A 117,166-nucleotide genomic window follows, 5' to 3' on the forward strand; every position below is an offset into this window, starting at 1 on the left:
CGCAGCCACATTTCTAGTTCATCCTGACCCAACAGCCTTCTTTATGTGCCCAACACAAAGCAGAAACATGGATTTCAGAAGAAAGCTGTCTATTCTGGGCAGATGCATTTTGGTTCTTTTCTGCTGCTCTCTTGGTGTATGATGTCGAGGTAGAAGTTTTCCAAGAGCTGCACATGAGATACAAACAGATAAGCAATTTCTGCCAACCACTGTGGTCATGTGTATCTAAAACCTCAATTGAGCATTTCTTTCCCAAGGGTTTGGGGTGCAAGCACTGCCTACTTCTCATCAAACAAGGCACAGGGAGGAAAGCCTGCAGATGCACGCAGCAACACTTCCATTAAAAGGCAAGGACTGTCTGTGACCACTGGGGAGGTGAAGAGATTCCTCTGGCCTGCCCAAGGTGACAAGGGTTTGATATGAAGATGCACTCACCCAAGTGGCTTCCTCAGCAAAGGAGAATGACCTAATCTGAGTCACCTAGACAATGTCATTGTGATCCCACGATTATTTCAGTGATCAGGCCAGATAGATCAGAATCAGCAAGGTCAATGCTTTAGATTAATTTTTCTCTGCCAGGCCTTCAACTCCTAAAATAGCCAAGGAATTAGTGCCAGCCACCTACCTAGCCAGTTATTATCACCTGGGCTTTCCTCTAAAATCTTCTGTCAAGCCTGACCAGCACTCAACAGCACTAGAGTGTTTAAGACAACAAAAGATGAAGGCTAAGTATGTGCACAGAACCCAAACTGGGATTTCTACAGATCTCAGACTTGCATTAAAATCCAAACTCTAACTGTACAGTCAAACTGCCTGTTCAAGCAGGACTGGATAATACCTGCCATGTGCAATGACAATCTAGTTGGAACAAGAATTCATCTTAATGCATTACAAAAAGCTACACTCAATTCTCTGAACTCATACTACCGCTGACAAAAAACTGCCTTTCTACTCCTGGTTATTACAATATTCCAATGTGCTTATCACCTCCTGGAGCAGAAGATACCCTTGTTTCAGGCAAGCAATGAAACTAAAATGCAGTGACAAAAGACAACAGAACTGCCAGTAGAGCTCAGACTGCTCTGATTATTGGTGCATCTTCTCAAGAGCCTCAACTGGTGCAAATAAACAAGAACTTACACAAAACACAGACATGCAGTTAAATAGAAGAACCATTACCAAGAGCCAAGAAAGTTGAAAATGGTAATTTTTTTAATAACCTGTCATTAACTATAAATTTAAGATATAGTTGCTTGCGTTAACAAGCTCTGAATGAACAGCCTCACATTTTCTTTCCAAACAGGGAGAGCTAGACACAAGTTACAAAATTAAATTAAGATTTTGAACTACTGTAGCTGTGTCACAGCAGGGGCACTTGTGACCACAAAGTCAAGAGTATCTTCATAGGCAGAGAAGACCACAGGTCCCTTGATGACTAAACCAGAGGGACACGATTTGTGAACAGAGTCCTTGCCTAAGAAAAACTGAAACAGTCTAGGAAGGATGAACCAAACCAGGGCAGAGATACAGTAGAAGCTCCATCCCAACAGCTTTTAAGATGAGAAAAATATTACTACAACCATAAAAATTTTAAGTCTGTTTCTGTTTCTTCAGGCTTGGTCTTTGCCTTGGCTGCTTCTTTGGTCTCTGCACAGCATTCTGAACACTGGCAGAGGGAAGCCTGAGAGTTACTTCATCGTCCTCTGTGTCATCCATCCGAGCAGCCTTCCGGCGCTCCAGCACTGCTGGAGTACAGACTGGAGTAGGATCCTGAAGAGATCAGAAAAACAGGATTCACTGCAAAGCCATCTGCCACAAAGCAGCTGTCACTGCCCCTGAGGTTCAAGACACCTCAGACCAGCTCTTTCAGAAAACTGTTTTTGTTTTGTAACTAGCTACTTTTGTAGACATTATTTCTTTGGACAGAAATGTCACCTTCAAAGAAGTGTATGTGAAAGGCAACTGGAAATTAATTTACATTTTCTAACATGTTGTTATGCACATCTGCTTTATAAACTTTGTATTTCCTGACTCAAAGCATCAGGAAAGTCAGATGGAAGAGAATCAGTACAACAGGGAGGGAGGTTAGAGAGTATGTTTGAGACTGGGATACAGAAATGCCACATTCAAGTTTACAGCAGAGCTGAAACATCCCAGCTTCATTTCCTCAGTCAGCCCTCAGAACTCAGCTGACAGATTGTATTAGTTATTCTGTCTTCCTCACAACCAGCCATGCTCCAATAATCACAAGTAAACCCAGTAATAATAAAAATCTCCAAAAAAATCACATACATCCCCCAACTCACAATAACAATGAAACAGAACAGAAATGTTAATGCCTTACAGACTTTTTAGATTGTCAATATCTCAAATCTCAGTCCTGATGACCTGAACTTCCCCTTCATCTTACTGCTACTTTTACCTAGCATTTGTTTCCAAAACACCAAATACCATGTCTGGAGAGCATGGGGTAGGAGGGACGGGACAGTATGGAAATGGGGACACATAGCACTAGACCGTATTAACAATTAACTCCCTTTTGATCAAAAGAGGCTGGCATTGAAACATGGTCCAACAGAAGGACTCCATCAAGGAGATCATGTCCTCCCAGTCTAAAGCACAGCTGCAGGGGGTGCCTGGCTCCAGCACCCTGCCCTACTGCAGCCTCAAGGGGGTGCTGAACAGCAGAAGCTGACAGCAGACACACCGAGGGACAGGCACTGCTGTTTACAGCATGCTGAGCTGAAGCCTTTGCTGCTGAATACTCTCATAGGAGATGGAACCATGAGGATTCAAACACACTCCCCTTTTCAAGAGTGTAAATACATCTCAAAGGAGCTACTTCTGGCACAAACATCTCTCAAGCAAACAATGTCAAGGTTTTTGTGTGTTAAAATCAGTACTGAGGTGCCAGTTGAAGACTTTGAACATCTGCTAATGTGAGTGACTGTACTGGACACCACCAGGACTGGTCCATCTTACCTGGCTGCTCAAAGAAATGTTCAGTTTTGATTTCTTGGATGTTTTAACTTTTTTCCTCTTTTTGGAAAGCTCCTGTGCAGCCTAGGAAGCAAGACAGATCAGGTGGATCACTACATACTTGGGTGAAGACACTGTCAACAGTTCATAATTTGTTTTATAACTACAAAGTCTTTGCTACAGCAAATAGGTTTAAAGTAATACACTGACTGACACGGAGGTAATCTGGTTTGAACAAAAATACCAAAAGCAACACAAAAAAATGTGCTATTGTGCATTTTAAAAACATTCCATGTTAAACAGCATTAACTGCTCACAACTCAAGTACTTGACCCAAGCACTCTGCAGAGGAGGAACACGCAAGGGCTGTGGATGGAAGTTCTGGCCTTGGGACCTGCCTTACACCCCCACTCTGCTAAAGCCTCCCACAGGGCTCAGCAAAGCCCCTCTGCTCCAGTATTAAACCATAGAGTATCCAACTGCTTGTACCAACAGAAGGAACATCTACCCTTTGCTGTTACCTGTTTACTTCTCTACAAGTAAACACACGGGCACATGGAGTGCAGCCCAGAAACAGCACCACGCTGAATTCCTGGAGCTTCTTACAGTTCCTAGCACCAGTGAGCCTCCATGAGGCTCCAGCTCTTTTACCAACTCCACACAAAACACACGATTTCCACGTATTCAGCACAACCCTAGAAACACATCTTGCTTATTACACTCATTAGAACGATGGCAAACTTACAAATCCTGGGAAGTCATAGTCGAGCCCCTTCTCAGCCAGCCTCTTGCGCAGCAGCCTCTCCTTGCGCAGCAGGCGCTGGGTCATCCTGGCCCTCTGCAGCAGGGAGCGGCTCCGGTTGTAGCGCCGCACGGCCGGCTGGGACGGCTGCCGGAACAGGCGCTCGCAGCCCCGGAACAGCTCGGCGTGCACCCGCTCGGGGGGCACCACGTGACCTGCGCCAAACGGGGACAGGGCTCGCAGCGCAGCCCAGCGCTGCAACAGCCCTCGGGAGCGACACGGCCACGGCATCCTCAGCCAGGGAGACGGAGGGAGGGAGGGAGGGATGGATGGATAAAACACTTCAACACTTTCACCCAGAAAAATCAGACAAAATTGTTTTACAACACCACACAACTCCCAACCTTTTACAAAGGACGTTTTACTGTTACCATGACTGAGAAACTCAGTGATTTCATCAATCTTTTACTCAAAAAAACCCTTATGTCAGACCTTACAGACAACAACTGCAGCAGTTACTTATGTCAAGGAGTTTCCATGTAAAACGAACCATCTCTACAGCAAACCCAAACTCACCTTGAGATTTCATGTGACACAATCACTAACAGCAATAACAGCCCAGAGAAAAAAATAGCACTAGTGACCAAAAGCCTGCTGAGCATATTCTTTACAACCCCACTGAAAATATTTTTGAGACAAAACTTCATTAAAAAACCCGTAAGATTCTACACACAGTCAAGAAAGATAAATGAAATAAGTACAGGGTTCCTTTCCCTGCTAGAGGACTTGCACTGCAGCTGATACTTACACTTCAGCAGCCTCTCAGAAAACAGGTAATTGTTCATTGTGTCTGCAACAATCTTGGCCACATCATCAGATTCAAACTCCATAAACGCATAGCCTTTGCTGGCTCCAGTCTGTGAGTGACAAGAGAGCAACATGAAACAACGCCTTGGGAGCCGAAGGGCTCTATTAAAATTATTTTATTCTTCCAAACTCATGATCCATTCTCAGCTAACCACAAGTAATTTCACAAAGCTCACTGAAATTGTGAAAAGCACCAGATTTAGTCTTTAACTGGCATGATATTATTTGGAAAATACATATTGCACACATAGCAAATACTGCTTGCATGGATCTACTTGCTTAAAAAAACAAAGCTGCCCTGCACTGCTGCTGTTCCATGCTTATACAGTAGTCTTATAATGGGATAACATTATAACATTATGGAGCCCCAGTCACGCAGAGTGCCCGGCCCGGCCTCGGGCCCGGCTGCGAGCGCCCCGCCACCCTCCGGTACCGCGCGGGCCGCGGGCGCTGCTCACCTTCTTACTCCTGGAGAGCCGCAGCCGCGTCACCGTGCCGAACTGCCCGAAGTACTCGCGAAGCTGCGGCTCGTGGAGGCCCCGCGGGAGATGCCCCACGAACACCACGCCCGGCGTCAGCTCCTCCTGAGGGCATACAGACACCGCGTTAGCCCGGGCCGGGACTCGCCGGGCCGCCCCCGCCCCGCCCCGCCGGGCCGCCCCGCTCACCTTGGCCGACCGCTTGGCGCGGGCCCGCTGCACCTTCTGCTGGAATTGGCGCTGCAGCCGCGGCTCCAGTGCCAGCAGCGGCGCCGCCTTCACAGCCGTGGCAGGCGCGGACACCTCTGCCGCCATGGCCGCCTCCGCCGCCATGCTGCCTCCGCGCGGCCGCCGGAAGTGCGTCACTGCCTGCGCGTCGGCGCCGCGCGGCCAGACGCCGTCTCCCAGCAACGGGGCGGAGGGGTCCTCGCTCAGTCGCACCGGGCCCGGCCCCACCGCACCGGGAGGGCGGCCTGAGACACGGACACCACCGGGGCGACAAACTCCCGCCGTAGGGCTACCAACTGCCCCCTCCGGGCCGTTCAGCGCTCTCTGGGAACCCTCCCAGCGGCCCCTCCGCCCATTCCTGGCTGCTCCGGCCGCTCAGGCGGTGCGCAGGGCAGCCCGGCGCGGCGCGGTCAGGTGGTGCGCGGGGCAGCCGCGCGCCGGCAGCGCGGAAGGCCCCGTGGGCGGGAAGCGGCGGCACCATGTCGGTGAGCGAGATGTTCGCGGCGCTGCAGGGAGCGCTCGGCCAGGACCAGGACATCCGAGAGGTGCCGGGGCGGGCGGCGCGGGCGGGGAGGGGACGGGGCGGCGCGGTGCTTCGGCTGACGGCGCGCTGTGCCCGCAGGAGATCCGGAAGGTGGTGCAGGCGCTGGAGCAGACGGCGCGGGAGATTCTGACGCTGCTGCAGGGCGTGCACCAGGGGCCCGGCTTCCAGCACAGTGAGTCCCGCACCGCCGCAGACGGGGGCGGGAGTGCTTTTCCAGGTTCCAGGCTCTCCCGGGGCCTTCAGCCTGGGCTTCTCGAAGGCTGCTGGGAAGATGAGTGCGCAGCTGGGAGGTTTCAAGCCAGACAAGTAGTAAAGTTGCCGTTCATCATTATGGAACCGTTCTGTCCATTTCTCCCCTTCGTACCGTATTGCTTTTCTGTCTCAGTGCAGAACAGTGTGTTCTTTTCCAGGTGTTCGTGTCCGGTCTGCTAAGTTGGCTCTTAGGTCTCCCTCTAAGTGGCTTGCACATAGATTGTGGTATCATCGCTTGTTGGGCCTTTGTATCAGTGTCCCAGTCCCATCTCTTCACCTCACACCCCAGAAAGCTCTGATACTGAGCGCTGGGGGTTATTCAGTATGGGTGAGAACACACTTCAGTCTGATTTGCACTAAACAGATTGTCTGTGCGTGTATGAAATCTGCTTAATGCAGCAAAATGTAAAACTAACTTGCAAAGGCTGAAACAGCAGAAGCTGCTCTCGATGTCTCTTTGAGTGACAGCAGGAATTGTTATGCAGCTTTGGAGGTTTTTGTCAGCCTGATTCCAGGCTTCTGAGGTGTTGGGCAAAATGTTTCTGGGCCAGCCCATTTCTCCAGGCCACGACAGCAGCTCTGCAGGTGTCAGATCTGTTCTTTCTGCCCCCTCATTTCTCAGCTTACTGGTGAAACTACTGGAATAAACTTAAATATGTTCATTAAGAGCTGGGGTTTTTCCAGTTAATTAATATCTTGTCAGAAGAAGCAACCATTCTGACTTTGCTGGAAACTCTTGAGAGGAATTTGTGCAAGCCACCCTATGGAGGGAAATGGAATCAGCCTCCCCAGGTGCTGTTTTACTCCCTTGCAGAGCTGACTGGTTGTTTTCAGCCTGATGAGGTTCCTCAGCACACTGAGGCTGCAGTTGGAGGCCTCTCCAGTTTCTCTGGCCTCAGGGAGGGTCGTGTTCAGCAAAGAGCATCACCTGAGGTTTGACCTGTGCAGGCAAGTGCAAGTTCCATCTGCTGGGAAGCCCAGCAGTGCTGGAAATCAGAGCTGCTGAGTGGTTATTTACACAAGCAGACACTCAGTTTTCTAACCTGGGAAAATCCATGGTCATTGTGTGGGTAACAGTTACTTCAGAGTTGTTTTCAAGCATTTAATTGTAGAGGCCATGTTCAACTCAGTGTGTTTTCACTTGGTTTTTAATTCTTAGAGAGCTGGTCCTGGAACTTGAGGAGTCTGAGAAGAGATTTGGAATAGTTAAAGGAAAAAAAATAACAAAATGCAACTAAAAAATACAAAACAAAACTAAAAGCCACACACCCCCCAAAAAAAACCCCAAAAAACCAAAAAAAACCACAAAAAACAACCAACCGATCAAAAAAAGCAATCAGACAAAAACCCCAAAGCCTCATCTTACAATTCTTGTAAAAATAGTGAGTTCATGCTTAATAGGTCAAGAGGTAGCTCATGATAACAGACCTGAATTTGTCATCAAATTCATGTTAGTAAAACCATGGGATAGTTGGGAGTTTGGTGGAGGACAGGTTCCTGTCCCAGCCAGTGGCTTTTAAAATGTTGTCTTACACAGAGTTCCGTGGCTGCTTGTCCCAGATGGAGTTGGAGAAGTGCTCAGGAAGCCGGGCAGGGCAGTGTGTGCTGCATCCTGCTGCTGTCTGATGGCAGGCAGGGTCACAGGCCTGAGAGCCAGCTCGGCCTTTGCTCTTGCAGCTGCACATCATCAGAGGTGACACCTGAGGGTGTACAAGGGATTCTGAATCTGGGGGTTGTGTGTGTGTCACTGGGCATTGTCTGAGCCTTTACAGTAAGGATTGTTTATTTTTGTCACAGGTGCCTTTGGCAGAATCTAAATGGGAATGTTCCTTACACTGTTCCCCCAGCTACACGATGCTCAGACGACTGAGGGACCCTGTAGCTCTCAGTGAGCTTTACACAGCTCTTTCAGCCTGGCTGCCACATGGAGCACTCCCACATTCTGCTTCCTGAAGTTTGTTTGTTTGTTTGTTTGTTTTTTAACAGAAACTATGTGTTATTAGCAGAAGTTTTATAATTACACTTGAGTGACTCCTAGTAGGTGTTGTTTGGTAAAAATCATCACAGCTTTCAGATTTAGGATCTGTGAATAATGAAGATGCAGGAGGGCCTGTCAGGCTGGTCTTCACCCTCCCCTGGGCTGTGAGCAGCAGGTGTGGAGTGCTGAGTGCAGCTGTACTTTAGCCCTTTGGTGGGTGCTGGCACTGCAGTGCAGCAGGGCTGTAACTCTGTCTGTGAACAGGAGGTGGCAGTGGCTGCTGCAGGAACAAGAGACCCTTTCTCTGCAGAGCTGTAACACACACTGGACAGGCTGGCACCCAGGCTCTTCAAATACATCGTGAAAAGCAGGAAATTTAGTTTCCTGAAGCGATGCACTATCTACACTGGAAAACTCTGTTTGCAGACCTCTGTTGCCTGTCAAATGTCCATTTCCTGAGTGTATTCATTCCCTGAATGCTGTGCTGTTTCTTTTTCAGTTTCAAAGAAGTGTCAGAAGGCTCGTGAGCACTTTGGTACAGTGAGGACACAGATGGAGTCTCTGAAGACCAAGTTTCCTGCTGATCAGTATTATAGGTGTGCAGGATCAGACAGTCAGACACAGATATATATGAGAATTGCCTGGGCATTTGGCATCATTGCTTTGGAATAATGACGTAAAGGTTTATGGGCTGAATACTTCTTTCTCTTTGCAAAGTAAAAATACTTTTGTTCAAACACTAACTTTTCACTAAAAATACTGGGTATTGAATTATTTTTCTAGAAACTTCCTTTAAAAAGAAAAAGAGAACTTAAGGAGTTGGTGTTCTGCTGGAGCTGCCCTTGTATCTGGGAGCAGGGCATTTACTGCTCCATTAATTTCAGTTAAGTTGTTCGGTTTGAGGCATATTTGGAAGCAGAGCTCTAAATCTGTCATGAAATGGCTGTTTGGTTCTGCAGACACTAAATGAAGTTGTCACCTTGGTGTTCTGTTGCTGCCAGAAGGGACAGTGCCTGGCAAGAACATTTCAAAGAACAAGAATCTTGTCAGTTCAGATCTGCTGAGGGAAGGTGGGAGGAAAAGCTCTGGTGGGCAACACAGCCTGGAAAAGTGTGGGAGCTGAGGAGGTATGTGAGAGGGGTAAGCAAATGTCAGAGTCCAGTGTGGTAACCTGGGTGTGGAGTTCTGGAGTACCAAGGAGATGTCCTTTAGCTGGTGTCATTTTGATAAACCAAAAGTACTGCAAAGTGCATGTGTTAAGGCAGAAAACACAACACACGCATAGTGTGCGCTTGTTGCCTAACGCTCCAGTAATAAACATTAATTATTTACACCTTGACCTGCTGTTTCTTCTGCAGGTTTCATGAGCACTGGAGGTTTGTGCTGCAGCGGCTGGTGTTCCTGGCAGCATTCGTAGTCTACTTGGAGTCAGAAACATTAGTGACCCGGGAAGCTGTTGCAGAAATACTTGGGAGTAAGTTAATGTTGTAGAAGAGAAAAAGCTTCTGACCTTAGACATTGTAGCTTTCAGAGATACAGGGAAACAGCACCACTTCATTCCATCCTGAGAAATCGGTTCCAGAGATTATCTGGTGTTTGATTTCATTATATAAACAACAAATTCTCAGAAGATGGAAATTGGCAAACCTAATGTTAACAGAAGTATTCATTCATTAATAAGTTCTTCTTCAATGAAGGTCATTCATTTAAAGTGTGTAAATGCACCAAATGAGTAACACAAAGATGAGAACTTGTTTCTCTAATTTCTTGTTTTTGGCATTTAAAAAGTGTGTAAAAGAGATTAAATTCTTTGCCATAAAAGAATTGTATCTTCCCAGAGAAAAGATTTGAAAAAAGAAAAGAAAATGTGTCCTGTATATAGATGTAAATCCAGTTACCCTGTTGGATGTACAAGATGCTGAATCAAGAACTGAAAGGCTGTAATCACATCACATACAGGAAAAGACTGGCTTTTATTTTGTAATAGTATTTCATAAATTTGATATTTCAAATTAGCACCAGTAAACAAATGCAATTTAAGGTGGCTGGGTTTGCTCATGTTCAGCACCATCTCATCCCTGCTCTGTTTTTGTCTTAGTTGAAGCTGATCGAGAACGGGGCTTTCACCTGGACATTGAAGATTATCTTTCTGGTGTATTAACTCTCGCCAGTGAGCTGGTAAGAAAGATGTCCATGGATGTATTTGGTTTGAAACTGACCTTGAAAACAGAAGTAATGTGTTTTTCAGCTTTCTGGAGTTGTTTCTGGAGGTTATGATACACAACACCTTGATCTGAACTTGTAGCAAGATGCTTCTCTACATTTTCCTCAGTGATACTTTTAATATTTAAACTAGTAATTTGATTCAAAATCCAGAACTGTGGTCAGCAAAAAGGTAGATCTAAGTACAAATTATGTGACTGCCTGGAACGCAAGTGCTTCATTTGGTACAGTAACCGATGTGATGTGATGTGGGTGCTGTGCTGACATTTCTGGGTGTCTCCTCTGGCAGGCCAGGCTGGCAGTGAACAGTGTCACAGCTGGGGACTATTCTCGCCCTCTCCGCATCTCAGCCTTTATCAACGAGCTGGATTCTGGCTTCCGCCTCCTCAACCTGAAGAATGACTCGCTGAGGAAACGCTACGACGGGCTGAAATACGATGTCAAGAAAATTGAGGAAGTGGTTTATGACTTGTCGATCAGAGGACTCAATAAGGAGGCAACAATTGGTGCAGGCGGGGAGAAGTGAAGGATGCTCGTTTGAGCAGCATCATCGATTACCTCAGATGGTTGCCAATTTAGGAAGTACCTAGAGAAGCCTTCCTACATTAGTTTAGAAGAACTGCAGCTCAAAGCTGCTCTCTATTTTCTTACAAAAGGTGTAGTACAGGTGTTAGATGTTTTGTAAAATCATGTCTAGATTAGAAAAGGAGACTGTTTCCAGTGGAATTCCTCTGTCAAACACATGGTGCCGTTCTCTGCACAGCAGCAATAGTAGTCAGTGACTCCCATGATCTGAGATTCCCAGTAGTTTTGTAGTGCTGCTTCCCTGGTCTGTCAGGGGCATGCTGTGGCTGTCTCTGCTCCCACGCCCTCAGAGATGTGTGCACAGCACCCAGCTCAGTGCAGACACATGGGATCTTTTAAGAAACAGTGTGTAAATACTGACTTTTTTTTAAGATACTTTTTTTTCCTTTTTGTTTCTTAAATTTTCACCTATGTAAGTTGAACAAATTTGCATAACTGTTTATGGACCAGATCCAGATCTCTTTTTTAATGGTTTCTGTTAATGTACCCCCTGTAATTGAGAAATTAGTGAAAATACTCCTGAGAATTCTTCTATTGGAACTGGTGTCTTGCACCCTGGCATCTCTCTCATATTTTTTTCCTTTCCACCAAGATTTCAATTACCAGGGAGAGCAGGTTTTCTTAGACACCTGCTTTCTCTGACTGGTATTTGTTTTACTGGCATGAGTAAATGCAGAGTTTAAATGATGATTTGTCTTGAGAACTCAGTGTAACCAATTCTAATGTTTTTTTAACTTCTAAGTTTTCTGAATAGAGAAGTGTAAACTGCTAAACTGCAGGTGGTGTCTGAGTTGTAACAACCTGTACAGGCCACAACTATACCTGTGTCCTGGGATTAAAAAAACCAAAAAACCACCACAAAACTATAGTTTGCGTAGTAAAATGTTTGTATCTCCAGAAATAGGGAAGTTACTGCTTTCAGGTAAGTATGTAAGATGTTTGCAAACACCAACAGCCTCTTTCATGTGTGTAAGTGGACAGACTCATGCCTCCCCATGTGCTTGTTCTCCTGTCCTAAATTACTTTGAGTTTTGCCATTCTCCTGTTTCTGATGGTGCAGGACTGTTAAGGAGAACAGCTAACTTAGGAGGAGGAGGAATACTTCAGAGGATGAATGGGAACGGTCAAGTTTATGTGGGGTTAGCGTTTTGGTTTCTTAGTGAAGATTTACCACTGAGTTAGGGGGTTGTTTTGTTTATTGGAAGAAAATAGTTTACTGGTTATTTTGGCCAATAAAAGCTGTTCTTTGACTATGGCCGCTTGGTACCTCTGCCTGTTACCTGATCATCTGCTGTTATTTGCTTCCCTTGCTGAGAGCCTGCTCTGGAATACCAGCATTTCAGTTCATCCTTCAGCTGTCCTTGGACAATAATGGAGTTCCTGCCCTTGGCTGTAGTTGTTCAATGGTGCACGTATAAACACTGCCAAGTGCAAAGTCAAACTGCAAACAGATTTCATAGGCGTTTTTCTTAAAATATTTTTAAATTTTGAGTGATTTCGCCAAGTAAAACAGGAGAGCTATGGAGTTTGTCCTTATGAATCCAAGAGTTGGCAAGATTATCTTAAGAGCGTCTCACAATCTTTCATGTTTGTCCTCATCCTTTGTATTTTATGTCACTTAACACAGGGAGATGGCAGTATCCCCCTTTCACAGCTGAAGAAAATGAGGGTGTAACTTCCTGAGCCCTGTGGCAATGTAACAGCTTTCTAAGTATTTCTTTGTTCTTGCCCTGTGCCAGTGTTTGCTCATTTCTTGACTTAACGCTGTGGCAGTGGGAGGAAGGAGGGAGCTTAAGCCAGTTTTACTGCCCAAACCAGAGATGGGGGATAAACCAACACCCTAAGGCTATGCAGACACAGCTGTGCACTTCACACAGGAAATTTGTGGTAGCAGGGGAATAGAGAAGGGGTTTCTGAGCATCAGATTGATGTGTCTTAGGTTAGGGGACTCCTAGCATGGGATATGAGGTCATGTGGCAGGGCAGCTGCTGGTAAAGGCTTTGTGCTGACTTGTGTCCCAGGTACTCTAGTTACATTTGGTCATGCAGCAGGTCTGCTTCCTGGCACAGATCCTGTGTGCCTAATGCAGCTGTTCACTACATCCCAGATCAGCCAGCTCTTGCTGGTGGAGATAAAGCAGTGCTGTGCCACAAGTGCAGGTACCATGGGAGGGACAACTGGAAGAGCAAGGCTCTTAGGCCTTGCAGAGGTGCAAGGTGTAGAATCCTTCTGTCTAAGGCTCTGTGAAGAGCAAATGCCCAAGAAAGAGACACAGTATCATGTTCTTTGAGGATGGTTAGCAAACACCTCGTTCTTTCCTGTTCTAGGTCTTGGGAGAGCATAGCATGGTACTCTGGGAAAGCATTGTTTGCAAGAGCCAGGCTACATGGCTCATTCCCAGCCTGGGTCTGGAAAAGGGTCTAACTCTCCTTAGGCAGCAACAGGGGAAGATGGGGATGCTTTAGTAGCTTCCTCTTCAGCACAACAGCCTGTAGGACCTTTTGACTTTGACAAGAAATCTTCACATTACTCTGTTCCTAAATGGTGAGTTGTGTTCCTGTCCCAGAGCTAGGAGTAGAGGAAAGAAGGGAAAACCCAGAAAGACTTGAGTAGGGAAGGGGGAGCAGGGAATGGCAGTTGACTGCAGATGCTTGATGGCTCATGGTGAATCAGATGCACTTGAACTCTGAAGAAGTGGCTCCTGTTGGTACTGAATGGGCTGTGCAGCCTGTGCTGGCAGCTGGGAGGGGAGTGAGTCAGCGCAGGAGCACTGGAGAGTGACTCAACACCCAGCACGGCTGTTCCCTGAGCCACTTCAGCCTCAAGTGTGTTCCTGCGAGTGCTCTCTTGGATAGTCTTTGTATTCACTAACTTGTTTGGATTTTTCCCATCTTGATGTCATTTCTGTGTGTTTGCTTTATTTCAGTAAAAAGGGTACTTAAATACTTGATTAATGGCTCTTTATTTATAGCCCTGCCTGCTGAAGCCCAGCAGATCAATGAAAGTGCTGACCTGAAACAGTTTGGGAAGCGAGGGTAAGAAGGATGCACAATAGACCTTGGGGCTGGCTCTTCAACTAGGCTCTGCCTGCTGGAATTGATTAACTGCAGCCAGCCCAGCCACCTCTTTAAACTGGAACTTGTTAGAGGACATATTATTATCACCTCCAGCAAATGTCTTTGTGCAGTGAGCTGGATCAAGGAACTGATTTAGCTGAAACAATCTTTATTTTTCAGCAGTGTTTGCTCCTGACCTGGTGCATCACACAGTCCCCCCTCCATGCTGTGCCAGTGTGTTGGAGGGAGGCTTCTTCCTCCCGCTGCGGTGTCAGCTTTCAGTATTCTCTGAGCTGTAACTCTGTGTGGTAAATGGTTTGATTTTTCTTGCAGTAATTTAACTGCTTCCTGTTTTGAGAGGATTGCCAAGGATTTTCTCTCTGAATAAATAATTTGCCTTCATTTCACTGCAAAGTGATTGAGCTACAGAGCCTCACCCAGCTGGTTTTTCAGCCAGCAAGGTCATTACATGCTGGGAGTCTGTGTGTGGATCCTGACCCATCACCCATCCACAGTCCATCTTCTCTTGTTCAAGTACTGTCACTGGATGCAGCTCTACTAAAGAGAGCTGCAGTGGAGGTAGGGGTGCAGCAATACTAAAGAGTGTAGGGACTGTTCAGAGTCTGCTCCCTGCCATGAAATGAGTCTTTGGACTTCAAAAGAAGGACTCCAATCTGTTTTGTATCTCCTGTCTTTGTGCTGTGGGTCAGGCATGAGTTAGGTAAGATGGGCATCTCCTTGCAGGCTTCACTGCCTGTTTACTGTGACTTCAAACTGGCACTTCTGGTTTGCACTGGTTGGTCAGCTCTGGGGGCTTGCCCTGTCCAAGGAGAACATAGCTGTTCGAAAACCAGCCCTTTCTTGAAAGGAGGAATACACTCCTTGTCTGAGTGCTTGTTCACCTGCATATTCACACTCTGCATGTAGAACATCTAACCTGGGGAAAATGCAAGAGCCTGAGCTCTGCAAGGTGCTCTGCTCCCCTGGAAGTCTTCCCAGGGATGTGACTGGCACAGCAAGGGAAGTTCCTGTCCCAGGAGGGAAGGGTTCAAACCACCTGGGCCTCCACTGCAAACAAATCCTCTGCCTGATTCCATGCAGAGAACCTTCCCTGAGAGGGATGTTTGCAGACTGGGTCTTCTCAACTGCAGCTGAGGTCATTTCTCAGGGATGCAAAGCTGCACAGATGGAGATCACACTGGGGGAGGATTTGAGGTGGAAAGTTGCAAATTATTATGTTAATCCTTGCTAATGGATCTAGAGCCTAATGCCATCTTTTCAACTCTTTCCAGCTGTGCAACTGATCCCAGTCAAGCCTGGGCAGAGACTAGTGCTGGAGAATGCTCTGCCTCTGTTCTGATTGCCCCAAAGTGTTCTTCCATCTCTGCTGAAGAACAGGAACTCTATTCCTTTCACTCAACCTTTCCACCATATTGTAGAAAGGTTTCCCTTAGACGATCAGCTTCAGTTTCCCAGGGGAGGTGTATTCTCTTCTAACCAGTGCCCTTAAGGTTTGCCTTAAGTTTTTCAACTGTACAATGTTGCTGTAAAAACTTCCTTTTTTCTTCATTGCTTGTACCTGTGTCTGGTCAGATTGCTCCTCTGCAGCAGCATGTGAGAAATAAGGCAGTTCCTTTGTCAGCCTGATCAGTAAGACATTTTGCTCCTTCATGCACCACTGCAGTGATAGGTCACTCAATGACGACAGTGAGAGCTTTGAATATTTATCTGATCTCTGGGAGGACAGTTTCCTCCATTGCTTTCAGTTCCAGGTTTTTCCAGTTTCAAGTCAGAGACATCACAAAATGAGAGTCAGTACAGCTCCCTCATCCATGAGCCCTGAAGGGATCTTTGACATGGTGTGAGAAGATTTAAACTTTTTTCCTTTTGAAAGTGTCAGGGACAAGCAAGATAGTGCAAGATTCTCCAGAATCTCTTGCTGGCTAAAAAAAAAATATTTCTGGGACTTCTGCTGCATTATAAATTCACATGCAGCAAAGTCAGGAGATCTGGGATGATCTCAGCTTTTTTCAGGATTGAGGTATGCTGAGGTCAATCTCAGCCTCCAGTGAGAACTGCTTGCTGCCAAACCAAGGCTGGTTCTCCCTCTCAGATGTGTTCTTGATCAAACAGTGGAGACACACTGAGCATCCCTTCCCCATCTGCACTTCTGTTAAGGACAACCAGGAAAATACGGCACCATAAAGGAGAGGATCTCTATTCACTAAAGCAGAAGTTTCTGCCCTCTGAAGTACTTGCTCTTCATCCCATGTGTTTTCTTCAGACTTTCCTACCCAGTCTTGTGACTCATAAATGAGCTGTTCCTTCTTTCCTTGAAACCTGAGCTCACAGAGGGCTCTTAATCCAGTGTTTTGTCATCTTGTGTGTCTGCTTTCAGACTTCAAAACTACATGGACTCTAAAAATAAAGACTATCTTTTGTTGCTTTCCTGGTAAATGACCAGTAAGGCTTACACTAAATTCTTTTTAAAGGTCATTTATGAGTTCTGATAAATCAAGGGAGTAACCAACTTTCTCTTTTTTCCCCTGAGTAGGGGTACTTATAGAAAGTTCTGCTTGTACTATCTGGGTAAGTTCAGTGGGAAGGAGTCTTGAAAAGTAATCTTAGTATTGTCAATCATGACAATGAGAGGCATAAAAATATTACAGAAACCTAGGACGGCCAGCCTGGAACAAATAATTGCTTTCTTGGCTTGCAGACAACCCTGTTCCAAGTACCCTGGGTTATAATAGCATTTTGTCAGTTTGTTAATCAGAAATGGAAAAATACAGCACGACTAATCTCCATAGCTGCCAAGTAAGATGTGTACATGTGATACTGAAAGACCTGAAACTTCCCAGGAGAGGGATCATCTAGTTCAGAAGGGTGCCTGAGGATTATGGAAACCTACTGCCTTGTCAGTGTACTGACACTCTTGCCCTTCCTGTGCTGCCTCGTCCCACACCACATCAGGGCCACAGGGGTTGTTCCCTGTTCATGTTCCCTTTCAACACCAGTAATTTACAGACAGGTAAGCAACTGCACACACCGGGTACATAAAAGGAGCATGTGTTGGAAGCACCACCTCTGTCCTGTCTGACAGGTTCTGCAATCCCACTGTCCCTTCCCACAGCTGTCCCAGATCAAAGGGCTTGTACTTACTGTTCCTTGGCTACAGGCTTTTTAGAACAGGGCTACAGCACCAAGTACACGTCCTGCTCATAACTCAATACCCGGTGATTATTCATAGACCTTCTTCTGGGGAGAGTTTGGCTCAGAGGAAATAAGCCATGATTACAGAAGCCTGGCAGGCAGGTGCTTCCTGTGATACCTAGAAAAACCCTGAATCTGACAAATTGAACAATCAGCCAAACATAAGATTGATGCTAAATATTAAACCTTTTACGTACGTTATTGTTCTCTAACCTTTTTGAACAGCCAGGCTGGCTGAGGGTATCTTGATTTAAAGATATGACTGTACAAACGGTCCAGTGGTGGTTTCAAGCATGAATTGATGTGGAGAAAATCACTGTGCTGGAAAGTAATTGAAAACTTTCCAGCAAGCAGCAGCTTTGTGTGGCTGTGAAGGCCACTCACTCTTTGGATAAATTGGGCTGTTAACTGTACTTATGCCTTCCCCTGTCATAGGTGCCCCAAAGAAATGAAGAGAAGGTAGCTGTGCCATTGTGGTTTGGGGACAGGAGACAAAGGTGCTACAAGCTGCTGCTTTTTGCATGTGAGGTGAATGGGGCTTGAAGGCTCATGGATGAGATCTGTCATGACAGCATAAGAGAAATCTTCCTCCAGCAGCTGCTCTGCTCAGGCATCTGTCTCTCTGAAAAACAAATGGCAAACTAAAAGCAATGCCTCGTGCTCTTCACTGGCTGTTCAGTGCATATTTTGGGGGAACAGTTTATTGCCTAGTGATTAAAAAGAGCTGGAGGGAATTCCAGCACACCTGAGGGAGCCAGGCTGCTGCCCTGACAATCACTTTGACAGCTATTGCTCACTACAGAGCTCAGCTGTGTGTGGCCACACTCATGCCCTCTCCAGATGATGCTAATCTTCCCATTTCCTCAAGGCCAAGATGAAGCACTGAAGTGCTGGATGGTGCAGAACAAGAGAAAATACAGCCAGTAGGCACATGTCAGTGGTGTCTGCTGCAGTGCCCGCAGCAGTGCAACAAACCCTGGCAGCTGTGGCCAGAGGACAAAGCACTGGGCACAGTTTGAGGCTTGCTCAGATGCTGGGTGAGTGGTGACTTTACAAAACTAGGGCTACCTTTGTGAACATGGCTTCTGTCTGCCTTCATTGGTGACCTGGTTGATCTCTGGGGAAATACAAATGTGCTTGTGTGAATCCTCCTGTGAAATAAATGCCTGTAACAAAAATATTTTGTTGGTAGGGAATAATACTGATTGAGCTTGTCTTTACCCTGTGGGCCCGAATGAACATTTACAGGCTGTCCTCCCAGATCCATGGACCAAAATTTAGGCTCCTTTAATTTAGCCTCCAGGCTGAAATCTGGCCTTTGCTGTGTAAGTCACAGCGTGACATTTTGCAAAGCAGCGGTCAGTGTTAATGTCAGGCTGAAAAGGTTAAACCCTGTTTGCCTTTTCACCATTGTTCAGCTTCCAGTCATTTCCCTGCTGAGCAACTGAGAGAGGCTGGGCCTTATGAGGCAGTTAATTGTGGCCTCAGTTTTGGCTCCAGAGCAAAAAGGTTTGTGCCAGTCTCTTGTTGTCTAGTGAAAATTTGAGTAGCAGGTTTGTACATTCACCCAGTCTCATTTGCAGTAGCCCTGAATTCTGTTCAGGAGCTCCAAAGAGCAGACATAGGCACACTGCTCATCTGAATGCCATCCATATTAAGTGAAATACATACTCCAGAATATAAATATTAAAAAAATACCCACCTAAAGTAATTGAAACATAATTATTAAAACATTTTTATGTTACTCTACAGTATAATGTAAATTGTTCCTTTCAATTAAATTTTGAAATACACTAGATTACATCATTTAAATAAAAGCAAACTCTTAAATTCACTATAAGTGGTAGCAGAGCTGTATTTACATATACTTCTGAGATATTTTAGATGCAGCATTATTTTCCAGTCCCCAAGTCAGTTAAATAACAGACTCTCACTGGGAGTGTGCTGCTCTTCCACAGGTTCTACACATATGTGGGGCTTATGTGTTTGGTCTTTTTTTTTTTTTTTTTTTTTTTTTTTGCTGTGTGCATGCAGCTGAATCTGAGCAAATTGATACCTACTTGATTTGGATTAAAGATGAAAGGCCTTTCTTTTTAAACAACTGTTTTGACTGAATATACAGAGGTGAATAGTGAAACATAGTCCTTAGGAGTAATGGTGGAAAACATAATTTTTTTCAGCTTTCATCCTCTGTTGCAATACTGCACCTAATTTTGCTGAGTTCCTGGACTTTACCTAATGCTGATGAAATATAGTCAATAGTGGAAACCTCTCTCATTGTCAAAGACTGGCTTTCAACACGATCCATGCAATGGCAAGCATCATACATCATTCTCCTGCAGTGCAACATTAACAAGTTAAATTATTATCCTTCGGTGATCTCCTCGAGGGGAGCCCATCTCTGTATGTACATGAGACACAAACTATTGTGAGTCCAGAGGTCAGAGACCAGCACCAGGCTGTGGTGTTTGCTTCCTGTGCTGGTAAGAGTCTTTGGGAACCAGGCTCCTCCCTGTGCATGGAGCAAGTTCAGGCCACTGGGGCTCTCGATGGTCCTTGCATGTGGCACTGCCCGTGCAGGACTCAGGGCCTGGTGTGAGGAGTGCTGATCATGATGTTGGGCAGTGCGTTCCTCCGCTTCTTCCAGGAGCCCAGCTCCCTGGAGTAGCGCCGGATCTGCCTGAACCAGTGGTGAGTCCGTGCGCGGTCGCTGTCCCGGAACACAAACGCCTCCCGCCGGATCTCGATCAGCTCGAAGGTGTCGTCGCAGTCAGGGTCAGTGGAGACGATGCAGTTACTCAGCCTCAAGGGCTCCCTGAGCAAATGGAACTTCCCATTATTTTTGTCCCTGATGAGCACCAGCACTGCGTCCTTCACAGGCCCTGGCTCAGCTGATTCCAGGCTAGACTCAGACACACGCTTCATGTTCACCAGGAGGAGGACCTGCATATTCTGGAACTTCAGGGTCTTGCTGCCTTTCTTCACCCACTGGCCGTCGGGGGGCTGGGCCAGCTGCAGAGACCCCTCCATCACAAAGCGCGTTTCCTCCCGCAGCCAGCCGACAGTTTTAAGGGCAGTTTCTCTCATCTCGATGTTGATGACTTCCCTCTTCTTCTTGCTGTCCTGGCGAAAGGATCGGAGGGTCCACGTGTTGCCCTCCTGCTTGGTTTTCATGTTGATGTGCTCCAGGTGGGACTCGATGCGGCTCTTGGCCTCCCGCAGGCTGCCGTGGTCCGGGTGGTACTCGGTGGTGGCCTTGATGATTCTGCTGAGCAGCAGGGGGTACTTGGTGACCCTCTGCAAAGGAGCCATCAGGAAGGACCTCAGGTTCATCCGCCGCAGCGCTGTGTTGTCATTCTGGGAGACACTGAGGAATATTCTGCAGGGATTTAAGAAGACAGGATGAAACGGTGGTTGTTCTGCCAGCAGATGCTGCAATCCTAAATGCAAATGAACAGCGTGGTGGGTACTGCAGCCCCCCCCATTTTTAGCAACCTTGTGAATTCTGTCTTATTAAAGACTAAAAACCATTTCTGCAGCTGTGCTCAGATGCAGAATCCTGATGAGGTGCCTGGGACACTTACACATAACATCCTAACAGTCCTCTATTACATCATAAAAATAGCAGGGGTGTGATCTTTCTCTGGTACCCACTGACGCAAACATGAGGCAGATACATCAGTTTATATTGGATTATATTAACTTGTAATGCCTTTCATTAGATTACAAAGCATATTAAACAAGAATTTGGCTGAGCAGTGGAAAGAGAAATTACTAGCCTGACATTGCCTAATAACCAAGGCTAGGAATAGGAACCAAATTCAAGTCATGTGTGCCACAAAGTGGCTTTCTGCAATGGAAATCCAACCTGAGCTCCAGCATGGGGACTGAGAGTTGATCTCAGCTGAGTATTATTTGGTGACAGTTCAGCACAGTGGTCACTGGGCAGATACTGCTAGCACAAAACACAGGGGGACCAACTGGTTGCCTCAGTGGAGACCAAAGACTAAATATTTTTTGAGAATAAATGACTGTCCTCACCCCAAGAGGGAGCAGCGATAACTGAAAAACATTAGCATCAAACTTTGATCTAGATGGGCTGGCAAAGGCTTCACCCTCAGCCTGCTGCCTTTCTGTCCCCAGAGCCTGGAGGAATGTGCTCATCCCCTTTCTCACCTGAGCAACTCCTTCTCCTTCTCCAGAGCGTTGAGCATATTCACAGAGGAGGACTGCTGAAGACAGTATGTCTGAAAGGCTGGCAGCATGTTTACGAATTCCAGGAATATTTCTCCAATGCACACGGTCGTCAGGTCATCATCCCCCTGCAACAGAGCCCTGTTCAGTTAGCTCAGGAGAGGCACAGCCACAGGCCTGCCTTCAGTCCTACCAGCACGAACTGCTGCAGAATCTGCTGAGCACCAGACCAACGGTGGAGCTGGGCTCACCCTTCCTAGTCCTGCAGGTCTAGGGAAAATCAGTGCCTGGGGAGGGGAAGGAAAGCTAGTCTAACTGCTTGCTCTTCCATATGCAAAGAGCTGTCTGCCCTCCTTCTGTGGGCTCAGCCAGCTGGTCAGAGCAAGGGCTTGAAGGCCAGAGTGAGCCTCTTAATCAAGAGGGCATATTGTGACCCTACAGTCTTCTTTCTATTTCTCTGTCCTCTGACCAACCTGCTGGTAGTGCAGGAAAGCTCCTTGTGCAAGGCAGTGTGCATCAGAAGTAGCCATACATAGCTGTAGAGCAGAGAGCAGCCTGCACTGCCGGGCCCCACAGACAGCCTAGAGCCAAGCTGCAGTAAACTGCAAGCCAAGGCCAATACAGCCTGAGAGACAGAGCAAGCTGAGCTCTGTGCCTCCATGGTCACATTCTTACCAGTATCCAGGCCAACTGGCCTAAAGCAAATAACTTTGATAATGGGACCATTAAAACCTGTTAATGGTCTGTTAAAGGGATAAATGAGCAAGACCACTGATGTCAGTGGAATCACCACAGCACAGTGTGTGCAACACCTGTGACCTGGCACAGACCTACTGAAATCAGAATAGCTGAGAGAGCAAGGGACTAGATAGCTGACAGCTGACCATAACCCAGGAGTCCTACTTCTTGTTCCTCTGCTTCACCTATGCTGCCCCTCTAACACAAAACCTACTCCAGTCTGCCCAGTCCAGCCCCTTTAGAGGGCAGAGGCAGCATCATACCTGGTCAAAGGCCTGATCAATCTCTTCCTGAAGTATCTCCAGGAAATTCTCATTGAGGTCAATGAGCTCCTGGATGTTGCTGAAGATGCCCTGGAGCTGCTCCTGGCTCAGCAGCCCAGCTGCCTCCATGGGGAGGTAGAACTCCTCTTTGATGATGCGCAGGTCCTCTCCATAGCTGGCCTCTGTGTTGACAAATTCCAGCACAGACTCCTTGCGCTCCGTCCTGCGCTTGCGGCACTTCTCGCAGAGATCAGCCCGCCTCTGGTTGCAGTTCTGAACATCCGTCTCCACCGGGAGGTCCCTCTCTCCACAGTCGGTGCAGGGACGGTGGGCTTCCCAGGCCTGCAGGGAGCTCAGCATTTCAGATGCCCTGCTCCTCCACTTCCTAGCTGGCATCTGGCCAATGCCACTGTCTGCCCTCTCCACATCCGCTGACTTGGTCCGGGTGGCCTCAGTGGGATCCAGGTCATCCCGGGCATCATTCACACCAACAATCCCGCTGTCCGTGCTCAGACTGCTGACGTTGCTCCAGTGATGTCTGGAGCGGAGGGAGCGCCGTGGGGTGCGTCGGGTCTCATCAAAGCTGCCACCATGGCCAAGGTTGGCTTTTGCTACCACTGGACCTGAGAACAGACACAAATTGTTACAGGCATTGCCAGCTGCACAGAGCTCACCCGAGGAAGTTGTGCTGGCACAGCCATGAATGGCAGAAACCCTGAGAGGAGAGGCTGGCTTGGTGAAGCAGGGCTGTGAGCTGCCTCCCCATCCTGTTCTGCTGCTGAGACTGGTCAGAGTCTGAAATAAAGGGCTCCCAGATGAAGTCTGGGATCTGTCATCTTTGCACTGCATGCACCTGTGAACTCATTTGGGCTGCCTCTCCCCCTGCCTTCTACCAGTCAGCAGAGTAGATCCTGATTTCCTGCACACCTGGTTACAACTCAGGATGCTTCCCTCCCCTAGTCTGTAGAGTCACTCCATATTTACAGCAGCACAGCAGGGCCCAGCATCTGGCCCATGAGCAGTGTGTGTACCATAGTCTCGCTCCTGCCGGCGCTTCTGTGCGTGCTGCCGCGCTGCAGCCGCGATCTTCAGCTCCAGCTGCTTCCTCTTCACCGAGTCTGTCGGCATCGGGTCACTGAAGTGCGGCCGCAGCCGGCACTCCCGCTGGGCCTTGGCACCATCCGTGCTCTCATGGACAATGTCGGAGCTGGATCGGCGACAGGCGGGACTGGGGCTCTGCAAGAAAGGCAAGAAAAGGTTTGGAGCAAGGCTGAGGTCAAAGCAGCACCTGGTTTTGCAGACACTGGACTTCAGTTGCCAAAGGAGAGAAAAGGAAACTCATCAACAATGGGATTGCAAATGTAGCTCTGCTACATGATGACTAAGAAATCTGTCCCTGAGTCCCTCTGTCTTGCTCAGCCCTAACAAGTAAGGACCCCTCTCCCTTTGCTGTTGTACAGCTCTGAGTACAGCGGCTCTGAGGTGATCACAGCTGTCAAATAACCATGAAGAAGTCAACAGCACAGCCCTGGCTATGGGTCCGTGCTCAGGGACCTGAGCTTACTTGCAGCTGCTCTGTGAAGGTTTCAGCTCTGCAGGGTCAGGAAGTCCAGCCTCTGTGCTTCACCTGCACCAGCAGCTTGCCCAAGGTGGGGACTAAGAGGGAATGTCTGAACCCCCAGACACATTGAAAACCATGAAGGGGTTATTGCTGAACTCTCTGCACAAAATGCACAAAACTCACTCCTGTTTTACTGAGTGTAATAAAAAAGCTTCTAATGCTTCTAAGTTTAATCACCCATAAGAGTTGGTACCAGATTGCCATTCCCCAGCCCGCCCAGTTCCTACAACGAAAGGATCTTTCAGAGTTTCTAACAAGGAAAAAATCCTAAATACACATATGAGAGGAGAATTCCTCTCCCTTACATTCCCTGCAGGTGGAGTGTCACTGGATGTCTCCTTGCTTGGCTTGTCCTCACAGGTCTCTGTTGCCATGGACATCGCTGTGGGCTGCTGGCTGTCCTCCAGAGGTGGGAGATCAGCTTCCTTCAGATCACACCACCCCTTGGAGGGGGATTTGGCAGCAGTCTCAGCATTGCAGCTGCAAGGGAAGAAGCAGACTCCATTGAACACCACAGATGCAGTTCTCCTGCTGTTCCTGACATAGATGAGACTGAGCAGCAAGCCCAGGTTCAAACAACGATCTACAACAGTTCAGGGAAAGTGCAGGTAGGGATCATGACTGGTCAGCATGGATGGCTGTGCTTGTGTTTCAGGGGCTCTAAGCATTGCTCAGTTAAGACCATGCAAATTGGGTAACCGCACTCTTGCCAACATCAGTCTGGGTTATCAAGTCTTGGCTGCTCACAGGGTATTTTTTTGGCCATAAAACATGAGGTGCTCCATAGGGACCAGAAATACTCCTTTCTAAGTAGGCCACATCCATATTTGCTGCTATTTAAGGAGATGCTGCCAACACAGAAACCATATCGCTCATCTGGAAGAAAATCACCTGCTATAAACCATAATACTTTGAAGGGATTAGAGGATTAAAGGAGTATTCCCTGTTTTTCCTCTCATATGATCCTAAGCCCACTGTAGTCACTGGAAAGATGACTACTGGAAAGTTTTCAGTGAACCCAGGATCAGGCGTTTTGGTGCACTTGAGACCTGAAAAGAGTGGCAGTGTCTGTTGCTCTCACTTGGCAGTTCTGGGATGCCCTCATTCACGGCTGCCCAGTGCTAACCAGGGCCTGGCCTGGCTGATACAGGCAGCCAGTCCAACCCCACACTCCCCCCTCTGCAGACAGCATCACTCTCCAGACAGACAGAGTCTGGTGCAAAAACATCGACTTGTCAGAGTAGTTGACAGGTTGTCATTTGTGATACTATTTGTGATACAGTTTTTTAACAAGCTCTCTAAGACATCTTATTTCCATGCATAATGAAGCCTGTTGGGAAGAATGTTATTTTTTTTTTTTAATATTTTGGGTTTACTTAATTTTTATGGACTTGGATTGCTTTAAAAAGAAAGGTTGTGAGGACTGTATATGAATGCTTGTATATACAGGAAGCCAGTGTCTGGAACATATTTGAGGTTCTGAATGTATTTTATAATTAACAAAAACCTCCTATAAGAAAAATCTGCTTCTTCTTAAAGGCTTCACTTGTGAACTTATGCTGGTAGGTCACACTGCTAATGTGCAATTCCAACAGTGTCAACTACAAGCAAACACATGAGACAGATGGGCATTCTCCTTGCAGTGAATGACAGTTGGCTCCAATAATAAACCATCAGCCAAATACTAAAATCACTGAAGGGGGAACAAATCTCCCAGAACACAAACTGGCTCTGTTGTCAGGCCAAAAGAGTTGGTTTGCATCTCTCCAGCTGATGCTTTTTCATCTTCTTCCATTTATGTTTCCTGGTCCCTGCTGACATAACCAGTTAAAAAGAGTTTAGCCATGGCTACAGGGCAATGGCAGCAGTGCCAACAGCAGGCTCCTGGCATTTGCTTTTTGCTGTCTCCCTCCAGGTCTCTACTCCCCAGCCTGTAGAAAGCGGATACCAACATCAGTGCTGGCACAGAGCAGTCTGTAGCATTAACAAGGTGGCAGTAAGAGCAGCACAGGCACACAGTAAGGCTGCAGTCCCACCATGGTACTGGCCTGGCCTGGTCTAGCTTGCGAGGTTCCTGTTTCCTTCTTCTCTCCTGTCTCCCAGCCATGCACCACTCCTTAAGTGTGTGTAACTGTCTGTGTGGCCATGATCTGAAATCAGTCTTGAAATTATATGGGCTTAAAAACCCTCCCTCATGTAGTTTCAGACACATAATTTCATCCATGTTTCATTGAGTTGTGTAAAGTAGGAACAGATCAGCTGGGCAAACCCATGGGAGGGAAGGCACAGGTTAAGGAGCGAGAAAACTCTTGAAGAGGATGTGCCGCTGCTGAAAACCAACCACTCCTTCCATAAACTGCTCCTACTCAAACAGCTCCTGGTTAAATAACAGAAAAGGGACCACGCTGGAGCACAGAGAGGCAATGGGATGCATCTAAGGTTAGTAGCAGAGCTCATAAGGAATATTATCTTCTTGATCACACCATCTCCCACTATACAGAATATACTCTCAAGAGAGATGCTGAGCTTTCATTCCTCATTTTCATAGTGCTTCAAGATCATCCACTTAAATATGGGAAACACTCCAGAGTATTGCTGCTCCTCTAAGTGAAGCTGACAGCAGCTCTCTGCTGATAGCGTCTACAGACCAGATGCCACCACTTATTGTGGTTTCCACAGCCCAAAAGGGAATATTAAATAAAAATCTCCAGACGTGATCTGCAGTAGGAATAAGAGCCAATACTACCCAGAGAGCTGAGCTAGGGAAACGTGACTGAAGATTGAGAAATTCAACCCATCCCACGGCTGGTCAGCTGGAGATAGGAAAGGCAATGATGCACAGCCCACATTGTGTGAAAGGAAATTTCTTCATCCCTGGCTTGACTGCTTTACTTGTTATGGTTAGATCCCTCCTGCTTGATGTACTGGCCATGTGGTCTTGGGGCAAGTGCTGCTCCACACACCACCAGATCAGAGTGTGATCAGAGGGATGTGGGCAAAACAGGGAGGATACAAGCAGTTTTGTGGAACCAGATCTTAGGGCTGCTCCTTCAGCCTTTGCCTCTGGCTTAGGAGGAAGAGGGGACATGGCCAAGGATATTGCAAGGATATTTCTCTAGTACCCTTCTCCTGGCAGAGATCTGTGCTGCCAATAGGTTCACACCATTGCCTGCTCAAGCAAGTTAAGTCCCCTCTGCCCTCACAGAGAGGGGCAGAAGGAGGGACTCCAGCATCTTCCCTTCTGGATTAAATCACTTATTGGGACAGGAGTTTGTGCCTGGGGTTGGTGTCAGTTTTTCCTGTTCTCCTCAAGAGAGGTGATACACTTGGGCCAACACAGGGAGGACTGTTTTTTTCTGGATGTGTTTTTAAACCTCTGGCCATTTGGAGGTGCTGGGGATGGTGTACAACTGGAAATGCACCTGCTTTCCTTCACTGTCTCTATGGGCTTTTTCATGGTTTTATCACTGTCCAAGTCAGCAGTTCTCAGCCCTTTACACATGTTCCTGACTCTTTCTGACTAATGGAAACATTTTTGTGCATGCCTTCCCTGCTGTAACCTGCCTTCCTGACTTGGAGTTCTCTGCTAGGGGAAGTTGGTATTGTACCCACTATCCTACTGTTACCCCATATATATCCCATCACTCTTTTCAGGAAGCCTTCTTTCTTAGTCATGTCCTTGGCTAAATCCTGCAGCCTTCTGCAGCCCTCATTTCATAGACACAAACCTGAGGTATTTGCATGTCCTTATCCTGAACAATTCCCCACTTAAGCAATTTCAGAAAGTAAACTATATACTGAAAAGCTTTCCACCCAGATAGTAACACCCCTTCCAGCCAGGAATACAGCCTAAGTTAGGGGTATCCAGTGACCCATAAAGGGGCTAAAGCCACCATAATTATGAGACTGACAGTCAAATCTTCATTGACAAAATAGTAAGTCAATTGAACAAACCATAAGTAATTAACAATTAATTACTATGGAGATTGCTAACTTACAGACAAAACTGCTTTGTAAAACTGACACTTACACAGAAGCACTAGAAAGAGAAGACAATTTTAGCTATTTTACTCAGTGATGCTCCATCACAACATCTCTATCAGAGCTTGCTGAGCTGAGTATCTGTGGAAACGGGACCAAATCCCCAGCTTTCAGCTAATTTCATTTGAGATTTAGAAAGAGTGTGGCCTGGATGCCAGTGATCACAATTTAGCACCCAAAATGCAGACAAAAATCTCCCACCTCTGCAGTGAAAATCAGCTGGAGTAGTGAATATTCAGACATTACAGTCTCAGGTGAAAATGATGGGAAAATGATAAATTTCTAAACAAAGGAAACCAGAGTTTCCCAATAACCAGTGCCTTGGCAATAACAATTACCATTAATTATTATTACTCTGGACAATAAGGCCAGGGTAGTTCTTTCACATATAAAACTACCTCTCTAATACTGGAACCATTGTATTCACATTTTTAGATCAATTGTCATTTTGTTGGTAATAAAAATTGCTTCATATATTTTAACAAATCATACTAGGGAGACTGAACACATTCACAGAAACAAAAACCAGAGTGGTTATTAAAAGCACAGAAACCACACATAAAGGCCCTGGGCAGGAAGTGTTTGGAGGTTGGGAGAGTAGTAGGAAGGAAGATCATATGCACTCCTAATTTCCTGTACTTTGCTCTGCATGCAGCTTGGGCTCCAGATACCATTGATTAAAATCATTGATCTGCAAAGAGACAGCTGTTTTTACACCCTTACTGCTTGTGCCATTCTGTGTATTTCATCTCACATTCATGACAAAAATAGCCTAATCCATTAAAATGGTTGCATCCCATTAACTTTCTCATCTACCTCTTCACTGGGTTTTCATACCACAGAAGAGAAGCACAAAGGCTAGGCTGGACAGCTGAGGGAAGCACTGAGGGCTTTTACACCACCTACTTCCCTTTGGATTATAAAGTTGCAGTATTTCTGCTGTCACTCTGGCTTCAGCCACACTTAAGTTCTTTAGACAACCCTCATTCCTGCGCAGAAGTCACCATTGTCTCCTCTAAAACCAGAGTCCAGTCTCAGCCCACGCATTCCAGAAATAAAAAGAGAGCTTACAAGGTTGATGTCCTGGCATTTCACGTACCCATCTGTGGATTGCAGAAGCAGCCAGGAACCAAGTCTAATGCAACTCTTGGCAAATCCAACCGTGAAAGCCACACCAACACTTACTCCTCCTTTTCCCATCAACTTCGCTGATTCCTACTGTGCCACCCTGCATAGAAAGGGACCCCACTTTTTGGCAGGAGGGAGGTAACAGGACTGCTGTGTCCAAAACCAAGATAGAGGAAGCAGTTGTGAACATCTTCCCCAGAGAAGGGGAACAACCCTGGATGGAGAAGGAGGAAGGCTTTACAGAAGTATTTTCTCTGGCTGCCTACACAGATATGGCAGAAGAACAGTATTTACAAGTACTTTCACTCACTGCCTTTGCAGGTCCCCAAGAGGGGGTTAGAGACTCATAGCAGCCATCTTGCCCTTGTGTGCCTGTTCACTACATTCAGGGAGCAAGTGAAAGCACTTGCTGCGGCATTTCACACTATCTAAATTAATGTCCTGCAGTGGTGGGACAGACTCTACATCCTTCTTCAAAGGAATCCTTCAGCAGTCTTCTACTTTTAACAGATGCTTAAAAAAAGAAAAAAAAAAAAAAAAAAAAAAGACATTCTGACAATTTAACACAGAAATAAAATGGGTGGGAAACAGTGTCAGAACTACTAATGGCTGTTGTCTTTACAGGATTAAGGTGCACAAAAAGGCAAAGTCTAGATGAAAATGCTTTTTGATGTTTAATCCTGCACAAGGTGGAATTTATGCTGAACAGATTTAAAGACACGTCCATGTGGCTATCAGAGACTCCAAGATGAAAGACTCTGCTAACAGCACATTTATGCTACAGGAATTAAATGTACCTATCTGGAGAAAGACCAGATCATTAACAAGAGAACGGTTTTCAGGTGACCCCAAGGAGCATGTTACCTTTTCTTAATAAGTTCCAAGGCTGAACCTATGAATTCATCTTTCATTTTTTGTAGCTTAGCTCCATAGCTGGATAAGTCTGTGGCTTCTAACAGCAGCGATGAACAGCAAGAGGACTGGGCTTCAGAAGCCAGCGACTGCCCTGCAAGGTGGAGGACATCACTTAATTGTCTTTTCTCTCCTTTCTGCTGCTCATCACTGAAGATCTCCTGCTTAGCACAATGTGCTGCTCCTGCCTGTAGAGGTGATCGTGGAATAGGACTGGAGCAAATAGGGACTGGTGATGTGTCTGGGATGGAGGTCTGGAAGGTTCCGTCTTTCACCTCAGGACTGCTCATCTTGAAACCATCCCATGTAGGTGGGTTTTGACAAAAGCCAGCAGAGGTGTGGTTTTCATTAAATACATCATCATCCTCCTCTGCTGTGACAGCAGGTTCATTCAAAGCTTTGGTCTCTAAAGCTTCTGGACAGATATTTTTACTGTTTTCCTCCTCCAGTGTCTGGTTTGCAAGCAGACCTTTTTTCAAGCAATCTGCTGGCCCACTGCTGCTGTCAGATGAATTTCCCTCCTTACTTCTCATTTGCTTGAACTCCTCAAAGGTGGGTATGTAGAGCCTCCCTTTGCAGCGGCCTTTCTTGCTCTGTCCCAATGTGGCTTTGCCATCTGTTTCCCCACTGTACTGTTCTACAGACTCTGCTGTTCTGGGTTTGCTCATCTCACAGCTTTCCCCAGCACGCTGAAGGGGCAAATTGGGGGAGCTATTCTGCCTTCGCAGCTGCAGCCTTCTCTGAGCCTCCTGCTTGATGTCTTCTGGACTGATGATCCTGTGTGCAAAGCACAGTCCCTGCCCCGCTGTGAGGCTGTGCCTGAGAGCAGTGTGTTCCACCAGAACCGTGCAGCACTGCACAGCACAGCCGTTCTTGCACTGTCGGCACACCCGGCATTCAAAGCGCTCCTGGGCCATCAGCTCAGGCAGGGCCACCTGCGGGCGCACTGGCTTACAGGGCTCTGCCACCTTACTGCTGTGCAGCCTCAGCTTCTCCTTCAGCTCCTTTCTGGCATCCCCCTGTAGGGCTCTTTCCTCCATGGAAGGGAAGAGCCACTGAGGCACTTTGGCAAAGGGAGGGAGGAGCACATTCTGTGCGGATTGAGATGTCTGTTTAGCACGGAGAGAAAGGTTCCTCAGAGAGTCTGATGTGCTCTGTACTGGGGCCACATCCACACAGCCTTCTGTCCACTGACTGGTGCCTCTATAGCGAAAGATGATCTCGTTATCCAGGCTCCGGCAGTGAGAATACAGCCCACAGTCAGCAACTGTTGCCCAATGTAGGTTTTCCACACTCCGATACATCCGGTTTTCCACAGGGCTGGCCAAAGATGCCTTGCCTGTGTGGCAGGCAAGAGTGTGGAAGTCCCCAGAAAAAATACCAGTGTCTAGGTTCTTTAGTGGATGCATGCTGCTAACTGAAAAATCCTTTAAGCCATGTTGTGCACAGAGCTGATTATTTTGGCAGCTCGAGATCACCCGGCAGTGCTCCTGTCTCTCATCAACACTGATGTATGTCATAGCAAATGCACATGGAGGCTCTAGGACAGTGGCGTCTAGGGGGAGAGGAGGGGTGTTGCTTAGATGCCAGTCAATGTCCACAGACCACAGGCAGCAAAGTGTGCTGCTGGGCACTCACACAAGAGAGCTCTCACATGGGTGGAGTCGCCATGGGTAGAAGACCTGTGAATGGAAGCAAAGATGAGTTACTGAAGCAGCCTGGTGCTGACTCGCAGGATGCAGCAGCGGTTCTGCTTCCAGGGTATGCAGAATCCACATCAACAGCTTGTGCAGGAGCAGAGCAGCATAACTGGGTGATGCGCTGTGGGTCTTAGGGCAGGGAAGCTTTTTCCTCTCCAGCCAAGCCAACAGTGGCCTTATGCTACCTGTCTGAATTTGGAGAAGTTTATCCTACCTAACCTCAGCAAATCCCTCACAATAACATTGCTCAACTCTAGAGACAAATGCTTAGAAGTGCTTGCTGCAGGCTCAGCTTACTCACACAGCAGCACTAAGGAGACAGCAGGTTTACAAGAGATACCGAGGTTCTTTCTCTCAAATGGGGTGGAGAAAAGAGTGTATGAGTTAAGGGGGATGCTGGGGCTGGGAAACGATGACGTAACTGGGGCCTCCTTGAAGACTCAAGTAGCAAGGAGGAAGAAGAAGGCTGACAGCTGCTGGTTTTGTGTCTGACAGTCACATTGCAGCCCCTTATTGCTCTGATTCACCCTTCTTGAGGAAGATATGTATAGTTTATTGACTGCATATGGCAGCCAAGCATTGCCAAGGCCTTTCCAGTGCAGAGACAAAGCTGCCTTACTTTCACAAATGCAACCCTCCTGACAGGCTCAAATGACAGTTCAGTGGAGGCCCCATAGAGAAAGCTGTGCCTTTCGAAGCTCCTTCTATGAGCTGTGTTCAGCACTGTAAGGCCCAGGGAATCTAAGTGACTAAATCACATGTTCAGAGCAGAGAATTAAAGTGCTAAACTCCAGTCTGGGCCAGCAGGATGAAGACTAAGTAGCTAAGTCCTTCCTGGAAGTGGATGTAGCTTCCTTGCACTGAATGGAGAAACTCTAGACTTCTTTTAGGGATTTAGGCCTCATGGACTTGCCAGCAGTCACACAAGACATCAGTGTCTGCTACAGCCTAGTCCACTTCCTTCCTTGGCAATCAGAGGCAAAGGGAATGAGTGAGTGCCATATGTAAAGGAGAGTAAGACCGGGCAGGGGATATGGGGTTAGCCTGAGATTTGCAAGGGCAAGATAGAGGTGCAATGGTGGGGCACAAATCTTTAATAATGAGCTAGACAAGAACCAACCAGGTTGAACACACAGGAGGAGGTCTTGGTAAAGCAAGGCAGAACCAGTTACATCCCAGACTGTTTGTCCTGTAGGGCAGCTGGATTCCCCACATGTGGCTAACTATTCAGGCAGCACAGCCACCTTGATCAGGAGGGGAATGAAGAGATTTGTTACTCCCTGAAGTCTAAGACACCACAGGCATGTGATGCACCAACAGACATCTATCTGAGGGAAAGTCTGAGTTACTGTATTGCCTGGAAGACAATCTTGCTAAGACACTGTGAGCTTGATTCATCCCTTGCTTAAAGTGGCTCAAATTAGCATATTTTCCCCGCATTAATGAAATTATGTCTAATCTCATCCCAGAGAGGGAAGGCAGAATTGCTCCTGTGATTCACCACTGAATGAAGAACATCCTTCATAACTGCTAAAAATAAAAATTAAAACTAGCTCTCAAAGTGCAGCTGCTCCCCAAGATGTCACAGGCACTTCTCACCCGGTCTTCTCATGGTGGGGCTGGAGTTCCCCTTTCTTCACAGCTCTGGAGGAGCCCACAGGTGACAGCAGAGAAACATGAGGATCAGGACTTTCTGTGCTCATAGGTTATAATATAATCTGTCAAGAAAGAGAGAATTACATGATGTGAAAGCCAGTCAGTGAGCAGAGAGCACGGCTCCTGGTAGTGCCAAAGGGCTCCTGTGAGAAAGTGCTGTTAATAAAGGATGCCATGCTCTGTCAGGTTGGTCTGTGATCAGGTCACAGCCACGGGACTAAAAGCCACATGTACTTTTGTCACTAGCTTTCAGAACAAGAAGAAATAGAAAACAGCCCCTGCTGCAGAGAATAAAGCTGCCCATGCTAAGGTAGGGAGTTACACAGAGTAAGGGCTGAAGACAAAGCAAGGCCCATGTGAGGCAGGATCCTGGGCTGGACACTGGCTTGGCAGGCTCTGCATGTGCGCATGTCACAGCAAGGGGGCCAGAGAAGAACGTGCACAGGCAGAAGCAGTCAGGAGAAAAGGAAGGAAGCAGAGGCACAGAAACAACAGGGTGGGATCTGTCTGTGGGTGCTGTCTTCACAAAGAGATGGGCAGCACTGAGAAGACAATTGATTTTTGCCCTCATGATTCTCTTCAGGTGCAAGTTCACTGTCAGGGCTCATAGAGCTTACCCCTCTATGGGCTGCAGATCAGCTCCAGTGATGCCAGGCATGGGAGGTCAGGGGCCACTCTGTCTCTGCCTGCTCAAGCACATAGCACAGGCCATGCAGGGCCATTTACACCCCTCCATTTCTCAGGGGAATGCCCCTCTGCACTGCAGACCAGCACAGCCCCGTTCCCCCAGCAGTAGTGGAAGGTGCTAGTGCTCTCAAGCACTGGCAGGCAGCAGGGGCCTGCTGCTGCTTTGTCAGGGCAGGATTTTCCAGAAAATGTGCACGAGACAGCAAAAGTCACTCTCGGGGAAGGAGCAGCTGGAAGAAACCTCCTGTGGGCACAGTGGGGCAGGCACAGTGAGGGACAGAGAGTGGGAGCCAAAGGCAGGTTTACAGAGCAGAGGAGCCAGAGAAGACAGAAAACAGCCAGAGCTGGTTGCTCTACAGCAGGGGACAGAGACTTTCCAGAGTTTGCAAAGTCTGCTGACATGTAGGCAAGAACCAAAATTTACTGGATTAAGTGCAGAAAGATGGAATTTTGTTTCCAAATAATTTATTTTAATATTTGTCACCCATCAGGGGTGAATTTTCTTTCTCTGAACAGTGATTTCTTTCGGTTTAAACACTTCCAACACAGGAAGTCCCTCTGATACTTCCAGGAGAGCTCTGAGCAAAGGTGCACATGGATGTAGCTCACAAGTGGGTGTGCAAGGGGGTCTGGTGCCCTGGCTGGAGTGAGAGGGAGCCTCAGAAATCAGTGAGTTCTGTTCCCCCAAACACCTGCAGGGCAGCTGTGGAGATCTCGTAACAGCCAGCTCAAGCAGCAGCATCCTCCTTCCCTGTCACTCCACTCTTGGAAGGACCATCTCTTTCCAGCTGAACTCTTGTGATTTCACCCGTTCCCCATGTCACTGCCCTGAGGGCTGTGCACAGCATGTCAGGCAGCTAAGCTTAATTTCACTGAGCATCCAAGCAGCTGCTGCCCGAGTCATGACCTGGACAGGGGACTGGCTGAGGCACAGCCTCCTTCCCCTGCTGCTCAGGGATGCGTGGAGCAGGAGAAAAGCAGTGGTCTCTCTAAAACACCAGGTCATCTGTTCCTGGCTTGTAACCAGGAAACACTGAGTGTTCCTCCTTCCCCTGTTCTTGTGCTCCATGACACACAGCAACTGCAGCACAGTTTCAGCTCAGATGCCTGCATTTGTCAGGTCATTGACAACCCATGATATAAAACATGCCTACACACTCAGCTCAAAGTAACAGGGCTACAAGCCTGCTGTAGGCAGGAGGAGACCACAAGATGTAGACAGAAAAAAACCCAAAACAAATTAATATGCTTCTGGTTGATAAGCTAGAGATGGCCTTTGAGCACATACTTGCAGGCCCACAGTACATACAGAATATTTAGATGCAGTCTTATATGGTCACCAACAAAGAAGCAGTGGGAACCACAGCAACTTGAAAGTTTGTCCTCCCACCACCTCAGAGCTGTAAGTACATGCTGCAGCTACAGCAGGTGATCTCAGGTATTGACTAGCAAAGGTCAGTGTAGCGTGAGGCAATGGAAGGAAGGAAGAAAATGCTGATTTCTTACATGGTGAACCAACTCTGGATCCTAATTTACCCTCTCCTAAAAGTACACAGCAGCCCTAATGTATCCTCTGCTCTCCTCCAGTTAAACCAAGCACTGAGTTGCCCATTCTTTGTCACTCCCCAGTGTGTGTGAGCACTGTGGATTGATGCCACCCTCCTTCATTTACCCACCTGGGTACTTCCAGGCAGTCCTGTTCACACTTGCCCAAAGCTCAGGCTTTATTCTAGACCAGCAGTCCTCCACGCCAATGGTCACGTATTCCAGGCCAAATAGCAAAGCAGAGTTTAGTGTTGGCTGCTGCTGCAGCACATCATTGCTCCTCAATCACATTATCTGTGAAACATTTGCCTGTTCCCTGGCTCAGGGACTGAAAAGCTTGTAGTGGTTATGAGCCTCATGCCTTAAGTGAGCATAAGACTAAGGGCAATGTGTGCTCAGCTTATTTTCTACCATGTGATTCTGTTTAATCAACTTCTCCACTACTCTGATAAGTGCCTGCTTGGAGACTTGCCACTAACCTTAATTTTCCTGTAAAATCCTCCCCAAGAACTTACTTCTGAAGGATTAAAGCTTGAAGGATAAATTATTTCTTCCCAAATACATCAGAACCGTTCTGCCTGGCTGACCTTCTCAGCAAAGCACGAGACAAAGTGGCAGGAGGATGAAGCAGGCAGGCACAGGATAAGTAGCTCATTGCTGATGAAAACACTGTGGAGACCAGACATGTTCAAGGACTCCAGGAATACCAGGACAAGGGATCACAAAGCCTCACAAGGCCTCAGGAAAAGAGGCCACCAAATCTGGCAGGGCTGAAAAGGTTTACTGGTGCTGCTTTGCAGAGTTCACTGCAGCAAGATTTACTCTGTAGACTTAACAAACATGGACATTTGTTCCATGAAATGGTGGAGAGCAGCTTGCTGTTGTCTGGCATCTCCCGCTTGATCAGAGACTGCTACATTTTCCACTTTACACGTTTACAACATTTCAGTCAGAAGCAAATGAGCTTCCAAGTCATGGCCTCAGAAACCAACTCCTGCTTCCAAGAGAGGGGAATAATTGTAGATCCTTACTCCATCTTGAAATAAGAGATTACACTAACCTTCAGGTTTTATTCTAATGTCTCTACATTAGGTTTAGCAAATTGCAGCACTGAACAGAGGTTGGTTTATTCTGCACTACAATCTCCCTTTTATTTCAGAGATCCAGCCAGCTAGAGGGATGTGAACAGCACAGTTCAAAGAGCTGTACAAAGGATTTTAGCAGGCTATTTTACTGCAGTGAATTTTGTACTACCTGATACAGCAAACCTCATGATCACAGCATGATCTGCTTACTGCCACGTCATGCACATCACTTCAGCTGCTTAGCAGAATACCAGCACTCTCAAGTGAAAGAATGCCAGATTTTTTTTTTTCATATTAAAGGTTAACAAGAAAAAGGAAGGTGCCTTGGCTGTATTTGCTTTCTTAGATGTTCTCTTAACCAGTGTTGTGCTGCAGAAACTGGTTGATGAAGATAAGGTGACTGTAGTTAAATTTCTTGAGTGTTTTTTGTCTGTTTTAGCAGCTGAAACAGGTACATAGCTTATATAGTGTCTGTTAATTCCAGCAGGAGAGGTAAAATTTCCTGGGTTTCTTTCTCCTTCCTAGGGTAAAAAGCTAACCATAACTTTCCCTGTGTTTACAGTATTATCACTGCTTTCATTGTCCTCTGCATGGCATAAATCAGGATTGCTAACAAGACAAACAACTGCCAGATTGATTTCAAAACCAGGTAATAAAGGGAAAACAATAACCTTTATAGTCTACTCACTGATTTATAGTCCCTGTGTTCTCACCTTAAGCATAGCAAGAACCACAAAGTCTCAGGGACAGCTTGGCATGGGGAACCCATGAAGACACAGTACAGCTCAGGGTCAAGAGGTTGCTGAGAGCATGGGCAATGGCATTAAATTCTGCTGTGTTATGAGTTGCTTGCTTTACCACGTGATATTGTCCAGCCATTTTCCTCCTCTCACATCTCTTTTCCTAATCCTTTTTTGGGATTTTTTTCTTGCTTTTTCAAGTCTTCCTCCACTCCACTGCATTCAATACAACACAACAACTTGCTGTTAACAAATTGTCCAGAAAAACTGGTCTTGGCCACCGTCAGGGCTGGCTGGTCAGAGCAGCCTAAAGGGCACAGATGTGCCAGCCAGATGTGTCACAGAAGAATCTGTAAACAGCTGATCCTCATAGGAACATCCTGCTATGGATCAGCTCAGTTCCAACAGGGAGAGCATAGGAAACACCATAACTTCATATGAGTTTCTATTTGGGCCAGAGTGGCTCCATAATAGTCTCAAGGCAGTGGAAAAGTTGCTCTCAAAATTTTATCGACTCAGTTAAGCATTCTTGGCTCCTTTTCTGTGGGAAGCTGTTTTGGAACTATATTTATTGACATAAAATGTTTCACCTGAGAAACCCTACTGCTCCATACACCTGTGCACTTGGCAGCAGTTCCTTTGATAAATTTTTGTGGCTGCCCTCTTAGTCTAAGAATCTTCTCCTTCTTGTGCCCCAGCATGGATTTTCCCTTGTGCTCGTCCTTCAAAAAGGCTGTGATGAGATGATGCTTCCAGCCCACCTCCAAGGGCAGGCATTCCAGCACACTTGATTTCAGGTAGCATACTTGCAAGGTGACCTGTGTTCCCTCTTGATTCCCTGCTTTGGGAAAGGGTACCTCCTCTTGTCTCACCAATGCACAACTCAATCTCTTGAACAATATTGCTCCATCCTCCTGATGATGCAGCAAAGGGCCTGGAGCTTCAGAGGATTAACATTCATCTTGCAGCAAAGGAAGGCTCAGTAGCTTGATTCTGTAACAAATGTTCCTGGAGACACCAGTGTGACACCCTCATCAAGCGTCCCAGCTGGAGTTGCTTGTCATCATCAGCTGTGAAGCATCCCAAGAGATGGCAGCACCCACCATCTGCCAAGCTTTCAGTGACTCAACGCAGTGGCTGATCACAAAGCTCCTTTGGATGACTCCCTCTCAGAAGGAAGGAAGTTCCATTTGCAGTGAAGTCCCCTCGTGGGACAGATCACCCCCAGCACCTATGAACCTGCAGGGTACATCTGATTGACAGATGCTGTCCTTGTCTGTAACACTGTGAGCCACTCCGCTCCCCTCTCACAGCTGGAGGAGTCCACAGGGTTACAACCGATTAGAGACAATGCTCAGGCTTGAGTTAGCTGATGTGCAGGACCCAGTGATTTCCCCTGACCTGTGTAGACACCATGAACCAAGCATGCCCAGGCCTTTGGGTCAGGCAGAGCAGATTTTGCCCACCACCCGCTTTGGTCCTGGCATACACACACAGCACTCATTATTGGCCTTACAAGGAACAGACATGATCTGAGCACAGGCTCTGACTTGCTCCATACCTGGCAAAGACATAGGCAGTTCTCAGAGGCAAACCTGAGCCAGGAAAACCTACCCATCTCCCTGTGAGATCTGGGAATTATAAAGCCATATGTCAGCTCACTTTAAAACCTGGCAGCTCCACTTCTTCAAGTTCTCACTCTGCATAGGTATAACATCAGCACTAACTGCAGAAAATGGTTCCAATGTGGCTACAAGTGAATTTGTTATTTCTAGGAAAGCAGGGAGAAGAAAAGGTTAAGGCTGTGACTTGAAGCTCAGTCCCAGAAAAGGGTCCAACATCAGTTGTTACTTCCCAGTGCCAGCTCCAGACTGTTCTCCTCCAGCTCCCTGCCAGAGGTGTGCCCCAGCCCAGCTCTGCTATGCTCAGTCAATGACTCACACACCTTTGCCAGCCCAGTGCTCTGCCTCAAGCTGTGGTCACAGCACATCCTTTTGGAAAGAGCAACACAGGAGCATGTCTGCAGCTGAAAAATGATGAGGTGGAAAACTACATCTCAGATCATCTAAAACTGTCTTGATCCTCTCTGCATGTGTCTGAGGAAGGCAGAAGGGACAGTGCAAAAAAAGCAGGGCACAATGGGTCAGCTGAATATGAGAAATGACAGGGAGAAGTAGCAGGAAAGGGCTGGCTGCTCCCTTCCCCTTGCAGCATATGAAGAGGAGCAACAGAGCCTTCACCTAAGCTGAATGTTGTCATCTTTTGTGCACTGAAGACCAGCATTTCAAGTCACCATTTTCATTCACTTTCTGGCAAGAAAGAGGTAAAAAGCCAAGTCCCACTTAATGGGAAAAATAAAACCAATAATTACCAAAATAAACCAAAATAAAACCTTAATATCGTTATTTAACTCATGATTTAATCTGATGATTTGCAGGCCTGAGTCATGATGCTGGATTTCTTTCAGGGTGGATATGCCCTGGCTGAACTAGCAATACATGACCACCAGGGCACACAGAAACATAGCACTTCCCATGCCCTATTGCATTGCTTCCACTGGTCCCAGAAGGACAACAGAAAACCAGTCCTGTGCAGTTGGCTGCCTCAGGGTAGCTGAAGGTATTTCTTCTTCCTTGTTCTAAGACTGTCTTAAGAGTCTCAGCCTAATCCTTAAAATGCATAGGGCACAGGAAAGAAATCACACCCTAATTCTAAGAACAAGCTGTACGTCAAAAGTTCCTACTCCCTTCTTTGTACCAGGAAAATGGTTTTTGCAACACAGCCACAAATTATAAACTTTGAATGCACTAGTGGCTTACTGCATCAGTATTTCCAACCAGGCTCTCATCTCACTAGTGGGGAAAGAAGCCCCACAACTTAATTCTGTTGATCTCAGTTCATTACCTCTGCACTGGAAGCCACTCCAGCACTCTCCAAGGCTTAGGGGAGGTGGATGAACAGAGCTCCTCCATGATAGCACCACATGTGAGATAAGAAAGAGATCTGGGGGAGGAAGGCAGTATTGAGGACAGTAAAGGAGATCTCATCCCACACCTTGCTTGGTTACATCCCAAAGCTGTCAGGCACTATGTCATACTGCTGGCAGAGGCAGGTTTGCCATGAAGAAAAGTGGATGACTGCAATGCCAGCAGTCCTGGCTGGGCATGGATGGCCACGAGCAGTAACTTCCTGTTCCTCTGGCTCTGGAGGCACTCGGCAATGCTTCTACAGAAAACCAGGCAGGACTGTGCCTGCTGCCTGTCCCAGCCGAGGGCTGTATCCTCAGGAGGTCCAGCACTGCATGTTGTCCACAAGGCAGTGGGAGTCCTGACAGGCAGCTGGTGCAGCTGGCCAGGCTCTGCCTCTGCATCAGTCCAAAGGAATATCACAAGCTCTTCCTTACCTACCAAAGAGAATTTATTTTCTTCTTTTTCACAGATTTTCAACTCCTCCCACGGGCCTCTCTAAACAACCCCCTCCCTTTCAGATGCTGATGCTTTTCAGCTGATTAAACTGTGGACCAGACCACGAGCTGGCTGTAAATCAGTATTGCTTGTCAATGCTAATTTACACCTGCTGAGAATTTCCCTTCCTTCACCATTTAGCAGAATTATATGACATGTCTTTTATCTCTCCTCACAGTTTAGCCTGCCATTCCCCTTTCCTGGCCCCCAGGCCTCCCGCTTTGCTCTGAACTCCCTGGAGGTTTAAAGGATAAGTTGCTTATTTGCAATGTAAAGTGTCTCTTAGAACCACAGCCCTGTGCAAACAAACCCAAGAGAGGCACATTTATCCCTACTTGTGCAACAAATCCAGCCCCATCTTTTCCTGACAGCAAATCCCTAAGCACACACTGCACAGGATTTGCTAAGGGAAGAAATATGTCCCTTATTGCCATTACACAATGCAGGACCTCTCTGGAGAGATGCAGAGGATGGAAAATGGAAGGATTGATTCCACAGAGACCCTGAGCTCTTTCCTTTCTCACTGAAACTGATGGTGATGGCTTGCCACCCAGATCAGCACCCTGTAGATTCTGACTGTCAATAGGCAGGATACCATTAATGACTTCTTGTTGCTATGGTGATATTGATGGATAGTCTGTGGTGCTGGTGGGAATCCTGTGAAAGCTAACAAAAAAACAAAAAAAGCCCCAAAAAAAAAACCCCAAAAAAACCCAAGACACAAAAAAAAAAAAAAAAAAACCCACAAAAAACCAAGAAACAACAAAAAAAGGGTTAACGAAAATGTGAGTTTGCCCACAAATGGGCAGTTATGTGATATACTTGATGAATTCAGTGGCACTTCACACCTCTTGCCTCCTCCTACAAGAACAGCATGGTGTTCTCCAGAGCAAACACTCCTGCTCACAGCAGGGCTCTGGTGCAGAGGTGCAGTGCTGCAAAAGGATTTCATTACTAGGCATTACTTTTGAAGCTTCACCCTGGCAATTCATTTCACATACAGAATAAAAATCTTGGCTCCAGTGAAATCACTTGGACCTGTGCCAGTGGGCACAGAGCCAGGATTTCCCCCAGCTCTCAGGATGCCTTATCACAAGTGACAATTTCATTCAGCTGCCTCGATAGCCACTGGGAACCCCCTGCCTCTCCGGAGCTGTCTCAAGTGTGGAAAAGCCACTGTTGCAGTTTTTTGCTCTATTTTGCTGAGGCTTAGTGCTGTGCTCTCTTTGAAGGTGGTGTCATGGGTTCTCTCCCAGCTTCCTACTTTGCAATGTGCAGTTGAGAGCAACCTTTCACCTTTCATCCCAACCGAGTGACCACTGGCTGGGCTCCAGTCACAATTGGGTCTTTTTGCACAAGTGTTCTTGGGATTTGGGGCACAGGAGCCACCTTTCTAAAATAACATTTCTCTGATCTGCTTTCTCTGAGAAAATCATTCCTAATTCAGGTTGGTGGCACATTAATGAAGAAGTGATAAAGCTCCAGTGGAACTCCCTCTTTCTCTACAGATGCTATTTATCTAAGCCCAACAAGGAGTGCACAAACTGCAAGATGCCTTGTTTTGGGGGAGATTTTAGTATGATTAGCAATTTTACAGTATGGTTTTTGTCTTAGCAAAGACTCTTTTCTGCTTTGTTTTATGTCTAGGAGTACATACAAATTTACTAAAGACCCTTTTATTCCTAAAAGTAGTACCACTCCAGGCATGTATCACTCCATCATCTGATGGGCACTCTTAATCCAGAAAGTTCTTATTCCTTTTGATCTGTTATTACAGAAGAATTATATCCACAGGGAGCATTATCTATATACCATTTTCTATATACCATTACATAGATAGTTTTGCCAGTAAATGCCCCAGTGCATATCAGATCCAATGGATGTCAGCTTTTCCCTCTGTTTGTGTGTTCAGATCCTTTGCCTCCATGTGAACTCAGGAACTGGAAAGAAAATTACTCTGCCCCTCTCTTTTGCATATTTTGATATCCCTGGTCTGAAAGCACTTTACATCAGGAACAGATCCCAAGAGAAAAACTCAGTTCCTTCTCTACATTACATGTAGCTGTTCATCAAATTTACCAGGCAAGGCTCCTAAGCACATGGAGGCTGGACCAGCACTGACAGAGGGTCTCTCTTGTATAGCAACCCTTTGATCAGACTGACAGCATCATTTATTTGCTTTTGTTTCATATTCTTCAATGATCCAGACAGTTATTTTTCCCAGCTGATTATCAAAGGCAAAGACTGCCCTTTCAAGTTGGATTTGCACCTCTTCCCCTCCACTTCAATTAGCTATGGAAATTACTTGGATTTTCTTTTTCTATCTCCTCTTGCCTCCCTGTCTATATGAGAGGCTTTAGGAACACTGATGGCTGGAGAAAACTCCAGTTGATGTTTTCCCTGTAGGAAATATTGTGACATGCAATTAGCACATCTAAGTGCTCTGCTTGACCTACTGCTGGCCAGGGTGGAGAGCACAGACCCAGCTGCAGCATCCTGCCTTTTCCCCAGATAGGAGCAAGGGGGTGGAGGGCTGTGAGTGCTATGGATGGAAGAAAGGAGATACCACCACAAACAGGTAGGGAAGACAAGGACAGGAGCTGGTTTACTGCACTGGGAGACAGAAGGTGATAGGAACATAAAAGCTTCTTGAAATAGGATCTCTGCCTGTGGGGAACAGCTGTTCTGCTGCGTTTGCAGCTATTGCTTTTCTGCAAACAATTCTGTGACTGCAGAGACAACAACAGGCAGTGAACTGCCCAGAGCAGCTGAGCAGAAATGGCATTTGGGCTGGAGCTCCGGGTTCCTCCACATGGAAGTGCATGGATAAATGTCTTTAGGCATAATTCCCAGCACACTGGGAGGAGCACACATTCCACAGGGCAGCTATCCAAGTGTGATTTGCCCTAAACAGCTGGTCACCAAAGGTTTCTCAAAATACATTAGATATGTTTAAGATAGGAGAATCACTCTGGGCTGTATTTTTCACCAGCTGGGCATCTACACCCAGGTGACCCCACAGGAACAGGATTTGGAGATCCATGGGATTTCTTACCACACACAAGTCTCCCCTAGACACATCATGTCATGGTTAACTGGAGATGCTTTAAACTAATCATTAAGAAACAAACTCTAAGACTGATTAATACCAGTGCATATACTCTTGGGATGTTCCTAACCACATCCGTATATTCTAATTTGTCAACATTGCTGTGGGACTCTTTCTTTTTGGTTTTCTGCCAGACCCTAACTATAGTGAAAGGTGATGGAAGAGGAGGCAGGACATGCCCCTTTTTTTAAAGCCAGCTGTAAGAAAACATTTTTGTTTTTCAGATGTACTGGATACTTTGTGCAAACTGCCTCTTCATGCACATGTAGCATGGTGAAGAAAAGAATAAATGCAGAAATTTTGCAGCTCTTCCTAAAGGGAGTGAGGGAGAAGGATAGTGAAACAGATTCCTTCTCCATGTGGTGCTGGTCTTGAATACTGGATACATCACACAGACCCAGACATCATTAAATGTGATGAAGACCCACCCTGGATCCAGAATCACAAGACACTCCATGTCACTTCTTATGTCAGCAACTTGCTGTAGGGTCTGAAACTGGCAGTTCCCAACCAGCTCTGGGTTGTTACAGCCTGAGTTAGGTATCATTACCTCCATGCCATTTTGCAAAATATTCCAAGAGCTTAATGAAGGTCACTACATTCTTGTTAACCTTTATTTTTTTCGCAGTTGGGAAAAAAAAACACATATAATAATAGCTGATGAGAGTTCTTGCATGCACATTTATTTTACCAAAGTAGTGCTAAAAACTGAACCAAGAGCATCAAGGCAGAGCTGCAGGCAGCCAGCCAGGTTTTTTTCCACAACACAGCACCCAATGTGTGCAGCCTTTGTGGTTGTCACATAGTACACACATCTACTCAAAGCTGCATAGTAAGGAGGCAAAAACCACACTATTGATACAGCTTCGTACACCAATCAAAAGAGAGGAAACATTGTCTATGCAGACATCTAATCCCTCATTGGAAACAGACACGAATCCTCTGTAAACACATTTTTAAGGAGTACTCTGAGAAGATACAGCAGAGATGCTACAACCAGCATTGTGGTAAGAGTCTCATGCAACACAACATCTCAGAAAAGAACTTAACTCAACCTCATAAGTACTGTCCATCAACAATTCCTGCATGTATCTATAACACCTCAGAAACTTTAATTACCACTTTAAGAAATGGAAGACTAAATGAGCTATGTGACATTTCCCACCCAAGACCTTGTAGGTCAGCATTATTTAAGACAACTGGGAGCTTGAAAAGCTAAACATTAGGGTTGGCAGATGAACAGATGGATGGATTGCTGCCAGCATAATCCATCTTCCCACTTGCCTCCATAGGACTGGGTGACATTCAAAGCTAACTACTTCCCTACACACAGAGAAATGCACGCGATGCAATGAGTAGGCTTTAAAAAGGACTCAGCAGCTGGCAGGACCAGTGGCAAAATGCTTAATGGCTGCTGTTTAATGTGAGGGTGAGGCTCCAAAACAGAAGCATCAGGCTGTGACAGAAGAGGGGACTACAGTGACCACAGTCACTTAGCTGTAAGTGGATTAGCTGTAAAACAACCCCTGAGCAAGTTGTAAAAATCTGTCAGGATGCTGTCATTTTTCCTTTGTGCATAAGAAGTCTAAATCTAATTAATCTTTTAATCAGAGCAGATAAAATTGCAGTATTATCATCAAAGGGGATGCCTTATCTACAACTTTATGAAAAATTTCTATTTCTGCTCAACTTGGATTTTTCTTTTTCGCTTGAGGCTCTATGAGTAAATTCCCCAAACACTGAAAAATAAAAGAGTAAAGCAGGAGATGGTTTAACACAGTTACTATGCAGATATCAGCATATCTGATGCCAGATGGGACTCAGTCCAAAATTTTCAGATCCACCTGTTGCCTGAGTACAGGGGAAGTTCCTGCTCCCTGACTGAGACAGGCACAACAAGAACTGTGACACACTGTGCTGGTATGAATCATGTCACACTCCCTGGCAGAGGACACCAAAGCCCACCAACTCCCACATTTCCAGGACTTTCTGGTTTTCTGCAAGGGTTCAAAAAAACTAAAACAGTCTCCTACATCTACTAGCTATAGAAGGTGGTCTTGTCAGCTACTAGACTACAACATAACTTTTCTAAATTGATAACTCTAACATGTACCTTTGTACCTACAGGACCCCAAAGAATAAAGGTTGCTGTCTCTGACTGGTCTACAGTATAACCCAGACAGATTGTAGGTTGTGGGGTTTTTTTACAATGGCTGAAGTCTTGAAGATTTTCTACATCTGCTGGCAAACATTAGTACTGTTGACAAAGTCAGCCAGAACAAGAAAGTGCAGAAAAATACCCAATCAAGATCTGAATATGGGACTCCAAATAATGAAGCTTCCTGAATAACGAAGTTATAATTCACATCTGCTTCACTGAACTTGCCTGTGTAATCTGAACCAAAAACCCCACTTTTGGGGTTTACTATTTACTATTGCCCATATGCCACCTCTATATATACTTGCATATTAGCATTTATGCAACTTCAGCAAGCAGCAACAAGGATAAGTTGCAAACAGAGATGGAGCTTCTAAAGATTTCTTTCTAAGCACCATACAACATTTGCTGTTAGATAGGCAGTGGTGGAAGAGTTGTTGCAACCTGCTCCAGATGGACCACATTTTCTTTCCTGCATGAAGCAAATATGGATTTCTCTTCTACGAAATGTCTCCTAGTGATCCCTCTAGAACAGAATTTGGGTAGCAGAGCAGATCCAAGCTTAGGCTGAGGACTGTTATACAGCTCCCTTTAATTACCTTGACCAGCCTCTTGTGGGACCTTCACCCTTGCCCCTGCCACCCATTGGCCTGGGAGCTGCATTTAAGCCCTTGCCCTGGTCCTTACTTGGCTTATGCTCTGTGTGTTCTTATTCTGACATGCTTGGCTTTACTTCTTGGGTGACATCAGAGCTGTGTTGGAACTACAAGTTTCTCTGAGGCCTGTTGGATGAAAAAATATCCAATTATGGGAACCTCCTCTCTCCCCTTCCTATTTAGGTCCAGAGGGACTGTACCTCTTTTTCAAGGTTCCTGTCTCAGCCTGCTCTGTTGTCTGGCTTCTACCTCACCTTCCTTCCTGGAGATGTCCATCTTTACTTGCTTCCTGACAAGGAGTTTTCCAAGCCTTTGAAATTGGTATTATCCACAGTCAAATAGAAAAAAACAAATGTTCCCATAGAATGAGTAGCAAATCAAGAGTTTTTGAAGCTCTCCTGCAGTTAACCACTGCTGGGTGACCTTCCAGGATATAGGAGCAAAGCAACTCAAGCCTGTCACACTTGGCCTTCTGACTAGCAAAGAGAGCCTCTGAATGTTAACAATTTGCTGCAACAGATAAAGGGTAAATAGAGGTTGGCTGTCACTGCCTGAATTGCAGGAATAAAATGTGGCAGCCAATGAACTTCTTCTACCTCAGCTATCAAGACTCTAAGACCATTAAACTTTCCCATGCACTGAAAGAAAAAGGTTCCATGTCTCTAAGAGATGCAGTCAGAGAAGTCAGTCAGGGGCCTTGTGCTGCTGTTGCTCTTAGATGATGGGTTCTTAACTCCACAAATTGTTGTATCCCTTGTGGACACATGCTGTGTTAGACTTAATCTTGACAGATAGCAAGGAATTGATCACAGAAATAAAACATAACTGGTTGCTTAGTTACCAATGATCACTACACAGTTACATTTGCTGTGTGCAAACAGAGCCCAGTGCAAACCAATTACCCCTCATTACAACTCTAAAATGTCAGCTTCAGAGAGCTGAAAACAACCGAGCCACGTAATAAAGGAAAATTTGAGTAGAAAAATACAAATTATAATTGGGAAGTTTTTTCCCCCTGAATGTTTAAATAGCCACAATACTGTGGCTGAGGAAAGTAAATATATTGGTTTGAAAAAAAAAATAGGATTCTTGTTTATTGGGAAGGCAAAAACAAGAATGTTATGTGTGTAAACAGTGGGAAAGTAGAAAGTAGTAAATAAAAATGACAAACTAAGAATTGCACAAAACTGATTGGGAGAATTAAAGAGCTTCAGGATTAATGATGGTATAAAGGAGCTGAAATACTTTGGGTCCAAAAAACAGCATGGTGTAACTCCATTAGGGGCAATGCTTAGGCATGGGAAACAGCCCTATGTCTGTGTGAGGCAGACTTGAAGAGCCAGCAGGTGCAATGGTTACAGGGCCTGCAAACATCCCTCCCACTTCTTGAAACATAGATGTATGGCTATTGCTATTTAATACACTGTGAGGAGCCACCCTCATACTTCTCACAATTAGGTGTTATTCTTTTATGGTCCATTCCCAAAGAGCAAATCAATAAATCTCTCATAACTGTGACCTTCCTTTAGCAAGGTCTGTCTTTCATCTATCAATCAAACTGAGCTTTGGTGCCAGCTCTGTGGATAAACTGCTGTGCTTGGATGCCTCACCAGCAGCACATTCATAAGAGGATGCACCACAGGGATGCTGCAGGTTAGATACTCATGGACTAATCATGCACTGAACTTATCACCAGGACTGTAAACAATTCATTCTTAGCATTGCTTGTGTCCAGCCTCTCTCCTCCTCAGTGGTTCATCTTCCCACTCCTAAAATACATGATTATACAAGCACCTATGGAGATTTCTGCCTTCCTTGCATGTGCTGTAAAGTGCAGCTATTTGCTTATGTCCTCATGACAATGAATACTTTGAACTATATTCAAAGTTCTCTTTACAGAAAGAGTCAGAGCTGGATGCAGCCACAGTAGAAATGGGTTTGGGCTGAACACTGCTTCTCTCCAGTAAAAATCCATGTCTAGTGCACAGGAGGGATAAGGACCATAAGTGCTAAATCCTCTACAAGACCTGGGCTGGAGAAATACCCTATCTTGGATGACCTGCAGTTTACAGAGGAGAAGAAAAAGACCTCTTTCTTCCTTTCTCACCTCTATGCAGCGCAGCACAGTGTAATAAAAATAAATTCTACAGGGGATAAAGAGCACCTTTTTGCCTTTGACTCCATTATGAAATTGGTTCCGATGTAGCCAGGAGAGAAGCAAAAAACAGAATGACCAATGTTGAGGTTGATAATGAACAGAGAGAAGTGTGTTCCTATCTATTCAAGAGATGTACAGAAAGTGCTACAAGCACTTCAGTGTCAGGAAGCATTTTCTGTTGTTGAGTTGGAGCAGAAGACACTTTACAACAGTCATCAGCTCAGCTCAATGTTGGCTGTGGGAAGTTTATCAGCAGCCTGCATGGAATGTCTGCAGTGCAGGAGAGATGCTACTTGGGTTTACATTAATAGCTGTGTATACATTAATGGTTGTGTGGGACAATGTGTTACATCGATGGCTGATGCACACAGGTGCTTCCTAAACAGGATTGGTTCATAAACATCACAGTGTGCCGGCTCTGGAGAAATATCAGAGATGTAGGAACAATCCCATGAGAGTGAGTCCGTGTGAAAGATGGGAAGTGCCTCACAGCTGCTGTGGTGTCCAGGCCATCTGCTGAAGGGCTACACTCTGCTCTGAGGGTCAGCATGTAGCAGCTGAGTCTGTTTCTGTAGATGCAAAGCCATCTTCCCCGTGCAAACTCAGAGCTTTGTGATCTCCTGAGAGACTGGGGGAATTCTGTTCTCTCTTCTGCTCATTGCAGATCTTCCCCAAGTCAGCACTGTCTGCTGCTAATCCCTTGGTTATTACCAAGGCCCTCAGGTATGTAAACCTGGACCAAATTAAAAAGGCCCCAAGAAATAATGGGCTTACCTCATCACGTCCCAGCTGGCAGCACTGCTGAGAACATGGTAGAAAACTTAATTTATTAAAATTGATGAAGGAACTGGCTAGTCTTGAATAATTCATTACATATCAGCTGCTGTTGAGGTAATAGGAGCTCAGCAAGATCCTCTTTAGCACTGCATAGTGCCTAAAATCTTTAAATAAGATGAAGTCAAAGATTGGCTAGTTGAAGATTGAAGGGCTTTCTCCATGTGAAGTGAGAGGCTCTGGTTCCTGGTGCTGAGGTCATCCAGCTGTGAAAATCACCCACGTCTCTCAAATGGAAGGCAGCTTGCTAATGTCACTGATATTTGCCAGGCCATGAAACATTCTTCCTCAAACATCAACTTCTGCAGAATATAATAGCTCCATTTTTCATGGTTCTTACTGGAATCAGGTTTAGTTTTCAATATTCACCACAAGCTAGGGATGTCTGAGGGTGTTGGCTTGCTTTTCTGATCATTATGCTTGAAAATAAATCAGCCTGCTATACCAAGAAGTAGGTACTACTGTTTGAGTACACAGATCTTGAGGTACAATCTCTGCTGCTGCTCAGGGCTTTTGTCAGCACCAGCAGAATCAAATTACTCACTGCCACTGCCCAGACTGGATTTGGGAAGCATGTCAGAAGCCCTGGAACAAAATACTGCTAACTTGATCTGATGAACCAAAAGCTCTTTTTCAAGTCCACTGATACCAATGGTAAAACCTTTGATAAATATATAAAGCATCAGCAAAATAAGGCATTGTAATAAGATGGCTGATACTCTTCTTCCTGTATGTCCTACTGCAGAGGTCAGAGGAATTGTAGTTAATAAACAAAGAGGAAAAAACAATTAATGTAATGAACATACTCCGGCTTCCCAGCTGCTGGTATGGGGCCTCCACTATCTACAGCTATAGATCCTCCCTGAGGTCCATTGCTTTCTCTTTTTCCAGCTGGTGATGATGGAAGCTGGCCTCACAGCCAGTACTATTCTCAGCTCCCACTATGGCTGGCATTGCCTTCCTTTGTCCCCCACCAGGCACCTACGAATTTGTGAGGTGCTGATGCTACAGCACTCCACATTATTAACACAAGGGACACAAGACAGCCTTTAACTTAGGATCTTAATGAATACAGTGATTGTGATGCCTTGTTGATTTCCTCAAGCCAGATTTTACTTCCACATGCCATTCCTGCTTCAGCCAGAGCAGATGATTTTAGCCATGAAGTATGCTGGTAAAGGTACTCTGATGTACCACTGGCACCATGAGACATTTGACAAGCACCAGAAGACTGTTGGTTTCCTCTCCAAAAATACTGCTGCATCAATCACTTGTGAAAGTGTTTAAAAAATTAAAGTCAACTTGCCCTTGCCTTGAAATGGAGACAGCACTTTCTCTTCCTGCTGTCTGTTAAATGCCTTCCTGCAGGAAGTCACAGGACATTGATTTACACTCCTGAGCTTTTTGTGGACATAGGTTAAGATCATCTGGAGAAGCCACAGACTGAAGTTGTGACTTCTCACCCTGAAGTGTGTGAATGAAGCAAATACTGAAACTCTCACAGCTGCAGAGTGGGAGATGCTGTGAACAAACTGTAACTTGGTAACATATGAGACTGATGTCTGGTCGCTGATGTCCTGAGACAAGACACTCAAATTCCTGTGTTTCAGCTCTACTACCTGCTGGAGGCCAAAATAAAACTATCTTCCAGCATCTGCAAGAACTCTCCCAGCAGTCTGTGAGAACCAAGGAAAGTCAGGTAAGGTTTCCTAAAACTGAAGAGTAATAAGTTAAAATTAACTTAATTCTGAGACCTGTACTCAAGTGTAAGAGCTCCAAGCCACTGTCTGAGCACAAACTGGCTTGGCCCAGGGACATGTGCCCTGAGGGACACTGTGCCTTCCCCTCTGAAGTGGCAAGGAAATGCAAGTACGTGGGCAAGGACAGGTCTATGGTTTCAGAAGACCAGTCCATGACCCATACATGCCTCTCTTTACCCACCACCAGCTAAGTGTGTGTGCGGTTCTCTCTTTGCAGCTGCTTTTGATTTTTCATCATTGTTTCCTTCTCCTTTTCCTCATTTCTCACCTTTTCTTTTTTAACAGTCATCTGTTCTCTTGTGGAAAAGGGCAGCTGACTAGTGATGATGCACAATTGCTGTGGGAGCTGGTGTAGGAGGCATGGTGTCCCTCTGACCCGTCAGAAAACAGCAGTTGCCATGTGGCTTCCTTTGCTTTGTTCCTGCAGGAGACCAGCTGGTATTTATAGCATTTTCTCTAAGCAAGGCATCATCCCTGAGGTACACTCAGGTGAGAGTACTTCAGGGAATTCCCACTGGGAGGTGAGACTAAAGGATTTTATTATTAAAAAAAACCCAAACCAACAACAAAAACCACAAAATCACAAATCCTGGAGGAAATGCCCTTTCCTTTCAAGTGATTCTGTGACGTAGGAACTACAAGAGAAGTAGGGAAGCAAGAGTTTTACCTGTTCCAGTATAGTCCCATTTTTTTTCAAGAAGATATTAAAAATCCACTTCAATGCAAACCCTTTTGGGGAAGGGTAGAAGCTGAAGCCTCTTCAAACATACACCTGGTTTAGCTGGGATAGAGTTCATTTCCCAGCCTAAACAGTGAAAAAAAAGTTAGAGAAGGGCAGAAAGCAACTTACTTCTTATTCCAGGCAGAAAGGAAGGCAAATGGTATAAATCAAGAGTAGAAAAACTTGTTTTTCTTAAAGTTTGTTTGTTGTTCTGGGTTTTTTTAACCCAGGAGATATTAACTAGATGAAATTGAGGTGGCTAGAATTTTGGGGACACTGGAGTGGCTGGGATCAGGAAAGAGTTCGTAAATTGCCTGAAGAGACACATTTGTTTCTCTGGGGTACAAGTGAGGGAGCAAAAGTACCTTTCTCCCAGTTCTGTCCTCAGTGGTGGCGTGCTAAAGGCACACTCAGTGCCACTGATGCCCAGCTAAGTGTGAAACCTAGCTTTGTCTATACAGCAAAAAGAAAATGAAATATTAAATGCTTTTTAATTTTCTCTAAGGATATGGTGGAACTAAGCCAAAAATGTGTATTTGTACTGCCCTGCCTAAGGCAGCATAAGCACCTTCTCTGGTGAATCACTAAGCCCCAAAGCTTTTGCTCCTCCTAAATGAATGCCAAGTATTCTGGGGAAATGCTGCCAGGTACAAGGACATAGTGACACTGCTGGGCTAATGCATGATGGGTGTCCATGGCTGAGGGTCTGCAGGATTCTGCCCCAAACTCCCTAGGATGATAAGGTTTGGGATCTAATCCTCTGTATCTGACTTTTCACTGTGCCCCAATTCACCTCAGTTTTTCTGCTTAATGCTATTTTCTGATCTTTTATAAAGCATTTTCCAAATATTTTGCCCAGTATCTTCTGTGAAGCTGGTGAGAGAAATTCCTCATTGTTCAGGGGCCCACATAAGCAGGATGTTGGCAGGTAGGTGCACAGGATATCTTTGGAGATCAAGGAAAACAGAAGATTGCTGCCACCATGCTTCAGTGGACAAATTACACATGGAAAAGTTTGGAAATGCATCTCCTGCAAGATGGAGATAAAGGGTGCAAGGGCAAACCCACACAGATAAATTTGAGGCTTCCTTTGCAGCTACAACAGCCATGTTGACATGCACTAGGTTAAGACCAGACTCAACCATTTTAATGTTAATTGCCTGGCTGTTTTAATTGGATATAGGCTTCTAAGTTCTGAAGTCAGCTGATATCTACCAACCGATATTTACCTCCACTGCTTTATCTTGCCCAGTGCTGCAGGGTCAGTGCACATGTTCCTGTGCATTACAGTTGTCCACAGAACTGCTGGATTATTTTGCAAGAGAAGCAAGTAACATTTCACATCTGAAGGGACAGTTCAGACTTTAATTTCAGGCAAAGCTACTCCGGCCTAGCTTCAGTTTCTGCTCCAAGGAATGGCTCCAAGGCAATGACAACCATCAGCAACCAGACAATAATCACTGTTGGGCTACTCATTGGCAGTGCAATACTTCATTTGGACACCCAATGGCCTCTGATGGGTGATGTGACACTCATGCAATGCAGTCAGTGTCCCTCTGGACTTGCTGAGGGGCAGAGGTCTCATGCTCTAAGGAAACACAGAGTTAGAATACCACAAAGTAGTGTTTTGAGCATGGCTGAGGAAGCTCTCTAAGATAAGCCTTGGGACACCAGGCTTCCTGCTGCAGTCTGTGCCAACGGGCTGGCATGTGAAGGGATGCAGGACTGCTGAGTCCAACTTCCATCTTTCTTCTTTCAGTCTCTCCTATCCAAGACAATGTGGGATAGGAACACCACGGGGGACAGAAGACACCCTTACTGTTTCCAAACACTGCACTGCCCCGTGAGCTGACTCAATTAGGTGGAGCACCAGGTCTGCAGCCGGGCCCAAAAAACCACCAGCAGCTGGGAGCAGCAGGCTGTGTGATGCAGAGATAGCAGGTGGATCCTGGCTGGAGCTGGTCATGCACTTGCACCAATGCACTGGCACACCCAGCCTGGCTCCACCGAGCCATGGGTGTCACTGAGCCTGTGGAGCAAATTCCTGCTAGTGAGACTGCAGATCATCTTGTAGTCATCCCTGTTACAAGCAGCAAGACACTGTTTCAGCCTACTAATCTCAATTTCTGTTAGGGTTCTGTATTAAGAGAACATAGGCTCAGTTTCTCATCCCCATTATAACTTCAGTGACGTAAGAGTAGAGGGAAAAAAAATACATTAACTACTCTGCATCAAGGAGTGCTGGGTCTTTTTCCAAACAAAGTGGAGAAGGATCCCTCAGTAGGGTGTAGTCCCACACAAGCAACTTTGCTGTCAGGTTCCCTCACTGGGAGGAAGGCTATGAGGGTAAGTGTCTTCCTGCTGCTTCACACCCCCACAACTACCTTGTGGCCATCAGCCATGCTCAGCAGGGAGGTGGGCATGGGGACAGGAGGCTGGCCACTGCTAAAGGCTTCCTGGACAGCTGTGTGCGTGAAGGAGCAGTGCTGGAAGGCACCTCTGACTGCAGCTCTCCTTTCCTTGCAGGACAGCTCCTGCCAGTGAGAACCACCCCTGTGTGCACCAAATGACCACTAATCTGTTCTCACAGCCAGTACATCAAACAGAAAGGCAGCTGGGAGACCCTCGCTATTGCATACAGAGAAGCAGTACCATAGGCTAGTGTTTGCCCTCATTTACATGGATGTAAACAACCAGCTCTGAAGCAAGCTAGGATACCGGATTTTGGCTACTGCCAGCATGAGGAGGACACTGCAGGGGGTACAGAGCTACCAGGAGAAGCCACAGTGAAATCAGTCCACCCCTCTTCAAGCCATTTACTGCAACATGAGGCAGGATGAATCAATAATATGTATCGAGCTGGGAAAGTTAATCTGCATCGAGAGCATCATAACAAATTAAAAGGAAATAAAATCAGCACAATTCCACTGACTCTCATTACTATCACAGCAGAGAGTAATTAAAATCTATGGGGCGAATTCAACACTGTAGGAACTCTCCTGAAGCCAAAGGCACTGTACAAGGGCATTGTTTTTTCCAGATGCTATGTATTTCCAACAGCAAAAGGAATGGCAAAATGGGAAGAGAGGATAGGACAGGGAAAGAGCAGAACCTCTTTAGAAGCCAGGCATTCTGCTGCTAGCTCTTCCTCATGTGAAATCATGCTGCATGCCTGCTGCTTCGGTGCTTGATGCGCTGACTTCCAAAAGCTCCAGGCATTTTTATGTGGGGCTCCCACTCAAAGACTTCTGAAGCCGATACACAACTGCCATTCATCAGCTCTGGCTGTCACCTCATCCTGCCTGTTCCCTGCTCCCAAGTTATCCTGCTGCCTTTGCATGCACTCCTCTCTCCTCCCCACTCCTAGACACAGCCACCCCTGCTACATGCTTTCTTAGGTGCTAAAGAAATGTCTTTTCCTGCCACAGAGCACCTTCTGCTATCCTGTTGCCTGACAAGACTCTCAACCTATCTTTCTGTGCTTTCCTATAAACTCCTTATCCTCTGACCCACACACATCCCTGATGAAGAAGCTGAAGGAGGACTATCACCTGCCCCAAAGTCACAGCCACTTGCACTCCCATTCCAGCTCTGCTCCACTCCTATGTTAATTATGACCTGGAACTGTGCTACAAGGCAGGAATTCAACTTGAAGCAGCATTCACTGCCTGCACTTTGATACCTTGACCCTGTGTGAGGCCCTAGTGCCTGTGGTGACTCAGTCAAGCACCTGATTCCCACTGAGTGGAAGGAGATGTGTGAAGCACAGGAAGCACATTCCTCATCACTGCACACAGCACTGTGTCCAACTACACAGCACTGCAGCGTGAGGCACACCAGCACCCAGAAAGGCAACTGATAGTGACTGCCAGTGGCATGGGGCTGCAAATGCAAAGTTTGGTTCACGGGGCTCAGGAGACAAAAGCTGCCATTAAAAAGAGAGAGACATTGGATAGAACAAATCAATCTATAGTGTGTAGCACCATCAGTGGTGTGTAGCAAAAGATTTAATCTCAGCATGCTTCTCCAGCTTTCACCTTTATGAACCTCTTATCTCCTGTCACCCCACCTTGTGCATAGCTTCTACCAATGGAAGCTATGCCAATGTCAGCAGGATGATGCAGCTACTAAATACCATGTGTGGCAAACACCAGTCTGCACACGGACAGTGCTGCTGAGGGCTCTTCCACATGGACATGATTACCATACAATAATTATGGTAATCTACAGAGATAATCTGAAGTGGATTGTTAATGCTGTTTTACAAATTTGTGTACTATGGTCCAGCAGGTGAAACTGATGCCTTAAGTTTAGCTTTCATATTTTCCAGATTATGTACTGCATTAGTATATAACTCTGAACTTCATACAAAGTGTGAACTAATGCACTAATGCATGCTGCACTGCTGTAAGCATTAACAGGACTGCTGATGTGGTTGTGGGCTATGCTAGTGCCTGCAGCTGCTTCTGGCTAATTTAGCTCTGTTTTATGAATTCACTTCATGCTATTGCTATAATGAGGAAAAGTCTGAGGAGTGTGCTGAGAGACAGAATAAAAAGTGTTGCAAAGTTATTGCTCCACTGTCTGCATGTGACCAGAAATATCACAGCACTGTGTAGACAAGCAGTGACTGATTCCCTTGGGAACATGGCTCTGTGGTACCCAGGTAAGTCAGAACCCAGAATAAAGGGCAGAAGATCCTCACTGAGAGACAGGACTGCCTGATGAATTAGCAGACCTGGTTCTCAGAGCCAGGAATGAGACATCAACTCTTTCTGTACGTGTTGGAAGGCGTTCCAAAACTCCAGTGGCAGACCAAACAAGCAAGCTATGCACCTTAATCTTAAAAAGCTGATCAGCTCAGAGGCTGCTTATCAGTACAAAGGCATCCATGGCCTACCCATTCCTCTTTCAAAACAGATTTTCTTTTTTGTTCTGTTTTTTTCCTGTGGCTTTGGCTGATGCTTGTTTTCAGTGATACTGAGCTTTTAGGGAAGCTGAAGTATTGTGTTGTGAGGTCTCCCCACTGCACATATGGCTTCTGCAATCATAAAGTGCCTATTTCCAAAGCTGTATCTAGTCCTTAAATAGGAGAAGTGCCACACTGGGGCTTACTGACAGGTTATCTTGTGTTGTGGAAACCTGAGCCCTGACTGTCCACAGAGAACAGAGCTGTTGCAACAGCTGTGGTAAAAAATGGGGCACCTCAGTGCAAAACAGCTAAGTACCTCAAACCAGGACTCCTGAGGGAGTGCTCTCATCTGCTTGTAACTGAGAGGTCTCAGTTCAGGCCTGAGGGGCTTTTTTCAGGTTAAGCTACCACAGCACAGATTAGCAGTGAAACTCCATCGATCCTTTATGAGAAGCAGTTACCTCCCTGGTTCTTACAAGGCACTTTCTTGGAAGGGGTTGCTTCTTTCTACTCCTAGAAACAGGCTGAAGGATCAGCCACACCACCACAAATGACAGCAGTATTTCTGCACAGAGCTGACTGATATCTCCAGGCACTGGTACCCTGACAGTCAAGGGGACTCAGCTTCAGTCCAGTACCAGCCATGGCTAGTGCTAATTCTGCTACAGCCAAACTGACCCAGTGCTCTGTCTCTAGACCTCTCTGCAAGGCGTGTTTATTGAGAAAGATGCTTGAGATGTAAAGATCCTTAAGATATGCAAGGACTTGAATAGAAGGAATGATAGGCAAGTTGTCCTTGCAACAAGCTAGGAGCCCAGCAAATAAATCTGACACAACAGCTGCAACAGACTGTGACACTAATGTGTATCACTTCTGTGCTAGGTCTGAATGGAGCTGTCTCTTCTCAAAGTCTGAGGGTCTTTAATTCTCCTTTTCCTTGGGGAAGAACCTTGCATGAAAAGTTCAGCTGTATGTACTCTGAGTCTTGTGAATCACTTGATTGTGGTCAAAGCCACTGTCATCTTTCAGTTGCTAACTGGCTTCCTAAACATGCCTACAGAAACAGTAGGATTGCTGTGTGGTAAACAAATTACTTCTGACAGGAGACTGCCAGCACTGCTCCCAGACGCCAGGGAAGCCACAAGATGGGCCGCACAGTGTCTGACTGGAGCAGCTCTAGCACTGCAGCCACAGCTAGTGCAGTGTCAGGCTGCTTCTGCAAGCACTGACAAAGAACTGAGCCTGCAAACTCCCACTACCATCTGCTGAAGCTTCACATCCCAAAGGAAAAATGGATTTCTGCTTACACGTATCTTTAAGCATTTCAACAGCAGAGAAGGCAAGGGCGTAGACACTCTCTCTAGCTAAAAACACAAAGCCTTGCTTTTTCTTGACAAGAAAAAATTTACTGCTGCTCCTTGACTTCCCATCTAGGACAGGGCTTCTTTCAAAAGCTTTAGAACCTTTGTCTTATTCTGGAGAGAAATCCTTAGGACAGGTACCACTGAGTCCCCAAACAAATTATTTCTAGAATGTGAAGGTACTGTTCAAACACAGGTTCCAAAAGGTCTGCAAAGGGCCCTGAGTTGTTCCAGGCCCTGAGATGTTACATTGCAAAGTCAGTATCAGCAGACAGTGGAGACTTTTTTTTTTCCTCCTTGTGCTTCACCTTGAAGCAGCTGTTAGCAAAGCCAGAAAACTCCTCTGTCCCTTGGTGTATTTAATACAGCCTTGGCAAAGGGACTGCAGTCTGTCATCTCATGAATATGGGAATTGCCTAATTCTCTAGCTATTCTTATTACCTCAGCCTGAGGATCCCAGCTTTCCATAACTAATTTCTGAAATCACAGACTTTCCACTGTCCTTTCTGTCCTTGAGCAGCAAATCGTTCCTCATGTAACTGATGCTGGTGCCTGCTGTGGTGCCACTGGTTTTCCCAGGACCCTTCCCTAGCAGGGACAGCACAGCGGACAAGGTTACTGATCCCTGCACACTTCCCTGAGATACTCACCCTTTGTTACTGTAGCTTACAGGAGGATGTCTGGAAAATAACAAATGCTGCATGGCCCTGTACAGTGGCTCGGGCTGGCTGAACAGCTCTGAAGCCTGGGCAGTGGCCTGGCAGCTGTAATGCAATCCATCCCTAGCAGCAGAGATCTCTCCCTGTTCCTACAGAGCTCCCTGACTCCCTCCATATCCCACCTTATCTGTGACTCCCATGAAGACTCAGGATTTGTCATGCCTTCCACCTGTCACTTCATTCTGCCCTCATTGTCACACACATTCTAAGTCCACCTTTCCTCTCTGTACCCATGTACCTGTTTTCTACCTCTTTGCTACTTTTACTTATCTCACTGATCCTGCCAGACCTGTCCATCTTCCCAAGACTCAGAGCTAAAGCTGTTCTTGTGCTGGAAGGATACAATGGCTGCCAGGAACCAGCTGTGAGTGCCGCTGCAAACTGAAAAACAGATGGGAGCTGAGACTGGGCTAATTATGAAGCAGGGACTGCAAAACTTGCTGGCCAGAGGTGCCCAGTTTATTCCCAGAGACAAATAAGTGCATCCTTTGGATGTTGGCAGGTGACATGGGAGCAGAAAACTCATCAAGCTGTGGACAGCTTTACAATCCTGGCTATGGAGTGCTGCATGTGATGCCTCCTCATCTCACTAACACCCATGACTGCTGCTGCCAAGCTGCTCTGGACAAGAATGTGCTCACTGCAGTGGCAGCTGAGGAAATCTCCAGGCTACACTCCTGCAGGGTAGAGGCAGGTTAGATCTTTTGTCATAGGCCAAGAAGCAGCTACAGCAGCACAGGCTGTATTGCAATAGGATCCTGGCAAGGTGGAAAAAACCCATTAAGATCTTCCTGTTTCTTTTGTGATAGAGGATTTTTTCCCAAGAGCTTGCCAAAAGGGTAACTGCATCAATGGAAAACAAAAACTGGGTTATGTCCTCTACTAGTTAATTTCTTAGTTCCAAACTGGCCCATTGAAGAGTTGCTGAAGAAATTACCTTCAAAGTCCATGGTTTTGTAATCAGAACCTCACTTTCAATTAGTCATGTTATAGGGCTGTAAACACAATAATTCCATCAATACTATGGAACAGTCATGTTGCATCTGTATTAACATAAATGTGTGCTGATGTGCCATAGAGCTAATCTGATATGACAGTAATTGGCTGATGCCCAGCCATGGAGGCCCTGGAGCTATGCTTGCTGTCTCTCCTCCAAAAGAACTGTCCTCTGAAACACTGGAAAGGAAACTAACTGCAACGCTGTATCTTGCCATCAATCAGCAATGCTTCTTGCACCTGCAGCACTGAGGTGTTTGAGGCTGGGGGTAATTGTTTGGTTGGGAGAGCTGTATTTGAAGTGCAACTTGATCTCCTATAAACTTAAATATTAAGAAACTAGGATTTCCAGACTATATTCTTAGACTTAATCAGATTCAGCAAGCACGCAATGGATAATAAACTCAGAAAATCCATAAAAGCATTCCTTTCCCTTTCCTCTGTGACTACTGGGAGCTGTGCATCATCACCTAGACTGCAGTAGGCTTTTCTTACACAGATGAAGCTTAAGGAGTTTAAAACTTTATAAATGCTTTGGGGCTACCGTTGTACCTTATACAGTGCTCTACAGACAGAGGCAAGCCTTAAATCTGAGACTGCAGCTGGGGTTCTCTGGTTAAAGGATCAATAAGCAATGTCTAAGGATATGAACCAGATCTCAAACACAATCCATCTCCTGTCTGCGCGATGAAAGCAAGTAGATAGACTCAAAAACCAGGCTAGGATCAGGAGTCTTCACAGTTGCAGTCACAACAGGAATCACTTATTTTGCTTTTGGAAATATACCCTTCATAGAGCCTTAGTGAGGAGAGACCATGCCTCTTTTTGAGAGAGGCTACCAAAGGAACCACAGCAGACACCCAGGCTTTCTGTATCTGGCTCATCATCTCAGTGTATGCTTTGCTGTCTGGATGCTGCCTTGCCTAACACGTCCTTGTTCACGATAGAGCTCTTGGGTTCTACCTCAGTACAAACCAAATAAGAGAGTCTTGTTTTATTCAGAAACCATTATTCTCAAAAGTATGGCACTAAAGGCACATCACTTCTGGCAATATGCAAGAGCAGTATCTCAAAATCCCAGAGCATATGTGGCTGACAGTGCCCAAAACATCTCATGGAGCAGCCAGTGAAATTAGGAGAAATTTTTTTCAAGTAAGGTGGGGAAGAGCACCTTAAATAGGGGATTTGGAATCTGTACGCAGGTTCTGAATTTAACTTAAATCTCTCTAGGTCTCTTATCTGCTCCTTCATCTGTAAAATGGGATCAATAAAACCTCCCCAGATTTGCAGCAGTGCTCCCAGTCCTAATTGATATCTGTGAAGCATTTTGAGAGCCATGAGTGAAAGAAACCATTACCAAGCCCTCAGGCCTTACTATAATACTAACAAACAAGCAGAGTTGTTTATAATGCTTTTCAGTGCAACAATGACTAGGAAATGAGGAAAGGCTAAAGTATAGATGCACCCAGCGCTGCTTTGCTGCAGTGTTAATGTAAATGCTAGGAGCAGATTTTAGACATTTTCCTCCAGGCAATTCTCTTTTCAATAATGCAGTAAAACTTCTGCCTCTATGGATTCAAACAGATGCCCTTGCTAACACCTCAGGTATCAAAACCTATTATGAATTTGGGAGAACGCGTTTTGGAGTTGAAATCACATGGAAATTAATTAAGAAATGACTCACTGGGACCTCGCAGATTTAAAGAGCCAGGTGCTGCCCAGCCACCCCCTCCCAACGATTGAACTCAGCCTAGTACCGTACCAGCACACGATACTCCACCTTGCACAGGACAAACAGCCCCCAGGCATCTCCCAGGCTCTATCCCGCCGCCTGCAGAGCCCCCTGTCCCTGCGGGTGCGGTTTCAGGAGCGAGCAGCGGCCGGGCTCGCCCGGAGCACGGCACGGGCAGAGCGCTCCGGCCCGCGCTGCTGGCGAGCAGCGAGCGATGCGGGCTGCGGGCACACGCGGGACCCCGGCTGCGAGCAGGCGTCAGCCGGGCAGCTGTGAAGGGGCTCGGGAAGCGGTGCATCGCCCCGCTGGACCCGGCGCACAGATAAATCACAAAGCGCTCCAGAGCGGTCCCGCAGCCCTCCCCACCGCGCAGCCATTTGCCTTTGTTGAAGCCCCGCGTCTGCAAGGTGCGGCGGAGCCGGGGCCGGGCTGAGGAAAGTGCTCGCTCCTCGGTCGCCCTCCCCTCACAGCAGGACGGTGGGGACACGTCCTGCGGGACTGGCAGCCGAGAGGGACCCGCCCGCCCGCCGCCCGTACCTGCCTACCTGCGGAGCCCGCCCGGGACGCGTCGCCCGCCGCCTTTGTTGTGCATGCCCGCGCCGGCAGCGCCGAGCCGGGGGTCGGCTCCGGCCCGGCCCCTCGGCGCCCGCCGCTCGCAGGCCCGGCTTAGCCCGTCGCCACGGCAACGGCAGGCGCGGCTCGGGCGAGGTACCGGCCTCAGGGCCCCGCCCCGAGCGGTGAGGGGACAGAGCGAGCGGTGCTGAGGGGGCAGAGCGGGGCGTCCCCCGCAGCCTCGGCTTTAGGGCGCTCGTCTCTCGGCGCCCGCCCTTCTCCCCAGCCCTGCGCCTCTCCTTCCCCAGAGTGCCGGGCAGTGCCGAGCGGGGCTTAGATTAGCCCTCGGCTTCCTCTTACGGTGCTTGGGATCTCTCATTTTCCATATCCGGTAGAGTTTCCTTAGACTGGCCACCTCGGGAGTCCCTATCTCCGGTCACTGATCGCACGTTCTTTTGTCCAACAGCAAGCACGGCTCTGGTGACTCTCTGACTATCTTCCTGCATCAGCCTCCACAGGCTCTTACACGTGACGGGCAGTCTGGAAAGAGGGGAGCTGCTGTGAGAATAAAGCCAAGGCAGCGGTAACGCCTCCGTTTATCCCCGTTCCTGGGCATAGGGACGAATTGTATCCTGCATTTACAGCTATTTTAATTGACCATTCATTTCAGGGATAACCATGACACTTGAACCACTTCCCTTTCAGTCAGTAAGGACTTGGCAAATTAATAGTTATGTTGATTGTTACTCGGATTAAGTACCGCAGTTCATTGGCTCTATCGTGTAATGCTAGATAGAGCTGGATCTTGTTACCGGACTTACACGTGTGTGCATGTGTTCATCTCGTTCTGAACAGGCAGGTTCTGGAATGGTGAGACACGTTTAAGAGAGAGTCCCTCACCAGAATTGCTCACATTCATAAGTTTTGTTAAATGATCCAGCCTAAGTAAAGACATTGTTTCTGTTTAAGGACATTCATTAGAGAACTAAATTCTGCAGAGAAAAGTTGACTGTGGAGAGAAAAAAATAGCACAGCAACCCTGAAATCTTTCTGTGTGTTCAAAACCTGATTATACAATTTTTTTTTCTTTCTCAAGTCTGTCAAACTCCTATTTAACTTTAGTAGAAAGGTATTTCAGTGGGCACTGGGCTCACAGCATCCTCCACTGGAGGTTCCTAAATTACAAATAAAAGATATGAAACCTCTTCAGTAAGCCTCATGTGTCAGAGGAAAAGACAGAGACAGAATGTGCTCAAGTTTACAGAGATGTTCTCTGGCACAAATGGGAAAAACTGCCAGAGCTGTGGTATCCTATCCTTGGTCTTCATCTGGAAGACTTTGCCATTGTGTCCCAATAAGGCACCCAGGATAAACCCAGCCCTGCCTTCAGGGAGAGCAGGGGAGAGGGGACAGGAGGCAGCTGTCTTTTAGTTCCCCTTGGTCAATCTGGGCCCATATATTGCTAATGTCAATAAACAATCTTGTCCTTAAAGGGTTTCTCACTGGACACAAGGATGCTTGGGGTATGACCTGGTATTATTGTGCTGTAAAGAAGGATGATAAGAAGAACTTGGAGACCTATTGTGATGGTCTTTGTAGCTCCCCCTGCAACTAGCTGCTTCCTTTTCCGATGCATGCTAATTTATAAATAGACTCGATTCCGCTACTTGGAGAAAGCTTTTGTCTCTCCTTGTACTTGATATATGTGATACTCTGCAGTGGAGAGCAGTTGTTTGTACCAGATTCTGCTCCCATGGAAATGGGCAGTAGAAAACTCAGAGGTGAGGGGTGAAATAGCATCAGGGTTATCTCTTGTCCTCAGCTCAGAGCTCCTGTTACAGCCAGTCTGAAAGGCCAGGAGACGCCCTTGGATTTAGCAGCACAGTCTCGAGTGTATGCCTCTGTCTCTGCTGGAGATGAACATCCTGTTGTTTGCAGAGTCCAGTTACAGCTGAAGCTAAAAAAAAGTATCTGTCTGCATAAACAGGAATTTTCCTCAATTGCAGGAGCCAGCAGAGGACACTACTTTGTCTCTGTCTCTGAAAGGGCTGAGTAATGTTTTGTTTGTTTTGTTCTTTTTGCTGCTTTCTTCTCTATGACTTTGGTGGTGCCTTTGGCAGAAGAACAGTTGCCATTGCTTCCATTTTATCCATATCCACCAGAGGATTTTGTTTTCCAGATTGTTTGCTGCAGCTGAAGCCATAGCAATAATGCTCCTGTATAGCTCTACTTAAGGGAGGGGAGAAACAAAACCACATGACAAATTGGTCCAATTTATCACAGCAACAGAACCTGCAATTCAGCTCAATCGCCCCCACAGGCCAGTTAGACAGCATCAATATTTAATGACCTGAGCGCCACTGCCTTCACAGCTTGGGCTCCACCTCTGCCCCTTGTCTTGTCACAGGTACCCTCCACGAATGTCACCCCACCAGTGTGGAGAGCACCCCCAGAACTCCTCTGGGTGAGCAGGGTCTGTCTTCAGCCTGACAAGTCAAGCCTGCTTGCTACACAAAGGGGCATAGTCCAGACCTGCTGGGTATGACCAAACTCTGCCTCTTTTTCCTGCCTGGCTGGACCACCCTGCTGCAGGTTTATGCCCGAATAACAGCTCCAGGCTTTCTGGGCATGCCTGGTCTGTGGCAAACCAGAAAGCAGGAGTAGGACTGAACCAGAACGGCTCATGGCCTCTCCTACAGTCTTTATATAATGCTGACAGGACTGTTGACGTGGTAGCAAGCTGGAGGTGACTTCTGTTCAGCTGTCTATATCTGTTCCCATTATTAAGGTAGGAGTGTTTTATTCCAGAAGGAGCAGCAGTGAAATAAAATGCCAGCAACATATCCTGCACATGGCGCAAAAGACTTGAAAAGAGGATGAGTCAAACTATGCCAAATCACTTGCACTGTGAGCCAAGCAGGGCATCAGAGGAGGTTGGAAATCTCTTTTACTGGGCCCAGACTCTGAACTGGCCACAGCAATTGGCATCCAAGAACATCTCCCAGTCCCACCCCAGCATGTGGCCGCTTTCTGGCCTGCTCTGCCTGGGACAGAAACAGGAACAAGTGGCAGGTTATACAGCTATATACAGCCTTAGGCATGTTCCCTCATGGCTCTCTTGCCTCAGTTTCCCTAGTCTGTAAAATGGATGTGACTGCAATCTCCTGGTGACAAGCAGAAAGTAAAACAAAGCATTTTCATCAGGGCTCTGGTGGGGCAGAGGAATTTGTGCTGCTGGACAGCAACTTGAATTCCTCCAGCAAAACACCATCTTCTACTAGGTTCTCTGTTCATTTGAAAACCCCCATGATTTAGCAAACTGCATATTCCAAAGAGGGAGTTCATTATCCACTCCACTGGCAGCAAGTGGCAGAGGCCATTACAATAAGTGGCATTTTGGGAAGATGGCTCTCTAATTCACTTGGTATTTAACACTGGCCGTGGGGGCCAAGCTCTTTATGTAAGATACATTCAGCAAAGCCCTTTTGTGACCTTCTCCCTGCACTAAGGAGCTGTTAGAATAAGGGTTATTAGGAATAAACATAAGAGCAGAGGTTTCTCCATCAAAATAGTTTGGGCCAGAGGCTGCATGGCCAAGGGGAGGATGATGTGCACAGAGGACTCAGATATTTAGAAGGGAAAAGCTGGCTTGCTGCAGTTCATCTGGAGATGCTGTGTCCAGTGCCAGAGCTTGGCTGCTGAGGGATACCTTCCATTCCCTGGAGCACTTGGCGACTGCCCCAGACCCTCTGCTTTTGTAGTCATAGGGCACCTGTCTTGTTATGCACATGGCTCAAAACTAACACAGCAGAGCTGTGCACCTCAACAGACACCTGCAATTGCCCTAGCAAATACTTAATGGATTGTTCCATCAGTTAACTGTCCAAGAAAGGAATTGTGAGCCCCTTCAGTGCATTCCAAATCACAGCTCTGTGAAAAAAAGTTAACACAGAGCACAGCTCTTCCTCCTGGCAGCCATCCAGTTATTAATTTCCATGTATCAGCTGCATCTGAATGGGCTTGGTCTTCCGCCCACTGTTTCTATTTATTTGTTTTCCATTCATCTCCACTAAAATTAAAACTCAAAGCCTTCCAGAGAGAATGGAAAACAAACATGCTGAACCAATACTGCTGCCCACATATAACCAGCAGAAACCACGGCACTTTTTCCTCTTTGCAGTGAGGCAAGATCTAACTTTGAAGACTCTGGCCTTTCACCTGAAAAATAGCAAAGGTAGCTATGGCATTAGCACAGTCTCAAATTCCTGTTCCAGACACATCAGTAGGCAGCACCCTTCAGCTCTTGGTTGGAAGCAACTTCTGCATGATTTAAGAAGACAGAGCTGATAGTCCAAGTGGTCACATTGGCTGAGAGTTTATGGGTCAGGATTAAAGGGAGGGCAGGGACTGGTGACTTTATAGTAGGGGTTTGCTTCAAACTGCCCAAACAGGAAGACTGAGCTGATAACAACCTCTACAGACAGACAGGAACAGCCTCACGTTCACAAGTCCCAGTCCTCATGCGGGACTTCAACCACCCCAATACCTGTTAGAGTACAACACCGAGGGAACAGGCAACCCAGGAGGTTCCCAGAATGCACTGCTGATTACTTCCTTCTCCAAGACATAGAGGAACCAAAAAGGAGAGGTCCAGAAATGTTGGACCTTGTCCTCATCTACAAGGAGGGGCTGGTTAGGAACACGAAGCCCAAGGGCAGCCTTTGCTGCATTAACCATGGAGTGATGGAGTTCAGGGGTGGCAAGGAAGGTGCACAGCAAGCTCACTTACCTTGGACTTCAGGAGAGCAGACTGGCTTCTTCAGGTACCTGCTTGGTGCAGTACCCTGGGATAAAGCCCTGGAGGGCCCAAGCAAACTGCTTAATATTCAAGAATCACCTTCTCCAAGCTCAGGAGCAGTGCATCCTAACAAAAAGGAAGTCAGGCAAAAACACTAGGAAGTCTTAATAGATGAGCAAAATGCTGCTGGAAAAACTCAAACAAAAGGAAACCTCCAGAGTGGGTGGAAGCAAGGACAGGTAGTCTGGGAGAAATACAGAGAAAGCACCCAGCCTTCCTTGTGTTTGCATGATTTCCTATTGGTGTCTTGGTTTGTTCTGGACATATCTTTATTTCAGAGCACATCACCTGATAAAATGTTTTGCTATAAAATCCCAGGCTTTTAGAACTGCCAGATTCTTTATGCATCCCAATGTCAATAATAAGTGTGAAGAAAAGCCAAAGGTTATGAACTTAATTTTAAAGTGATACAAATTACAAAATAAGTTCATTTACAATTACAGTATTTAAATCCTATTTGCAACAGCATGATCAATAGGATCCAACTGTTGATGTACAGGAAAGGATTCTTACTAAGTAAAATGCACTAAAATAAGGCCTTGGTCTTTTTCAGTCTCTTTCGAATGTTTTCCTTCCTTAAAAACATACACAAGTGAGTGCATAGTGCTAGATATGACTCTTGTTGAATATGAAATTCTCCCGCTTGTTACCTAAGAGGATTTCCTTCCTCCAATAAAGAGTGTTTCCAGTTCTGTGTTTATGGCATCATCAGGAATTACATCATCCTCCATAAGCTCATCTCCAAGCTTCTTCCACCATGGCCAATGAGTGTATTTTAGCATAGTGTTGTGGGTTTGTCTTGCCTTGGTAGCTACAGGGATTGATCGACTCATAAAGGCACCAAGATCTTTTTCTGTGGTCTCTGCTAAACCTGGAGCATCTGCAAGAACAAGGAGAAAAGTTTTCTGTATTTTGTTTGTGGTTTCTTGAGTATTTAAAAAATAAAAAGAAAAGGAACACAACCCTCCCACTTCCCACTGTCCTAGGTCACTCCTTTCCCTGTGCTGGCATTGCAATTTTGTGACTACATGATAGATCAAATCTGATTGAAGAGGCAATTCAAAGAAAGGCTAATCTAAAAAAAAAAAAAAATACATAATGGGATAGAAAGAAGAAAAGGGAAAGAAGGACTACTTCTTTCAGGTGCAGAGTTGGCATCCACCAAAATGCCTTCTTGTGGAAGTATAACCTCAGAGGATCTCCTGGTAACTGATGTGGATCAGCACACCTGGTACAAGGTGACATCAGCACGGTGTTCCCACTGCTCTGGTGCAGCAGCACTGTGGTTTCCCTGCTTGGGGGACCCATCACAGTGTAAGAGTGTGTTGCTGATTTGCCTGCTCAGGGAGTGATGAGCTGCAGTGACACAGCACGTGACAGACTAAATAATGGAATTCAGTAACTTGCTGAATTCTGCCTGGCTTGGGTGCTCTCTGGTGGCTGCAGTTTGCTACTCTTGCTCTTTTATACAGCCACTTGTCTGGAATTAGGATAGCAGAGTAGTGAATTCTGTAGCCAGGCCAGAGAAAATAAAAACATGGAATTCACAGCTCAAAGATTTCCCTCTTTATCTGGAAGGGGTGGGAGTCTTTTAACCAGCAGCTTACTTAGAACACAAGAAAATAAACCCAAGCAAAACCAATGCAGGCGAACAGGTTGTGTGAGACCCCCTTTTAAGAAATTCTAATGCCTGTTATAGGGTCATTGCTTTTCTTGTGAACATATCAGAGATACTTTCAGCAGAAAAATATGATACTCCTTGAAAAACAGGTGTTTATCTTTAACCTACAACAGCACTTGCATAATCTCTAACAAAGCCTAGATCTCAAGATAAGGCATATGGCAAAGGAAGAAAGATATTTCAGTTTTGAAATGAGGCCTTGCCACTGCTCACTCTAATTTTCCCTCTTAATTGGTTTAATCCAAATGGTAATCAAAGCCATGAGCAGAGCAGTCACATACTCATTAGCAGCTCCACATCAGTGTTGACCTGAGCCAGTAAAGCCTCTCTCCGCTGCGCTGCTCTCTGATCCAGCCTGCTCCTCAACAGGAACTGTGCCAGCTTTGCCTGAGCCTGCATATGCAATTCCTTACTTGTTTCTTCTGACATTTGGGAAGCCTGAAGGAAAATAAGTTTGTTACCATTAGGAGCTTGTTATTTTAAAACTTCTCGGGGCAGAATAATGCCTAAACAAGGAATGCAAATATGCTGTTCATAATTGTTAACTTCATAATTTTGCTTCCTCTGCAACTCTCTTCAAAATTATCCATCATCATGTCTATAAATTTTCCAATTACAGTTTGCTTTGACACTTTTTATTAGATTAATGGTTGAAATCCCCAATATCCTAGTGCCTTGCTGTCAAGCAAGCAGGGTTAATACTTATATACCTCAAATGGATTATCATGATCATAATTTATGAAGCTGAATATATTTCATCCCTACAGTATTTTATATTGCATCATTAATGCAAATTATGAAATGACTAAGAAACAGACCGGATGCAATTTGATGTAGTCATCCACCTTCTGCTGCAAAGCTAGTCTCTGCTCATCAGTCAGTCCCTTGGGTTCTTTCCAAGGAGAGAGAGGTCTCCTCTTTCTTCGTTTCTCCAAGAATTTACAAGCCTTTGTAAGGAACATATGAGAATATGATGATCACAGAGAGGAAGTTTGTCTTCCCACCTTATTTGTAAACAATCAGTGAAAGTGTTTCAGCACTGCATCTGTTGAAGTCTAAATGCAGCTATGATGTTGAAAAGACAACGTACAAGGTCAGCATGAACACTAAATAGTAAGTAACAACACTCATAATAAGTTACTGACTCATCTGTAGTATGGTAGCATTCCAATCCTGGGTTTCAAAGAAGCAGCTTTTATATTTTAGTTACAAGACTGTATTAGGCTTTGTAGCCTGTACAAGATTTAACCCTTTAAAGCAACTTGTGGCTCCAGACTATCACCCCTGAGTAATTTTTAAATAAATTATGGCTACATTGACAGTAAGAGAATAAACAGAGTTTTATGAGTCTTCACAATAATCCACTCAGTCTTATCTACTGTTAGAATAAAGTATAAATACTTACTGCTCTCTGAATGATGATAGCTGCCTTATGCTCCTTAAGAGATTGTTTCTGCTGATGAAAAATTCTTCTTGCTCTATACCCTCGCCAGAATCTCTGGATAGTTAATGCTGATTTCTCCTCCATTTCCTGCATGTATTTATTCACCTGACCTACAAAGGTAACAAAAATCCAGTTACAAGACTGTGGGTTAGGTTCTCTTAACAATTTACATTGTTAATCCCCAAACTCGATAGTACCAAAAAACCTTGGGTGCTATCAGTTAGAAGCCCTCTTTCCCCAAGGTGTCCTAGCTGTGGGTCAGGTCTTGCAGATCATAGCTGAAATGGAGCTTTGTAACACAAGAAAACTGGCTCTCCCTTTCTCCTGCACCATTTTGAAGGCAGCAGATCTTGATCAGTAGTTACTGAGCCCTGGGGGAATTAGCACATTCTCTTTCAGATAATTGGGTCAGGAGAAGAGACAGTAAGACTGCACTGTAAGACTACAGTGCAAATAGACATGCAAGATTGGGAAACAGATTTGGGGAAATTGTTCCTAAGGAGACCCAGACACTTTAATCTTCTGCTATAGTTTAATATAAGTCATACTGGCATGGACAACTTCCAGTAAGGCCAGCTGTCGTTCATGGAAGAGTCTCATGGCCCTCTGTCTCTGAAGTTGCATTTGCAGTTTTAGAGCTTCATCTTCCTTCTGTTTTGTTAAATGCTGCAGCTCCTGTTCCCGTTTAGCTCTGCAATACACAAATACGATAATTACCTTAAGTTGTACATTTCTTTAAAGTGTCTCTCTTTTTCTTTGTGTTAAGTAGTCCAGCATAGAGAAAGAAAATCCATAAAACAATCTGCTATGCCAGCTGTTGGCTGCAGAATGACACCAAGCAATGACAAGTCTTCTGCAAACGAACAAATTACTACACTATCTATAGCCATGAAAAACTCTGAAACACTCTATGAAATCAAAGTAAAAAATTTACTTAGGATAACATTCTAAGGACTCTGAAGGGAATGATGCTTCATGTGGGACATTCACAGCCAGAATGAACTAAAACAAAAATTTTGATTCTATCATCTGCTGAAGAGGTAAAGCAACATTAGCCATCTGCTCCAGTATGTACCTTTTCCAGTCCATCCATGAGCATGCTTCCCACAGTACATGTAATTTTTTTTGTACTGACTGCAAGAGTAGATCAGAATGTTGGCTACCAAGCCTCAATTCTTAATTTTGGAGGCTTTTTTTTCTCCAGGAAATGCAGACTGACACATTTGGTTCATCAACTTTGTTAGAGAACACTAGGAAAGAATTTTCTTGCAAATTCTTCCTGATCTATTCTGGATTTGATGTTATGAAGTTGCCCTGCTATGCATTGAAAAACCTGCAGCAGAAGTTTCACAGATGAGACAGTTGAAAACTCAGCAACTGGCTCTGAAGCATTTAAGCTAATAACAACATGTACATCAATGAAATATACAGCAACATATCAATATAGAGTCTAACATAAAATACTTAATATACTGATGTATCAATACTAATAATTAGTGAGACCACTTGGCTGTGGTCTCAGTGAAGTATGAGGAGGTGTAAACTAAAGCTTCCCCTTCCCTCACTGCCCCTTCTCATCCCAATGGATCCAACCTCTTAGCAGCTTAGGACTTGAGAATGTACAACTTTACCCCACAACAAGGTAACAATGGGACTTCTCTGATCCTACTGCAGCAAAATCACTTCCCCTCTCAAGACCTGAGTACCCTCACTGGGCCCACAGCTGCTTTCCTCTAGCACTTTTCTGGGGACAATGAAAGAAATGCTTTAAGAACTAGGAAAGAAAACCAATGGACAGAGCAGAGATTGAAGAATGACAGAGAAGGAAAATGTCCACACAAAATGTCCGACTAGAACTAACGTCCACCAATGCTGCTATTGTACGGCACATACCTTTAGACTCACAGTATTAATGAGTTATTTGTGTTTCCCATCTCTAGTATAAATTGAGCTATAATTTTTCCACCAACCATACTTTCATTTTACAAACAAAACTGGTTTGGGAGAGATTGGGATGGAAACTGTTGTCCACACATTTCTGCAAATTAGAGCTGTAAATTTTAAATTTTTTAATTCAGGTAATTAATATTTTAATCAAAATATTATATTTCTAAGGCAAATGAAGTCACAGGATCAAAAAAGAGTTTTGATCACATTTTCTTGATAAAACTATAAAACTTTGCCCATCAATTTTTATCAGTTTCAGTAGGCTGAAAACTACAAAAATGTTTCATGAACTTCTCAGATGTACATGTGGAACCAAGAGTGTCTGTCACATATTTAAATGATTCTTTAATACTGATTCTTTCCTAGTCTGCAAAACACATTCATCCTCTGTTTCTCCTAATGTTAAGATATATTTGCTTGCATAAGACCACACTGTCACAGGGAACTGCCTCTGAACTAAAGTAAAACATATACAGAGTAAGATCCGAGCTTCCTTCTGCAGTTCATGGCACAGAGCAGCCTCCCTCTGTCATCTCTTTAGAAATGTAAAATGGTTTCGTTTTTGATGCATTATTAATAAAAATTATTGCCATTTTAAATGTCCTACAATTATCTATGTAATAGTGAACTAGCTTCAAGGAGAGACTACAGGCTTTAACATTCACTGAGGAAACATTTCTGAAACCACAATTTCAAAAGTTTATAAATTGCAGAGTTTAATATCTTCCTCTGCAGCTGCAGGTGAGCAAAGTTTGGAGTTTCAATCTCGGCAATATTTAACCACACTTGTTCTAAAATAAATGTAACCATAACCAGGACCTGTCTGCTAAAAATTAAAAAGTCCTCTTAAAAGCCCTTCTAAAGTTGTGTTGACAGTGTTCCAAACACATTTTTCAGTGTAATGCTTTGACGTAGACAGAAGAAAACCAACACTGGCACTGTACAGTTACTGTATTTGCTCAGTACACTGGGACTGAGTGAACCATGAACACACACAACTGTAAGGATATTAATAAGTTTCCATTCCTCTCAATATTAAACTAACACTTTCAAAAGTCCATTTAAATTACTCTAAAACTACTTAAAAGGCACACACTAATGCTTACAATATTGAAAATATGACACAAGGGAGTCAAGCAGCTTGGTCATTGCTGAGAGTCTCACCACCCTTTCCCTGCTGCGTTTCCATGTCACATCTTAGCCTATCATCCAAATTTTCTGGGCTATAAGTTTGGCTTGAAGGCTTGCAAGGTACCTTATGAGGGAAGAAATATTGGCTTCAAGTGTATGGTAGAGTAAAAAGGAGTGACAAGAATGTCTGACTGCTGCACAAAAGTGCAGTGACCAGTAGCCCTCAACAGACACACTGCTTGCCCCCACAAATGTTTCAGAATTTAAAGATTACACCTTAGATATTCCAATATCCTCTTAAGGCCAATCTAGACAATAAAGCAGAGTTGTTTGCTTCTATTACTTTGGTCACAATGCAATGTGATTTGACAGTGATTTATAAGATCTACTTTTGACACAGTAATGATCAATCTGAAAAAAAAAAGCTTGAAAAACCTTGATGTGGAGTCTGCTCTTGATTTATACCCCTTAACCTATGTTAAATTCAAACTAAATTTCTCAGAACAGTTAGCCTAAGATGTGCTAACAGTACTGCTGCAATCTAATTCAAGTAAAACAAGCATTATTTACATAGCTTCCTCCTTCTCTGCTGCTCCAAGGCAGAGGATACTATTTCTAGGTCACTGAAGTAACTCTACTTCTGAGAGCCAAAGATTGAAAAATTAATGAAGAACAAGGTCTTGCAAGCACTGTGGGCCTTGGTTTCTGCAGTACTCTGGGATGTAAAAGCTCCATGATAGCTCCACTGTAATTTACAGAGCAATTTTGTGTCAAGTTAACTGTGAACCAGTTCAGCCTAAAGAAAGGCAAATCTCTACCTAAAGAAGTATTACAGAGCAGACACAGCCAGACTCACAGGGGTGCTCAGAAAAAACACAAGAGGCAAGAGGTGATAAAGAGTGCAACAAGGAAATTCCCACTGCCTGTAATGGAAGAATTCCTCACAAGGCAAATCATCCAGCACAAGGACAAGGATTAAGTTAGATGGTAGGATCTCCATCCTTGGAGACCTCTAACACTGGATGTGGCCCTGAGCATCCAGAGATCCCATTTTGAGGCAGGGCCTGCTTCAAACGGGACATTGAATTAGATGACCTAAACTTTTCCTCTTCCTTTGTGACTTGAGAAAACCCAGTCCAACCCAAACCTTCATACTTTACTGTTTTTCACAAAGTCATACTATTTACCTGAAGCTTCTCTGTAAAGTGATCACTGCTTGGGGTAGCTTTTTCAGCCTTTTCCTTGTCTGAAATCCCCGCCATGCTGCCTGGATTTTACAAGCTGCTTGATGCTGCTTCTGAAATTAATAAAACAGTTGGTAGAATATTTATAAAATCACTTTATAACTGCATGCATAATTGGACAATCTCAACATTTTGCCAAACCCCATCAGTTTTCAAATGCATCAAACTGGGGAATTTAAGGTCTTACAAGACAGTTATTATCATGAACTCTATACTTGCCCTAAAAGCAGCTAATCTGATCACCTATATTGATGCTCTCTGTGATAAACAAATGAATCTACAGCACAAATAAATGTATATATATTAGAAATTTGTATTTAAAACATCTGAAGCACTCGATATTTCAAATGGTGATTCAATCAAAATACCTACACTAGAGAGGACAGAAAGACACATTTGGAGAATGAGCAGCAGGAAAAATGTTACATTTGCAGTATGATCAGAAGTCACAGAAATGCAAACATGAAAAATAATCAATTCTATTCTCAAATAGATTTTTTTAAAAAGCCACAAACAAACCAAATCACAAAACACCCTGCTCTGTTGAAGATGAAAGCAGGACTCTGCAAACATAACTGATTTTCATTGAAGTATTGTCTCTGAGAAACCTACATGCAAATTTTTTAAAGATGCTCATGAAACACACATTGTCTCTTATTTGGAACATAGTCCAGGTGGTGTTCTTACTGCACATTTTCTGCATATGACTTAGTTCTATGTAAATGCTGCCTAGAATTCAGAGACCTAAATTTGTAACACTGATGTGAGAAAAGCAGATGCAGTTATTTAAATTTTTTAATTAGCAAAAGAATTAATTATTTTTCCCCTATAGCTACATTGAAATCTTTAGTGAATCTGCACAGAAAGTCAATCGCTTGAGTCACAGCCCCATATCTTAATGGCTGAGCAAATTTTTATGTTTTAGAAAAAACACAATAAAATAAATTCAAAAAACAATTAAAAATTAGCATAGTGAAATAGTAACACAGGTTTTGAAAAGTAGCTACAAAGTGATATAGTAAATCCATTCTAAACGTACACAAATCACATTTAAATAGGATTTCACATCTAAATAGGATTTCACATCTGAAAGTCACATTAAACTTCATCACCTGCATTCCTCCTTTTCCACTGGATTGTTCCAAATACAGTAAATCCAAGAGTTGATTGACCTCCCTATCAAATCCTTTGCCAGTCCACTGTTTACTTAAAAGCCCTTTTAATCCTAGGAGAAAGAGAAGAAGCTAATTCGCTAACGTGAATTTTTCTTTTCAGGCTTTCAAAGCAACAAACTGTGAATCAACAAATCAAATCTGATTCTATGTGCAAAGAGCCTGAGAGCTGAAGACCATCAGCCATCTTTGAGTGTCATTGCATAATCTTATCAAAGAATATCTGGTGCAGAAGACACTGCTGTGGCAGATGTGACACAGGGCTTTCTGACTGTGGCAGTACAGGCACCCTGCCAGTGGATCCCTCAATAACCAATATGCACAAGGAAACAGAAAGAAGTAAAAGCCCATCAGGTTGGAAGTGACAAACAACAGCTTTAAAAGACAAGTTGCCACATGCTGAGTCCTCAGTACACAGAAGAAAATAAACCTAGGAAACAGAAAGAGGTGCAGTACCTTAAACTGCAATGAAAATTAATAAAAGGAAAAAAAAATCCACAAAGCAACATAGCATTGCAGTTTTCACCTAGAGAGTTATTGAACCACAATAGGAAACTTCTGTTTTTTCATTTTCACTGGGAATGTAAGAGGAGGCTCAGTGATTGGTCCCATGCATATGTACAAACCTTTGTAGCGAGCTGTGAATAACTGCACAAGCTGTTTGCAAAATTTTGCCACTAACAACAGCAGTTTTGTGGCAGCACTTCCTACAGCAGGATTGGTGGTAGAGGAAAGCTTATAAACAAGTTCATCCAAAACAGAGTGAAGGGTCTCTTCTTCAACTTGAAGCAAGACAGAACTTTAAAAAGAATAAAGAAAAAAAAAGAGGAGTGGGACAGAAGTGTAAATTAAAAAACATGAGCTTACTAACAGTGACTTATTTTTAGCTATGGCAGGCTATATACAGAAAGCACAGCTAGCTAGATGCACAGCTAGCTGGACCAGGAATTTGATCCAGGCAGTACTGTTTCAATTAACCAATTACCACTCCCTCAATTTAAGAAGATTAAAAACACAGCTTTTTAATATTTTCAATTTCTACTACAAAGACTAGGGGGGAAAAAACCCCAAACAATAAAGCATAAAAGTGCTTCCATATAAAAATATTTTATTTCACCAGGCAGTAATGCGATACATTTTATATGTATTATTAAGAAAAAAAATTATATGAAAACAACTAACCTATTGATCCTCAAAATGTTGTGTAACACAGACATCATTATAATTGCTGTTTCAACATCATCTGTTATTAACAACTGCAGGAAGCGATCATTTTGTAGTACTGCAGAGAAAACCAAAAACAAGCAAACAAGAAATCATGCAATCAGAACCAGACTTGAAAATATCATAAACCAAATAAACTTCATCATAAGCCACAGTAAGTAAAACCAGACACTGTTTCTGGAACAAACTTCGTCATTCATAATTCTTACACTGAAACTTACTGAGATAACTAAACTACTTCAATCTCCAAAAACCACGCTGAATCCTGTTTTTTCTCTGTCTATGGACATCCCTCAGGCACTGATGTTGCCAGGGAATGAAAGCTTTAAACTACTTTATATTACAATAGTACCCTTTTCTTACAACAATAGTGGAATTAACATTGGGACAACTATATCCAAAAAAGTTAAGGACCTCAACCTTGACAGTTTATTACCCCAGGTTATTTAATGCAAGTTCACTGATGTAATTAAAGCACCATCTTTTTTATCCCAGTGTATCACTGCCTACGTATTCAGTAATTTTTCTTATCATGTGCATTTTTAGTTACACATGTTATGATCCTTAGTTTTTTGTCCAATACTAGAAACTAAACCAAATTCGGCTTGTCAGAATCAGTGTGATTAATACCAGTTTAAATGAAAGCTTATTTTGATCAGAAATATAGTGAAGTTTGTTAGATATTTGTAAAATTTCCCATCATGGCAAAAAACTTCAGAAATCTGTCTTCAATTCTATCTACTTAGAAGGGTGAGCAATGTACTCTAGTCAAACTTCTGCATATTTTAATCACACACAGGAAAAGATCAATTGTCTCTTATTAGAAAAAAAAAAAAACCCGAAACAACCAACAACTAATTTTTGAAAGGTGCAGACTTACAAAGAGAAATTACAGGATGGCATTTAAAATATTTATCTCTGAAAAACTAGAAGGGGAACTCTTGAGTATTTCCCTTTAGTGGATGTTTACCATTTTAGATATTGCTGTGAGCTGACTACTTAAAGAGACTGATTTACCATCTACTTCAATTGAGAGGACCAGGTGAAGATTAGCTTAAGAGTGGATTTTGATATTTGTAATTGCTATAAATAAATGTTCAGGTGTTCTGTGACTTGACATTTCCCTTACCACATGCTGCTAGTTGAATATGCCCACCGAACAGCCAGCAGATGGCATCAGTTACTATTTGGAACCAGTGTAAAAAGTCTTGTTTTTCTTTCTCCTAAACAAAAGAGAAGTAGGTAAAAACATGTGTATGATCTTTACTAAAGACTTCATCTTGATGTCATGGGAAGGTTTGTATGCCTCAGGAATCTCGAGACCAAACTCCACCAAATTTCCAAATGAGGTTAGTAAAACTAGGAAAAAAAACTGGTAAAGAAACCCGAACTTATGATACCTTGAGGTCAGAGATCAAAGAAGATCTGAACATACTAAAAAAATAAGGCATCCTTTTGGGAAAAAATAATCACAACAATGAGAGAGAAATCTTGTTTACTCCTTAAAAATATTTGACAGCATAGGAGGGATAAGACAAATAATAGCTCAGCAAATATGTATCACAGATTTAATGCACTAAATGGGAAATATATTACTTTAAGAAAAAAGGGGAAATAAAAAAAGGTACAAAGTAGCCAATGACACAGTCAAAATGAAAAAGGTTCCTGATAACTGGTGATAACTGGTATGGTGAAGCTTCAGAAGCACCTCCTAGTTGGAGGTCCGGGAGCAAACACCAAACCATTATAAAGCTGAAATTTGATCTGCTTGCCAGACTACATCATGTGATTGCCTGTGATAGCACTGGACTGGAAAAAAAACATAGAATCAATCACAAAATGGTAGAGTTGGAAAGGACCTAAAGTCCATCTTGTTCCAGCCCCATTACCATGAGCTGGGACACCTTGCAGTAGACCAAATTTCTCAGAGCTTCATGGAGCCTGGCTTTGAATGCTTCCACAGAGGGGAGCATCCATAGCTTCTCTAGGCAGTCTGTCCCAGTATTTTACCACCCTGACAGCACAGAATTTCTTCCCAATACCTAATTTAAATGTCTCTCTTTCAGTGTAAAGCCATCACCCCTTATCCTGTCACTACATGCCCTTGTAAAAAGTCCCCCTCCAGCTTTCTTGTAGCCCCTTTAGGTACTGGGAGGTGATATAAGTTCTCCTCAGAGACTTCTCCATACTGAACAGCCCCATCTCTCTCAGCCTTCACTGCAGAGGTGCTCCAGTGCTCCCCTATGACCAGTAGGAATTCAGGTTTTAATATGTGAATGCACAGAGAAATGCACATTCCAGTCTGTATTCCAAGTGTGAGCCACAGACTACTGGAAGTCTGGAATTTTGTTGTGTGGAACAGCAAAAGGGTTTTTGACAGTGCCACACTGCTGACAAATGTTGTTACAAAGCACACGGGCATATATCTCACATTAATTGGGTCTCCACAAATGAAACCCTGGCAAGCCTATTCCTAGATCCCTACTGGAGCCCCAACCCTCAGTAAAGGTTTAACTTTGTTTTCGGTCCATACTGACAAGGAGAGATACAAAATAACAATAATATGTTAAGCCATAATATTATCTGCTCTGTGTTACGGCAACATGTCAGTTTCTGAGAGCTATTTCACCACTTCCCTTGACTTCAAAAACTTGTACAAAAAGCAAAAGAGAGCAGAATAAATTTCAAATCTCCACTGGTAGAGTGAGATTTCCAAAATTCCACTGAGCAAGCATCAAGTCTGGGTGCCCAGTCACCTCTGAGACCACGCAGTTTAAAAGCCAAAGTACTAATTATAACGTAGACTGCATTTGCATTCAAAAGAAATCTTTGCCCACAAGCATGACTCAAGTAGCATGTAGGCTGACAAAATAAGAAAGTATGGAGGAAATTACATATTATGGATAAGAGTCTCCTGGGATGTCTTTTAGGAAGCTTCCTTCTTAAGCACCACATGCACATCTCAAGTACTGGACTAGCAGAAACTATGTTATTGCACTGATGCTTTCTGAGAATTGATTGTCTGTTTTACTTTGTAGGAAAACTTTGGCCAAGTGCAAGAAGGCAGTGAGTCAAGAAATGAGATAGTATGGAGAAATTAGGATATTAAAAGAAATTGTCAGAATCCATGAAATTAGTTATTTAAATTACTCGCGGGTTTTTGTTTGTTGGGGGTTTGTTCCTTCTGATTCTAGAGCTCAGAATACTGCAGTAGCATGAGGGAACATTGCTGAGCAAAACTCTCCTTCACTGCAAAAAAGGAGGAAAATGTGAGAAAGTATTTAAATCTATACATTCATGAAGTCTGCCTTTGGCATTCTTCATGTGCAAGTTCAGAAGCAGTGAGCATTCTTGGAATTTTTTCCCAATTATTCAACAGAAATTGAATGACAAAACAAACTTCAACAAATCTGATTTAAAATCTTAAGACTTCCTAAACCATTTTTTGTAAAGCTGAATAAAATTAGTGAGAACTAAGTCATTATGAAGGCTGAACTAATGATATAAAAAATTAAGACACTACAGTGACTGGGATGCTGTCTTTTGCAGGGCTTTTTTTTATCCTCTTATACCGCTTCAATTCTTCAATCCTTCTTCTAATTGCACTCCTTCCCTCTACCTTTAAAACTTGTCAAAAGTGTAGCCAAACTATCTTAACAGTCCTATGGTACCAGAGTGGCTTTGCACAAGTCAAGGAGTAAATGCTGCACAATGAGAGATTTCAGCTCCAGAGGTTGGAGGCATAAAAAAAGCTACTGCAATTTCTGGAAAATAAATTTTCATCATACCATGTCTCTACAATAATATCCTACTTATCCAATACATGATCTTAGAATGTTTGATGGTGTCCTCTGCTCTTTTAAGTATGAAACTTAAATACCTTGATTGCTCGGATAAATCGTGCTTGCAAACGTTTTCCCAAAACCAGCAGGCTGTCTATAGCTGAAGGAAGAAACTTCTTGTAAAATTCCTCAGGATCTTCTTTCACTTCTAGCCCTACACAACAATGACTGAAGTTTAAAAAAAAAAAAAAAAGGGAAAAAAAATCAACCTGAATAGTCAAAGACCTGTTTGAACAACTTTGAATGAATGTCACGTCATCAGAGAAATGCTTCAGTGGCATGGGACAATTCCCCCCAAACTACAGCTCACTGCTGTGACTGGCTCCAAGGTGGCTGCCTCCAAGGAAGAGCAACCACTCACAGGCTGGAGACCATATTACTACTTATTATGGCATTTCTCAGTTAAAAACATATCTAAGGCCCTTTCTCCTTTAGCTTCATAGAATCTGTTCAGGCTTGTTCCATATTCTAGGGAAGGGCTCTGGTGGTCATAAACAAGAAAAAAAAAAGGCAAAATAGAAAGGTAGAAAAAAAGCTGATAAAGGAAGCCTGATGATGAAGGGGGTGCACATCAGGCAGTGAAAATATGTAAAAAAAATATACTATGAAACCTTCAGCAAGCCTGTCTACAACTTTTCTGGAACTGAGGAAGGCATGTGGGCTAGAAATCAGTTCCTCAGATCTCAGCTCTCTTATTTTACTCACCGCAACCCTCGGCTGTTTCTGGGAGACTTTTTACAAGAAACTGCATGTTTTACAACTGGTAAGTTGTTTCAATTCTGCACTCAGCACGGATACCAGTGCAACAAAAGAGGCTTCCTGACTTTTTATTAATTTTGCTTTCTGACATCTTATCTAGACTACGTTAGCTTTTTGGGAATGCACACACGTAAAGCTGTCTACCAAAGCCCTTGGAAAACAAATTCTAGGCATGAAGCTGAGATTCATCTAGCTACAAAAGGACATTTTTACAGCTAAAATAAATTTCAGTATTATCTGCAACTGAAACAGTTTATAGGGGATCATTTAAATATCACACTACTCTGGTGATAACTCTTGCATCTCTTACTGAAATTCCTTGCATTAAAAATTCATACTGCAGATATGGCATAAATAAGAGATGGTCACATAATTACTTCATGCCTTAGAATTTTACTCCCTAGTTAAGCCAAAACTAAGTACAACTTGAGGAAAATTTAAAAAGCATTATTTTTCCTGACATTCAAAATTGAGATTGGACCACTGGGGGTTTGAGTTTAAAGTTTTCTCATTTACAATGCCATTCTCACAATATCACTACATCAGGTTATCTAGTCTGTATGAACTGTATCATCTATTATATTCAAAAATGTAAACAGATACTTAAAATAGGTATATTAAATAAATATTTAAGTACAGTCAAGCCAAGTAGTGAGCCAATCAGGCTGAAGATCTTTGCAAGGTGAAATTTAAGCAAACAAAATAAAAATTTTTAAATAACTACAATTCAAAATTATGTAATTACTGGGTAAGAACTGTTGCACTGTGAGTACTGTCCACAAAAAAAGGTAAAGCTGACACAAACCCTGTTCCCACCATACAGTTCCCCCAGCTCAATGAAACACAATGCAAATGAATTTAAAAGGACCAATTAGGCTATGCCTGACCCCTCTGCTCTTGACTGCTCCCTGCACTTTAACCCTGGCCTTTCCTCAACAACAAGCCTTGTTCTGGAAGGCAGCCAATGGATTACAGCTTGAAAAGAGAAAGAGCAAGATGAAAGGACAGAAAGAAAACTGGAAGAAACCTTCTTAGCTTTTTTCATTTTTTTACCTTAGTATCTCTGCTAGCTGGGCAGCAGTAGCCCAGGCTCCATGCAGCTGAGAGTGGTCCTGCTTAAGGACCAGCAAGCAGTACTGAGTAAGACCATAATCGTACATATCTTGCTTAATTTTATTTGATTCTTCACATCCTAAGGAAGGACTATTTAAAATTCCTGTAGGAAGAAAACAGGAGAGAGACAAAGAGGAATATAAGATCCTGATGTGCAAGGTTGTTTGGTTTTTTTCTAAAATGTAAGAAGAATATATGTATACAGAGACAGAATACAGGATTAAAGTAATTGTAAAAGTGCTAAGAACAGCATTAAATATTTTGCCAGCAATTTTTGCTTTTACAGCTACAACTCATTTGTAAGATTATATGACAATTGGGAAGGATAGCTAAACTTAGGTTTCCATTTTCTCTCTACATATTCAGTGGCAAAACATACAGTACCTGGGATATGAAGCATTTGTATGAATTTCCTAGGCTAGATAAACCACAACCACTGGGAAACATATAGCTTCCTTATAATTGCATCCCAATTTAGAACAGGACCTGACTTGTTTCAGCCATTCCTATGAGCAGTGGCTCTACAGCAGAAGGAAAGAAGGGAAGTCACACAGGAGCTCATGGTCTTGTTTTCATGTTAAGATTTAAAAAATAAATACTGACAACCACCCTGGCTTTCTGCCCAAAAAGCACTGGAATTATTTGACCAAGTGTAAGATCCCTGCCGATATCAGCATTGAAAGGGCCCACATTATCAGGGTGACAGCTGAAAGGCAGAAAAAAATTCTGTCCATTTGCTCCTCAGCTCCTCCTCCTTATCTTTGTCAAGTCAAATGCCACTCTCAGGAAAAGCTGCTGAATCAACCTTCCTTACAGGGTTTCAGAAAAATCTTCTGTATTTAAGGAGGCAGACGAGAGAAGGACTGGCCATGGCTCACCAGCTCATCCTTTTACTTTAGGAACGGCATTAATTACCCTTTAACTTCAGCAGCAGCAGGGGGATGTCCTGTTCTCTGCTCTCAGTGATCTGAGCAGCCAAGGCCAGGACCTGAGGGTCCGTGGCTGCCATAGGGAACAGCCAGAGGCGCACACCACCATCGAGTCCAGCCTCTTTTCCTTTCTACGTTAAGGCGCGAGGTCCTCACGCCACTATTTCATCCCAGCTCCTGCACCACCAGCTGGAAGCCTCGAGCCGCAGGACTCCCCTGAGAAAGGAAACAAACATGGAGGGAGCCCCATCGCGCTCCCTGCCGAGACCGCGGGCAGCCGGACCGGCTCCGCCGGCAGGGCGCACCTCCGGCCGGGCAGCCAGAGCGCGGCCCCACGTGGCGGGCAGCGGGAGCGGCCTCACCTCACCCGGAGCCGGGGAAAGGGCAGAGGGAGCGGTGCCCTCTCCCACCGGCGTCACCGCGGTGCCCTCACTGTCCCCGGGAGCGGCGGGGCCGCTGCCGCGAGCCCCCAGGCCGCGGGGCCCCTCGGGCCGCTCTGAGGGGACCCACACGCGCCCCCGGCCGCTCTCACCGCCCGACTGCGGGGGGAGGGAGGGGGGATTGGAACGCCGATCCCGCCGTCTCCAACGCGACGGCTCCCCCACGCCCCCCTCCCCTCACAGCTGTGTGGTCGCGGCCTCTCTCCGCCAACCAGCGCGCTCCCCTGCGGGAGGAGGGTGCATTTGCATGTCCGCGTGCGGCCGGGCGCCTCCGCCGCCCCACTGGCGGACACCCGCAGACGGACGCGCTCGCTGGCCAGTCCCGCTGGGGGCAGGCGGGGCTCCGCCCGTCACGGCCTATCGGAGCCCGCGGGGGCGGGCCCCGCCGGCCCGGGCGGCGTGAGGGATGCTCGGTGCGGGCGGCGGCGGCGGCCCCAGGGCCCGCCATGGTATGAGGCGCTGCCGCGATGAACGGAGCGGTCCCGTCGCTCTACGATCCCAAGGCGCGGGTGCTAAAGCTGGGAGAGAGCTTCGAGAAGCAGCCGCGCTGCGCCTTCCACACCGTCCGCTGTGAGTGCTGGGGTTGGGGCAGCTCTCGGGGGCTGCGGGGGTCGGGGAGAGGTTCGGCGGCCCCCGCAGTGCCCCGGAGGGCGGGGGGTGGCTGCGGCTGCGCTCGGTGCTGTCGCTGTCCGGGATTCTGGGGCGCAGCTGGGCGCAGAGTGCCGTGCAGTGCCGGTCCGGGATTTCGGGAGCGGCGCAGGTTTCAGTCGGTGCTGGGAGCACGTACGGCCATTGTATCCTAGAGCTGCCCTCGCTATCCGCTGGCACTAACTTCGCTTTTTATGCCTTTTCCGTAGTGTCTCCCTGCGGTTCTGCTGGAAACAGAACTAAGCTGAAGCTGTGGCTCTGTCTTCTTTCCTTGCGCTCAGTTTTCAGAAGTTTCGTAGAATTCAGTAATCAAAGGTTAAAGGCAGGCGGTGTTAATCACGGAACCAGTACACCCTCCCTGAGTACATAATTACTATCTAGAGAGGTGTGTGCTCAAAGATTCTAAGGGTAGCTAGGAAACAAATGCTCCCAGGATTATAGTCCTTGGTAATTTAGGACTGCAGCTTCTGGTTTTGTTGTCTGGTTATTTATAGACTGATATCCCCAAGATTCAGTCTCACGTATGTTCTCTGGAGAGTGTCCTGCGTGCAAGATGTGTAATGTACTCTGAGAGCAAAGGGAACGGCGCTTAGGCAGACTGTCTCCAAGTGTGTAAGCAGAGGAGAGGGAGGGAAAAAGCTAATAAATGGATTTAAACAAATGCTGCAATTTGAAATTTATCCTAATTTTAAAGAGGACTAACAACCTTGTCTGGTACCTCCTACCCTTAGAGTTTCATGCTGACTCTTGTAATTGGATGGTTTATTCTGAAATCTGTTTTGAAATCTCTCTTCCTTTCCAACAAATGAGACATAGAAACTGGCACATTCATCAGTTCTATCAAATGCACATGCAGAAGAAATATCCTCTGGCACCTGACTTTTTTAAACAGTTGAATAAAAGGGAAAACAGCTGCTGGTTAGAAGTTAAGATTGGAAGTATCAATATCTTCATTTTCTCAAGTATTGACAGTCCAGTGGCCATAGATTAAAGCAAATAATCTCTGATTCTCTGAGAAACTTTGGAACTGTTGTATGCTTATTCCTGTAAGACGACACTTAGGGGTTTGCCCTAAACAAGGTTAGCAGGGGCTAACACCTGTGTCTGAGCTGAGCCTCCTGCCGCACGCACAGCCCTGCCCACCAGCTCCTGCAGGCTGGTTTTCCTGCCCGGTTGGTGTGCTGGCTGGAGCCGTGCTTCCCAGCTGTGGCCTGGCCCGTGGCTGCAGGCCGAGTCAGGGAGCTGGGAAGCCAGTGACGGGGCAGGCAGCGAGGCGAGGAGCGTGCGAGGCAGGGCACGGCATCCCAGTGCGAGACTGGCCCTGCCTCACCTGGAGCTGCGGGCTCAGCACCACATATGTTATCACAGGCCTTGAAGAACCTCTGATTCCTTCTGTCTCCCTAAATTGGCACAAGCAGAGTTTTGGCTGTAGCCTTTCCCAATTTATTTGTGGTGGAAAAAGTACTTTATAGGTAATGGTATATTACAGAACTGCTGTACTGATGCCTGAACACGTTTGCAATATCTTGGAGTTTTGAAAAGAGCCAGAAATTGATACCCACTTTTGCACAAAACTTATTTTAACCAGTACTTTAGAAGCTGGGAAAAAGATTTGTAAAGCAATGTTAAATTGGGAAGGTATTTCACTTTTAACAAAAATAACTATACTGAAACCCCACGTTTTTGTCAGGTTCTGAAATGCTTGTTACAGTAAAGTCAGAAACAGAAAGAGAAATGCATATTGAGGGTTACTGTTGTTCTTTGCATTTTCAGTCACTTGTCTACATCTCCCATATTTGGGATCAACATTTTCAAGAACTATTTATTGATTCTTCTGAAAATAATTACATGAGAATTTACCTTTTGAAATGTAACACAGCTTGTTCAGCCTTTTTATCCATTAAAACCTAAAAGTGTTTTTCTAATTTTAACCAGAAGATTTAAACACTTATAATGAATCCTGAGAAAAGCAGCTTAACTTTGAATTCTATTGACTTATGGAATGATCTGCTCAGGGGAATGGTAGATGATACACTAGCAAAAAAGGCTTTTACTTAATAGCCTCCAACTGCAATTAAGTGCTGCCTGCATTTATAAGATTCATGAAAAGCTTGTAAATAATGTAGTTGTTTTTATATTTAGATGACTTTAAGCCTGCATCTATTGATATGTCCTGTGAAGGAGACCTTGAAGTTGGCAAAGGTGAACAGGTGACAATAACGCTGCCAAATATTGAGGTGAGTTGATGTGGCTGAAGTGTGGCAGGCTTAAGGGAATGGTTTATTTTGTTGTCCTAAGTATATATCCTGACTATGGAAGGGTATAAAGTTTTAGTGCTGTTTCAGAGCTCCTGGGTGATTTTTAGAGTAGAAAAACAATTACTCTAAGAATATAAGATTACAAAAGACCAATAGGTAAAACAGCTGCACTGTAACTTTAAGTGTATTTGCTGCACTGGAAATATGCTGTAGGATGACCCAGAAGTGTTGCGTACACAGAAAAGCTTCATGTGTATGTTGGCAGTGCAAGTTTCCTCTTGGTATTTATTGCTCTAATGCAGTTCTAAAGCAGGAAAGACTGGAAAGGGAAAATTTGCTACCTGCCATGCTTTACTGCTCTGCTGATATGGGAACTGAAACAGCTTTTGGTGAGAGGAGTCCTAGGGAGAGCCTGCTCTCATTGGGAAACAAGCATTTAATCAATTTCAAGCTAAACTAAGTGGCTAAAATCCCATTCCAGTCAAACACCAGCTGCTTTTGGACATGGCTTTTGTGAATCTAATTTGAATTAACCAATAACATTTTTAATGGCTAGAAATGATCACTTGTAGTGAATTTGTCACCACTGATGGATTGCTGTTTCTGAGGAGTAACACTTCCTGGACTTCTGATTTAATAGGGCTCAACTCCACCAGTGACTGTGTTCAAAGGCTCAAAGAAGCCTTACCTAAAAGAATGTATCTTAATTATCAACCATGACACTGGAGAATGTCGCCTAGAGAAACTTAGTAGCAACATCACTGTGAAAAAAACCAGGTGGGTGATTTACAAGAGAAACAACTGTGCTTTACTCATTGTGAAAATCGATTTGTTAATGGGTCTAAATTGAGATGTGTAACGTCATATTACATATTTCTAGGAAAACATAATTTTTGAAAGTACCTGGCCCTGTTCAAAGGAGTGAAAAGCCTGATTTCTCAGCAAACTGACTTCACATCTTTTGAGTCATGACTGCAGAAGAAATGGAAATTTCTTTTTTGTTAACCAAAACGTGTTATATTGTTGAAAGAAATAATAACTGTTTTCTGCTGAGTTTAGAGGGAGGAAAAATCTCTTTGGCTAGTAGCTTGCCTACTGTCTTCTGACTTGTAAATGAGGAAATTAAAAAAAGAAAATTTTGTGACAGATCTCAGTAATTTTGTGGCTTGCTTTTCTCATACCAAGTTTTTTAATATTTTTTTTTTCTGCTGAGTCCATATAAGTAACTTCCAGCAGAATTATTATTAAGTGATCCTGGAGCAAGGTATAAAAACAAAACAACTGACAAAGTGTTACAAAGTTATTAGCACTATATAAAAATAATTTAAACACATATATATACAATATTAATAGTATAATATTAATGTATTTCATGTATTAGTATAATAACTTACTGGTATAATAACTTACCTAAGAATCTAATGATGCTGTTTAGAAAGGCATGAGAAATAATTCCATGGTACCATATCCCCTATGTTCTTGCCTTTTTCCTTCTTGCCTTCTAGTAATTAAAAATCTTTTCCTTTTACACACAGAGCTGAAGGAAGTAGCAAAGTCCAGTCTCGCATTGAGCAGCAACAGCAGCAAATGCGAAATGCAACAAAGGTTCCAAACAACATTAAAAACTCTCCATCAAAAGAAAAAACATTTCCACCTTCTCCTATGGATGATATTGAACGGGGTAAGCTCCACTGGCACATAAGTTTCAGAAACTGTGCTGTTAACAAGCAAGTAGTTTTTAAGAGGTTATTCCTGTGTATGTTGGTTTTGTTTTGTTTTGTGTTAGAGTTTCACATTAGAAGCAACTTAACTCTGATATGGAAATTACCACCCTGGCTGAAGTGAGTAAAAAAAAGCAGTATTTGTAGTTTGCTGTAGTAAAAAAACCAGCTGAACCATTAGGCTTAATAATGCCATGGGTCCTGCTACCGTCTCCTTGACTCTGTCTTCCACTGTTACTTTAATCAATTATAATTGCTTGTATTGTGGTACTAAGTCACTTCCATTTTGGCATTGCTCCTTTTTCTTTCTGTGCATTCAGCAGATATATTACAGTACTTTACAGCTCAACACACACTTCAAATTACCAAATAGAGCCTTGTGGAAGATGAGGTTCCAATGAAAAAGAGAGCTAAAAACTTGCATAAATCAACCCTTGAGCAGTGCTATGTACTGTTTCCTTGAGAGACTCTGGTTTGGTGTGACACTCATATTTCACTTAATAGGAGGCCTTATTTCCTTTGGGAGGACAAGGAAAGTGGCAGGTGGTAATTACTTGCTACAGAAATGCTGACAGGTGGCAGTTTCATTGACTGGAACTGACATCTGCTTCCTAAGTTGTTCTGAATTCCTTTAAACAGATTTTTTTTTTTTAGATGTATCATTATGAAGATGGTTTTTGTTTCCATTTTGGTCTCAAGCTCTGACCAGCAATCTGTATTACAGAACAGTACTAGAATTCATCTAAGGTTGCAAAGAGGCAGGAAAACTTGAGCACATGAAATAAAATGATGCCTTTTCTAGGTGGTCTGTTCTTTTGGGGGGAGTACTGATATCAAACACTGAAAGTCTCCAAAGTGACTGCCAATGTACCAAGCTCCTGTGTAGTGCCAGTCCAATTTTAAGTACTATTTAAAATGCTGAAAAATTGAAAAGGATGGTAGAGCTTATCAAGTCATCTAGTCCGTCCTTCTGTCCTAAAGTCAGATTTCTGATGTAACTTTTAACCTGTTCTTAGAACCTTCCACTGACAGATCCTTGTACTTGCTGGCAAGCCATTCCAGGGCTTTGCTCTCCTTACTGTTTGAGTTTTCCCATATAAATAGTCTGACAGCAACCCTATTACTACTTTCATATTTATCAAGCAAGTGCAGAGCAGATTACTGTGCTGCTTTTGAGCACTCCTTCACAGACTCAAACTCCTCTGTCTTTGCCATTCTTTATGCAAATTGATGCCAGTTGGTTCAATCTTTCCTTAGAAGTTTCCTTTCTAAATGCCAATTTTCTTTAGCTTTCTTGCAACGAATTCAAGAACTTCTGAAAGTATAGTCCTTAAACACATCTACTGAGGTTTTAGCAGTGCTGACGTGAGCAAGAAGGCTGCCTAACAGGGACTATTCATCTTTATACACAAAGAACAAATAGTATCATGTCTATAGTATCACAAGACCAAGCAGTATCAAGTAATTTCCACACTGAAATGATGTGGTGTGGTAGAACAGTTTGTAGGGATCCACTGTAACTCTGACTCTACACAAGTGTTGCCTGCTTAATCATTCTTCATCCCATTGTGTAACTGACTATTCCTGCTTAAGTACACTACCTGGAACTTGTTACTAACTTTGTTTTCTGGGGTGGAGGGGAAGCTCATTCTGCCATTATCCTCTAGTATATGTAGCTCTTCCTTCGCTGGTTAAAATTACTTAATTTAAATTCTGTTTGATTAAATTACATCAAAATTCAAGATGGAGATCTTATTTCTCAGCTTTTGGTATTGGCCATTCACTTAAATTTTTTCTTGTTCTAGACATAGCTTAAGAGGAAGTGGAATTGAATGCTTAGGACTTGAGTGGTGTCTTACAGCTCCAGATGTGTGGTGAATCATGTTCTCTTATACATGTCCTTAGTAAAAGAAGGGTGCTTAGATGCTTCCAATTCTTATTTTCTTCCTGCTCTCCTTCTTTTTTTCCTTATGTTCAAGTAGTCCAGTCTTTCATTGTTCTTTCTTTTTTTTCCCTAACATTGGGTTAGTTTGTCCCTGTAGCCCTAGCTGCACTATTTTTGGTGCCATTTTTCATGAACACTATTTTCTTTTAGACTGGCCTTTGATAAAGATGGCCTTTCCTTTAGACTGGCTTTTGATAACTTAGAGTCTGTTTCATGGAAGTTTGTGTTGAAGATTAATCTTTTTTTTTTTCCTTCTCCTTTCTTCTCTTAAGCTTTGCACAGTCTTGCAGCTTGGTGCTTTTACCTTCAACCTGTTCTGTATTAGGTAAATTTGAAGAGAGATGAGTTAATCTCCTACTTGCTTTATTGTGTCTGCTGTATCAAAGCTGTTCCTGAAGTATTCTCCGAGCTTGTAAGACATCTTAACAAATGTCTAGGTAGTTACAGTCTTGTATAGTGATGAACTTCTGCACCCGGTATAACTCCTCAAGTCCTCCCTCCACCATGATTCAGAGGTCTGTTTCACACTTCTCTTAGCACTCGTGTTTTGCACGATTATTATGTGTACCCTTCTGCAAAGACCAACTTCTTCTGTATGTTGGACTTATGTCAGAAATGCATACTGTGCAGTGTTATTTGCACCTCCAAATCTATAATGAAACAAGGATTTGGAGAGATCTTCCTAATACAAACTTTGGATGGTTCTTTTGGATATTCTTCATGCTTAACTTGAAAATGTCATATGGTCCAAATAAATGTATGGATTGTAATGCTGAATTGCTAGGAGGCATTTTGGGTACAGCTGCAGACATCTTGTAGTGACTGATCTGTGGATTGTAACTGCAGTTTTTAGTCTGTGAAAGCCATATTTGGGGTGCTAAGGAAAACAGAACACTTTCTGATAGCTGCAGAAATTAAAGGCTTCGTGGGATGCATTACCCCATGGAATGTGGGGTTAAGCGTTTGTGTTCACAGTCACCCTTGTTCTAACACTTGACTTGAAAGGGAGAAAGTGCTCAAGCTATAAGAATAGAAAACCACATGACAGGCTGGATACTCACTTGTGCCCTTTTCTTTGTTCTGGAGAGCTTTGGTGGGTTTGGTCCGGGATTTTTTAAAGTTGCTGTAGAGTGTGTCTGATGTCTGTTGATTTTATTATTTTTTTTTCCTTTTTCCTCTCTTCCTTGTACTTCAATTATGATGAATGTAAACTGAGAAACAAATCATATTGTTTGCAGAGCTAAAAGCAGAAGCCAGTATCATGGACCAGCTGAGTAGCTCTGACAGTTCATCTGACTCTAAAAGTTCTTCGTCTTCTTCATCAAGTAGTGAAAATAGTTCTAGTGATTCTGAAGATGAAGAAATGAAGCCCCCTCTTCCTATGTCAATGCCATATTTGCAGCCTCAGCCTACTGTGTCTGCCATACCACAACAGGCTGTTCCTGACAAAGATGCCAGTCATAACAGATCCCAAGAGAGCAGTGGTCATATGATGAATACACTACGTAAGTACAAAGGCTGTTCTTTTCTTAGTGCACAATTCCAGACATCAAGATTCTGAAAGGAAACCATATTGTTTTTAAGTATGTCTCTGTTATAATTAAAACTGTGGGAAGTGATGCTAGGGTTTGATTGTTCAGCAGCAGGCTGAATTAGACGCTGGGCTAGAAGGTTCGTGGTTCACAGAGATATTAAATTAAAGCTGAAGCAGTTGGAAATATTTCCTAAGCTGTTCTGGCTTCCTCTCAGTTCTATACATTGGGACTGGAGAACAGTAATTTTGTATTGAAAATACGTTAACTAACAGGGCACTCCCTAAACATATGCTTATAATTTCTTGGATAGAACTATGGGAGGATACTATGGTTGCAATACTCTGAGTTACAGAAAAGATGGTGTATTCTTAGCTATGTCAGTTGCAGTTATTCATGGCAGTGTTCCATTGGCCAACATGGCAAAACTGTCCTGTGCATATAAGGAAGGAGGTTATTTGCTTTCAGGTGATATTATTTTATGCCACACATTCAGGCAACTAAAAATGTAAGTTGAAGAGTAGCCGTGATGCTCGAGGGATTGCTGCACAGCCTAGAATTGAATGCTCAATGCATTCAAAAAAAGGAAATTTTGGAAAACGCTTTGATTAAAAAAAAAAAATCCCACTAGTTAGAGAAACTTAAGTTCACTACCTAAATAACAGGACTACTCAGACACAGAAGTGAGTATTCACCTATGGTAACTCTTACAAAATGATTACATTTTTAATTAGCTGCTTAGCTGTCAGGTCCTGGTTTGAAGAGATTTCCACCAACCCTGGTTTGCAGCCAAAGATTGTTATAGTTTATCATTTATATGTAACCTTGTTATACTGAAAGTTTGGACTCTGGCAGATCTACTTTTATTTCAGCTCTTAGTGGTTAATATGAGTGCCAGTTATTTTTCTTTTTTCTCTTTTTTTTTTTAGCTAGTATTTAAATACTTAAATAACCTACCTTGATATTTAATTATGTACTGCATTAACAGATAAGATCAGACTGAAAAGTCCTGTGACTTCATGTGCGGAGAACTAAATGCTGCTTTCTTTTTACTGTCACTGCAGAGAACAATGTCTTCATGTTTACAGTTTGAGTAATTGAAGAGTGCCACTTATTTCATCCTTTACTGAACACCCTTCTCCACACTTTAAATAAAACTGTTTTAAAAATTTGATTAAGCTTTATCCCCAATGACAGAATGTCAGGTGGCAAAGCTTCCAGTGAGAAATACAAGAACAGGTGGCCAAGTCCACCAGTTCCAGCATAGGGAGAAAATGCTGCTTAAACCATGACAACATCAGGACTGTTTCAGGGGAAATTGGTGGCTTGATGTTGCTTGAGAACCATGTTGACAGGTAGAACCTCTATCTATAACCTTAGGCCTCTGAGCTTGCCCAGTTCTTGAGATTATTGCTTCTATTTACTATTATATTTATTTATTATTTATATTTATTATTTATATTTATTACTATTTAAATTTACTTCTATTGTGTGTAATCTTCTGTTACACATATGTTACTGCTTAAAACAATTCCATCTCCAACTTCAAGTGCCATTAACTCTAGTTATAGATCAAACTAGCTACTTCCAAGGAGATTGCTCTGCTGCTGAGGGAATTTGGCAGGAGTGAAGCCTGGAGAAACTAAATGGATAGCACATTGTTCTACTTTGAATGGCAAGAGTTCTCAGTCAGATTTTGTACAGTCATTTCTTTCATCTCAAGGTTTTGCAAAAATAAAATATTGAATCAACAAATGTCAGCACAAGCTGCTTGCTTGTCTAATCTTGCTTTGAGGTGTGTGCGCTTATGTCTGTGACTAGTTTTGTGCACCTCTGTAGAATCAGGGCCATACAGGCTCATTAGTGAAGTTTTTCTTTGACTTTCTGTGTGCAGGGAGAAGGCTGGGGAAAGCTTAGAGAGCAAAGTTTTATCTTGCATGTAGAAGTTATACAGCTGAGATTTTGTAGAACTTGGGAAATGGAGGAGGTAGTGTCCAGAGCATGGTAATGAAATACTTCTGTCAGATACATATCAAGCTCTTCAGGAATCTGGGGCTCAAGACTGCCCCTCACTCCCAAAAGTACTGCTTCTTCCCCTTTCTACCTTGCAAAGCTGATTATATAGGCTCACAACTTGCCTTTTAACAAAGTCTGTAAATGGTAGCACTAATGAATCTGTTCTTCATGAATATTTGATCATATGTTGCTTTATGTCTACTTTTTGTTTAAACAAGGGTTATGTTAAACAAAGTAATTTTCCAAAGAAAACTCTGCATAGATGGGCTATTCTGTGGCCTTGTGTTAGGTACTTAGTGTTCAGCACAACTTCACTTCTTTTGATGCTTGGTGCTGGTACAAACATAGCTGTTTTACTTTGACAAGTAATAATTTTCTCTTATATTAGTTTGGTGTTGCTATGACCACTAAGATCTGTAAAACAGTGATTACTCCTGTGAGTTTCCCTGTCCCCTATAACTATCAAGAATTCAGTTGAATATATTGCATTCACTGATCTAAAAACATAGGAAATGTAATTTGCAGTGCAATCTATTTCCCCAGTTAATATTGCTAACAAGCACCTGGCACCATGAGAACAATTCTGCAGTTCTCCCTCACTTCACTGCTGCCTCATAAGTACAATAGTCTAGATGTTTCTTCAGGGTCCTCATTAAATGAGCTTTTTGGTTTTGCACCAAATCCATCTGAAAGCCATCAGCTCTAGATTGTGCTATTTTGCCCTCTCTCTGAAGGTGTTTCTTTGGAGATAGGGTTGCAAAAATGAGGAAGAGAGTTTAGCCTGAAGTATATCCTAACATATTAATTCTGACTCTGGAACTTGGAGTTCTTGCTTTTCCCATCTGCTGGTTTTCACAAGCATTGGTATTTTTGGCTGGTGTTACAGGGTTTGTGTAATTTCTATTAACTGTGTTGAAATAACTTTTGAAGGCTGCAGAAACACAATTTGGAAGGTTATCTTCTTGTTCACACTCCCTGTCCTCCTGTAAAATGCATAACAGGGCTGGGATTTCTAAGAATTCACTGTAGTTCTCCTTTGAGTGATAAATACAGGAGTTTAATTTAACAATACTATTCTCTGTCTTGAAAGATCTTTTAGGATACATTGTTCTGAATAATTATTGACAAATAACTTGATTTTGTTATTTCTAAATTGCTTTTTAAATTCATCTTAAAATAATATGGCTGTAAATTTTTTCTCTATATAGTGGATTGGAAACGAAAAAATTCGTCTACAGTAATACTTTAAAGATTGCTGGAAACAGCCATCTTTACTATTCTTTTCTTAAATAAAGTGTTTTTGTGTTGCAGAGAAGCATGTACCATTTTCTAAGCTTTATTGATGACCTAGTGGAAAACAAAGGAAGGCTAAATGCAGCCATGTTAAAGACTCGACTGTTCTGGCAGAAATTATATGACTGAGAACAAAAGATCAAATCTGAGTGTCTTGTGGGGTTTACCCACTTGAGGTTACTTTTTCACCCATCTGCAAAAGGGATCAGTGAAGGGTGCTGCAGCTGAGGGAAGGGCATGTTAAAATAGTGTGTTGACTCAGTTTTCTCAGTTTCAGTGATTTCTCTTCTGTTTTTAGGCTGTTTCTGTACAGCCTGAGATGATTGTTTTTTTCTTTTGTAATGGTTGTTTGGCAAGGGAGGTGTGGGTAAAAGCATACCAGTTGGAACAGACTGCTAAAAATGTGTGGGAAGTTGCTAGATATGATATAGATTGTGTAGAGCATGCTGGTGTATTTTTTGTTAGTTATTTGTCATCCTGGAAGGATTCCCTTCCTCCTACCCCTGAGCTTATGGACATCCACAGCAAGCACAGTGTAGTCTTTTTACTTCCTCATTTTGAAATATATATATATAGAGAGAGCCACCAAATTAAAGTGCTGTGTAAAATTTCTTTTGATGTTTTGTTTGCTCACTTGTTCCAAAACCAGTTTGAAATAGTAGGTCACTGATACATCTTTAAGTGGTACGTCAAAGAGCTGCTCCTGATTGAGACACCACTTTGTTTTCAAGCTCAGCTGAGTAGCATTCAGACATGTTCCCAAAAAAACCCAACAACTTGTTTTTCATAAAACTGCATTCACCAGCATTTTTCCACTTGTGAAGCATGAAAATGTGGGTGGCAGAGATAGCTAGGTGTTGTCTTTTGTGATCTGGTGATGTTAAATAAATGCCCTTGTGCAAATATGCTAATGGCTTCCTTGCCTAGATTTTAAAATTGTGGAAAAGTGATGTCTCTAAGGTTCTGTCACTGGGAGTTTGGTTCTATACATACTTATTCTTTTATCATAGAATAGTTTGGGTTAGAAGAGACCTGAAAGATCATCTAGTCCAGCCCCCTTTACCTGTTTGCTATTAGCTTTTCTAGGCCTTAATTGGGAAAGGGAATATCTTGAAAGAAGAAAATAATTTCCTTGAAAATGACTAATTTATTGACTCTTTCTCTTCTAGGAAATGACTTGCAGCTGAGTGAATCTGGAAGCGATAGTGATGACTGAACAACTTTTTGGCCTTAAATGTATCACCTTTTTTGCTAAATATGTCTTAGCATCTGTTTTGCACTAAGATTAGATTACCAGAGACTGGAATGAATGTCCTCAATTTTGATAATAGACATCTTAATTTTCTACTGACACATCATGTCTATAATACAGTAGCATTGGTATCCTGTCAGTGCTATGGTTATGTGTTTATCTTTCAAATTACTGTATTTACAGTAAAATTGTGTATGATCTGATTTTGATTATTTTTGCCTCAGCCACCTGTTTTACTTGAAACTGATTTGTAACAGCTAGTTACTTTATATAAATAGCTATGGAATGGAGAAATTTCTGATATTTTTGGAGGCAAGTTTCCTTCCTATCATTTAAATGCTGATCTCACTACTTTGACTTGGAGGGAGTGAAAGGCAGAACAACTAAATCAGGTCTGCTGTGTCAGCTACACTTTTTGTTCAGTTCACAGTTCATACCTTTAAGGAAACTGCTGAATAATGTGGTCCACTAGTGCAGTTACAGTTTACAATTGTTCAACACATTGCTGAATTCTTAATTTCACTGTATAATGGGACTTTATATTTCTGAGCCTCACGATTCCTAAGGGAACTTGACTATTCCCTGCCTGTTTTATGTAACTTGAATAGGGTGGTCTTTTTGCAACCTTTTTGTATCTAAATTTAGGTAACTGCAGAGACAGCAATGAATTTCCTTCATTTAATTCTGTAACGGAAATCAGAAAATTTCTTTGTAGAAGTATAAAAGTAATTTAATAAAGCAAATGTTTATCATTTTCATGCATCAGATTCTGTTTTTACTGGTTAAGAATTAAATCTTCTACCTAAAGTAGTCATACCCATGGAGGGGTCAGGCAAAGAAATAAAGCAGTCAAATAGTAGCTAGTAAAGACTCTCAATCCCATCTACAAGACTGAAATGTTTGTTGCTTCTGTTACATTGACGTGACCTTAGTAAGAGCTTGCCAAAAGTTTATGGTGGTGCAACTGAATGTTTATTACAGATTACATCCAAATGCCAGTGGGAAGTAATACTATATTAAACAAGAAAAGGTCTTATTTTTTCCACATTTGAAATTATACTTCAAGACTTGAAAAACTGAGGATCAGACTCCAAATTTCATCCTGTAATTTACTACTTAAGAGTTTTGTAACAGTAGCAAATGTCTGTAGGGTGAGTTCTGACAAGATAAGTCTGCTCAGTCTTGCACAGAAGTCTCCTTTGCTGGATTGCAGTGATTGAGTCACAGCTCTGTGTCTAAACTGTGAGGATTGAATCTCATATGTCAGCCTGAATGTGCAGACAAGGAAAAAACTGCACACTCAGTAAACGTATACAATAGATGGTACTAGAGGAGCTTATTCTCTGAACTCTGCTCTATCAACCCAGTGAAATATGGGAAATTAAATGAAATATGGGAAATTAAAAGAAATATGGGAAATGCTGCTTTCCAATGCTTCCATACCCTGTGCTCTGCACCAGGTCATAGCTCGTTAATCTTCCGACTTCTTAAAGTTGGTATTATGAGAAGCAAAATGTTCTTGTGTTTGTACTCAAAGGAAAAAGAACTCAAGTTAATAGCCGTGGGTGAGCAGGTGTTGGAAAAGGGCTAATGCACAACCCTGAGGAAGGATGCTATGTAAGCATGTCTTAGCCCTGTAAGACATTTGAAACTCTTGAGGGATAGGGAATTGAGATCTCATAGATCCTAGCTGTTGGTGTGGGAACTCTAGCAGAGTCCCTGGCTCATGGCATGTGCTGCTGCTAAAGTCAGCTAGAGCAGTATGAGGAGGTAAGATGTTACTCCTTAGCACTAAGGAGCAGCCCTGTGTGCTAAATAAAGGAGTCTATGATAATGCAGTGTCCTGAGCTAAAATGTCTTCTCTTTGCCTTCCATCTGTCCCCAGTGGTTCATTTGCATCAAAGCCTTCCCTTAGGATGATGCTAAATTCTAATTCCAGCCAGAATGCTGCTGTTTTTCCTGAATAACAGGGCATTCAGGGTGTACAGAGTGAGCACATGTGTGGAAGCACTGACCAGGCCACAATCTAAATCACACAGAGCACATGTATTCATGGATTATAATCACTCCTTTAGTGATAAAGCTGTTGAGTGCAGTTTGTATGTAACTGTGCTCACATGGTGCTTAAATATAGCTCAGAGAGTAAAGCAGATTTCCAGGTTCCTGGGTCTCAGGACTGTAACTAAGCCTATGCTATCTTTAGGATTTGATCTTCAGGTTGAAAGCTTTCTAGGAAGGGAAGAATGCTATTGAAGCTTTTGTATAGTATGTAGTACAGAGTGGTTAGTGGCCAGTCAGGCATCTTGTCAAAAGCTCAATTGTGATAATTCAGGAAAGCTTCCCTTTAAGTAACACAACAGGACATAAGATTATCTAACAGTTTTTGGAAAGATAAGGGGGAAAAGATAACATGTAAAAGCAATGAAGGATAAAGCTCTGGATGCCATTTCCAGCCCAAATGTATGTGATCAGCTCCCCCCCGCATCCATGCACCTGTCAAACATTAGCAGGCGAGCTAAGGAACTTGTTCAGTCTCTCCTCGTGCAGAGGACTTGGCAAGGGTCTCATTTGTGACTTGCAGGGGCCATTTCCTCCCCTAAGGCTGGGGTTGTGTGCCCTGGGCAGTGCTGAGCCTCCAGATCTCCTACTGCAGGTTGCTCCCAAATGGCATGAGTGAGAAGGGGATTGCATTGAGATTTTAAAGCTATTTTCTTTTTTTTTATTCTAATTTGAAAATTCTATCCTTCTCCCTTAAAACCAGTTTTATTCACGTGATATCAATTTACTAGAAAGTAATAAAATCAGTAACATCTGTAAGTTGTTACTACAAGTCCTACAACCTCTGAGTACCCCTTTCAAAATGTCTTGAAATATATCTGGCTGTATCTTACTTCTTTCAGTTATTTTGTCTTTACTTCCAGAGATTTAAAGCATTTGTGTGTGTATCTCTAAGCAGCAGATACATTTGAATAATATTTTGAGACATTATATATTTTTCTGTGACATTATAATGAAGCCATTGTGTATGTTTTGCATTTGAAGAACAGCTGCTTATCACTTATACTGATAAATCAAAAATACCTTCCCAATGTAGCTGAAAACAAGAATCTTTTAGTCTTCAGTGCTAAGGACCACTGCAGCCACAGTTCAGCTGCCCTTTCTCTCTGCATGGCACCTGGTACAAGCACAGTTTGTCTGGTAACTACTTTGAGGAAGTATTCAATCCCCATTAGTTCCAGAAATAGAGATCATATGTTATATTACCAATTGTACCTACCTTGCCTAGCAGCTTCTAATTTTTTTAAGAACTCTGTCCTACTCTTGTTTTTCATGAATCCTGCCCTGGGGCATGTGGAGAGGCTGGAGTCATCTCTTCAGGGTAGCTCTGGCACCACTGTATTCCACGATAAACACTGGGATTGCCATACACTTGGGGTTTTCTGAAGGCAGGGTATAATAATTTTTCAGATTAAAGGACTTCACTAAGTCACTTCTGTGCTCACAGACAGTGCATCACCTTAAGAACAGAACCACAGTATTTTTAAGAAGAATTGTTTTTTGGGTGTTTCTTGACTGATTTCTGGGAAACCAAATACTAACAGATAATCTCAGAGAATAGTTTGATTTGGTACTCAAGACATTGACCCACAAAAATCATATCATTTCTGGCCAACACTTTTTGTTTTCTTTAGAATTTCTACAGGAAGGTTTCTGAGCACAGCCAAGCAGATGGTTGAATCCTGAGGATGCATAAGCTGGGCAGAAATGAAGAAGCTCAGACAAAGAAAGAGAAGATAACTTGGGTCATGATGGTTGCTAGGCTGAATGCTTGCAGTACATGTGAATTCCTTCTCTCACCACTTTTTGAGGTGGTTCAGACAACCACATAAGGTGCTAAGGACAGTCTTGATACATATGGGTTTCAAACCAGCTTTTTGAGGGCATGTAAAAAGAAGAATGAAGCAAAAGCATTTTGAATATTGTTAAAATATATTCCTGCTGCTTTGACGGATGTAGGGGAAATGTAATAAGATGTGCTGAAATGAGGAGAAAAAAAAAGTGAGAAATGAGAATGTGTTTCACAGTGTAGACCTCAAGTATGGTATAAGTAGTCATCCACATCTGAGAGAGGATAGAAAGGCTTCTGTGTCTCAGCTATTACTCTGACCAGTCCAATGAAAGTAGAGGAACAGCTTTTCCTGGTTGTTAACTGGGTAGCAGTAGCATCCCAAGGCAGCAGCTCCTTGCTTACCAGTTACATGCACATGAGTGGGCTGAAGTAATGGAAATCTCTAAAGCATCTGTTACTGTGGGGTTTATTTCCCCACTTGCAGATTCTCATGATGGAGAAAAGCTCCTGAAGGGCAGACTCAGAGCTCAAGGCTTGTGTTGACGTGGAGAACTACTCAGCTCCAAAGCAGAGATCTCAGCTTCATACAGGGTTTGTGTAAAACCAGTGCCACATCTGCTGGGAACAGCAAGGGCTTGGGCTCTAGTTGTTTCTGCGGTTTCCTGAATCCATAGAAGAAATGAGTATGTTCTCAGATTTTCCTTCTCTCAAAAGCAAATCCCTCTGCTGTGGTGAGGAAGGAATGGAGGTTAGAGGCAAAGATGAAGGAGCCTTTCATTCAACAGAGAAGGCTTTGTTGATGTACAACACATACCTGGTGAGTTAGCGCTGAGACCTCTCTTGACTGGCTTTGAACAGGGGCCCTTGTTACAGAACCTGTTCTCCATCTCTCATCTCCCATGTGCTGAGCAGCTCGGCTTGTTCTCTAAGTGCTTACGCATGACAGAGGATTACCTGCTCCGTCTAAGAGACGAGGCCTTCTTCATGCTGTTATTTAAAGTTTAAAGAAAAGTGGAGTGTCTTAAAAAGGTAATTAAAGAAGACCCAACAGCAACCTAAACTCTTCTTTAATATCTTTAGTTTCACTTCCACATGCTGTGTATCTTGTTCTACCAGTTTCAGTGCTCTTGCAAAACAGTTGCACAATGGCTTCCTTTTAGCAACCAGAAGAATTAAACTTGAGCTCACCTAATTGGATGTACCTTTTCTAATATGTGCTGAATTTCCAGACCCCCACTTTTTCCTTGTGCCTTTTTCTTGCTACAACTTTTAGAATAAATACTCATGGACATTCTCATGTACATGTCCCAGAGAGACAGGGGAGCTGGTTGCAGCACGAAAATACCAATTCATCCCTTATCCAATTACCTTTTTTACACCTGAATCTCTGGACATTGGCAATTTATGAAAAGATTTTCATAAATAGGCTTTTACCAGAGTTTTCATCCAAGTGTTTCTAGTAGTATTAAAAAATCTACCACTGTGAAGTGTTCCTAAAAGCTAAGGTTGTTTTAAAGGACGGTGTCTGATTGAGATTACCCTTTCAAATAAAAGACATGTTTGTGCCAGTTTGCTGCAATGAGGGCCCAACAATCTATTTTGGAATTATCTGTCCTTCAGTGATTCTGCTGGAAGTGTTTGTGTGCCTTATGATCCTCTCCCAAAACTGTGGAATAACTTCCACTCCCATGCTGCACAATGACCTGGGCTTTTGTGTTTTTTCCTGGCTTCTTTTTTTTTCTTCCCCATGAAAAGTTGACATTTAGCTAACATTTTATAACTGCTTTTTTTTAGAAATGCTGGTCATCAAAACTGTTTGCCAAATGTGACCTGAGTGCAGGTGGGGAAAACTCCATGTAGATTATCAGCTACACTTGTGTTACTCCCTTATTTGAGCTCGTTCTCCCCTTACAAGCCAGACTTTGTCTAGTAGCATTCAACAACATGGTGTTTGTCAAAGACAGTGATGATCAGTGGCTGTGGCTATGTTTAACTGAGGATGCAAGACCGTTAAGCTATTTAAGAAGTTCTTTCCACAATGACTACATTTTAGAAACTACCACCTGGAAGAAGTGTACTGAGCTCAGTGGGGACTTTTTATCCCCATTAATTTGTAAAGCAAACAGACTGCTTAAAGATTAGAACCCATCCCTGCCTTTGTACTTTCCATTTGACTCCCTCCTGGTGATGAAACAACAGCTACTCACAGGTGAATAACTGAGACCCCCAAGAGAGACTCTTGTTAAAATTTAATAATGTGTCACCAATATTTATAATTCTGTAGCACTGAGTGAGCAAAAGAATCTACCATATTACATGATCCAAATCACCTCCAGTGTGGAAACAGTACATGCTCATGCTGCATAAATCTCCCTAAACCAAATAAAAATATGTGTGAGATTGTGCTGTACAGGAGAACGATTGCTGCCAGGTAATTTCAGCTGCTGTTCCGTGGGAGCAGCTCTGTGATGGGAGGCTGCAAACAGCCAGTGTCCATGGGATGTATTTGAAGGCAATGACGGATTGATCTGATGCTTCCTGGGACTTTGAGAGCAGCCCCCCGGCAGGTGCATTTGCTGCTGGCAGTGCTGAGGCTACAAACTGCTCCCTGCTGTGTAGTAGCTGTGCATCTCCTGGGTCTTATCAGCAACTCACACCACACAGAGACCTCCTGCCTGATAGGGATGCTCAGCTGCAAGAGGCTGCCTCACAGCTGTGTTTTCTTCACCTTGTGCTTCTTTGACAAGAAGGATGGGCTGTACAGATGGTAAATTTGTTTTCCAAGCTAATTGAAAACTGTAATTTCAAGCTTGCTTGCCTTGGCACTTCTCACAGCTTTCCAGTTTACAGGGATTCTGGCAGGGTGCTCATCAGGGAGGGACATAGCTTGGTCATCCCGCAATAAGGTGAGGTGACTGTTCCAGGTAATGCAGTGGCTCAACAGCAGGGATCCTCTCTGCTGGACTCTGCTCAGGTGACAGAGCCACACAGTTTAACACCCAATCACCTTGTTGTGCTACTACAGCATTCCCAGACTGCCACAAGCCCAATTCCAGTGGAATCAGGCCATTTGGCCTCACAACTTTCTTTTCCACCATGCTAGCATGAGCTTCCCTCCTCCCTTCTTCTGCAGGAGAGTATTTATGCCATAAGTCTCTCACTCTACTCTTCATGTAGCTATCCTATATTGTTCAAATTGATGCAAGAGTATTTTACATCATTACTATGTCTCTTCTGACAAAGGAATGAGGCCCAACCTTCCTAAGAAGCAGAAGAGACCATCTTAGAAGGGAGACAAGCCTTGGGAACCACACCAGGTAGCCCTTTTCCCTCTGGGTCTGAGTTAGTCACACATCCAAGCTCACAGTCCTGTCAGGACATAACCCACCCAGCTGCACGGTCTCCCAGCCTCCAGCAATACTGTCCATGAGGAAAGAAAAACCATAAAGTGTAAATGTTTGAGTCACAAACAAAGGGTGGGTGAGTAGGATTAGGCGAGGCTATGCTGACTAACCCACCCCAGCAACAGGCAAGTATTGCTCCCAATTTGTCCTAAAGGAAATGAATCTGGCTGTGTTAAAGCTCAAGGTGGTGTTGAAAGGTGCAGAAACACCTTAACTCAATCCTAGGCCACCCTGGCAAAATGATATCCTAGGCCTTGATCTGTCTGGATTTAGACAGAGACATCACAAAATCAGTGATTAAAAGCAAACCAGGAATATATTGTTGTTGCTGTTGCATCTGACAGTCAAACCCCTTGAGGCAGAAGCAATTTATGTGTGGCCCAAAATGACTCATTAGGAGCTGTTTCAAACAATTGGTGTCTTCGTATTGAAAAGGCAAGTCCTGATGAAACTGGCAAGGACACAGTTTCAGATTACTTTATACTCTGCTTAGTAAAGCTGTATGCAGGGTTAATGACAGTTGAGTACTAATTGTATATCTCTGTCAATTTGCAGAAAGACATTTGTCTGACTATGACACAAAGTATCATAGCATGACTAGACCTTGTTCCTGCTTTTAACATTTCTAGTTCATGAACAACAAAACAACAAAATTAGAGCGTTGCTTTCTCAAATTACTTTATCTGGGCTTTCAGGGTATGATACAATTAAGTATTTAATTGTGAGGCCCTGTATGGACAGTGTAAAATTTATGTATCCCCAACCACGGTGCAGCCTCCCCCAGACTAGAGTGTGATGGCTGTGTGCTAGCAACCAGCAGTGCCAAAATATCTCCTTGGAGTAGCAGACTGACACGGGGCTGGTGTCAGGGAGATGGTCAGGGCACCTTTAGCAGTAAAGCAGCTTACCTGTTCAGTCACGCTAACAAACAGATGCAGAAATACAAAAGTGTGGCTTCTTATCACAAGCAACACGTGTGAGCAGGGTCTGAGACCTGGCTGCTTTGAATTTCCAGGAATTAGCTGGTAATGCATTAGCTGTGTCAAGATAAACTCCTGTGTTGGCAAGGCCTGCTGTTAACTCTCCTTTGTGTGTGTGTATGTGTGTGTGTGTGTGCTGAGATACAGATAATTCTGAAGAAAGAGCATTTGGTGCTGTAGGTTCTGGTCTCAGCTTCAGCAAGATAAAGACTGCTCTTACGCAGCAGTTGTTCAGTGAAGGCCACTTGTTCAGTGCAAGGAAGAAATGGTTGATAAATTTCATTTTTCATTTACAATGGCTTTAAATGCCCTTGTGTAGGAACATGGATTTTAAATTCTGACCATTATTTAAATTATTTGTAAAATTCTAACTGACTTCCATCTGATTAAAATGACAACTTGAATTTACAAATATCCAAGTCCCTTTCTTCAGGGCATGAAAAAGTAATTTCCAGGAGGATTCAATAAATACACAATGACTCCGCAGTCCCTGTTCTCAGCTTATTTTGAATGACTGGTGTGGTTTGGTCTTTCTGCACTTCACTCTTCTACTGATGACCAGCAGGACCATTCATCCCTATGTACTGGCCCTGGGAGGATTCCTTCTCCTGGAGGTTTTGGTGCCTGGACATGGGCTGAGCTAGAGCTACTTCCCAGATTTTGTTGTTTGTTTTTTTTTTTAGTTGCAATTAGAGGGCGCCCCAATTGGTAAATGTCCTTGTATTTCATGTGCTTGTAGGTTTCCAAAAGCCTAAATTTGGCATGCTGAATAGTTCAATCTATTTACCAGACTGATCCCCAGCTTTGGTTTGTACCCTCTCTGGGCAAACATTTGCTTAAGCTTCACTTCCTCCATATACAGAGTTTTCCAGGAGCATGTATTTTCCCAAAGAGCTATAGTTAAATACTGGTGACATGCATGTATAACTTTCCTTAAAACTGGTGTTTCAGCACGTGGCACTGGGGGAGCAGTTTGTGGCATTTGTGTGCAAAACAAGAGATGGTGCTGTGTTCAGGAATAGTTTGACTCCCTGAACTTGTGGTTTGCAAGGAAATCTGAAGCTATTTGGTTTGGGGCCTCTTCCCACAATTTTCTCAAATTTGTTATTTTTACATGCTGCATGCTTTTCCTTTCATGCAGCCACAGTTTGCCAAGGAAGGCAGACCATTTTTCCACAGCCTCAGACTGAGAGTGGACTGAACCTCTGGGGCTTGGGATGGGAAGCAGCCCCATGAGAGCTGGTATTGGTATCAATTACAACTCAGGGAGCTCAGGGGGTTTTCCAGTTAGTCCATGGAGCAGTCCAGAGCAAGACCTTTTACTAATGGATTTCTTAATGATTTCCTGTGTGCCTCCATATCCTCTAACCAAGACACTGAGAATTGGGAACCTAGAAGAGGACTGCTAGCAGTAAAAAGAAAAAGACAATTAAGAGTGGAGGTTTTTGAAACGTTTTTCCTGGGGGAACTCCGGCAACAGTTGTACAAACACTCATGGCAGCTGCATGTGCCCATATGTGGAGGGCTCAATTCCCTGCCAGATCACACTGAGCCATGACTGTAAGCTTTGCTACCCTGCTTCTCTCCAGTTCCTACTCAAGGACCTTCCTTTGCCTTGGTCCTCCACTGGGGATAAAAAGCCTTGGCACTCAGGACCAGTTGCCAGACTCAGGAGTTGCCCAAAGTTTTGTTGTATTTGAAAAATGCCATGTTTGGGATCTCCAACTCCTTTTTTAAAAGCACTCTTGATGTTTCTGTTCATCTTGTTTGCCACTGCAGAGAAATTAGACTTTGCTATTGATTTACACATGTATGTTTACATATGGGTGAGATGACAGTAAATCCTGAAGAGAACTATTTCCTTCCTCAGTTCCACCAGAGATTGCCATGGGTCCCAAGGACTGCCTTTCCAACAGAAGCCTTGAAAGAAAAACATCTTCAAAAGAAACAGATGTAAAACCCCCTAACTTTAGCCTGGAGAGAAAGAAGCTCCCGGGGGACCTTCTTGCTCTCTCCAAACAGTCTGAAGGGAGGTTGTAACCAGGTGGGGGTTGGTTTCTTCTCTCAAGTCAGAAGTGACAGGATGAGAGGAAATGGCTTTGTGTTTTGCCAGGGCAGGTTTAGGTTGGATACTGGTGACAATTTCTTCACTGAAAGGGTGGTCAGGCATTGGAACAGGCTGCCCAGGAAAGTGGTAAAATCACCAGCCCTAGAAGTGTTCAAAAGGCGTGTGGATGTGGCATTTTGGGACATGATTCAGTGGTGCTCGGTTAACAGCTGGACTCGGTGACCATAGAAGTATTTTCTGACCTTAATGGTTCTATGATTTTAATCTGCATTTTTGCTGCTTGTAAGAGGAAAATTTCTCCTGCAATTCCCAAGATCTGCTGCAATCACCTCATCCCACAGTCACCCTCACAGAACTCCCAACACAGCCTGAGAGCACCAGGTTGGCACTGAAGCTGTTCTGCAAAGGCTCAGCAGCCATTTAAAGGTTTGTAGTGAAGACTGATGACAGCGGCAGGGAAAGTGCTGAGAGCCCGGCCCGGAGCAAAGATAAACACCCTCCTGGCCGCAGGTCCTGGCACCCAGATGCTCCAAAACAGCAGCAAATGTCCAGGTTTCCACAGGCCTCTGTTAAACCCTGCCCGCTGCAGGCTGCCCTAACAAAACCCGCTGTTCCCTGCCGGGGTGACCCCATTCACTGCCGTTCCTGAGCCCCGTGTTCCCGTGGCAGGGGAGCGCTGCTCCGGACGTTCCCGTGGCCCGGAGGCCGGGGCAGGCCGGGGACAGGCCGGGACAGGGCGGGAGAGGGCGGGACAGGGCGGATTTCCCCGTGTGCCGGAGCTCCGCGCCCCGCAGGTGCCGGCGGCAGGGCGGCCATGGCCGAGGGCTCGGCGCCACCTCCTGGGCACGGCTGAGGGGGCACAGCCGCGCTGGAAACACCCGGGGCACATCCGAGGGCAGTCGGGGAACGACCCGATTCCCTCAGCCTGGGAGCCCCGCCGGCCTGCCAGCAGCTTGGAGGAGAGGCGGGCACTCAGAAAACCCCTCAGCGTTGTTATGTGTTTTGTAGCTGTGCTCCCTTCTCCTTCCTCACTTGGCAACGTGGGCTTTTCTCCCTTCCAGACTAGAGTTTCCCAACCCGATCAGCTCGGGGCAGAGACCAGCGTGGTCCCAGGTGCTTTGCCAGCGATGGAAGAAGGCGCTGAGGGCCGACTGCCGGCTCTGCTGTGGGAGGGCATCGCCCGGGGCAGCGTGTGCCATGCAGGCCTCATGGCCTGGGCAGTCCTTGGACTTGTCCTGCCCAGCAGAACGCTATGAACACAGGAAAGAAGATGTACCAATCTCATTGGTGTCGGGAACCCACGGGAAGGGCGCTTTTCCTGGGCGAAGGGATGTGCTGAGCCGGCGCACTGCCCCATCAGACACGTTCTGAGGGCTGGGTGAGCACTCGGACCCTGCCCCGAGCGGGGACCGGAGCAGGCAGAGCTGCACTCCCTGCTCCCTGCTCACTGCTCCCTGCTCCCTGCTTCCAGGCAGGATTGGGCTTGAGCCACAGCAGGCAGGGCTGCACTCCCTGCTCCCTGCTCCCTGCTTCCAGGCAGGATTGGGTTTGAGCCACAGCAGGCAGGGCTGCACTCCCTGCTCCCTGCTCCCTGCTCCCTGCTTCCAGGCAGGATTGGGCTTGAGCCAAAGCAGGCAGAGCTTGGGACTGGTGGGACCTGTGCCTGTCTATGCAGTCATGTCCACAGAGTCTGTGGAGGTGTTCAGTAGGATCTTCTTATTTGTACTTAGGAGCCTCCCGAATTCAGTGCCTCTCAAGCAGGGTGTAACACTCAGTCATTGCTAAGCATTGACTAAAGGTGGGGTTCTGGGGAGCGGGGTTTAGCAATCATGCTGAGATTTCACAGAGCAGTAGGAGTTAGGAAGAGGCATGCATCCTTGTTCCCTCAGTTTACTCAGGGTCAGCCTCAAGAGGTTTTCATGGTTATCTGATGGATCAAAAATAAATCTTATCAGCTTGCCCTGATAACTGCTATTTGCATGGAAGGAGATGGTCTGCAATGGGCGGGGCAACCAAGTAACCAGTGAGAAATGGACAATATACACAAGTGAATTGCATTTCTTGGCTAATATACTCTGATGAAGAAAGTCTAGATAAGCATTGGATATGCTGCTGTGGGAATGCATAATGAATATCATGAAGTCACTGCCTCTGTGCCTTTGGAAGGGACTAACCCTTCCCATCCCACCCTTCTGCCATCTTCCTGGACTGCAAGCCCTCTGCTCCAATGCCTGTCTCTCACTAGGTATGCGGATGACATCTTGCACTATACAGTAGTTGTATCTGGTGCTTTTAGGCTTTTAGCCTAAAGACTATGACTTGCAGGAACCCTGTGGTAGTGATTCTGTTGAAAAACAGGAAACTGTAGAAATAAATCTCTTCCTCTCTAGGGTGTTTTGTGGTTCAAGAAGAGTTGCAATGCGAGGGACCACTTTTGCCTTGCCATTGGCTTGGTGTGACTGTAGGCAAGTAATTTGTTCTCTCAGGAGTAATTTCATGTCTCTGAAATTCTGAGAAGCCTGTTTCTGACATGAAAAATTGGATGTGGAATCATTTGTGTAATAGTAAAGGAGTGTTTTGTTCTTGTTCAGTTGTCTTTTGTTATTTATGGCATCAAAGAAGAAAGTGGTAGAGGTGATTAGCATAGGGGAAGATGCCTTTTGAGGAATATGAATTCAATGAAAAATACAGTTTTTCAGAATAAAATTATTTGTGAGTCTGGGTTGAGTTCAGTGAAGACAGAGAAATTAAAAAAAATAAAGAAGAACTTTTTCAAGGAAGGTTTTTTCTAAGAGCCTCAGAATAAAATGTGATACATTTCATGGAAAGTGATGTTTCTTTAAATCACTACAATTTCTAGAGAGGAAAATGGGACCTGTAGTGTGACCTTGAGGAGGGAAGGGCTCAAGAGTTCACTGAAAAAAAGCCTTGAACTGTCTGAGGTCAGACTAATTTATGGATTATGATAATTTCTTTTCTCAGCCATCATTCTAAGCTCCATCTCCTCATCCTGATAAACCTGGACTGATGACTCCCTGACACTTTTCTTATCTCAGAGTTACAGTTTGCTGCTTCTTCCACCTGCAGAAAGAATTTGCCTCTCACCTCAGTGAAGAACGCAGTGGAGTGATAGTAATTTCCACAGAACTATTTGAAACTGATGACAGTGTCCTGCAGATGGGCTTTAGGATATGGAGCGAGCCCCCAGAAGGGGCTGTCTTCTTTTCCTCGTTGAGGAGGAAGTGCTCAGCATCATCCTCTACATACCTCTGACACACAGCTTTGTGCAACTCCAGAACACTGCTTTCTGAGCAAGCACTGCCAGACTCAAGCTGTTTTCACTTGTGTTGTGTCCCTGCTGTGTTCTAATCTGTTTGAACTGCAGATAGATTGTCCTATGGGGAAAAGCTCCTAACAGACAAACCCTCTCTATCTGTTATTTGGTAACGAGCCCTGAAGCCTTGGAGGACGAGGGAGTAACTGCTGCAGCTCTGCCCCAAGATTTGGTGGTGACTGTGAAGTCTTTATGTTGGGAAGCACTGGTTGTTGGTTTTGGTTTTGGTTTTTTCCTTTGAAACTGAGAGACAGGACTTGGTGACTTGAATGTGCTGATGGGGAAATCGAGGGGTCATTCTCTAAGGACTTGATTAGTAAGGGTCAAGAGTGATAAAATACCTGGAAGACATGTATAACATCATCTTACAAGCCTAGCTTATCCGGCTGGATGGCATTCTGCGTGTCCCTGATGCAGCAGTGACTCGGGATGAGCTCTGCAGGTGGGACAGCCCGTGGGTGACAGCCGTGCAGCAGTGACTCGGGATGAGCTCTGCAGGTGGGACAGCCCGTGGGTGACAGCCGTGCAGCGGTGACTGGGGATGAGCTCTGCAGGTGGGACAGCCCGTGGGTGACAGCCGTGCAGCGGTGACTGGGGATGAGCTCTGCAGGTGGGACAGCCCGTGGGTGACAGCGCTGCAGCGGTGACTCGGGATGAGCTCTGCAGGTGGGACAGCCATGGGTGACAGCGCTGCAGCGGTGACTGGGGATGAGCTCTGCAGGTGGGACAGCCCGTGGGTGACAGCGCTGCAGCGGTGACTGGGGATGAGCTCTGCAGGTGGGACAGCCCGTGGGTGCCAGCGCTGCAGCGGTGACTCGGGATGAGCTCTGCAGGTGGGACAGCCCGTGGGTGACAGCGCTGCAGCGGTGACTGGGGATGAGCTCTGCAGGTGGGACAGCCCGTGGGTGACAGCCGTGCAGCGGTGACTGGGGATGAGCTCTGCAGGTGGGACAGCCCGTGGGTGACAGCGCTGCAGCGGTGACTGGGGATGAGCTCTGCAGGTGGGACAGCCCGTGGGTGACAGCCGTGCAGCGGTGACTCGGGATGAGCTCTGCAGGTGGGACAGCCCGTGGGTGACAGCGCTGCAGCGGTGACTGGGGATGAGCTCTGCAGGTGGGACAGCCCGTGGGTGCCAGCGCTGCAGCGGTGACTCGGGATGAGCTCTGCAGGTGGGACAGCCCGTGGGTGACAGCCGTGCAGCGGTGACTGGGGATGAGCTCTGCAGGTGGGACAGCCCGTGGGTGACAGCGCTGCAGCGGTGACTGGGGATGAGCTGTGCAGGTGGGACAGCCCGTGGGTGACAGCGCTGCAGCGGTGACTCGGGATGAGCTCTGCAGGTGGGACAGCCCGTGGGTGCCAGCGCTGCAGCGGTGACTCGGGATGAGCTCTGCAGGTGGGACAGCCCGTGGGTGACAGCGCTGCAGCGGTGACTCGGGATGAGCTCTGCAGGTGGGACAGCCCGTGGGTGCCAGCGCTGCAGCGGTGACTCGGGATGAGCTCTGCAGGTGGGACAGCCCGTGGGTGCCAGCGCTGCAGCGGTGACTCGGGATGAGCTCTGCAGGTGGGACAGCCCGTGGGTGCCAGCGCTGCAGCGGTGACTCGGGATGAGCTCTGCAGGTGGGACAGCCCGTGGGTGACAGCCGTGCAGCGGTGACTGGGGATGAGCTCTGCAGGTGGGACAGCCCGTGGGTGACAGCGCTACAGCAGTGACTGGGATGAGCTCTGCAGGTGGGACAGCCCGTGGGTGACAGCGCTGCAGCGCTGGGCAGACGCGAGGCTCGCGGAGCACACGCCAGTCCCGGGACTGGCCAGGCAGTGGCACTGAAAGCAAAGCTAAACCCCGGCATCAGCCCTGGCAAGGTGTGTGCTGGTACATGGCAGGTGAAGGGCAGGCTCAGGGATATGGAAGGAACGTCAGCTGCAGTTTGCAGAGTACAGGGAGCATCCTCCATCCCTTGCCATTTGTTTGCTCTGTTAGCCCAAGAGCTCACAGCTTGCTGCTGCACTCCCAGCTGCCTTCCTGGGGCTGTAATTCACCAGGGCTGTCACCAGATGAAAGCGAGAGTCTTTGCTGTTTGCTCACTTTGCACTGCAGAATGACTTTACCTTCTGCAAGAGAGTGTATTTTCAGCCTTCTTTTTATTCTGCCTCATCTGTCCCATGAATGAGATGCTGACTTGGCTCTTGAGTGTATCTGCAGAGTGCCTGGGTGCAGAGAGAAGCTGGAGGCAGAAGTGTTGTTAAAAGCACATGAAAAGAGGGGAGTGTCTGCATGGCAAAGCTAGTGACAAAGCTAGTGACAAAGATTTTCTATTGATTTTCTAAATTGCAGAGCAGGCACAATGCAACAAATTGTTTTGAGCTGTTGTACTTGAAATGGCTGAAAATATTTTGATGAAATAATTTTGTTCAGAAAATGCTTCTCAAAAGGGGGGTGGTTTTGATTAAACTCTACTTGGATCAAGGACATAGAGAGAAATGATTACATGCTCTATTGCAGTGCAGATCATGGGAGTTAACAGGACAGCAGGAGCTGAGAGAGGATGCTGAATGTGAGTTTGGATGAATGTATCCCAATTTTGTGTACCAGGCTGTGTTTTTTGAGTAAGTTTTTATTGATTCATCCTATTGAAACAGTTCCACTTTGTAGAAGAGAATCACTAGCCCTGAGGAAGCTGGTTCAGATCACTGTTTGGTTGAAGCTGTGATGTTTATGCAGTGTGAAGAAGCTCCAGCAGCAGAGATGGTGGCATGCCACGTAGCCTGCTTGGAGGAGACCTCCTGAAAAATCAACCTGGACTTGAAGAGTCTCACCTTTTCCCAGTTGATAGTCCCTCACCACTGGGGTACACATACATTTATTTCAGAAAGGATTTGAGAGGCTTTCTTTTTATTTTCAAATGGGATTTTTCAAAGTTGCAAAAATCACTGTTGGGTTGGTAACCCGTTTTCTACCCAATACTTGTTTCAACAGAAGAGCCAGAGGAGTTAAATTCAGGATTTACTCTGCAGTGTGTTCATATCTGTGCAGTATCTAATCGAATAGGACAATTAAACTCCCAACTCAATAGGTTTCTCTAGTTTCCAGATAAATTCTAAATTTGGAACACTGCCCAGGAGTCTTTGAAAAGGCTAGGAGTCTTTGAAAATACATGAACATAAATTTCCTTTCAAACTGTATTAGGTATTATCTGTGAAATAACCAGGTGGGCACAGACCAAGCTGAACCCCTGACATTCTTAAATTAAAAAGTCTCTCTAGGTGAATCTGGATTAAAATCACCCCACTGGATGGGCAGGCTCCCCTTCTGCTTTGGCTTTGCAGATCAAACGCTGTAAAAACAAACAATCTCTCCAACCCTGTGCCGTGTTTCAGAACCATCTGCCTTGTTCTTGTGCAGTATCTCTGTCACTGGTCCTATAGCTATTCCTCTCCCATGTGCAGGGACAGACGGGGTGATGGGCCAGTGCAGATCTACTGTGGGTTGCCAGCTGACTCCACTGGTAGATCACTTAGTACCCCAGACTGTCTGAGTTCATGTGAAGTGTTGTTCACTGCAGTGTGGGATTTCCATCTGCTTGCCCACCTTTGGTTGCCTTTAAGTGCTGTTCTTTCCTCAAGATGTCTTTAAGGAAAGCAGTTACTGCAACTTGACTTCCTCTGGTTTTCCAACCTCTGAACAAGAAATCAATTTTGCCTGGTGTGTTTGGCCTGTAAATGAGCAGAGGAATCACAGGGGTTTCAGTTAGCAGTGGTCTGCTCTCTGCATCTGCAGCAGTGAGGGACTATTGTGTATAAACAGACCTCAAAGAAACCTCTTCTTTGGTCTGTGAGGACCTGTGGCTTTGTGTAAGCAGCATGTAGAGAGTGCCTGAAACAGGAAGAGATGGAACCAAAGGGACTCAGTCTGTCCTAAAATGCAAGCCAAACCTGCTTGGGATGCAGAATGCAATTTTTCTTTCACTGCTTGCTCTGTGCCTCTTGCCAGGTAGGAAGGTTTAGGCAAAAACCTTGGCTCCTGGCAGTCCCAGCCTGGCTGTCTGTGCCTTTCATCAGCATTCACCTCACCTAACAGGTATATTGCTTTCCTCCTCTGCTGTCTGTCTCTGATTGATGCTGTCATTTGTGTATTGAGACAACCAGAGCTTATAAATCCTTCCAAATACCCTGTTATTAAAAAGGGATCTCACCTTCAGCTTCAGGATGGTGAGAAGGACTCATCATGCTCCTGTTTGTTAGCTGTGCTTGTGCAGGAAGTGTCTCTTGAGGCTGGAGATAGCGCTTGGGTGTGTGGTGTAAGGCAGTCAGTGAGTAGCTGTGTGTGTCAAAAGGCATCTCGAGGGCAGGCAGACGTTTCAAAGGCAGCAGCCTGCAGAAATTGAGATATTTGTGCCTGCATTGTGGGGGTTGGCAGTGTGGAGACAGGCATTTGTGACTTCCGAGTGACTGCTCGCAGCAGAGCAGCTCAGAGTGATGGCAGCAGCCCAAGGACCCTTTGTTGTTGCTCCTTTCCTGTGGCTGAGGGTGAAGATGGATGTAAAACCAGAGGCCCAACTTAGCCAGTGCTAAGTCTGCCTCACAGAGCCTGTTTGCAGGCTGAGGATGAGCAAGGCAGGCGCTGTTATGAACCAGTGAGAAGCTCCTCATCCTGCTCTCTCCTGTGTCCTAAGGGCTCTGCTTCCATAGGGAAGGGCAGGGGTGCACCAGCCATACACCAAACCTTACTTACAGGCTGGAATACAAAGATATTTATGAGAAGAACCATCCACATACAGATTTAGCAGTATTGACTGTCTACTTCATGTCAACTCCAAAAAAACCATAAAGCTGAGACAAATGTCTATCTCTGTGCTCAGGTGGATTGAATTTTCCTGAATTCTGAAAGTTTCTTCCCCATTTTTTATTCTTTTGCTTCAGGCAGAAGGGTCTGTTTTAGGGCCAGTGCAATAACTATCATAACTTTTTCAGGCTGACACATCAGTATGGTGCCAATCATGGTTATAGGGACCCTGGGACCACTTCATCACAGCAGCTTCACTCCAAGGCTCCTTTTAATCTTTTCTAATAAAATTTAAATGACAGTAGCTGTTCCAGTCATGAACCAAGAAAAACCTCTTTTATTATTTCCTCCTTTTTTTTTTCCTGGTGTTGGGTTCTCTCTTTTATAGTGACTAATTTATATGAGAGCGAGCATCTTCCAGAAATGGCTATGTGAGTCTGAAATAAGTGGCACTTCTTTTTAGTGACTTTCTTCTCAGCAAATAGGATTTTTCCAGAAAGATGTGGAAAATAGTATAGTTGGCCTTTGCCATCTTCATCATAATCCAGGCTGAGATTCCTGAGGCTTATGGGTGGTTTTGACCAGGAGCTATTATTGAGCTTGGATAGATATTTGCTGCATGTTTTTCTAATCAGCCATGAGAGATCTGACCCACTGGTAATGCTGAGGTACCTGTCAGTCCCACATTAAATGAGGAGAGCTAATTATCCTCATATGCTTCCACTTTTCTCCTCTCCTAAGTGAAAGATGGTAGAAGAAGTTTAATAAAACTTTTCTCTTTAAGCATGGTGGCATTAAATGGTCAGCCCCACTGGGGAATGGGCCTGGCACTTAGAAGGAGAGGTAGAGTGGTTTTTAGCAGATTTTTGGATCCTGCAAGCTCCACAGACTTGGACCAGCCCCTGAGAAAAAAAAATTGGCACTTAAAGTCAAGCCATAGAAGACAGTCTCAGCCTTCCTAAAGTGTAAGGGGTCAGGGAACTGTTTGGAAATCCTGTGGCTTGAATCTCTGTTTGAGCTGTTTCTAGCACTGAACACAGTGGGATTGGAGCAATAATTTGGATTATGCCCATGTCTTTTGCTTATTTTTCATTTAACCTGCTGATGGCCTATATCTTGTATTGCTTTTCAGATCCACTGAGAGTAACTGCTCATGACTGCATTAGTGAGAATGGATATTTATGACTGATCCCTTGGTGGTTGCAAAACCCATCATGCTTCATCAAAACATAACACTCAGTGTGGTTCAAATAGTTGTTTTGTTCTGGTCTGTTCCTCAATCTGTTTCTAGCAGAAAGCTGGAGAATGACCAGAATCACTGGGGCTCCCAGAGTCTTGGAGGAAGGAGGAAGGATGCTAGTGTGTGGGGGGTGTCATTCTGGTGGGTGGATGCTGCTCCAGTCCAAACACCCCATGAGCAATGAGCTCATGTGCTGGGATTGTGTGCTGGGAGGGGAAGTGCAGAGTTGCTAGGCCAGATTTCAAGCATTGCTATGTTCCCTCCATTTCATTCATAGGTCATGAAGCTGGAGGGAAGGCTGGAGACTGTGCTGGTAATATGAAATCCAAGTGCTGTGGCAAAGAGATGGGAGATGGGGACTAGTATCAGCACTTATTTCTCTTAACCTTTCATCCAGAGAATTTTCACTGGTCTACTATGGGGAAGACCTGCTCTAGGTCCTGCACTAGCACAGACCTCCTCTTTGACATTAA

General features: G+C 44.6%; 5 protein-coding genes across 8 annotated transcripts; 2 read left to right on the forward strand and 3 right to left on the reverse strand.

The window, feature by feature from the left end:
- Window positions 1-1,190: 1,190 nt before the first annotated feature.
- Window positions 1,191-5,400, reverse strand: NIFK (nucleolar protein interacting with the FHA domain of MKI67). The gene is given in 7 exon segments (XM_056496879.1): window positions 1,191-1,626; window positions 1,629-1,770; window positions 2,983-3,063; window positions 3,725-3,936; window positions 4,530-4,638; window positions 5,047-5,172; window positions 5,257-5,400. Coding segments are annotated over 7 exon segments (867 nt in total). The 3' UTR covers window positions 1,191-1,573.
- Window positions 5,401-5,407: 7 nt separating this feature from the next.
- TSN (translin) lies at window positions 5,408-13,824 on the forward strand. Its single transcript, XM_056496880.1, has 6 exons — window positions 5,408-5,840; window positions 5,918-6,011; window positions 8,569-8,665; window positions 9,428-9,543; window positions 10,168-10,247; window positions 10,582-13,824. Exons 1-6 carry the CDS (start codon window positions 5,775-5,777, stop codon window positions 10,816-10,818), a joined length of 690 nt encoding a protein of 229 aa, XP_056352855.1. The 5' UTR covers window positions 5,408-5,774; the 3' UTR covers window positions 10,819-13,824.
- Window positions 13,825-18,857: 5,033 nt separating this feature from the next.
- LOC130255831 (myosin-M heavy chain-like) lies at window positions 18,858-63,028 on the reverse strand. 4 transcript variants are annotated; one of them, XM_056496882.1, is made up of 8 exons: window positions 62,949-63,028; window positions 33,343-33,461; window positions 29,996-31,725; window positions 24,268-24,442; window positions 23,373-23,577; window positions 22,342-22,964; window positions 21,323-21,468; window positions 18,858-20,525 (listed from the first exon to the last, which is right to left on the reverse strand). In XM_056496882.1, the coding sequence occupies exons 3-8, from the start codon at window positions 31,561-31,563 to the stop codon at window positions 19,730-19,732; spliced, it is 3,513 nt and encodes a 1,170-aa protein (XP_056352857.1). In that variant the 5' UTR covers window positions 31,564-31,725; window positions 33,343-33,461; window positions 62,949-63,028; the 3' UTR covers window positions 18,858-19,729. The 4 variants fall into 4 exon arrangements, with proteins under 4 accessions (XP_056352857.1, XP_056352858.1, XP_056352859.1 ...); XM_056496883.1 differs by lacking the exon at window positions 33,343-33,461 and having other exon boundaries at window positions 62,582-63,022; XM_056496884.1 differs by lacking the exons at window positions 29,996-31,725; window positions 33,343-33,461 and having other exon boundaries at window positions 62,582-63,021.
- Window positions 63,029-67,693: 4,665 nt separating this feature from the next.
- IQCB1 (IQ motif containing B1) lies at window positions 67,694-84,670 on the reverse strand. Its single transcript, XM_056496886.1, has 14 exons — window positions 84,295-84,670; window positions 83,919-84,148; window positions 82,944-83,106; window positions 81,170-81,299; window positions 78,419-78,512; window positions 77,248-77,347; window positions 76,692-76,864; window positions 76,006-76,118; window positions 74,837-74,946; window positions 71,120-71,262; window positions 70,533-70,681; window positions 69,946-70,074; window positions 69,409-69,565; window positions 67,694-68,326 (listed from the first exon to the last, which is right to left on the reverse strand). Exons 2-14 carry the CDS (start codon window positions 84,010-84,012, stop codon window positions 68,097-68,099), a joined length of 1,785 nt encoding a protein of 594 aa, XP_056352861.1. The 5' UTR covers window positions 84,013-84,148; window positions 84,295-84,670; the 3' UTR covers window positions 67,694-68,096.
- Window positions 84,671-84,754: 84 nt separating this feature from the next.
- On the forward strand, window positions 84,755-97,791 carry EAF2 (ELL associated factor 2). Its single transcript, XM_056496887.1, has 6 exons — window positions 84,755-84,942; window positions 87,163-87,257; window positions 87,919-88,055; window positions 88,814-88,959; window positions 92,183-92,449; window positions 96,955-97,791. Exons 1-6 carry the CDS (start codon window positions 84,840-84,842, stop codon window positions 96,999-97,001), a joined length of 795 nt encoding a protein of 264 aa, XP_056352862.1. The 5' UTR covers window positions 84,755-84,839; the 3' UTR covers window positions 97,002-97,791.
- Window positions 97,792-117,166: the final 19,375 nt, after the last annotated feature.

Source organism: Oenanthe melanoleuca, chromosome 7 (assembly GCF_029582105.1).
Source record: "Oenanthe melanoleuca isolate GR-GAL-2019-014 chromosome 7, OMel1.0, whole genome shotgun sequence".
NCBI lineage: Eukaryota > Metazoa > Chordata > Aves > Passeriformes > Muscicapidae > Oenanthe > Oenanthe melanoleuca.

What these genes read in the sequence shown, in the direction of transcription:
- LOC130255831 (XM_056496882.1), bottom strand. Translation starts at nt 31,563, where the DNA reads ATGACATACATCAGTGTTGATGAGAGACAGGAGCACTGCCGGGTGATC. An exon ending in ACACTCCACCTGCAGGGAAT is followed by an intron (nt 23,578 to 24,267) that starts GTAAGGGAGAGG and finishes CCTTTCTTGCAG; the next exon opens with AGCCCCAGTCCCGCCTGTCG. An exon ending in CCGGCAGGAGCGAGACTATG is followed by an intron (nt 22,965 to 23,372) that starts GTACACACACTG and finishes GTCTGTTCTCAG; the next exon opens with GTCCAGTGGTAGCAAAAGCC.
- EAF2 (XM_056496887.1), top strand. Translation starts at nt 84,840, where the DNA reads ATGAACGGAGCGGTCCCGTCGCTCTACGATCCCAAGGCGCGGGTGCTA. An exon ending in TAACGCTGCCAAATATTGAG is followed by an intron (nt 87,258 to 87,918) that starts GTGAGTTGATGT and finishes CTGATTTAATAG; the next exon opens with GGCTCAACTCCACCAGTGAC. An exon ending in TATGGATGATATTGAACGGG is followed by an intron (nt 88,960 to 92,182) that starts GTAAGCTCCACT and finishes TATTGTTTGCAG; the next exon opens with AGCTAAAAGCAGAAGCCAGT.
- IQCB1 (XM_056496886.1), bottom strand. Translation starts at nt 84,012, where the DNA reads ATGGCAGCCACGGACCCTCAGGTCCTGGCCTTGGCTGCTCAGATCACT. An exon ending in CAGCTAGCAGAGATACTAAG is followed by an intron (nt 81,300 to 82,943) that starts GTAAAAAAATGA and finishes TTTAAACTTCAG; the next exon opens with TCATTGTTGTGTAGGGCTAG. An exon ending in ACTACATCAAATTGCATCCG is followed by an intron (nt 69,566 to 69,945) that starts GTCTGTTTCTTA and finishes ATTTTCCTTCAG; the next exon opens with GCTTCCCAAATGTCAGAAGA.
- TSN (XM_056496880.1), top strand. Translation starts at nt 5,775, where the DNA reads ATGTCGGTGAGCGAGATGTTCGCGGCGCTGCAGGGAGCGCTCGGCCAG. An exon ending in AGGACCAGGACATCCGAGAG is followed by an intron (nt 5,841 to 5,917) that starts GTGCCGGGGCGG and finishes CTGTGCCCGCAG; the next exon opens with GAGATCCGGAAGGTGGTGCA. An exon ending in TGTTGCAGAAATACTTGGGA is followed by an intron (nt 9,544 to 10,167) that starts GTAAGTTAATGT and finishes TTTTTGTCTTAG; the next exon opens with TTGAAGCTGATCGAGAACGG.